General features: G+C 36.5%; 1 protein-coding gene across 3 annotated transcripts; it reads left to right on the top strand.

Moving 5' to 3' along the window:
* The first annotated feature begins 12,950 nt into the window (after positions 1-12,950).
* On the top strand, positions 12,951-83,597 carry LOC131060927 (protein REVERSION-TO-ETHYLENE SENSITIVITY1). 3 transcript variants are annotated; one of them, XM_057994373.2, is made up of 4 exons: positions 12,951-13,498; positions 78,409-78,534; positions 82,181-82,560; positions 82,790-83,597. In XM_057994373.2, the coding sequence occupies exons 3-4, from the start codon at positions 82,189-82,191 to the stop codon at positions 83,210-83,212; spliced, it is 795 nt and encodes a 264-aa protein (XP_057850356.1). In that variant the 5' UTR covers positions 12,951-13,498; positions 78,409-78,534; positions 82,181-82,188; the 3' UTR covers positions 83,213-83,597. The 3 variants fall into 3 exon arrangements, with proteins under 3 accessions (XP_057850356.1, XP_057850357.1, XP_057850355.1); XM_057994374.2 differs by lacking the exon at positions 78,409-78,534; XM_057994372.2 differs by lacking the exons at positions 12,951-13,498; positions 78,409-78,534 and adding an exon at positions 81,867-82,086.
* Positions 83,598-144,179: the final 60,582 nt, after the last annotated feature.

A 144,179-nucleotide genomic window follows, 5' to 3' on the forward strand; every position in this document is an offset into this window, starting at 1 on the left:
TGACAAGTGTCGCCATGAGGAGGCTTGAGAGGAGAGATAAGGAGCATTAAATGCTTGAGCGGACATGATGGTTACCCTAGTCAAAGAAATAAATGCTTTGAAGAGACACATGGGTTACATGAGGGTTAAGTTAGGGGTCAAAGTCCTTAACCATGGGTGCAAGTGGAATTAACCATTAATGGTCATGTAAGAGCCATAAGTGGTTTGGAAGACTTTAGAGGTTAATTTGTTGAACACACAAAGCATTAATTGCTTTTCAAAGAAGTGACTCCAATTTGCTTAGGAATGTGACAATATTTAGGGGATGGATTAGGTTAATTAGGAAGGGTTTAGAAGAATCTAGAAGGGGTTTAGGCATGCAAGTGGATTTTGTAGGAAAATGCAAGAGGGAGGAATTTTGGTATTTTCAATTAAAATAAAATCATTTATTTCAATTAAATGGTGTAATTTGCATTTGGATAAATATTCAAATTTATTTAAATGAGAAAAAGGAAGATAAAGCATTAAAATGCTTGAAGACTTTGAGAGAAACCATTAAAGGCTTGAAGACTTTAAGGAAAACCATTAAAGTCTTAAGAAGACTTTAAGGGAAGCCATTAAGTTTGAAGACTTTAAAGCCATCAAGTTTGAAGACTTTAAGGGAAACCATTAAAGGCTTAAGAAGACTATAGAAGGAAGCCATCAAGTTTGAAGATTTTAAGGGAAACCATTAAAGGTTTGAGAAGACTCTAGAAGGAAGCTATTAAGTTTGAAGACTTTAAAGCCATCAAGTTTGAAGACTTTAAGGGAAACCATTAAAGGTTTCAAGTGGGTGAGGATAAAGGTGATTTAAATAAATTATTTATTTAAAATAATTGTGCAACTTGCATTTGTAGGAAAATGCAAGTGGGTGGAGGATAAAGGTGATTTAAATAAATTATTTATTTAAAATAATTGTGCAACTTGCATTTGTAGGAAAATGCAAGTGGGTGGAGGATAAAGGTGATTTAAATAAATGTTAATTTATTTAAATGTGAGAGGTGGGATTTTGGGGGAATTTAAATAAATATTAATTTATTTAAATGTGAGAGAAGATTTAATTAAATAAATATGATTTATTTATTTAATTAATGGTCTGAATTTGGTTAAGTGAATTAAATCAAATAAATTGAATAATTTATTTAATTAATAGGAGAAGAGGGTTAAGATGAATTAATTAAATATATTAATTTAATTAATTATTAATTGATGGTTAAATAATCAAATAAATATTAAATATTCATTTAATTAAGTGGACAGATTTATGTGACTACAACATTTATTACCAAAGATTCTTAAATACTTAACTGTAGGTGTATTGCCAAACCATAATCCATAAGGTGTCTTACCGGTTTCTCCTTTGATATGTACTCTGTTGAATGTATAAACTGTTGTGCTCACTACTTCTCTCCGATAGATATGAGGTATTCTAGCTTCCATCATCATTGTTCTTGCAACATCCAAGATAGTTATGTTCTTCCTTTCCACAATTCCACTCTGTTGAGGTGTCTGGGGAGCAGAAAATTGCCTCCTTATAACATGCTTCTCACAAAAGTTATTAAACTCACCGGATGTGAATTCTCCACCATGATCTGACCTCAAACATTTAGTCTTCAATCTCGTCTCAGTTTCCACTTTAGTCTTAAAGATTTTAAACTTTTCAAAAGCCTCAGATTTCTCCCTTAGAAAAGTAACCCATGTCATTCTAGAATAATCATGAATGATTAGCATGAAATATCTATCACCTTGAAAACTTTTAAATCTAGTAGGGCTACACAAATCAGTATGAATAAGATCAAGAACATCATTAGATTTATCTTGTATACTCCTAAAAGAGGTTCTGACCTGTTTACCCATTTGACATTCTTTACATACCGAATTCTAGGGCTTCACAATCTTAGGTATATCTCTAACTTCCTTCGTTGAACTGATCTTTATAATGCAATCAAAATTCACATGACACAACCTCTTATGTCATAGCCAACTCTCATCAATTTGTGTAATAATATCAAAATTCAAATGAAATATATTAGCTTTTGTCTGTGTACCAGTTGCAATCTCCAAACCAGATCTATTAATGATTTTGCATTTTCCATCCTTAAATTGTAATTGAAATCCCTTATCCACCAATTGTCCTACACTCAAAATCTTATGCTTCAAAACTTCAACAAAATAAACATTATTAGTATTTTTCTTACCATCCAATGATATAGTTCCTTTTCCTTTGATCATATATGCTTTGTCATCTCCAAATCTAACCAAACCGCCATCAAATTCTTGCAAAGATAGAAACTTCTCTTTATCTCCACTCATATGATGTGAACATCCACTTTCAATTACCCATCCATCCTTGTCTTCAATTTTAGCAGCAAGGTCCTTCTCTTCAAGTACATTCTCTTCCAGTGCTAGAACATCTTCCTTGATAGCCAAGAACACCCATTCCTTTCATTGCTGGAACCACTAGGAAAGTCTTTTGCCGGTTCATCATTAGAGTCAGTAATACCTTCCTCATCCGCTATGTAGCATAATTTATCTATGTTTTTCCTGTACTTATACTTGTTCTGATATCCAGGGTTAGGCTTAAAAGATCTTCTAACTCTTTCTTCAAATCTTGAATTCCTTTCAGGACATCTAGATGCAAAATGACCAATCTTATTACATGTAAAACATTTAAAACGTGCTTTTCCTTCATACTTACATCCTATCGGTCCTTTAGGTACTCTTCTAGCAAATAGTGCTTCGAGTTGCTCAAACTCATCATCTTCTTTCTTCATGTCATCCAATTCCTTTGCATATAAATCTTTCCAATCTTGCTTATCAGTTGTTGATGTAGATGCAACAAAATCAAGTTCAGTCTTCACAACTTCAGAAGGTCCAAATTCTTCAAGCTCAAAAGCAGATAGTTTCCCAACCAAGGTATCTTCGTTGACATAAGTATTAGCCATTGTTCTCAACTCATTAATAGAAGTATCCTTCATCTTATAAGCTGGTGGTAGGGCTCTCAAAACTTTAGAAATAATTTCATCTTCACTCAAAGTTCCCCCACAACATTGAATTCCCATAACAATCTCATTTACCCTTTCCATGAATGTAGTAATTCTTTCATCTTCTTCCATCTTCAAATTTTCATATCTCACCTGATAACCATCAAGTTTAGCAATCTTCATAGTAGGGTCACCTTCATTAAGAGTCTCCAACTTATCCCATATAGCCTTTACAGATGATTTGTTAGTTAATCCCATTATTTGTTGATTAGAAAATGCACACAAGAGGGATTCTCTTGCTCTACAATCATTCTCAAGCTCCTTATCCAGGTTTGTCGGAGGAGGATTGCTAGATACCAGATTATGAGGTGTAACACCATTCCGTGTGATCTTCGAAATCTCCTTGCCAAGACATCTTAGACGAGTCTCCATCTAAATCTTCCATACTGTGTAATTTGTTCCATCAAGCCTAGGAATATCTCTCCAAAAGATAGATCCAGATGAACTAGATGAACTTGAACTGCTAGTTGCCATAGGATCTTCCTCGAGCGATTAAACTTTCTGTAGAGAGGACCAAAGCTCTTATACCAATTGTTAGACAATTCAAATAACCAGAAGACAACTAAGAGGGGGGGTGATCCAGTTGTCACGGATCACCATAACATTTAGCAATTAAAACTTTAATGCTGAAACCTAAAATATTAATACCGGAATGCTTAAACCAACTACTGGAATAACAGTTAAATCAATTAACCATAAACAATAATCAGAGAATAAATACGATCCACATGACACCAAGGTTTATACGTGGAAAACCCAGTAAAGGGAAAAACCACGGTGGGAAGCCTACCCACAATTAGATAATACTTTTGCAGTAAGTATGTGTATTACAATTGAGGGGCCTGTACTTGCAGGAAGGCCAACAGCCTAGAGCGCACTACTCATCACAAAAGGAGTTTCACTGACTACATAGAAATCCAGACTACAATCCGAAAGAAGGAATGAACTGCAAAGATAACATCTCCTATGCCTAAGTACAGTTCCAGTTAAGCTCAATACCGGAGGACTAAATCCTCTTACATAAACCCAACTTGATCTCCAATGATCGATCAAATCCTCTGCCTGAATGATATTACATTATTCGCACATTGCATATCCATATCCCATACCATAACCATATCCCTGATGATCTACAATGAGATCTTACATCATATATATACAAACCCTCGACCATAAACAATCAGGTCATCCACCAGACAATAAACCAATTACATAATTACAAAACATTTCGGCCTTAGACCAAAAAAATAATATCCAACACATAAGAAATCTTGAAAACACATTGAGAGGTCCAATACACACGTTACATTAAGCCGGTCCATATCCTAGATCGATCAGGACCCAATATAGGTCCACACGCTACATCAATGATCTCCATCTGCCAAGTCTCGAACATGATCACCAACAACATCCTGAGTCCATACCAGAAGCTGCACCAACACCACTTATGCATATCATCAAAGATCTTCATGAAAGCTTTTTCGGTGAAACCCTCGTCGGAACCACAAGCCAAGCTTCCAAGCAAATAGGATAGCATTCGATCACCAAACCAAAACCAACTTACTGAATATGAACATGAGTATCATGAATAATCCAATTCCATAACTAAACCATACCGGATCATGCCGAATCCAATCCAACCAAAAACCACACATCCTACCGGGACCAAAAGGGTGTTGATAAAGCATCCCGAACGGCTAGTGTTGACATCAATGAAAAAACATCAATGCAACACATAATCAATTCCTCCAAATGGCCAACACGTGGAATTTCAAAATAACGAACCCATTTTTTTATTCCATTTCAAGCTATTTGCCCAACATGCAACTAAAAATTTGACAACCTTGTGACACTACAAGTGAAACTACTCATTGTTATAAATGTAACAAAGATATTATCTATGTATACATCGTCCATTTGAAATACATTATATAATAAGTAAAAAATAGCAACAATTCATTATTTTATTAAGAAATATATTTTTAATCTCTTTTTCCTTTAGTTACCAAACATCTTCTAGAAAGAAAATCTCCAAGATAAATCAACAATTGTCTCATCTTACAAAACTTCCTTGAAAAATGGTACTTCATTATTAATCAAAATATCACACTTGATACAAATACTATTAAACATTGAACAAGAAAACATGTGATATGCATGGAAATAAGATCCTATGCCTATGAATGTAAACTAAGATCTCAATTATCCATTACATAACATTGGAACACAAATAGGTTTAGTTGCAGTTCTATTAGGAGAGTTAAACACTTGGGTTTATGTTCCTTTGTTAAAATGGATTTGAGATTATGAAGCGTGTAGTTAAGATCTAGGTTTAATGATAGGAAAATGACGACATTCAACAATAATAATAAATTACAATACATGAAACCAATATAGTAGGCCATATCTAGAAAGAGGACGCACAAAGCATGAACTTGAATCTACAAATCAAGCCTAAAAGTGTTGGACTAGTGTGTTGGGCACACTAGTATAAGGATGTCTAAACTAACATAGTGGAGAAAAGACACAATGAGGAGATCATATAATCCTATCCCTAAAAAATCCAACCAAAAAGTGTTAAACATAGGTGTTGAGTGCCCTAGTCGAGGGGTTTTCACGTGTTTAAAAAATATCTATCATTGTTTGTGCTACATACTTGTAACACTCTTTGATATCAAATTTAAACCCACACACACAAAAAATGGAGAATAATGGTTGTGTTGTATAGGGGCTTGCCTAATTGAAACCCCATGTTGGTTTTCCCACCTCCACAACAAATAACGGTGATGTAAAAGAAAGCTTTCCATAGGGAGGATAGAGGCTAAATAATAATGGATTTATGCTAACATGGAATGAAATTACCTTAGCTATGAAACACTCTCATGGAATTTCACATAAAGGTGGTGATGCAATGCTTTTTAGACAAGTCCTACAAGCGAGTGCAATAGCATGATAAAACATAAATTACAAACATGAAATTGTACTTGAATGTCGAATGCTTGCAGTCTACCACTCCTTGAAATCATATTCTCTTTGATGTTGTAGAATATAGTTTTATTGATTCTATCCTTATGAATGATAGAAAAAGTGCTTTATATAGGGTTCGCAAGGTACTTTTGATAAATAGTCGAGATAAAATGGTCAAGTACAAAAGTTGAGACTAGATTTGAAAATGTGAAAGCCGACACTTGCACTAGCTATAATTTTGAGAGAATTTGATGAAACTATGGAGATGGGCACCCAAGTCCCACCAAAATAGGGCTTCTAAAAGATAAGCACAAGTGTCAGGGTTTGTGATGTTAGATCTGGTCCTAGTTTATGTATTTCATGACAATTAAATTATAGTATTACAAATAAAGATTTAAGGTAGAATAGGGCCCAAATAGGCTTAAAATGATCTAGGAAAAAGCGTACTAAAGTAGGTGCCAAATAGAGATTGAAATTGTGAATGGATATAATTTATGACATTATAATATTTTATCAAGTACATTCATGATCAATTTTAAAATATGACATAAAACAAATATTATATTTATTTACTAACTATACATTTATCTTACAATTTGATGCTTCTACTATGAAATAAAATTTTACATAGTATAGACCTTCTCATTACCACGCACTTTTTCATAATCCTTGCTCTTATTACAATATGTCATTGTTAAATCAATATTTACATCTAATTAACAATATTATTTACTAGTGGTTACAAAACATAAAATCTACCATCACTTAATAATTATAATTTTGTTGTCCCTTGTGATAGCTTTGACTACATTTATTTGAGTATGTTTTATTTTATGGCTAAACTAGAAATCAATTATACACCAACAATTATATTCTTTTTTTATTAGGTTAAGGAAGAAAAATAGTTACACAGTCATTTATAGAGTAGTGCCTAATAGAAAAAAACAAAACAAAGAACATAATTTTTCAATCAACGTGAATTTTGATCATTCAATCTCCCATTTCTTAGAAGTGTAACTCCTTTTGTTCATATTTCATGACATTATATGAGGGTTTATAGAAGGATTCCACTAATAGCCAGTTTCTATCATTTATTGGAAGAATTCAATGCCATGCACCCTTATACTTGGCATTGCTTACTTTTTTTAACAAATCATCTATGTTGACATTTATAGAGTAGTGCGTATGGTGTAAATCAATGCAATTACTATTTTTAAGTACCCGAAGGCCAAAAACTTCATCAACTTGGAACACAAGAATGAGGCCACTTAAAACTGTATGAGCACAAATATATTTTATGAGGTTTGATCTAGGGTATGGAGGAAAAATGCACACTTTGGTGCCAAACAATGGTTTCAATTCACCTAGAAATTCCCTCTTTAGATGTCCTTTTTTGAGCCCCGACCTTTCACTTATTATTTCCAAAAATTTCTCTATCAAAGTGAAAATTTGGTTGCAAAACTTTTTAATTATCTCCAACCAACAACCTATCCAATGAAGATTGTCAAATTGATTATTAATCTTCCTCCACCAATATATGCTAGCCAATAAAATATCCAGGCCAATAAAAGCATCCAAGTAAGAGGCCACGCTAGTTGGAACTCTAGAGCCATACCAACAATCATCCATGACAAACTAGTAAAAGAACACTACAATGATCTCTTGTTTGATCAATTTTGTTGTCAATCTCATAGTCAAGAACTTTAGATTTTGTCTCAAATGAATTGAGTTGAGCTTGTATATCACCTAAGGTCTTTTTTAGTGTAGGGTTAGTATGAAGAGAAGAGTATAGAATAATGATATAGGGTGACCCATGGATTTGATTTGTAGGGAGTGGGAAGTGTGTGAGAATGTGATGATGCATCAAAATCTCTACATGTGCTAAAGGATGATGTGCCTAATGGGATGAGTAATAACATTATGTCAAGGAGATAGACAAGAACAACTATTCTCCAAGACCAAGCACAAGGAAAGAACACATAGAGGGTGGAGAAGAGGAAGTTCCAAAGGTATTCAACGCGGAGGTAGAGCTAGAAATAGTGCACAATAGTCTCTTTTCTTAGCATAAAAGAGACACGATGAAGAGGGAGAAATGAAAAAAAAGTTGGTCGCCAATAAGAACTTTAATGTGAAGAACTTTCCAAGCTATCAATTGGGATTAAGCATCAATTTTAGACTTCTAATATATAATAGAGCTTGACTTGTTACATCTCTCTCTACTAAACTTGTAATACCATTCGAGGTTAAGTTGGTGAGCTAAGGAAATTGATGGAAGGAGTTGAATATACAACATATTGGGGGGGGGGAAATCAACATTTTTAGTTGTTGGTCCATTTCCAATATTTGAGGAAGTCATTGTGACAGGGGGTGGAGAATAGGCAAGCTAGATCAAGAGTAACTAAATGCTATTTTTTTGAGTTGGGATCTTATAAGCCAAGGGAGGACTAGTTGAGATCCATGCTGTTACCATGTTTTCCAATCAAATATAAAAGGGTCTTATAAATCCCAAAAAAACTTGAATTCCTTTTTGAAAGAGATGTTTACCTTTGAGGATTTTACTTAAGTTGTTGCCATGTTTTCCAATCAAACATAAAAGGATCCTATAAATCTCAAAAAACTTGAATGTCTTTCTAAAGAGATGTTTACCAATAACTACATTCTTAAAAAATACAATTTCCATTCAAAAACTCTACCAATTTCACTATTTCCTTAAAAACAATGCTAATACTTTTATATTAGATTATAGCTAAATAGATGATAGTGGCTTAACCAAAGACAAAGTAGTAGACTACACATAATCACTACTAGACATTGAAGACAACAAAATAATCATATAAAGATTACAAATTACACATTATACAATTGTAAACATACCTTGAGCTAAAAGTTTCCATAACAAATTCTAGTAGTTAAATGCAATTGAAATTGAAGAGTGCCATAATAACCATGGGAAAAAATTGAAGTTTTAGTTGTTGGGTCATTTCCTATCTTTGAGGAAATTATCATGGCAAGGGGTGGACAATGAACATGACACCCATTTTGAGTATAAGACTTAAGTCATTGCCATGTTTTCTAGTCAAACATAAAAGAGTCTCATAAATCATGAAAAAAAATGGATACCTATTTAAACAAATGTTTACCTTTGAGGATTCAGCTTAAGTTGTTGCCACATTTTCTAGTCAAATATAAAAGGATCCCATAAATCTTGAAAAAAAATTAATACATTTTTTAAAGAGATGTTTTTAATTACCATATTCTTATAAAAATAAAATTTCAACATTTTCTAATCTTGCATTAAAAAACCCCACCCACTTCACTATTTCTTTGCAAACAATGTTCATACTTTTTAACTAGATTAGAGCTAAAAGAAGAATACATATAATAAATTATAGTGGCTCAACCAAAGACAAAGTAGTAGACTGCAAAATTACTACTATACGTTAAAGACAACAAAATAATTGTATAAAGATTACAAATTACACATTAGACAATTGTAAAAATATCTTGAACTAAAAGTTTCAATCACAAATCCTAATAGTTAAATGTACTTGAAATTGAGGAGTGCCATTCTAACCATAAGAATAGTAGTAATATACTAAAGTTGAACTCTCCCTTTGAATACTCACAAACTCTTCATCTCAATACCCACAATTAATCTAATTGTTTGTAATTAACAAGGGGAATTGGTAGGGACAACCCAATAAATTGAAGCTTCACTCAGAGTTCACCTTGCATCATTGCTCAAGACAAGGAGAGCCCTCCTCTCCCCCGGGTATAATGTCCCCAATTTTAATAAAGTGACTTAATTAAGCTAATTAATTAAGTGGTCCTAAATTTTAAATAATATCATAAGGACTTATTTAATTAATTAATTTCATTACTAAATAAAGGGGCCTAGATTAATAAAACAATAAACTTTTGGTGTCAGTCATTTGTAACCCTTCGGGAAACTTCCTGGAGCCCATTTATAAGGTTGAGTTTGGCATAGCTATAGGTATGATGGTGAATTTGATGTTTTCTCTGTATTCACGAATTCTAGTTGGAGTTTGGCACCATGCAGTTTGAGAGGTGCAAGATCCTCCCTATTCTGTGATCGCAGTTTTGGTGGTTCACAGCCACCCTAGTATGCCATTGGAAATATCATTCTGATATTTCATATTATGCTACAAATTTGTGAAGTCTTCATTAAAAGACAAATCTGTATTAGACAACGATATCTAATATTGTATTATGAATAATATTCATAATCAGAGCACTCCCGTATTTCAGTACTTGTTCGTAACATCATTGCTTGTCTTTACATCTCTCACTTTCGGGGGTCGAGATTATTAGTTCCACACAGGAGAATCAATTGAAGGAGCATACAGAGTGTGGGCCGTATGATGGAGGTTGTACGACGTAGGGTGTACATGAATTGAGTTGGCCATACGGTTGGTTCTCTGTACGGTGGAGAGTATTGACCGTGCAATGGAGGGTGTTGGCCGTATGGTGGAGGAAGCAATTGATTGTACGATGGAGTGTGTCATCCATACGGGGTAGACCATGATGTGAAGTGTGTTGTCAGGGTGGAGGCTATTGACAGTACGGGGAGTTTTGTCCTGCCGTACATGTACGATACATTACAGTGGTATCAGAGCTAAAATCCTGCCAACCTGTGGAATGCTTGGGATGACTACATAAATGAAAGAAAGGGATAATGAAATTGCTGCCAATAAAATCACCAAGTGGTATAACAAATATCAAAAGAGGAAGAATCTTCTGACATTTCAAGAATATCTAGTTTTGACTGGAAAAAGTATACCTGTGCATGAGGAGGTTATCAGAATATTTGATGAATACTCAAGTGAACCTGAGCAGATCAAGGCTATCAAATCCTTTGATAGGTACTATGTAAGGAAAAGAAAAGAGGAGTTGGATCCTGAATTTGGAACTCAATCAAAATCAAAGAAAGATGAAGACAAGTCCTCATGTTCACTGCGAGAGGAGGATATGGACAAGCCATAGACAACAATTGTCCCTTCAAGTGGAGAACACTTAAACTTTGATGGCAACTGCAAGGATGAAGATGTTTGTATGAATTTTGTCAAGCCAACAGTGGTTGATCAACTTCATGGAGATGCCAACTCTAGCAATGATCCCTTACAAGAGCAATCTCTACAATTGGTTGAATGAAAAGTTTCCCTTTCGGTTGGGCATGAGGCGTGCATGATTGTCATCTCTCCTTGTGAGTGGCATTTATATGAAAAAAACAAGATGGATTTTGATGAGTTATTTCTCAACTCCGAGCAGGGCAATATCAGAGTGGAGCAACGCAATCTGATTGGAGATTTGTAGGCAGTGCTCGCAGTCATGGTGTAGTGTCAAGCTTTCAATAGATACGACTACCAACATCTGCGCATGGTCTGGGATCCCAGAGCTTGTCAGATGGCACATAGTTGCGAATTGCTTGAGGGCAAGCAATCTTTGGGCTGAGAGGACTGTAATGTCCTCAATTTTAATAAAGTGACTTAATTAAGTTAATTAATTGAGTGGTCCTAAATTTTAAATAATATCATAAGGACTTATTTAATTAATTAATTTAATTAGTAAATAAAGGGGCCCAAATTAATAAAATAATAAACTTTCGGTGTTGGTCGTTTGTAACCCTTTAGGAAACTTCCCAGAAACCATTTATAAGGCTGAGTTTGGCATAGTTGTAGGCATGATGGTAAATTTGATGTTTTCTTTGTATTCGCGAATTCCAGTTGGAGTTTGGCACTGTGCAGTTTCAGAGGTGCAAGATCCTCCCTATTCTATGATCGTAGTTTCGGTGGTTCACAACTACCCTAGTTTGCCATTGGAAATATCATTATGATATTTCATATTATGCTACAAATTTGTGAAGTCTTCATTCGAAGACAAATCTGTATTAGACAATGATATTTGATATTGTATTCTGAATAATATTCATAATTGGAGCACTCCAGTATTCCAGTACTTGTTCGTAACATCATTGCTTGTCTTTACATCTCTCACTTTCGGGAGCCGAGATTATTAGTTCCGCATAGGAGAATCAACTGAAGGAGCGTACAGAGTGTGGGCTGTACGGTGGAGGGAGCAATTGTCTGTACGGTGGAGTGTGTCGTTTGTACCCGGTGGGCTATGCTGTGAAGTGTGTTGTTGGGGTGGAGGCTATTGATTGTATGCGGATTTTTGTGCTGTCGTACGTGTACGGTACATTACATCGGGCTACATACCTAGCCCGATCAAGCTAAAAACCAAATAAATGCAAAGACAAGAGTTGAACCTTGGACCTATGTAGAAAGAACCCAAAGCCTTGTGATGACCTTACCAACTGTTAAAACTAACAATTAAAAAAAAACACAATACATCATTAAACTTAAATGCATATAAGTAGAAGTTGTAACTGTTGACATTTCATGCCCACATGACATCTATCAATGATTTACTGATCAAAGAAAACTTGAATAGGTTTACCCCCGCAAAAGGTTAAATTTGAGTTGTCGAAAGCCTTAAACCCTAAACCTAAGCTTTCTGTTTGGATTTGTGTTCTATCTTCATGTATGTTTGCTTTAATCGAAACACATGTATTTTTTGCTTTTTACCAAAAACACATGTATCTTTTCTTCTTTAACTGGCAAATGTTTCACAAAATTATTGAATTAATAACTCATACAAACATTTATAACAACAGTAACATCCTTGACCATCAAGCATTGCCTAATGCAATGTCATTAAAAATGTCAAAACTTTTATAGCCTCCAAGAGAGAAAAAAAAGAAAAAAGAAAAAAGAAAAAAAAGCTTTTCACACATTTGAAATTGAAAAAGCGAAGACTTTATTGCTCACACTTTCCTCTTCTAATTTCTTGCTCAAATACAATGCACTCCCACCAAAATACATCCCACTTTACAATCAAAATTGTCAACCTTCGAAGAATACAGTGAAACGAAAACCCTCGAAACACCCAAAAGCCAAAAGACAGCAAATGTATGACATCATAAAAGGAAAAATAAGATTTCACTAGTTAGAAAGGCGATTCAAAATAGATCGAGATTTGGACTGTTTAGTTACGTAAAAAAAATTGCAAGTTGGTTTGAAATAAATAGATTATTTGTATGTTGGTGGGAATATTGGGCGAGCGTGTTCGTGTTCATGTTCATATTCATGCATCTGGTCGATTTCGTCCATGACCCCAGAAGAAGCGCTGGATCATATCCGCATCTGCTGTTTTTAATATTCTGATTTGACGTTAAACTGTTTAGTGGGAACAAAGCCTTTGGACCGGCGTGGCCTCGTGGGATTCGAACCGGCGACCACTGGACGCGAAGTTTTTGATTTACATACAGTAGCGCTTTTTGTGATATAATTCAAGTGGACGTTCCTTCACATGGGCGTTATTCCATTTATGCAGAATTTGTGTTGCTCTGCAAAACTGGGCACTTTGCATTTATATCAATCCGGCTGCAGGTATTTGTGTATGGATAGGTTTTATCACGAGAAACTGTTTTCTTTTTCTAAGGTCAAATAGTGTGGGTTATTGCGTGTTCAGAAGAGTGCTCATATGAATGCCTAGTTTTGATTGTTTTTATTTAGAATTTCATGTACCGGGTTGTGATCTGGGTAATTGTGAGTGGGTGGCTATTTCTTGATTCACTATTTGTTGGGTTTTTAGATTTTTCTCCCTTTTTGGGCTTGAAGATCTGGTGTAGATTTATATACTTTATAAGGCTAGAGGGTGGCGATTGCCTTGTTTGATTCATGCAGGCATTATGAGGTTTAATTGATTTATCTTCATAAACTCTGTTATTTATTTTTGGTGTATCGGGAAAAGGGTCTTGTATCATGAGGCAGCTGGTTTGATTCTCGTGGATTCTTTGGGTTAAATTTGAGAAATTAGCACTTGGGTTGGCTTTGGCGGTTCCTGCTTATTGCATTGTTTGAGCCAAATGAGTTGCAAAATCATTCCCATTTGTAACAGTTTGTAGAGCACTTATCAGGTTGCATTGTGGTAGGTGTGGCTTGCAAAATGTTTTTTTTTAACACTTTTGTAGAGCACTTCATCAGTTTTTTGGCCATAGTGAAAAAAAGGTGCTGGTTCCCGATGTGATTCTTGTACATTCTGAGGCTAATTAATTAGCACAACAAGCTTTCATTGTTTCATTTACTATGTACCCATGGCAACAAACAGGTTACAGAAGCATGAAATTGTGAGAAATAATCCAAAGGCTTGGAAGCTGCCAGAAGAACTGTACGTTCATTTCTTACTTTCTTGCTTGGAAAGTCTTCTCTCTGGACGAAAAAACCTACCTATGACTGTTGTGGCTGCTCTGCCACATTTTTTATTACTGTCAATAGAGGGCTAATGATTGGAGTCACTCCTTACTAGGATTGATGCCTTTGAGTTTTGTGACTAGTGTAGATTTTAACATTACACATCATTGCTCTAGCCATTGAGATTTGTACTAATTGGAAACTGAGAGTTTCCAAGATATCTTTCTACTAGATCCCTTCAGATCCCTAATTTTACGCTTTCAATTTATAATTTTCTGATACAGTTAGGCCACTACTATTAGACGCCTGATTGTTCCCGAATCATGCTTCTCCTAGGTCCCTTTAGACCATTTAGGAAAATTGTTGTAATTCTAATGTGCTTTATGTTTGAATTTGTTTTGATAAGTATTTTGGAATATGGGAGGTACTGGATGTATGAAGCACTGAGGAAGCTGATATCCTATTGCATTAAAGGTAGACAAGTTTGCTGAATCCCTGAACAGATCAACATTGTTGGGGGTGCAATAAAATAGAGTTAACATTACATTGGGAGTGAAAAAAAAATCAATACCGATTGGTTTGGAATCCTAGAAATGAATTGTCATATGATGAATCTATAGGCTGAGTCTAAAAGAATGTCAGCCAGGACACTTGAAAAAAACAAACGTAAAACCTGTAAAACAAGATTCCAACACTGAAAACATAAAAGAGAGGTTTGTAAATGTAAACCGAAAAACTTGAGATCTGAGAATTAATTGTAGAAACCAGGGTTATGTATATTGTTTCCTTGGTGGTTATGCTTGATATGCATTTGCTGCTTTCATTTCTGTGGTCTTTCAATAATGCATTGTGGATGGCAGAAAACTTCCTCCAAATAACATACGAGTCTGAAGAGCAATTCTTTGTTGTTTTTTATGTGTTTGATGCATGCATGTTCACCAGCAAATATTATGCTAATGAATCAAGTTTATATTTTTGATGGGTAAAGAGGAATTTTACGAGGGACCCCACCCAAAACAATAAAATTAGCTACAATAAGTGTCCATGTGGACTGTAGCCTGGATGTGCGTGGCTGTAGACAAAAGATAAATATTCTTAAGCAAAGAATATTACACAACTTTTACCAGAAGCATACCAATTCATTTACAATGGATTGTGGGAAACTCACGTCTCTAAATAATAGTCTTCTGTAAAAAGGGTAGAATTGCATATCATATCTCCAAGATCACCTTAGCCGCTAGTAAAATGAGGCACTGGGCAATAAAAGAAATAAAAAAAAGCTGCAAGCAAACATGCTTTGAACTAAAAACCCTCTTTATTTCTCAAGATGGGGTGCGGCTAGATCCACCACTGCCATGGAGGATGGCACATATTTCATTGTCAGCTGTAGAAGGCTTGCATTAAAAATTCCAATTGTTATGCCAATAGAAGGATTAATCAGTTCCAGATTATACAAATGGGTTTTATAAACTCTTCACACATCTGAATTTTTGCAAGCCTCTCTTGCACAAAAAATTGAGACACATCAGTGGGCTTCATTCATACGTTCAAGTCATGATTACGTTTTTCCTTGTCAATCATTGGGGGAATGTTATTGATAAGCTGTCAATATTGAGGAACTAGCAAACACATAGTCTCATTCTCTTGCCCTCCTCTAAAGAAAATATGCTCATGAATTCAACAAGTGCACACTACACAAAAACAACTTTGCAGTGGCCAACCTTCATTGAAATCTGAGGTGTCTACTCAACCAAATGGTGTAGCAATAACAAGGTTGACAGCTATGGCAACTAATAATATTGTGCATGAAAAAACAGATACAAGAAAGAGCAAGATAAAAGTATCGACATTCTAACCAGCTTGATTATTATTGTGCAGCCAACACCAGTTGATGTTGAAGAATGAGAGCATCTTTTCCATGCCAACCGTTGGCTCAAAGGACATCTTCTCCATGCCATCATTAACACTAGAAGCGTTAAGAACAACATTGCACCATACATTCCAAATCATCTAGGTTTGGCAATGGAATCTCACACTCAACTTATTCACTTGGCTGTTTTTAGTAGGGTTGTAATGTCAAAATCATTGCTCAATGCACCTTCAATTACATGTAATCTCACCGTTGCAATATTTTCTTGCTTGAGATGTTGCACCATTGGAAATTTATGATATTCTTCTTGGTTGCTCATATTTGTAGATTAGGATGCAACCTATAGAGCTAAGCCACAACATTGATTTTTCAATATCAATAATTGCATCTATCATATTCTAGAGTCCCATCCAAAGACCATCATCACTTTAATATTTGCAAAACAATGCATGAAGGTTTCTTATGCACAATATCTCATCCTACTTATGGTGTATTGAGTTGATGCAAAACATTTCTAGGAAGAGAACCCTCATAGTTTAGCCAATTGAGTTCAGCTCATAAAACTACTTGATAGTCTCTTGCAATGATATGGTGATATCTTGGAAAAAGCTCAAGGTATTGGTATACATCTCTTTATCAAGTGTTAGATTGATATCATTTTGGAATTATTACTTACTAGTGTTCCACAAGGATGTGTCCCTTCTATCTAAATGACATCCTGAGGACTTGGGGACATGGAGGTTATGTTCCCTCCCCGCCGCTCTTTTTCGAAAAGTTTTGGGGAGGTCCCTCATTTTTAGAAATTTTTTGGTGACACTCCTCTTTTTTTGGTCTTTATGTGTACTTCTTGGCATCCCTTAGCCATTCCCTTAACATTGCAACGACCCTTATTGTCCTCAAGTCTTCAGGGTGTTTTAGTGTCCCCAACATCGGCCTAGAAAACAACAAACAGGTTGTATGATCAAGAGTGGTAGTCTTGATTAATCTAAGTAGTTAAGAGTTAGTAAGTAATAAGTGTACATAGTACCAATATTAGGTTGTATATCTTTTGAGGATTAAGACAAGTAAGAGATTGATATATTATCCATCCATCAAGGCATAAAGATTTGCAAGCATCCAAGTTCTCATGGTGAAACAACTCTCTCACACATATGAAATCATGACCATTGATCAAATGCATAACTTTGAGGAGCTGTTCCAAATCCATCACCAAGACAACAATGATGCACATCATTGGAAGGTATACATATATCTGTTCATGAAGAAGCTAGGAGGATTTATAAATTGAGCCGATTCAGATAGTGAGAATGGTAACAGAATCATGTAATACATCTACACTGATCTGAGTAAGCAAGTCAGCACAAAATTCAGATCCGCAAAACATCAGCATACTATTGCCATATAATCATAATCGAAGGAGGGAATTAGGTTATAGAATACCACTTGACGGACGTCATTGGAGAAGTCACAGATTTGATAGGCATTGACACAAGAGACACAAATTAATCAACAATGTTAACAAAAAGATTAGTTAATCATAATCGATTGTTAGCATTGGGATCAGAAGATTGCCATAAGATGATTAATGACATCAATTAGTAAGAGGCATGATTTGTATAAGTTGTGAAGGGATACGATGACTACACCAAGCGTAAAGGCATGAAGGCAGCGATTACTATAATAATGAAGGGTGACAAATATGAAGGGACATGTGACATGTCTCATCCAAGGCAACTCCTCATTCCAGAATGATGATATAAAAAGGCATTCCCATTGATCATTCAAAGATATCATTGGACATTTTATTTCTTTTTATATCATTCCTTATTGGATCTGCTCTGTAGGAGCAAGTGCCATTGGCATTATCGGTTGCAAGTAATATTGTGCAAATCAGAGGCGGCACCAAGGGATTGCAAGTGTTAAAGATTGCATATCAGAAACAGCACCCATTGTCAAGTTGCAGGCATGCAAATATTGATCTGAAACAGCAACATATCGCCTCTAGTGATATGAATATATTTTCATAATCAAATTAATATATCAGATATAGCAAACGATTGCTGAAAGCAATATAAATTGATTGCATAAATTGATCGTTTATATCAGACGTAGCATCATCTCTTTATCACTAGAAGTGATAAGTAATCTCATTCATAACATATTTCACATTTGTATATCGGATATTGCTATCAATTCTATATCTTGCATACAGTTATAACTTTATATCAAAAATAGCAGTTGATGTCTTCTGTAATTTCCATTACTTGGTTTAATTGCAATCATTCGATAGAGTGAGAAGGAGAAGTCAGGTAAAAGTCCCAACATTGTAAGTTACTCTATTAATGGGACATTATAGGTGTCTCACTTATCAAACACATAAAGAAAACAAAAAAAAGCATTCAAAAACAATTAAAACTTGAGAAGTGGGGCAGACTAATGCCCCTTAACCAATTTTTTTTAAAACATATGACCATTACTATTTTACATTCACCAAAAGAGAAGAGGAAAACAGAGCAAAGTGAGTAGTTTCTAGATATCAATTGTATGATGACTCTGATTTTTGAGCTTGTTGCTCAATGTACCTATGCACTAGACATGAGGCAACATTTCTTCTTTGACCTCACTCAATATAATTCATTTTTCATGTTTTGTGTCCATGCTAAGTTACCGATCCTAGTATCAGTTTAGGTTTGGGTTTGGGGGCTCAATTCGTAGATTCTGTGAACTTTTTTTTTCAGGTTGGGTTCATCCATACAAAAACATATAAAAATTGTAAACACATACATATTTGAAACAATAATTAAATTTAAAATGCTCCATAGCATCATATGATGAACAAATCCACCATAAAAATACTACAATGCCAATTAGTTAAACTTGAATATTATGATATATATTCATTATTCAAACTTCAATATTAAAGATAAAAAATGATAATGTCAACAATCAATCATTAGGCTTCAATGTCATATGGGTCTTAAAAAATATTATCATCACAATCGATATCAATGTAGGTATTGGTATGCTAGAAGAAGCACAAGCAGTGCCATTGACACTTGCATGTTAGCTAGCTGGCTTGTCATCAACTTCAAGTGCAGCAAATTGGGAAGTGGAAGCAATCAAGTCTATATGCTTTAGCTTGATATCCCACTTAGTCATGTCCCCTTCCTTGGAACACATGTACACTAAGTCCTTTGCCCTTTCTTGATAGTAGTTGTTTGCACTTTAGTGAGTGGATGAATGAGTATGTGCTCCAATGCCTCTCAAATGTAGATGATTTGACAACCTATTAAAAGTTAGAGAGTTAGAGTCATACATCTAAAATTATAAATTTTCATTTAAAGAGATTTTATTTTTTTCTTTTGTAAAATTTAGTGACAAAATTTGATTGAAAGAGATTACAAGTGTAAGGATGCTTGGCCATGAAGTACCTGCCAAATTGAGCATCAACCTTAAACTTGTCATGAAGAGCTTCAATACTTTGACTTTTGGAGTGTACAATATTTGTAAACTCAATCCTAACAACTTCTTGCAAATCAAAACCAGGGAAGAATCTATGAATTGCTTCTTGTACCCTTCGTTGGCTTTAAAATCCTTATATGGGGCTATGTGTATATAAATATGAGCACATATAAGAACTCAATAAAACACTAAATTAACTAATTCAACCCACAAATATGCAACGACTCAAGTTAAGACAAAAGGAAAGCAAAACACAATGAATACATTATAAATTACCCTCATGCAAGTCTCCTTGATGCACTAAGCACATAGTAGTTGTGTCTAAGGATTGATGTTAGATGGTGTAGGATGTCATTTGCTCAAAATGTCAACATAATATTACATTCAAGAGTTGTCGAATGGCTTGTGGAGGTCTCAATTTATAGAAATTTTGAAGGATGAATGGAAGGCCAAGATAGACTGTAGAGATTAAAGGCTCATTGCTTGAGTGCTTGGAAGCCTCCAAGTGGCATGCTTGGAGTGGAGGTCAAAAGGGTTCCCAAGATTCAAGGGGAATCAATGGTGGAGATTTGATTTGGAAGAAGTGGATGATGGGGATAAAAAAAGTAACCTTTTGGAAGGATGTGGAGATCTTGCCCCATGCTTCCAAGTACTGCAAGTGTATATGTTGAATGGCATGTGTACCATATTTACCAACTTAGGGACTTGAGGACATAATGCCATGATTAATCATTATTCGGCATGTACAAATGATTTCAAGGATTAATTAATTTGATTTAGTTGATTAATGAGTGCTTAAAATAAGGGAATTAAATGAATATTGAAATTTATTTAATTTTTGAATGTGGATGAGATGGGCTTAGATAAATAAAATTTTACATTTATTGATCTAAGGTTAAATTATAGAAGGGTGTTAAGAATATTAATGCTAGGAATAGGGTTAGATGAATAGTGATTTTAATTTTATCAATTAAATAATAAAATATTATTTAATTAATAATGGGAGGAAGATCGAGATGATTAACCAACTAGAAATGATTTATTCGATTAATTATAGAGGAAATGATGAGTGATTAGTTGAAATGATGATGTTTCAATTTCAAGTGTTTATGGGGGCAATCCTTGTTGGCACAAAAAGGATCTCAACACTTTAATGTTTTGGACTGAATGCACAGGCAAGAAGATGTAGTGGGGTGGTTGTTGTGTTCCATCTCTCTTCAATATTTTTGTGCACTTGTTTGAAGAAATCTTCATTAGAATCTCTCATTTATGATGGTCTTCATCTTCTCAATAATTGAGTTGATGCCATCATTTATCTCTCCTAAACAAGGCTATTCATGTTGATATAACAGGTCATACTCAAAATGGCCTTGTTGAAAGTAAGGAGATATTCAATACAGTTTCAACAAATGTCATCTAGGATCATTTGCATAATGCTTGCTGCTCTCTCAATGCTGGTTTGCTTCCATATGGATCAATTCTGGTTTGCTTCCATATGGATCAATTCTGGTTGATAACCATGTTAGAAATGCTTCCCAAACCTTCACAAGTTGTCTCAAGATGATTGTGTTGGAGGCGAAACAATTCTTAGCAATCTATTTCAAAATCAAAATATAAACAACAAAAACAAAGAAGAAAACACAATTAAGTTTAAAAAATTAATAAAGTGAAACATAAATATTAAAATAAATTTTAAATTTTAATGTTTAACTTACCTTTAGTAGCTCCAATTTTGAGAATGATCAAATTCTGCCTTGTGACATGGGGTGGTTGGTGATGAAGATTTGGATCTCTTTAGCCTTGACATACACGAATTTGATTCAATCAATTTTGGTGGCAATCTTTTGTAGCATAAGGTTGAGGGAGTAGATAACAAAAGGTTTTCAAAATATACGTGAATAATGTGTGGAACACAATTCTTCTACTGAGAGGTTGGGTGGGGAGGGGGGGAGGGGTGAATCAGTAGAAGATGTAAAAGTCTGATCCTTAACCAATTAATTTTTTATTGAACTTAAAAACTTAAAACTGAAATTTGAGAGGAATGCAACCACACAATGAAACTAATGCACAAGAAATACGTGGAAAACCCAGGATGGGAAAAACCACAGTGAGAAATGCTGCTAGGATCTACTGTCCTAATCCAGCTTCACAGATCAAAATGTTTACAAAGTTTTAGGGCACCAACCCCAAGGAATCACCAAACTCCTACAAGCACCAACTCTCACAATTATCAAATTCTGAGTCTGAGCACCAACTCAGCATCCTTTGGCACCAACCATAAGAATGTCACAAACAAAAGAATTCCTGACTTCAAATCTGAACTAATACAATATTGGAAGCATACATTGGGATTGTTACAAACTGAACATCATAACCTTTTCAAATATGAATCAGTCTTATATTCAATCTGCAAATAAATTTTTGTATCCTGTCTGCAGTCTTTTAGAATGACCCTGTTTACATAAAGTCAACACAACTTTATTAAGCAAGGGTGTGGCATATATATCACTGCTGATCTTGTTGATAATCAGAATAAAAAAGCAACATATAGAGTATAGAATCACAGTATACCTTAATCTTCCACTACGATCTGCATGCTTTCTGTATCTTGCAATGGCAAGGTTCTGCATCATCTCATTGACATTCTCATTCAGATTCTCAGCATCTTACACACCACTTTCAGTATTCTAACACGAAGCCTTATTCATGAGTTTTCATGTTCTGAATAACGCACAATCTTCTGCTCTTATAAATACAGATTTTACTATCAAACTCTTAGCATTATTCAACACCACACACACACCAAGCCTCGAACTTACGTCTATATAAATAGAACTTGATAACTGTTAGAAACAGTTAACAGTTACAGTCAGTTATAACTGATTTGGTTGGCAGTTAACAATTAGTTTATAACTTCTTTCAACCAACCTTAAACAATACAACTGCTTAGATAATATATCTTCCCATCGATGAATTGTCATGAAAAGCCAAATGAGTCATATCTATTCACAACCTTTAAACTCCACGGTTATAACTTCTTTTCCAACCATATATGTGTTGTGACGTATTCACACATCGCCCTATTACAAATGGGGACCCCCTTCTTTTTGCCTTCTAGGGTTTGTTTTCTAGGTCTTTTAGGTTCTCGTCTATTAGCCTTTGCATGTTGAGTGTTGCCAGAGGGATCACCAAGATAGCAGGCTTTGTTGGAGCTAGGGTGAGTCAATGGATGCTTCAGGTCAGGGTTTCTTTGAAAGCCTTCCCCAGGTCAAGTTTTGCTCTTATTTCTAGGTGTGGCTAGCCCGAGTTTGAGGAGGTTAGTGGAGTTTTGTGAGTGTGTGTCATCTTTAAGAGTTTAAGGTTGGTACAATAGGTGAAAGATGAAGTCCTAGGTATAATTTGATGTGAAGTTGACCTATCTGTCCTTTGGAGATGCCTTGGATAAGTCTAGACCTCATGATTTGATGAAAAGATCAAGAAGTTTGAGCAAATCAAGAATTTCGCTCCTGACCCTTCCAAAGGGTCCAAAGCAAATTTCACAAGGGACCTAAGATTTGACCTAAGTCAGTGAGTGGTTGAGCGAATTTGCAAGATATGGAAGGAAATGCATCAAAAGGTTGAGTCTAAGGCAAAGACAAGTTAAATGCAAGGAAAATTGGGCCAAGAATAGGAATTTCGCTCCTGACCCTTCCAAAGGGTCTAGAGCGAATTCCTCTATAAGACACTCTACATTGCCCAAAGCCATGAGCTAATCCATGACCCAGGTATTATTGAAGGCAATTCACTTGTTTGAATGAAGAAATATGGGAAATGAAGTTAGGATTTGAGCCCAAGTAAGAATTTCGCTCCTAACCCTTCCAAAGGGTCCAGAGTGAAATTCTTGTATGACCTTATTTCCTAACAAAATCTTGAACTAAATGCCAATTTGATGAGAAAATTTACTTGATCATGATGGAAGGAGGCCTAAGAAGTTATATCCAAGCCAAGGAAGGGAGGAAAAAGGTGAGAAATGAGCCCAAGTAAGAATTTCACTCCTGACCCTTTGAAAGGGTCCAGAGCGAAATTCACATAACCTTCATTTTCTTCCTTGTCATGGCCAAGTTTTGGGCTTCTAAGGCATGGTTGGAGTGACCTTGAGGTGTTCTAACCTTTGAAAGAAGGTTTGAGGCGATGAAATGGTGAAAATCAACCTAGACTGAGAATTTCGCTCCTGACCCTTCCAAAGGGTCCAGAGCGAAATTCTCCATAAACCTCATTTTCTTCCTTGTTTAGGCCAATATTTTAGTTCCTTGGGCATATTTGGAAGTGGATTAACATGTCTTTGCCTTTTGAAGTGATGGGATGTGAAGGAGTGAAGGATTTTGTCCTAAAACTTGAATTTCGCTCCTGACCCTTCCAAAGGGTCCAGAGCGAAATTCTTGAAAACACCTATTTTTCCCTTGGAGGAGGTCAAATCCTTGGTTTTTATGGCGTGGATGGAAGTGAAGTGATGTGTCCTTGCCTTCTGAGGTAGATTGGAGTTGAAAAAATGAAGAAATGAGCTCAAGACATGAATTTCGCTCGTGACCCTTCCAAAGGGTCTAGAGCGAAATTCCCAAAAATCTCCCTTTTCTCCCAATTTTGGGTCAAGCCAAGTGTGGATCAGGGTGAATTAAGAGTGAAGATGTCCTTAAGCATGCCTTTGAGTAGCTTGTGATCACCAAATGTGAAGGAATTGAGCTAAATCTTGAATTTTGCTCCTAACCCTTCCAAAGGGTCCAGAGCGAAATCCTAAATAGGTCTTGTCCCTGGCCATGGTTTTGAGCGATTTTCTCCTTTAAAGCCATTTTGAGGTCAAACAAGTGTTGTCTTCGTGAGAGTGGGATCCAAAGTTGAGAGTCAAAGGAAAGCAAGGTATGAAGAATGAATCTAGGTGAAGGAAAACAATCAAATCTTGGATTTCACTCCTGACTCTTCCAAAGGGTCCAGAGCAAAACTCTCAAAATCACCTAGTTTGCTCATGATGAAGACTAAGATATGGATTCCTAGGCCTTGGTGGAGAGAAGGCTAGCATGTACTTGCCTTGGGAGGCAATTTGGAGTAAGGAAATGATAAAATTTGAGCCTAAGGAAGAATTTCGCTCCTGACCCTTCCAAAGGGTCCAGAGCGAAATCCTTAAAACCTCAATTTTGCATCAAACCTAGTGTTGATTGAGATCAAAAACATCCTTAGGCATGCATTTAAGCAAGTTGTTAGTCCTAGAAGTGAAGATTTTGAGCCAGAGCGAAATTCCTTATAGGTCCTGTCCTTGGCCAAGGTCCAAAGTGAAATCCTTCTTTTTGGTCTTTTTGGGGGTCAAATCAATGATGTCTTCAAGAGAAAGCAATTCAAAGGTTAAGTGAAGTGAATTAAGCCTGAAAGGCAAAATTTCGCTCCTGACCCTTCCAAAGGGTCCAGAGCGAAATTCCTAGGAGGTCTAATATTTTGCCTAGGTCCTTGAGCAAAACCTACTCCTTGGCAATTTTGGAGGTGAATGACTTGATCTTGGTAAGGTAATGTTGAAATGAGGTCTAATTGAGCAACTTTGCAAATTTCGCTCCTGACCCTTCCAAAGGGTCCAAAGTGAAATTCTTATAGGGCTTGTCCTTGGGGAGGATCCTAAGGGAATTTCATTTTAATGCCTTCTTGTTGATAATTTCAGGTAAGAAATGCTATGACCAGGATAAATATATCATGTGTGCTTAATCATCTTTTGGTTTGTTTTGCAGATGGAAGAAGGTTAGGTCAGGACAAGGACGACCTATTCTAAGCCCATCATCATCAAGGACGTTCCAAATGCATAAAGGAGGACTCAAGGTGTTTTGAAACGTTGGAAGACTTCAAGTGTTCGGGGAGTTGCAAGATAGCCTCAAGATCTCATTCTACCACACAAAGGAACCACTTAATGACAGAGAAGGAGGACCTTACAAGCTCTTCAAAGCAATATGAGCTACCAGAGGAGAAAGAAATGACTTGACCATGTGAAGGCCTCATCAAGCACATGGAAGTTAAAGAGGTACATCATTCATCGCATCAAAAGATAGAGGAGGATCAACCAAGACACAAACATCAGACAAGGTGGCATCCCAGTCACTTTTCCTCCAGTCGGATTGGTCCACCTTAGCATGTCCAGATTCAATGTACCTAATTTATCAGGGACGACACTAACTTCGGTGTACCTACCCTTGCTTCCTATTGGTCCTCGCTCCTTGAATGTAATTTTCTCATTGGCTAAGGAAGTTTGTTCTAACAAACCCTAATTAGGGTTTCTATCTTATAATCCTAGCCATTGATCCTAAGTCAATCAGAGCCATCAATTTGTATAGGGCTCTCTATATAAAGCCCCAACTCTTCATTTGTAAAGGTTAATAGATAATAGTTAGGAGTTAGAAAAAGAGAGATAGTCAATAATTAGTAGCTTAATAGTAGATAGCATTTTAGAGTAGAGTAGAAAGAGAGTGCAAAGATTGTTGTCAAGACATTGTTGCAAAAGACATGTAAACTTCATTGAAGGAATGGTGAATTCTGTGTCGATTCTACAATTTGCATGGTCTCTATACTTCTCAAATTTAATTTCACCTTATTAGATGAATGGAAGAAATTTGTACGATCAATGGTGAAATTTGTATATCCATACTACTAGCGGTTTGTTGATTGCAAACTTGCCTTGTGTAGTCAACTAGAATCATTCAACTCAAACTTCATTTATCGCTTCTTCATTGATATGCATCAACCTGACGGTGTCTATGCTTGTAGCGGTGATTTGAACATCGTAAAGCTATCCTTAGAAGATCACACTAGCGTTGTGGAGATGATCATAGCATGTCAAAGCAAGACTTAGTTAGAGTTTCATCAAAGGTTATCCATTGCTCCTACATTCTTAGTGTTAGAATTAGATTCCTCTCCAACCCTTATCCTTTTTTCCTTTTTAAAAATCAAGGATCAGTAAATACCCACGTTCCAGTGATATCCAAAGTAAATCAGACGTTTAGGCATTCGGATGTAAGCCCCCTTGTGAATCCAGCATAATCACATCAGACCAAATTGAGCTTATCCACACGTAGAGACCCTACATATAAGAACCTTGGAGTTTTCTCGAATGATCCTTAGGCGAAATCTTCAGCATTCGAGGAAACTTTGTTCAAGAGAGGATAAGATACCTTGGTATTTTATTCTGTGTTCACATTAGCATAAAAAACACATCAACAATATGTTAGGAAACTTATTAATGCTTAATACTATCAGTGAAACAGTTAATCCAACCCTTTGTCAACCGAACCCCACATATATTAATGCTTAATACATTTGCCAAGCATTCTTACTTTGTGAAACTTTTATGGAGATATAGTCCAAGATACAAAAGACATAATGGTAACGTAAAATCTGATCCAACTGATAATCTGAAATCACAGTAAATATAGAATGTGTTGTTTTATTTGTGGGCATAATTACATGATTTCCTCTTTGTTGCTTCTGCCAGATTCAAGGTCATGTTGATGTGTGTTTTATGCACATGCAAGCAGCAGAATAAAATACCAAAGTACTTTACCCTCTCTTGAACAAAATCACCTCAGATGCTAAGGGTAAGATCAACTAAAATGATTCCAAGGTTTCTACAGTCAGGTCTTGACGAGTGGGTAACTCAATGGTCGATGTGAATTGCTGTTTTTCGCTTGGGGACTTACACAATTGTTCTAACTTAGGATTTAGCAATGAAGCTCTTGACTCAATTCTAACAAGACTTTCTTAATAAAAGGCAAAAAGGGAATAGGGTTAAGGAATCTATTCTGAACCTAGAATGCAAGAAGTAGTGAACAAATTCAGTGGAATCAAACTAGGCAAGGTCTCACCATCAAGTCGAACAGATTTTGACACAAGCTTAGTGCAATCATCTAAGGTGTATTTCATAGATATTCAAATTACTACCATCAAACATTGATACCATCCAAGTTGATGCATAAGCATAGATGCATAATAATTGAAGTTAAACTTGCATAAATTTCAAGTGGACCATGCAAGGCGCACTTACAATCAACAAGAAGCTAGTGGTATGGATAAATGGATTCCACACAAATACATTCAACAAATTCTTTCATTCAAACTAACAAACTTGAAAGCAAAATTCTAATCTAAAATTCTAATCTAACTTGGAGGAATTGAGAACCTTGAATGCAAGACAACACTTAAACAAAAATCCCCATCAAGTCAAACAATGATTTATATTCAAATCTGCAGCATCTACCAACAATTCTCAAAAATCTTTCTTGCAAATGAGAGGCAATGGAGCTTATATAGAGTCTCATACAAAATGGATGGCCAAGATTAAATCAAAATCAAGGGCCAAGATCATGCCAACAAAGCCCTAGAGTTGCCCTAATTAGGGTTTACATAAAAAATGGAGCCACCAACATATGGCCCAATAGAAAGACACCTAGTCATCAAATAAGGAATCTTCTAAAAGATTTTGTCTTGCATCTCTTTCTCTCGTAGCATATTCCAAGAATCTAGCTAATATAGAATCTAATTCCTCCATGTAAATGCTGGGTAAGTTATCCTGCTTTAAATCAATCATGTCCAACGCATCTGAGTAAGCATCAAAGGTGTTCTCCCAATCTGGCATAAGCTTCTGTGAATTGTGGACATGAATCAACAAAGAGACTAAGTCATCCATCTGACTCTTCTTCAAAGAGTCTAATTGATTGAAGTACATGAACTTCATCTTGTCTCTCAATTTTGCTAAGTGTAAACCACTGGCTTCACTGACATCAACCCCCCAATAATTCCTCAATTGAGGCAAGGATCTTCGATTGGATCTCATGAATTGATCCTTCCATCTCTGTACAATTCTCTTGTGCGCTCTCATAAGTTGATTTCTTCATGGCCAATGAACAGTACTAGCCATGGAAATCGTATCTATCTCCATTATGCACAATATTCTCCCTGATCAATGTGGACATAGGAATTCTTTTCAAGGCTCTGAGGCATGGAATAGTTTTCTTCTGAATAGGTCGAAGTTCTTCCCAAACTCCCTCTAGATATTGTATCCTGAACGTGAGTGCCGTTGTTTTGTCAAAAGCCTAGACAAAATGAGTAAGGAAATCATTTGCCTGTCTCTTCGTATCTTCAATCCATTTCTCCAATTCCGAGAGTGTACCTCTCGCTGCCTCATAATCTATATGTAGTCCACGATCAATTTCAATAGGGGAAATAAGGGTGGGATTCTCACGCCTTATCCCTGCAATGTACTCTCTAAGTTCGATATTTTCTTCCTTATATTCTTCTTTCTTCTCTATCTCCTTGTCCAATCTCGCACTGATTGCCTTGAGAGTATCACTAACTTCTTGGAATTCCTACTCTTTTGTAGTACGACCAAGGGCAACTGAAGTGATCTGGAAATCCATGGGAGTATTAACATCCTTCGTCACATCTCCAATAGGAACAACCACCTATGCAATCCGCATTCCCGTCTCATCTCTAGCTATACGTGACAAAATCTCAGCCTTCTTTGGTTCTTTTTCCTTGTTGCTTCTGGTTAAGCAATCATCAATGTCGTCAATTGGCTAAACCTCTACCATCTTCTTACTTTTCTCCATACTTTTCATTAGCCAATCAAGAATAGTGGCCATCTCCATACCATCATCAAGACACATCTCTCGATCAAGCTCTCTCAATGTCGAGATAACATCATCATCATCATCAGGATTATCCTTAGTCAAATCATATACATTCTTCCCCAAACTAACCTCCAAAAGGACAGTATGATCTCCCGACTGATCACCATCTTCATTTGGTGGAGTAGATGTAGCGGTGGCATATAAGTCTTGAACATTCTCTGGTAATATCACCGTGTTGGAATATTGTTCAATCTCGTTGTTCTGTTCTGGCACTTCAATCTCTTTGATTGATGAGACACTAAGGGAAGGTGAAGGAATGATAGGTGAAGGAATAATAACCTTTAGCTTCTTCTTAACCTCCTTAATCTTCTTCCCTCTAGCCTTGACTTCTCCTGGTGTGTTCTTCCTACGCTTGGGAGCTTGACTTTCCTCATCCACATGAATCCTTATGTCGTTGATAGTTCTTTGATCATCTTTCGAAGAGGATTCCTCCTGTTTCATCTTTTCATATGTGAAGATAACACCCATATCAACTAACTTGTTCATCTGATTGTCCACCCATCCTCGGGAGAAACTCAAGACTTCTCTCATCAATACACTCAAATCTGCCACTTCTTGTTGTGACCAATTAGGCAATAGAATCGCCGCCTTCATTTCATTCTCATATTGTGGATTCGTATGATCCTTATCATCTAATATCTGATCAGGAATGAGGAAAAGTCCACACTTCCTCATGAAATCCATGAACATTTTGGACCACATTCTTCTCTTCACTGCTTGCTCGTCCATTAGGTTGGCCCAATAATCTTCTATGTCCACTTTGTGTATGAACCGATCACCCTTTATCCTTCCAACTTTCTTATTTAGATCAAACCTTTCTCTTCTTTTGTATGTCGCAAGGTGATAAAATTCAAGTTCTTCAATAACTGTGTTAGCTGAAGTGGTAGAATGTCAAACCTCCAATGTCTTCCCTACCGAAATAGGAAATGTCATCCCCGTTCTATGTTTGTCCTTCTGGATAGAATCAAACTCTAGAAGTTGTCTCACCACCTCAAGTAATATCATTATGTCTGTAGGATACCTAGGAAGCCTGTAAGGTTCGGATTGAAATCCATCAATCCTTAGGTATGTGAAAGTGGGAAACTGTATGTACCGTGATCCATACCTGCTCAATCAACTCTGTTGCCTCCCTGGACGACCTCTTGTGAATTTCGCCCCACAACATCCGTGTGATGTACATGGGGAATGCATCATTCACTCTCTTATAATCTTCAATTTGATACATGTTCAGCTGTGGATAGCATTCATAACTCCTGTACTGCCCTTGTCCATTCCTGACTTCGCCTCTGCATATCAATCGTTTGTAAGTAACAAATCGTGCAAGTATATACACGAAATAGAAAGTCATGGCCAATGACTTGGATCTCTCCACATTCCTTAGCTGAAAATCCAGATTGTCACTTATGATTTTTGACCAATTGATCAATGTTCCCCTCAGACAATCTTGGATAAAATTAAAAATTCATCCATGATATAATGCACTTTGTGATATGCCCATCACTCGGTTCAGGAGAAATACTAAGTCGCTATATTCTTCTTTTAAATCTGTGCACATGAGTGTCTTGGGAGCCTTAGAATGATGAGCCCTAGGTTTGATCATCCATTCCTTGTTTATTGTGGTTTTACACGCATCCATCCTCTTGTATTTTTCTTCATATTCATCTTTTGTCCTATCTTTCATGTTTGCTCCACGTGGAATTCCGGACACCTCAACAATCGCGTCCTCAGCCAAGAAAGCAATGGTGACACCCTTAGGAGTCTTGATCATTCGGGAGCGGGGATCATAACATTGTGCATAGTCCAGGACTAGCTCGCTGCACTGTATGGATTGTGGAAATCTGGCGGCCTGGTAGATACCGCTCTTCATAATATTTGCATAAGTAGGGGAAAGAATCTGGTCTCTTGTTCTGAACATCCGCTGCCGCATCTGGTCCATGTTTAGGAAATGCATGTTTGTATGAGTAATCTCCTTCCATCTGGATGCCATCTTGGATTCTGGATAGAATCCTGTCTCAACTAACTTCTGTTGTTCCTTTCGAATGCTAATTTTGGACTTCAACATTGCACCTGTATGAAGTTAGAAGTTAGCAACTTCAGAAAATTTATCTTGACAACTGTTTTTCAGAATTGAATAAGTTCTGATTTCTTACAATTTTAGGGATGAAAATCAGGAATTTTATCCATATTTTAAACGAATTCTGAAAATAGAACAAAAAATGTGACAAGTTTAGGGTATGAAACCCTCATGAATTTCACTAAAATCATCAATTTTCAGACTTAACAAGGTCTGAAGACACCTCCTTATACTTAGAAATTTTATCAAAATTAGAGTGCAAAGGAGTATACTGGATTGGGAAATGAACTAGGAAAGGTGTGAAAAGTAAGATTTCCACTCAAAAATTATCTGAAGACACCTTCCCAGGTCAACAATGGCTGCCATTAAGTCTGAAATTAGTCACTTAAATCATGTTGCAATTGCGTGTAATGCAAAAATTTGATGAAAATAATTTTCCCATGATGAAAACAATCAATTCCGGGTATGTATGTATGGCTGGTAAATAAAAGTTTTCTGAAGACAAGTTTGAAAATGTGTGTTTCAGACTTACTAGCACCTTGCAAAGTGATAAGAAACCCTGGAAATGATCACAAAATGACACAAAAATGCTCTCCAAGTGAAATCGCTAAAGTTGGGAGAGGGCTGGAACTGAAAGTTTTTTGAGGACAGCCTGCAACAATGGTGTCTCAGACCTGCAACAGCAATAAAAAGCTCTGAAAATGTGCTGAAAACTCCTCCAAACAGCCCCTAGACAAAATCGCCTAAGGTAGAAATGAGCTAGGAATGAAGTATGAAGTCTGAAAATGTGTTCCCAGCCAACAATGGAGGTCAAGTAAGCTTCAACAATGGAGAAATAATGCAGGTCCAGTTAACACTCAGCAAGGAACAACAGTGGCAGCCCCTGAAAATGAAGTGTTTTGCTCAAAATTGGAGGAATTTGACCTCCCAAGGAAAATTGCCCTCCTTCCAGCAATGGTGCCACCTAAGAAAAATCGCCAAAGTCTGAAAAATGTCTTCCAAATCAGCTCCAATGGCTGCCAAAATAAATCACCCAAGGCTGGAAAGGCAGAAAATGAATAACAAAAACAATTTCCAGCTCAAATGGTGTCAAGAAGACACTTCACCAAAATCGCCCAGCTGGAGAAAATCGCCCAAGTCAGCAACTTAGCAATCACGCTTGGCAAATATAATATTATTATATCATTGGCCTCCCTCTTTTAAACTAGTTTTCACCTTGAGTTTTCACCACACAAGCAATGTGGGATAAAACTTTGCTCTTTATACTTGCCTGGGGAAAATCGATTTGCTTCTAGAAGGTAAAAATCATTTAATGTTTATTGCAAATCATTTATTAATTATTTTTGTTTTTTAAATAATCCTTAATGATCACAAAAATAATTAAATTTGGGGTCATTTATTAAAAAATATTTAAAATTTGGATCAAAATTGACCCCCAAGGGAAAATCGCCCTAGTTGGCAATCCCCCGGCGGAGGAGGCCTGACTATATCTACCCACCCGGCTATATCTAGTAGACCCGAGGCCGGACATCCTTTCGCCACTTCTGGGACAGTGTGTGCCACACACCATCCCCGACGATCGTAGGTGAAGAACATTATGAAACTGCACTAGACTCTATATATATGTCGCCGTAAAGAGTAAGGGTTGCGACTTTTTCTAGAGATAGGGTTGTGATTCTACAATATCGCCGAGATAATCGTCTTCCTCGGGATCTCTCGTAAAAATGAATCAATATTAGCGGGGTATCTCGTCCGAGCCCGGTCAGATTAATTGCGGGGTCAATATAGGTTTGTTTATTCCGAGTTTTATTTCGTGGAATATTATTAATTCTCGATTTGTTAAAATATCAGGCGAGTGATCGCTGTCCACTTGACAAAGCACTGCATTTTTTCACTTGAAGGTGCGTACCCCTCAACATAACAGATCGACTACCATTACTAGTATTCCACCAGAATCGATTCATGCAAATTAGACGATGGTGGTGATGGTCCTGTACGAATCCCTTATGTTTGTGAATTAGGCGCGCCGCTCATGGCAATTCATTTTTTATTTTTTAACGTATTTCAAGCGTACCTCTGCCTCCTATGCCTTAGCCTCTGTTGCCGCTGTGATGTTGGTGAGTCTGCTCGCCAAGGGTCTTACCTAGATATGAGAAGGTCGAATGGAATCCTTGCTTGAGTGTATCATCAAAATGTCATTTGGGGTAAAATCAACCCCTATTGGGATAAAATTCCCAACAAATTTTTCATCAATTTGGACAATAATACCTTCAAGGGAAAATCGACCCTTGTCTGGAATGAAAATTTCCAACTTAAATTCGTCATTCAGCTCAAAAAATCACTTTGGGGGAAATTCGACCCTTGTTAGGATAATTCTCTAGATCAAAAATCATCAAAGTCCTCACTGGTGGAAATTCGCCTCATGTTTGGAATCACTATCCACATTAAAATCCTTAAAATAATAAAATCTCATAATGAAAAGCTCTGGTTGAAAATCAATTGGCATCAAGAATCATCATTTCAATCATCATCAAAGTCATCCGCAGTCCTGGTGGAAAAACGTGGGTCATCAAGAGGATTTCCCAACACTTAGTCAAATTGTTACCTCCTGGTGGAAAATTTCCCCATGTTTGGATAATGAGTGGGGGAAAAAGAGGTCCATCAGGAATCCAGTGGAAATTCACCTCCCATCAGAATTTTGAGTGGGGGAAAATCATGGGTCATCGAAAATGTGGGGAGAAAAGCACCTTCCATTAGGAATTTTGACATTTTGACCCCTAGAACTTGAATTTTCATCAGGAATTTAACAGTTTAACCACTCAAAATCATCTGGACACTTACAATTTTCAATAAAACGTATCGAGACTTAGGTAAATATACCAAAATTTGAGTGAAACACAAGGAAACCTATCGGGATAAAGTGCAAAATCAACTTGAATAATTTCCTAAGAGCGAGAAAATAACTCCTAAAGGTCCTAAAACACCTTAGCACTTAAAAAGTCACCTACGAGGACATTCAAAAACACGTTAACACTCAAAAGGTCTACACTTAGACAAAATTAGGATCATTTAAAATCTCAACTTTCACGCACTTGATCCTATAACTTCAAAACCCTAAAGGACAATTAGGCACGATAAAAAATCCAAGACTCAGGCATGGGAACTCAAAATTGCCAACTATGCTGCCAAAACCCTAAACTAACCAACGCAGAAAGCAGGAAAGAGGGGGTCCCCGTTTGCAATGGGGTGATGTGTGAAAAGGTCACAACAGGTCAAAACAAACAGTTCCAAGACGCAAAATCTGCAGCAACAACATGGTGTGATACTATCATTGAAAATAGGTTTGTGTTGATGTGTCTTTTATACATGACCAAACATAGAATAAAATACCCAGAGGTATCTTATCCTCTCTTGAATAAAGCTCCCCGAATGCTGAAGCTTTCGCAGAAGGATCAATCGGAGAAACTCCAAGGTTCTGTTATGTAGGTTCTCTACTCGTGCATAAGCACCAGTGGTCGTTGTGTTTGCTGTTTTACAAGGGGCCTTACGTACTTTCTGAGAAAGCTTGCTCTTGCAACTACTTTTCAACGAGGAAAGTGAATTCTCCTAACTTTACTTGATGTTTCAAAAAAAAGGCAAAAGATAAGGGGTTTAATGAGGCGATACTAAACTAATCCTAGGAATGACTAAATGAGGACTGGTCTTGATAAAACTCTACCAATTTCAGTATTGCCAAAAGATTACAACTCTACTGGAATTGGTGCGATCTTCTAAGGGGATTTAACGATTTTCGAATCATCAATGGGATAGATACTATCACTAAGATACATATCAATATATCCAATAATGATTGAACTCTTAAACAATCTTAATATCTCCAGTTGACCACACAAGACGTGCTTACGATCAGTAAGGAGCTAGTGGTTTGGACTATGAGTTTTACCAAAGATCAAACACAACATTCGTCCTTCAATCTAATTCTAAAACTTAAGTACTATCTCTACTAAGAGTGATTCAAGAAGATAAACAACCATGAAAATAGCCACAAGGATTGCAATAAAACACCATAACTTTAATATTTCATTGATCTTATAGCAAAATAAAACAACAATTGTTCAACTTTCTTTCTTCACTACTTCTTTCTCTGTTGCTAACAATCTTAATCTTATTTCTCTTTTCTCTAATTCTAACCCTTTAGAATGAATTGAGTGAGGGCTTATATAACACTCTCAAATACAATGAACAGCCTGGATCTAACGAAGATCAAAGGCTGAGATTTTGACACCTAAACCCTAATTAGGATTTGTTACAAAAAGACCCCATTTAGAGAAACATTATCAATCCATAGCCAATAGAAATTGGCACAAATACCGAGGAAACATAGCCCAATGGGGATAGAGTTGCCACATCATCTTACAACTTCTCATCTAGAATTTTCTTCCCTTTTCTATGTTCTTTTTTGGCATATTCAATGAATTTGGATGTAATCCCCTCAATCTCAGCAATGGGAATCTCATGCAGGTTCTTCATTCGTTCTTCCAGGTGAAGGACTTGATCAAAAGTTGCGAGAAGGGTCATCTCCCATCCAGGCTCTAGCTCTTTTGTTTTCTCGATCGGGAACATAGTAGCATACATCTGATCTCACTGCTTTTCTGTGACCATGTTTTCCTCTTTGCAAAATATAATCTTGATCCTGTCTTCCAATTCTTGGACATCCACATTTGTTTCGATTTCTATCCTTTTGTCAAGGATTGTACATAATACATCAAACACGTTATCCTGAATAGGATGGATGGTGCCCTCAACTCGGCTGCATCTAGTATTGATGTCTTCGAAAAGAACTTACTTCATTTGGAGCAAAGTTGACCATTGCAGAAGGTTATGAGTTCCTCCATCCATTATCTTCTCTTGTGCTAAAACCTGCCTTGGCGTCCTTCTTATCACTTGTAAGACCGAGATGACAATGTCTCTAGTGTGAGTGAATGCATCTACAGTTATCAATAGATTATGAATGATCTCAAGGACTTGGATAGCCCGATGGATTGTCTTCATCATTCTTGTTACAAATTCAATGGCTACCTTGTAAGATTCATCAATCCAAGAACTCGTGATTTGGGCTAAGTTCTTCATCCTTTCTGCCTCATTTATTGATTCAGGAGGAAGTGCATGCAAAGGTGATATTGCTGGATCCTGTTGCCTTAATGGTTGATTAAGGTGGCTAAAATAATTCCTCCAAGCGCTAACCTCCCTTTCTAGCCTCTTATTCTTTTCCATTTCTTCCTTGAGTTTATCATTAAGTGCTCTCACTGCATCAGTCGCTTCTTCCATAGCCTGCTCGGAGGTAAGTGGACCAAGATCAAATGTCTCTAAATCATATTCCTTTGCCATAATCTCATCTTCATACTTGTCCACTACGAGTGTGGCTACCTGTATCTTCCTCGATCCTGCATCATCTCTAATTACCTTTGACATCTTTGTAGCCTTCTTCTTTTCAATTTCTTCTTGGGAGTTTCCTATGAGACTTTCCAAATCAAATACTTGTTCTTCCTCTTCAACTAGAACTACCCTTGTCAGTCTTTCTTTCAACCAATCTGGAATGGAAGACTTTCTTTCCCTTACCTGTATTTCCCTAGGCAGAGGTCTATCGTCTCTGAAAGGAGATGTTGCTTCATCATCATTCTTTTCTTCTTGTTGCTCATTAGCACCAACCTGGAGAGGGAGAGATTGACTTGATGAGTACTGAGGTGTTCGTCCTTTGCCTTGTTTATCATTCTGCACCATGGATTCCATAGACTCATCAACTTCATACACTATCTCTCTTTGATCCTTTCCTTGACTTATCTCCTTTTCATGTCTAGAAGAAGTACTCGGTGGACGTTCAGGATTCACCTTTTGTTTCTTCTTGGAGGGTTCTCTCTTCTCAGGTCCTTTTCTCTTCGATCCTTTGGAATGAGAAGTATTCTCACTCACACTTGCTTCTCCTTCTTCTGTTCTTGTTTCTAGGGTGAATGCCATGGCTATATTCTGCTCCTTCAATTTTTGATGTTGTACGTCCACCCATCTGTGAGTGCTATTTAAAACAGGGTCCATCAATGCTCTCAGGTTTGCAACTTCTTGCTCATTCCAATCTATCTTCACTTCTTTAGCCTCCTTCTCATGGGATGATTGGAGATATCTACCACTATCCTGGGCTTGATCGGCTACTCTATAAACTTTACATTTCTTGATAAGATCCAAGGGTAATCTAGAATGCATCTTTCTTTTCACCTCCACATCATCTTGAATATTCTTCCAGAAGTCCTCTACTTGAAACTCATGTTTGTACTTCTTCCCAACTGTCTCTTCCATATGACCATGAGGATCAAAATTCTCTCTTGAGGCAAAGGATGTGAATGAATACAAAGATAATTCCTTTTCTACATCTTCGGCTGCTTGAGAATTAGGACACACTTCAATTGAATTTCCCAATAAAATAGGTACGGGGATACCATTTCCATGCTTATGTCTTGATGCTTTAGCATAAGCTGCCAACTGTCTAGTTACTTCGAGTAATACTATTCTGTCTGTAGGATACCTTGGCAACATATAGGGAGGTGAAGGACATCCATGGACCTTGATGTAGGTGAATTTTGGAAATTGAATGAACCATGCACCATGTTTCTTCACGAGCTCCTGTGCTTCCGGAGATAGTCGATGGTGAATCCCTCCTTGCAATGTCCTAGTGATATACATTGTGAAGGTGTCATTGACTAGCTTGTAGTCATTCTTAGGCAGATGATGCAGTTGAACATAAGAATCACATGCTCTTATCTCTCCTGTCCCTCTCCCAACAACTCCTCTATGTGGTAGCCCTGCATACTCAAAACTTCTGACTAAGGAATATATAACATATAAACTCATGTGGAATGACTTAGCAGGGACTAGCCTCCTCAATTGCACGTCTAAGTTGTTGCTAATGATTCTAGTCCAATTGAGCATTCCTTTTCCTTGGACGATCACTTGAATAAAGAAGAACATCCACTTGTCGAAGAAGAAGGCCTCTTAAGGAAATTAGGAAGTCGTCATATAAAGGGGAGGAGATTTGTTAAGTTTAATCATTCATTCATTTGTGTCTTTCCGAAAGCGAATTTTAGAGAGCAAAAATAGCAGAGCAGATTGCAAAAGGGAAGGCGAATTTTTGATCCATGAAGGCAAATTTCGAGACTAGCATATGCTTACCTTGAGGAGCAATTCGGAGTGAAGGAGTGAGACAATTGAGACCTAATCATGGAAATCGCTCCTGACCCTTCCAAAGGATCCAGGGCGAAGTCCTTGGAGATCCTCATTTTTCACCATAATTAAAGGCCAAACTCATGATGGCAAAAACATTATAAGAAGGATCAAGATGGTGGAATGATAATGAAAAATGGAGAAAATGGCAAACATTAAAAAGCATCAATATCTTCTAGGCTTGCCTATACCCTCTCAAGAAATTCACAAATAAAGCCACATTCTAGATACATTTGGGTAAACAATGCAAATCCGCCTAAATTAGACACTTGTGAAATGTGTTAAAATTGATTTTTTAGGTCTTAAATTTTAAAATTTCACCCTTGGCTGCCCAATTATTTTTTTAAAAATCTTATGGCTAGGTCGGCCACCTTGAAGGTGATTTTTAAATTTTTTTTATTCGGTCCTTTCTTGGCTTGATTTTCATCTCTTTTCTCCTTTCTACGTCTTGGACACACTTCGTTAGGCTTCCTTCCATCATGATCATGCAAATTTACTCTTCAAGTCGACATATAACTCAAGGTTTTTAAAAGATAGGGTTTTACATGAATTTCGCTCTGGACCCTTTGGAAGGGTCAGGAGCGAAATTCATCCTTTGGCCATGATCCTGACTTCATTTTTCTCATTTCCTCATTCGAACAAGTGTTTTTACCTTCCTTCAAGCCTAGGAATGGGCTAGCTCAGAGTTTGGGTCAGGATGGAGTGTATTGTGGAGGAATTCGCTTTGGACCTTTTGGAAGGGTCAGGAGCAATATCCTAGCCCTGACATGTTTTCCTCCAAGATTGACTTGACTTGACCTCCAGACTCATCCCTTGATGCATAACTTATCCATTTCCTTGCCAATTCGCTCAACAATTCTTAAAATCGCCTCCTGAATCCTCACTTTGCCACTAGCTCTGCTTAATCGACTCCGATTCGACAAAAGACAAGACTTTGACTCGAAAACTAACAACCTTGACGTATCTTGACATACGACTTTTATCCCTTTTGCACAATTTATCCATTCTCACCTCCTGTAGGGCAATATCCTTCTAAGATAACACTAGGGTTCAAGGCAGACAACATACGACTTCCCCAGGCCCAGGATAAATCTAGTTTTGAAAGAAACCCTGGATGAGCTTTTCGAAGGAAACCCCAATCTACCCAGCCTAGGCGACCACTAACTCACTCAAAACACCTAGCAAGTAGAGAAAAAATGTAGCTAAGGGAAAGCAAAACCCAAGAAAAAGAGGGGGTCCCCATCTTGATGGGGCGATGTGTGAAATAATCACAACAGTTTGTAACATCCAAACTCTACCAACCGATTGCAGTTTCAGTATGAATCTAGAGTTTCAGAATCTCGTGACATTAATGACAAATATATAGACTTCTAACATCATGGTTCTCAACCAATAAACTAGTTACTCTGCAAATTTTGATGTTGTCCATTATGACTTGAACAACGCCTTGAGATTCTATTTCCTCAATGGCTGACATGAGGATGTTAGCAATAAGTGCACCATCCTTTACCTCACCCACTCAATTCATCTGCTCTCAAAAACATTGGCCCTTTGTAGGACATTGCAATGAGATTTGTCAATGGTCAATTTTTTGCATCCTTCCATCATTGAAAATGACGTATGTGACTTGATTCCTAGCTTCTGCCTAGTATTAACATGGTACATTCTAGTTGTGCACCATGAACCTTGCCATCTTCATAACTGCCCTACTCCTTCATACAATAATTGCATTTTGCTCTAGAGCATATGTAATAGAATATTAGTAAAGCTTTCTCCTTGTAGAACCCCTTGAATTGATTAGAGGTAAACTCTCCTCCATTATTTGTACCCATTGACATGATAGTTCTATTTGCTTGGCTTTCAACCAAGGCTTTGAATGCTAAGAAACAAGAGAAGCATTCATAACTTTTTTTTTTTTAAGGATTTCCACATTTCTTAGAAAATTCATCAACAATCAGCAAAAGGTACTTGGCTCCATACATAGTGAATACCTTCATTGGGTCACACAAAGCAGCACAAACCAAGTACAAGATTCCCTTGGCTTTCCATTCTTTATCAATATTAAATAGTTGTTGAACTTGTTTTGCCATTTGGCATCTTGTATACACATTGTAACATTCTATTATGTATGGAAATCCATTCAACATATTAGATTTTCTTAGTACAAACATATACCATCTATTCAAGTATCCATACCTTTCATGCTAAAGTATATTGTTATTTTCCACTATTGATAGTGAATGAGACTTTGTCGTCTTGGGATCAACAAGCTTGTACAATCCCTTCTCACCAATACCAACTACAATCACTTTGTTATTGTGGAGAGTTATGACCATACATTTGGTGCCTTGAAAGGTGATAAGAGAGAGCAGGATTATGAGTTATTTTGCTGATTGAAAGAAGATCTTGTTCATGTGAGGAACAAATCGAACATTCTTGAATGTATAGACCATAGTTACAAGGCTCATCAAAGACTTATAGAATTAGTGAATCCTGAGGCAAATGGAGGTAAATGAGTCCTAGAGGGGGTTTTGGCAAGTTTGGTCAGATTTGTTGAGTTTGTTAGACTTGTAGGACTCGTTAATTCCAAGCCTTAGAAAAGTTGGAGTGTTTGTGATGTAGTCTTTGGTGTAGATTTGATCAACCTATTCTTCCATCAGTAAATTGAATACTAGTGCATCATTTCAAAAGTATTTTATGGATATAGTGGATGAAAATTTTGGTCAGGCTTGTCGAGTTTGTTAGTCTCGTAGGACTCATTAGTCCCAAAACTGAGACTTATAAATGTGGGAGCGTTTGTTATGTTGTCTTTAGTGTAGATTTGATCAACCTATTTTTCCATCAGCAAATTGGTTAATGGAAGAATACTTAATATAAAATGTGAATAATTTCAATAGTATTTGATGGATGTAGTGGATGAAAAGTTTGGTCAGACTTGTTGAGTTTGTTAGACTTGTAGGACTCATTAGTCCCAACTCCCAAGTCTTAGAAAAGCTGGAGTGTTTGTTATGTTGTCTTTAGTGTAGATTTGATCAACCTATTCTTCCATCAGCAAATTGTTTGATGGAAGAATGCTTAATATAAAATGTGAATAATTTCAAAAGTATTTTATGGATGTAGTGGATGAAAAATTTGGTCAGACTTGTTGAGTTTGTTAGACTCATAGGACTCATTACTCCCAAGCCTTAGAATTAGAAAAGTTGGAGTGTTTGTTTTTGTTGTCTTTAGTGTAGATTTGATCAACCTATTCTCCCATCAGAAAATTGGCTGATAATTAATCTTCTTTTATTTTACACAACAACTAGGAAAACTTTATCTATTAGCTGGCTTTGTATTAATAGTTGCAAAAGTGTGTTTAAGTGACAAAAAGTTTAGACGATCATGTACATTTTTAGGGCTCATTAGAGCTTGGTTGAAAGTGATAAAATCATGAAAAATGGTATGTGACATGAAGGTCGATGTGGTTTTGAAGGTCTTAATTTGGGCTTGGTGGTGGGAACCTTGCTCCTCGATCCTGCCTCATATTGTGAAGAGTGCATAAGGCATGATGTCCCTAAATTCCTCTAGGATTGATGAGCCTCAACCTTGTCAGTGATGCTCACTTCCACACCTGTGAGGTGTGCTGCCCCTTGACCTTGCTAGGGAATGCTGCCCCAAGTCCCACTCATTTAAAAAAAACGAAAGATAAAATCATTTTGGGTCATACTGGATGGAAAAGCAATGCTTTTTCGTTCCCTTAAATTTTACCAATTAAACCCCAAATTACATTTATACTTTTGGTCTGCCAAGTTAAATCCCAATCCCAAGCAATGTCGCTATGGCTGTAGTAACATTGCAGACTTATCTAATATGAGAACAGGTACCCACATAGAGCTAGTGATATTAGTTCGAGTGATATAGGCTTCTCTCTACCATAGTTCATGAGTTCATGAATTTTGGTTTTTGATGCCATTGATATTGTAATCCATGAGTTTTTATACTTGAACTCTTGAGAATATTTTGCCTGATGTATATGTGTAAGTGATCAAATTAGCCTCTAATTGATAAGTTTGTTATGTCTTTGAAGTATTCAAAATTCTCTATATTTTGTAGTTTTTCAATTGGCCCAGTTTGAGTGCCGAGTCCAAGTCAAAAAAATAGCGTGCTGAGTTTGAGCCAAGTCTAAGTCTTGTAACTATGTTATGGACAACATTGTTCAATGTGACATGAATATCATCACACCCATACTTTTATCCTCAATAAAAAGGTACATGTTAATCTTTGTGGCATCCATAGTTTTTGGATGCCCTTGAATCAAAATACTAGTTTGTTGACTCAATGGATTGTTCATGTGTTATGATAAATGTTAATCAATCTTTCAACATTGGCTCGTTCACTTCATGGTCCTGACTTTCAACCACATTTACTTGCTTTGATCTCTTCTGTTTGCTCTTTCTCTTAGGACAATTTATTGTAAAGTATCATCTCATTACACTAAAAGCACTTAACTCTTGATCCTCTGGATATGCTACCACCTCTTGATGAGTTATTTGATAGATTTCTAGCATTTTGCTTGCCTTTGCCTCTCATGTATGTACTGAATTTGCTTTTGTAGATTCCGAAGCTGATGCTTCTGTTGCATCCTGTCTCCTTACCTCTAGAAAGAGAAGTGTGGATGCCTTCTTGAAATCAAGTGCTTGTGTATCAGCAATCAAGTGTAAGGATTCAACAAATGAATCAAATGATGATATTACACTTTGTAAAACCAAAGCTACCATGTCTTCATCATCACCCAGCTCTAGATAGCAGACAACTTATCACTTAGGTCCTTTAGACACAACACATATTCTGAGATGAATGTGCCCACCTGCAGCCTAGAAGAAAACAATTGGTTCTTTAGATGCAAGGCTTGGCCAACCTCCAATGGTATTTGAATTTTAGATTGTCACAATAGTGGTTGCATCAGTGACATTTTGAACTTCCAAAAATCAACTCGAGAAACATCAAAGTTCCCTAAAACACGTTCTGATGAATGTCACGATATTCACTAATGGTGAGCATCATATGACTCCAGAAATTGTATTCTTTCAAATCAACTTCTGAGAGTTGGGGTCTCGATTCCTGCAATTTCAGAACACTACACTAGATTTGGTGTTTGTTGGAACAATTAAATTGGGTCAACTAGCTGTGCCATTGGAAACAAACTTTGCCAATTAAATCAGCTTGATGCTGAGCACAAGTTAGCTAAAAACTTCCTCCCAGTCAAAAGATATTAAATTTGTTTACCCTGTAGTCCAATATAAGAGATATTTATATAAATTTTAATTTTAAATTTAATAAACTGAAAAAAGAAGAAGGTGCAGCCCTAAATAAATTTTAAATCTTAATAAAATTTGAATATATCAAACTCGATGTGGCACAGGCTTCTCTGCAGGTCTCAACAGCTACTGCAAATGTGTGTTGTTTGCGTCACTGACAAGAAATCAGAGGCCAACAAAAAATACTAATAATTCAAAGTTGTTACTGATATGCACATACAAATACCATCGTAACCTACAGCAGGCTCTCTTCACAGTTCACGTGGTTCCAGGCCATGGCTTTCATTGAATGCTTAATCGAATGCCTTGTAGGAAGTTGTTCCTGCAACTGGTGATGTCCCTGCTGAGACAGCTGCTGCTGAAACCAAGTGAGTTGAGCCCAAGCCAAGCAAAGGAGGAAAAGGTTAAGTTGGTCAAGGAGAAGAAACCATTATATCATCTGCTGTCTTATGCAGATCCTTACTCAGCTATATGAAACACTCACGTGCATTCTAATTGAGCGGAGGAATCCTTAAGGGCAGCTGCAACACTTTCTCCAAGCAACCAAAATTTTCTCCCAGTTAGTCCAGCACACAAAAGATTGGCTCTGATACTATGTAAGAGAAGAAGAAAGAGCTGCAGCATCATAAAACTTGAAATCAGCAATATAGATTCATTGTAATTGTGCCTATAAAATAGGATTACAGCAGGAAGCCAAGTTGGCTATCCATGAAACAACCTACACAAGTTAACAAGTTGAAATCTCAGCAAAGTTTAAACAATGCTCCTAATTGAGTTTAAAGCAGCAATGTGAAACTAATGCTATTCATATCTTATAACATTCAGTCTTTTGAACAGCTGATTAGAGCATGGCAAAGCCATTTGCCTAAGGGTCAGAACCTCCTCCGGCAATGTGCTCTTGAACATTTGGAAGGAGAGATACAGCAGAATTTTCCAGCAGGATAGTAGGGATATCAATTATGTTTGCAAGAAGATCAAAATTAATGTCGTTGAGTCCATCAAGCATAGGATTTGTATTTCTCAAATGTTCACTCTAGAATGGGAGAATTCATGTAAACAACTCTTGCAACCTAGGACTTCAACAATGACTTCAACAATGCTTGCTTTCCGACCTCAAACAAAAGAAAAAAGCAATGGGATAGACTTTGGACAGCTCTTCTTTTTGGGTATGCTAAGTTGAACACGGATGGTGCCTCAAGGGGCAATCCCAGTCAGACTAGTATGGGAGGCATTTGCAGATATTCAAAATAATGTGTAGCCTTCTTCTTTGCTGAAAAGTTGAGACATATAACCGATAATATGGCTGTCACGTCCCCATCTTAAGCTGGGTCGGCCCAACAACTCTAACAACGGTGTTTTTAAACACCCCAACAATAAATAAATAAATAAATAATAAATAAGATAGATAATAAATTTCAAAATTTTTATTTTTTTATCCTAGCGTAAATTCCAGGCTGACCTTACCTTCACTTTTTGGGCTGGCTTGTGTTATTTTTGTGTGCCTTCTTGGGTATAAAAGTGGCTTACTCAATCCAACGAAGGTATGCAAGTTTTGATATTTTATGGCAGTCAGGAAATTGCAACCTTGTGGGATGAGAACCTCAGAAGGCAAATCCTGGGTAGGATGACACCCCTATCCCCTTTCATTGCGAATTACCTTAACACAAATTTTTTAGCAGAGTATAATCAACTGGTTATTTTACGTACTGTGCATCAAGGAGGACAGAAAAGTGCTCACCAGAATTTGAGTACATTCAGCATTTACAACAGAGCAATATTGGGAGGATTGGAACCATACACTAGTTCCTTACCATGGGTGGGCTCAGAGCCTACTTTGCTGTGTGTCATCTGACACCAGAAAAGTAGTGACAGATCAATAGGAGGGAGCCTTACAGTGAAAACAAGTCTATGCTGCCACTGGGGAATTGTTAGCTATAAGGGAGCTGCGTACAGAAGACAGATCTGGAAATTCATGGATCATATAGTCAGCATATACAAATTCATTCCTGGGGACTAAGTCGAAATCTGAAGTCTGGATCAACTCCACAATAAAAGCCTGTGGCGCAAATCTGTATGCGGGTACCTTAAGGAACTTGTATTTCTCGCTTTCAATAACAATAAATTAAGTTTGCTATTTATCTCTATCATTTCTGAAATACAAGTGAATTGTGATTAATTGTAATGCCCCGCCAAGAAACCCTAAAGGATTCAATGAAAAACACTTGAAAAGAGTGCAAAACATGTTTTTTTAAACAATACTGAACTAAAAGATGCATTGAGGTAAACATCGCATTTAATTTGCACAAGTGGAAGACTTAACTTTCCTAAAGGGTTCCAACAAAGATTACTCAATTAAACTAATAAGAATAAGGTTGATTGATCTAACTCAAGGTTATATCCAAGGTTATATCCAGAATATCTGCCCTCTAATGGTCTTCCAGTCTCAGTCACGGCTCTAACCTCCTGATACCAGGTGTCCTGTGGAAGAATCCCAAGGATTCTCTCTGTCAAATCCATCCCAAGGGACAATGCTGAAACCTCATGCCGTCTCCGACTCAAAGCATCCGCCACTACATTCTCTTTCCCCTGAATATATCGAACCTCAAAATCATATTCACAGAGGAACTCCATCCATCTCGGCTGTCGAGCACTCAAGTTTGGCTGAGTAAAAATGTATTGCAAGCTACGGTGATCACTGTGCAGCTCAAAGTGACGTCGTAACAGAAAATGTCGCCACCTGACTAAAGCATGAACTACAACTGCCAACTCTAAGTCATGAGTAGGATAGTTTAGCTCGTGGTCCTTGAGTTTGTGAGACTCATAGGCTACCACACGACCATCTTGCATAAGCACTGCTCCTATGCCTTCTAGAGAGGCATCTGTGCAAACCATGAAGTCTCTGGATGGATCAGGAATTGCCAAAATCGGCGCACTAACAAGGAGTTCCTTCAGAGTACGAAAGGCTGCCTCACACTGCTCCGACCAAACAAATTTCTTCCCTTTCCCCTGAAGAGAAGTGATCGGGTGAGCTATCCGAGAAAAACTCTGCACAAAACGGCGGTAGTATCCGACCAAGCCCATAAAACTCTGAACCTCAAATTCATTAGTCGGTGCTGGCCAATCTACAATGGCTTGGATCTTAGAAGGATCCACGGATACACCACCTCCCGAAATCACATGACCAAGATATTTCACCTCAGATTGTAAGAAATCACACTTAGCCAAGTTGGCATAAAGCTGATTCTCCCTCAAACATTGCAATACCTGTCTCACATGGTCCTCATGCTCCTCCATGGTTCTAGAGTAAATCAAAATATCATCCAACAACACAAGGACGAACCGATCAAGATAGGTGCGAAAAACCCCATTCATGAGGCTCATGAACACTAAAGTCGCATTCGTCAACCCAAATGGCACCACTGTGAACTCATAGTGACCATAACGGGTACGAAAGGCCGTCCTATAAATGTCTACATCATGGATACGCAGTTGATGATACCTGGATTTCAAATTGATCTTAGAGAACACCTTGGCTCCCTTTACCTGATCGAAGAGATCATCTATATGAGGCAATGGATACCGATTCCTAATGGTCACCTTATTCAACTGTCGGTGGTCAATGCATAACCGAAGGGAACCATCCTCCTCCTTCACGAAGATAATTGGCGCACCCCAAGGAGAAACACTAGGATGGATGGACCCCTTGGCCAACAATTCCTCAATCTGCAATTTCAGCTCACTCAACTCTTGAGTGGTCATTCGATACGGTGCTCTTGAAATAGGTTCCACTCCAAGAACTAAGTTAATGCAGAAGTCTATCTTGCTTCAGAGGCATATCGGGAATGTCACTAGGGAACACTTCGACATACTCCCGAAGAAGAGGGTGACTATCAAAAGCGACTTCTCGACTTTTCTCCTCATCCAAGTCCTCAAGAGAAACTGCAAAAAGCTGGCACCCTTGATGCATACGCCACTTAAGCTGCATAGCGGAGATCATACAGAGGGATATCGATCTATGAATCCCAACTATCTCCACTTTTCTACCATGGTCATCCAAACATTACTGTCTTCTGACGACAGTCCACACTAGTACTGTGTGATGCTAACCAATCCATTCCCAACACAACTCCATAGGACCCCAAAGGAATGACTTGAAGGTCAACTATGGTAGCAAAGGGTCCTAGGTCCAACTTGCACCTCGGAATGAAGGAATCTATAGCCACACGAGAACCGGTAGCCAACTCTACTTGCCACCTATCCACCTGTCTAGCAGACGCGAGCCCACACCGCTCCACAAGGGAAGAAGCTTAAAAAGAATCGAAAGCACCCGAATCAAATAGTACTGAAATAGATATACCACCCAACACACCTGTGGTCTCAATAACTGTGCCTTGATGCTCTGCTTGGCGGTTATCAACCGCTGCAAATACTCTTTGAGATCAGCTTGTATCCCCAAAAGTAGGCTCAAAAGAAGGTGGTCTCTGAGTCCCTGTTTGACGAGATCTCTGCAGACAATGAGAAGCTATGTGACCATACTGGCCACAGGAAAAACACTCTCCTCTGCCAAAACCTCTGCCCCCAGAAGAAACACCAAGCTGCTGAAAAAACTACCCATACTAGGGGCCTGAGAAACACTCTGCGAAGATTGACTCGGAAAACTTTACCTAGCTCTTTGCCAGTTCCTGTCCTTCCTGAACTGAGGATTACCCCCAAGATGACCTTGAAAATGTTTCTGCCTAGGTTGGAACTTCTGATGCTGTTGCTGCTGACCACCCTTGGCGGGTGCCTGAAAACTCCTAAAAGGTACAATAGCTTGAGATTGACCATCTCTAGCCCAGATCCACCGGATTGTGCACTACCGATCTGAACCCCAGTTTGTCCACCAAGTGCACGAGATAAATTCTGCTCCACTAGTTGAGCTTTCGCTACGGCCAACTCTACAGATGTCGGCTCAAACACCCAAACTCCTCCGTTGATACGGTCATTCAGACCTCTAATAAAGTGCTGCACCAACATAGCCTCATCGTTCCCTATACCAGCATATTGCTTGAGAACATAAAATCTATGCTCATATTGCTCTACAGTCATCCCCATCTGGCGCAACTCGTGGAACTTTTCTGCAAGATGCTGCCTCCACTAAACTGAAAGGAAATGAGTCCTTAACCTCTCCAGAAATTAACTCCCACGAAGTTGAACCTATATCCACACTAATCTTCTGCTCCTCAAGTCTCCACCAGGTGGAAGCAAAAGCTCTAAGATGCATGATGGCCCATCTTGCCTTGGTGTTGCTGCCATACGGATGCATGGCAAAACACCTGTCCAAAACAATAAACCAAGTCTCAACCTCCAATTCACTGCTTGAACCATCAAATGTAGGAGGGCGGGATCTCAACAAATCCCTCATGTGAACAACATCTATAGCCCCTTGATCAACTGCATTCTCTCTCCTCCTAGTGGACCTCTCTCTATCTCTATCCACATGCTCAAATTGGTGAGATTCCCCAAATTGCATATTATCCTGCTGCTCAACCTCAGGTCTAGGGCCTAATCGAGCCAGGACCTCCTGAAACATCCGATGCAACTCATCCCTCTCAGGAACCTACTGAACACTAGGTTGCTCACTATGCTGACTCACATCCCTTTGCTCACTCAGGTGATCTGACCGATGCTGCTTTGCCTCAACAGTCTCATGAGTGTCCTGAGGTGAAGGATTCTAACGGGTAGCCCTACGACCATGTCCTCTACCTCTACCTTGACCACGACCACGGTCGCGGCCACGACCTTTACCCTTACCAGGCATAATCCTAACAACAACACCACAAGAATAAAAGTTTAGATCTCTAGCAAGGATACTAACAAGGAAGACACATGTACTAAGTCTTAGCAATGGGTCTAGTTAGATGGGCTCACATGAAACCAGAGTACCCAGTGTTGAAACTTGAGCTCTGATACCAATTTTAATGCCCTGCCAAGAAACCCTAAAGGATTCAATGAAAAACACTCGAAAAGAGTGCAAAATCATTTTTTTAAACAATACTGAACTAAAAGATGCATTAAGATAAACATCGCATTTAATTTGCACAAGCGGAAGACAACTTAAACTCCTAAAGGGTTCCAACGAAGATTTCTCAATTAAACTAATAAGAATAAGGTTGATTGATCTAACTCAAGGTAGAATGGTTACAACATAAACATAGCATTAAAATTCCATTAGAAGATTACAATAAGCATGTTTGAATACATACAACTGTATTTATTTACGTTACATTTAGAAAGATACATTCATCATAGTTCATAACATTGCATTTAATCCATAATTCCATTCATACAAATAAAAGATCCATCACCTAGGTTACATCATAATTGCATTGCATTTATAACACCAAGTCTCATAAGAGTACATAATGATTACATCAAAATTACATCTTGCCATGAAGGCATACATAAACAAATGATATATCTGCCCACATAAGGTCTAAGAAATACAAAAATGCTCCAAGAAGAACAAAGAGGATCCAACTGGTACATGAGATGATCAAATCCACGAGAACAACTGGAACACCTGCGAAGCCAACCCTCGCGAGAAAGGAACGAACACCTGATGGAAAGTGGCACTACCACTCGACCATGTGGCCCATAAAGGAACCACCCCACCATGCTAGGAGATAGTAATACGACCCTCTAGCAAACCACAAAGGATGCACACATGGTCTAAACGTTACATCGGGTAACCACATAAAAAATACACACACAAATATGACTTCACAATAATACTCCAGGTGACATCAACAAGACTACACATCAGTGAACATAAGGGAAGACTATCATCGCATAGCTGGGAATGGTTATCCTGGTGGGCCTCCATAGGCCCTGACCCCCATCCTGGGTTATCCTGACAGCCTCTCCCGAAGCCTCAGGCCCATCCAAGTCTCATGCGGACCCAACAGACCTTTCGTGAGGACAAGGTGGTTGGTTTTGCCATTCCATGCCTTCCCACTGCATCTTGAATTTGTACGAGCACTCAACCATGAGTGGGGTACAATTAATCTTAATTAGTATTTAAGCTACCCAAACCCCCTAATATATTAATAGGTTATCACTTAATTATCCAACTTCCGAGGGGATTATCCTGGCAGCCACTTTGGGCCAGACCCCCACTCGGAAGCCACTCTTCCTTATGACACTACTCAATCCCAAAAGAACTCCAAGACAAAAACATAAAAGCCAACTATACATAGGGAGTTCAAATACAATTGAAGAAATACACTTGGTCACAGAAACCCTTCCATCTAGGTTTAACCAATTGGAGGTAACATGACACAATTTGGTCGACTCACAAGACAAGAACACAAAGAGAAAAAGCATGAAAAGTTAACATTAACATATATCCAATTGACTTGCACGATGACTTGATTAAGAAGCCATACCCACACGCATGAAAAATACCCACGCGCATGAAAATTTCCCTTTAAAATAAAATTAAGCCATTAAGTTCCCAAACCAAAAGACTAAAAACAAGTTTCATTTGCAATATAATTTCTAATTAATCATTAACGCGTAAAGCCAGACATATAAGAACAAAACCATTATTTACATTCGACTACAGATTTTGTTTTTCTAGCTAGTTCATATTGACCAAGTTTTACTATAATTTATAAATTTCAATTTAAATCAATTTCTTACAATATTTTCCCAAAAGCAATATTAACCTCCAATCCATATTTACTAACATCAATTAATAAATTCTAAAAAAAATATACAAATATATATATATATAATATATATATACACACACAAAAATATAAATCATACTTATATTAAAATCTGATAATTCAAAACTCAGTAAACACACTATTCATATTACCAAAAATATAAATATACAAATATACACACACACACACACACATATATATATTATATATATTTAAATAAAATGCTGGGCCCCGCGAAAAAGGAGGGGGGTGTGGGTGTGTGGAGACCCACGCTGTAGGTTCCACCCCGACAGCCGTGGCACGCACGCTGTGGGTTCCCACACTGTGTGTAAGCCCACTGCCGTGGGAAAGCCCACATTGTGGGTTCCCCACAGTTAATAAAAAACGTCCAGAACAAAACCAAAAAAAAAAACAATAACAGCAAAATGAAAATTGTTGCTCAGAAAAAAGGGAATAAATTTAGTAAATAAATTGAATGCTAATGCATTCAATAATCTGAAAAAAAAGATTCGGAGACAATTTCTGATCAAGAAGTTTTTCAATTCATCTTAATTTTCACAAACAATTTCTTTGCTCCCAAAAATTGGAAAATCTGGAAACTCCTATTCCAATCCCACAAATTGGAAAAGAATGAAATGATCATATGTTCATACAATTTAACTTGAAATCCCTGAATACCCAGCTAATAAAAGGAGTTTCTCAAACAACCATTTCTTTCAACTAGACAAGGAAAATGAAAGAAGAAAACAATAAGAGATGTTTTCACAGTCATACATTCACAGAAGATAAAAAATGAACAAAACAAGAGTTTTAAAATCCAACCTTAAATGTTTTCCTGGAAGAAAAATTTGAATGAATCATCTCCTCGCACCCCATACAGACTCCTCGCATACATGAAGACAGATACATAAGGCAACTCATACATAAGGTAAATGTGTTAGTCCATGGTCAGTAACACATAAATAAAGTTAACATCTAATCATCTATAAGGAACTAATGCATAATCAACATTCACTGAATCACACATCAAAGGATAGTCCATAAAAGCATAATATCTGAGTAAAAACATCACCACATAGTGTATCCACAAAACCACTGAAAAGTCATCCATGGTCAAAAAGAGTCTCGAAAAAGTCTGATCAAGGGAGGGGTACTACATCAATTATTATAAATCTGCACTCTGTTCCTATTGCTTTTCTGGCAATAACACTAGTAGAAAAGGTGTAGTTTATTTCACCAGCAGAGATCAAAGTTGTTTATAGAGGAAAACAAGAGGCTTGCAAAACTGGGTGGCCAAATTACAAATTGAATTTGTCTCAAAGATAATCATGAGTCTTTCATCTAATCCTAAGGCATTCTACAACAAAAATTGGCAAATCGCAAGTGAGTTTGGGAAGATTCAAAGCTTGTAGGACAAGTTATAGGAGTTGAATTCAGCCATGTTCCCAGAGAACGCAATAAAGACTAAAGTAGCAGATGGGCTAACCAATTGGGCTCTTGACAACTCCAACCTTATTTGTTATGGATTGCCTCCTAGGTGGTGGGTGACCAAGATCCAAGAGGATCTTCAAAAGATTCTAGATTTTGACTTGTCCCAATGAATCGTACTATCTATCCTTCTGTCTATATCTATCAGGCTTGGACTAATAGCTTTCAAGCTTGGCACAGTCACATATGTACACTTTGATTTCCATCTAAAATGATGAGGTTCCTACACACACACACACACACACACACACACACACATTAAGTTACCGGGTTTAGGCCGAGAGCCTCGATGATGGTTTTGGTTGCTCCAGGTCCGGGTCCGCGGTTTGGTTCGGGACTTTATAAATGCAGTTGTTGTCTTAGTAAAAGATCATTTGTTTATTTTTAAATTTGGTTAAAGTTTTTTTATAAATTCAGTGATTATTTATATAATAATATTTTATATTAATATATATAATATAATTAATTTATTTATGGATACGAGTACAGATGTATATGTATATGGTTACTTGTACCCAAGGGAAAAAAAATTGCCGCACCCGTGTACACGATTTTGTATCCCATACCCGCATCCATACCCGAATTGACAACTTACTGTGTGTGTGTATTTGGTGATCAAGCATAAGAAGGGTAGACAATGCTAATGGAGATTCTTTGTTAGCACCTTCAAAACCCTACTTGGCTTTAGATCTCCTAAAAATATTACACAACATTTGCTGATCTCTATACAAGTGCTTCCGTTGTTCAAACATTGCACAAAAAGTTGGTATTGCAGTGTCCAAATGTTGAGCCATAGTGACTAGATCTACCACTATCCTAGGATGTTTAGTGCTTATGAGATTGGAGATTTGAGCCAATCCCTTCATTATTTCAAAAAACATTCCCTACATTGTAGTGGCAGATTTGGATGATCAGACCTACCCTCGCTCCATCTGGAAGGAAATTAAGCATTGTTGACTTCCCATTGACCTTGAGGAATAGCTGAACATTGTACGTGCCCATGTCAACATACAAGCTGCTCCTAATGCTATTAATAACATCTACAAGCCTATGCATATCTCTCAAATATAAAATTCAAAAGGTACTCTCTCTGACTACAACTGATTTTTAGAGTGTTTGGTAAGGGGATTGATTTGGTTGTATGTCATAAGACTATAAGTGCAGCAGATCAAAGGAGTTACAAATTTGACATTTCATCCTGGCAAGGAAAAGTAGCTTCTCATATGGTCATAGAAGAAGCTTCATATTGCTGGAGAGGCCTATAAATTCTGCTGTTTTAGTCTTTCATTGCAAGCAACAAACCCTTTTAAGGCTTATATTGGAAAAAGGAGAAATTGAGTTCTTTCTATTATTTTCTTGATGAGTTTTGCTGATATGAACACCCAAAAAGTCTTGAGAATGATGGCACAGTGACTATCATATTGGATGAGGAGATTAAGGTAGACGACATACCTCTCTACTAAAAAGATAGTAAACAACAATGACAGTGCCATGCATAAGGATAACTTTCATACTATGTCTTTTGCATTTACCCCATATCTAACAAGCTGAGCTCATTGTTTATGTAGCCTCTAATTGCTGATTTGATAGTCAATTCACTTTTTACCCTCCATCTTTACCTTCTCCATGCATCTTTCCTCAACCCTCTTATGCTGGAATTTTCTCCTGCTCGTTTCCGTCTCTAACCTATGAAGATTGGCCCTAAATTGAACCTTTGTGATTTGCTATCCCACATTTGGCACCACTCTTCTACTTCCAACAAAAACCAACCCCAGAAAATCCTATAAATAAGCCAACAAATCATTTCTTCTCTTCAGAAACCACTGAACTCTGGTCCTAGCCAACATCAAAGACACTCTCAATGGGCTGATGCATGTCAATGAACTTGAGCACAAACATCATGCTCTTAACCCGGAAAGCCACAAACTTCTGGTGCAGGATCTGCAAGAGAAAAAAGTCAACCAGCGGGACATCATCTGCAGTTCAAACCATAATAGCATTCCCATTTACACAACATTGATGAGACAAACTGAAAGTGTAAATGGATTTCAATTACTTGGGTTTAAAATAGGAAAAGCATGGGAAAACCTGGGCAAATATAAAGATGTTAAAATCAGTGTTACAAGACTCGGACTCGGCAAGCTGATTTTTTACTTGGACTCGGACTTAGTGCCCCGACTTGGCAAAAACTTGGCCAAGACTTGGAAAATTGAAAAACCCAAGAAATTCAAAGATTTTAAAGCATTTAAAACTTGTTTCATGCATTCTTTAATAAATAAACCTTAAAGACACAATAATCTCATCCAATGGAAGCTACTTTGAACACATACACAAGTTTACATTCATCACATAATTATAAATGCAAATTTAAGCTCGAGTTGAAGGAAATAAGTTAAACTAAATAACACATTAGAAATATAAATAGTGTCAAATGTCTACAAAATACATGGAATATGAAATCCATGGCATCAAAAGTTCAAAATATATATCAAAATAAAAGCTAGAGCCTAGAAGTCTAAGGCTTAGAGGAGCCAATATCAGTGACCACTCAACCCCGCAACCCTTCCTCCATACCTCACGTTGCTTGACAATTGTGGTTTGACATCGGTGACCTTTTGACTCAAAATAGGACCTTTTATCTCCTTATCATTAGGGGCTTTGAACTCCGAGCCACAAACACTAATGGCATCTGCCATAATTTGCCAATAAGGAGACCTAAAATAAATTAAATAAATAGAATAAATATTTACTTTAAACTATTAAGTTTTACTTGTAACTTTAAAAATTAAAATAATCAAATGTGGCACTCTTAATTTCTTAAAAGCAAAAAAATCAAGACATAGAAATCTAAATAATATTGAATGCTTCATTGCATGAAATGGAATGGTGTTGTATAACCAAAAATCTCCAATTGCATTTTTTTCAGCATCATGCTTCTCCTTATTCCAATCCATGCTCTCAAGTGATGGTTGGGCACCTAGAGTCGTGTGTGGAACAAAATGGTGAATCTTGCATTTATTTTTACGAATTTGAGGTACAATGCTCACGCTCGCACTACCACTACTTTGAGATGCAAGAAATGGAGGCCAAAGATTTGAAGAAGCCTCTCCACCAATGTTTGCCATTTCTTCCATTTGCTTCCTTTTTAATTCTTTTTCATCTTCAAATTCTTCTAACTGAGCTCGCACTTCATGTATAGCCTCAAGGGGTGCTCTTTTGCATGGTTTGGCATCATGGCGTTGAATTCGTGCAATGTGATATTTCAGCCGGTTAATACCTCCCTCACTATATTTCGTTTTGCAATGAAAACATATTACTTCTCCTTTTTTTGATCCGGGATTGGCATGTCTCCAAGCCTTATCCTTTCTAACTGGGTCTGCCTTTGGGGCACCACTACCACTACTGGTAGGCTGAGACTTTATGCTGCAATATATTAAAAATGAAAAAAATCAGCATCTACACACTCTAATTAAGCTAAAAATAAATAAAATAAAGAAAAAAGAAAACTAGGGTTTCTTATTTTTTCCATCAACATAATATGAAACAAAACCAAAACAAATGTACAATAAAATTGAAATATGAAAGTAAAAAAATAAAAAAACAACAAAAAAATGTAACTTACCTCTTCAAATTTGCTTCAAAATTGAAGAAATGCACCTTCAAATTTGTAGAGGCCTCCTCCAAATCCTTCTTTAACTCCTTTAAATGCGTGAATGCAAGCTACTAACTTGCACAAACAATCAGCAATTACTATTTCCTCTTCAATCGATCTGCTGGTCTGCTCTTCAATGCTTCAATATTTTTGCTCAAATGCCTCTTCTTCTCTCCTCCTTGTGTTTGCAAACAATAAAAATGAGCTTTTAGGGTAGGGAGGCAAATATAATGACCTTTTGGTCAAGTGAAAACACAAGTTTTTAATTTTTTTTGTTTTTTGTGTTTCTGTGTGGCAGAGTCTTACCCTCGAGACTTGGCGAGTCTGTCGAGTCCGACAGATTCGGCAAGTTTGAGCAGACTCGGTCAGATTCGACCGGGTCTGAGTCTAAAGCTCCTTGGATTCTACTACAGAGCCGACCTGGCTTTAGACTTGCAGAGTCCGGGCCAAACTCATAGGGTCTTGGATCACTGGTTAAAATACTCATAAAAATTCAGAAAAAGAAACTGCTATTGTAATTTCATGCCAAATATAATGCATACAAAGAGAAACAAATTTCCAGCATAAGATAAATAAAGATTCCATGTTGCCAATTACTCTCAAATTCTTGATAAGTATTGAATTATCAATCAAGTACGGTGTACCCATTACAACTTAAGTCTTGAGAGTTCATAAACCATTGCTTTTCAATTTGGCTTGGCCCAAACCGATTTTATCTTTTGCTTTTTAAAACTAGAACGAGTGTTTGTGAATGGCATCCCTTAGAGGCACTGTTTGTACTTTGTAGCAGGGTTTGGGGGCAGCCAAATTAAGGCTTGTGATGACATAAGGATGTTCATGGAACATGCAATTTTTCATTGTTTTATTACTTTCACCAAACTCCAAATTCTTCAAAAAAATGCACTTGTAGCGTTAGTTAAGGTTACTATATTTTTTTTTGAAAAAATCACATATAATTGAACAGAAAGAATGGTAGTTTGTTATAAATGGCTGTCTAGTTCAAACTGGCACGATCTTGCATATAACCAAGGGTTTTTCTTAGTTTATGCTTATAGGTGGTTTTTGGGTAGTTTTTTCAAAAAATTGTGTACTGGACCAAAAATAATGGTTTACTATTTTAATAGCTAGCTGGTTTAAACTGGCATAGATCTAACACCAGGCCATTGTTAACCATGTTGGTGTGAATGAGGTGTTTTACCCATGTAGTATCTTCTTAGGACCTTAGCACACTAGTCAAGTTCACATAGGGCATTTGATTTTTTTGTCTCATGCCATAAGATTAAGACTCTTCACCTTAGTTTGTTCTATGCCTTACCTTTGCCTATACATACAAGCATTTCCTCATTGTACATAATGTATTGTATGCTCATGATCAAGGTTGTATTGTGTCATTCTTTGGCAAATATTGCATAATCATTCCTTCTCTTATGTAATGGAATTATCGATGAGTCTATATGCCTTGGATTGTTCATTATACCCAGCAAAGAAATATCTTATACTGTTACAATCTAGCTTACCCCATTTAATATCAAGATCTAATGCATTTGTAGTGGAAATAAAAGCATGCAAAGGTGTTACCTTAGTTTTGGGCATGGACTCTTGTTCAGGAGATAAGCCATTGTGTTTATTGCTTCACCCCACTATTTATAAGACGTCTCTTTTATGTGTCATGCATCTCACCATTTCCATGATTGTTTAGTTTGTCCTATCGATCATCCCATTTTTTGAGGGTGTATGCGGTTTTCAATTGTCTTTGAATTCCTTATTCTAGCAATGGTCTAGTGAATCTGCCCCACTACCGGATTGCAAAAGTTTGATTTGTATATTTGTTTAATTCTCAACTTATGCTTTGAAGTTGACAAATGAACCAAAGCAATTAGATTTGCTCTCTAGAAATCAGACCTACATTTTCTTAGGAAAAACATCAACAGACCAGGAAATCAGACCTTACACCAAGAGTTTTGGATAATTTTAATGAGGGCTAACACGAATTTGTATGGATGCGATAAAAAATCCCCTTTGCGTGTAATGCTCCTTTAGTAGAAAACAACTTGCATTTTTGTTTACTTTCCAACCATCCAACACATGTATTGTGTTTCTCCTAGATAGACGACAATCCTTGAACCATGTTGGATTTGTGTGGTTTGGCCAAATATTTGCTGTTGAGATTCTTATATATCTTGTTCCACAACTTTCCAATTTCCTCCATAACTAACGCATGCAAATATCTCTGACATTTTCAACTACCTTGTATAGACCACCTTGCCAAATGCCTCGGATGACCATTCTTTACTTAACATTTGTTACAATGCACTTTTTACTGCAAAAATCTACAGAAATATTATGATTATTTGTAAGTTGACTAATAGATAAACAAGTTTTTGTTTATTTTTGGAACAGACTCAACATCCGTAACTATGAATTTTGTGGAATAACTTAACATGATCCTTACATTCTCAATCCCTTTTTTACATGTGATCTTCCATCACTTAGTGAAATGCAATTTGTAGAATTGTAATCAGTAGTAAATCTGATATAGTAGTCTCAGTGGCAAGAGAAATGTAGTACACTCTTGAGTCTTGTTTGTCTTCTTGGTGTGAATGATCTCAAATAGGCTCCAATTCTGGTCACACACAAGCACCACAGGGGCAGGACAAAACATGGATAGCTAGCCTTTGAAGATTTAGTGTGCCAACACCATAAATCAACAAATTATGTAATACATTCAGAATTTATACTTAAAAACATTGAAGTTTCTACTTTCTAATTTTAAGCTAAAACTAAAAGTTAAAAGATTATTATTTTTTTTACTTGGCTGCTAGTTTTTCCTTCTTCAAATGGATTGAGCTGAAGAAAAGAGCTTCCCCTTCTCACCCTTGGAGTCCTTCAACTAATCAAGAATTTTGTCTCTAATGTCTTTGCTTGTTGCCATCCTCTCTATGCTATGCATGAAGTAAACCCTGCGATGACCTTATTAGCCTTAAATGTATTAGGGAAGTAAAGTTTTGGGTTCAGGTAATACGCCAAAGGATGCATTGCTTGGTGGAGTTGTTAACCCATGGGCATGACATCCCTATTTTGCAGCCAAATGCAGACCAGAGGTTTTAACACCTAAAAAATTTAAAATAAAAGTTAAATTATTAGAAAATTAAAAAGAAAAAAGAAAAAACACAGCAAATAGATAATTCCTTAAAATTTTAATGTTTGTACTTTTTAGTTTCCTTGAGTGTCTTCTTTGCATTTTTTTTGTTTGTAATTGTCAATGCACTTATCTACCTCTCCCAATATGGGCTTTAAATCACAGTGAATGGTATACTGTATAATATTGTAATTTGAAAAATTTGCCTCTGCCATCCTAGTTGCATGGTATTTCTCTTTGTTCCAAGTGGTACCCTCAAGTGAAGATTGTGCCCTTGGAACATTGTGAGGAATACAAAATTTGGTAAAGAAGACAGCTACAACTCTCATGAGTCTTAGAAATGGAGAAAAGTTGATTCCAAATGCATGGGTCAATAAAATTATCTATAAATGAATTGGGATTGGAACTTGGAACTCATCATCTTTACTAGTGCTTCCCTTGTCCTCCTTTTTTCATTTTCTTCATATCATAATAGGTACGTAGAACATCCATTTTTCTCTTCAGTTAATTAGGCAAATTAGGACATGCCTTCACATCATGTCTAGGTATTTGAGCAAGGTGGTATTTTAACTAGTGTTATAAGACTTGGACTTGGCTTAGATTAGGTAAGTTGATTTTTGACCTATACTGAGTCTTAGATTTGACACTTCAACTCTGCCAATACTCAGTAAAATGACAAAACTATGAAACATGGACATTTTTAGGGGATTAAAAACTTTATATGCACCCTTCAATAAATCAACTTTAAAGACACAATAAACTAATCAAATAGAAGCTACTTTGATCACATACATAATATACATTGATCACATGAGTATAAAAGTGAATTTTGTAAACAACATTTTTAAATAGATAAATATTGTCAAGTGTTTTAGGAAATTAGGCGCACAAAACTTGTGGATCATGATATCCATGACATCAAAAACAAAATTTACTATATGGAGTCATAAACTATGCTACAAAGGAGCTTGTATCACTCAATCCAACATTGCTAGCTCTATGTGGGGTCACGTTCTTGTATCTTAGACAAGTCTGCAAATTTTGCTACAACCATAAGGGCATTGATTTAGCAAACCGGAAATATAAATGTAATTCAATTACTTGGGAGTTAATTGGGAAAAAGTCAAAGGAACAAAATAATGTTGCTTTTCCATCCAACATGGCCCTAAATGTTTTTAATTTATTTTATCTAAAATAAAAGCAAGGGTTTGGGAGCATTGCTCAAATTAAAGCCCTTGAGACCACTCAGAACTTCATGGCACATGCCATTTCTCATAATTTTATCACTTGTAACTGACCTTAAAGAGTCCTCCAAACCTTTTCAAAAGTGCTCGACTTACATGCTTTTACATTTGGGTGCTTTAATTTTTTTTAATTCTCCTAATTTTCGTTGACTTTGCTGAATCTTCCTTGTAGGACTTGTTGGGTTTGGCGAGTCTGGCAGTCTTGGTGAATCTAATCAGACTTGTTGGGTACTCAAGTTCTTGGGCCTCATTTAGGTTTGCTTGCTTTGGGATTCACAAAGTTTGGGCAAGCCTCTAGGCAAGTTTTGTAACACTAATTTTAACCCATTGATTCATCCGCTCATATGAATGCCTACAAAAATTTCAAGTCATCATGCCCTTGGTTTCCCTCGCTATGCCATGCTTCCATGTAGGTTTTTTCTTGCTGCTAGCGTGCATTGAATTTGTCATTTTAACTTTGTACATGGAAAAAAAAGTGGTAGGATTTTGAATTAATGAAGTCTCAATAAAATAGAAGGGAAAACATTTAAAAGATTAAAGGGAACATGACACAAGCAAGGAGGGTTGGGAAATGGATAAAAATAATTTTTTGGGGCAGCTAACAATTAGGTTTCAGCACTTGACATTTGAAATATAGAAAAAAAGAAAGAAAAAGTAGAAAAAAAAGAATATATGCTTTTGTCAAATGCACTCCAAACTCAATTTGTTATCCAAAAACACTTTGTAGTTACTCCTCTTAGCTTGATTTGCATGTCTAGAAGACCAAAGGGAGTGTTGGGAAATGGAAAGAACAATTTTTTTTTGTCAGCTAACACCTAGGTTTTCACCATTTGGCATCTGAAATTCAGAAAATAGAAGGAAAAAGTTGAAAAAAAGAATATATGCCTTTTTGTCAAATGCACTCCAAATTTAATTCGATATTCAAAAACACTCTGCAATCACCCCTCTTAGCTTGATTTGCACCTCTAGAAGACCAAAGGGTGGGTGAGTAGATATAGTTCATGGGGGGCCTATTGATGTGTTTTTTAAATTTTTGTACACGACCAAACACATAATAGAATACCTAAAGGTACCTTATCCTCTCTTGAATAAAGCTTCCCCGAATGTTGAAGATCTCGCAGAAGGATCAATCGGAGCAGTTCCAAGGTTCTGATTGTAGGTTCTCTACGTGTGGATAAGCTCTTGCGGTATGATGTGATTTTGCTGGAATCACAAGGGGACTTACATTCGATGACCTGAGCGTCTGATTTGCTTTGGATATCACTGGAACGTGGGTCTTTACTGATCCTTGATTTTTAAAAAAGGGAAAAGGATAAGGGTTGGAGAAGGATCTAATTCTAACACTAAGAATCTAGGAGCAATGGATGACCTTTGATGAAACTTTAACTAAGTCTTGCTTTGGCATGCTAGGATCATCTCCACAAGGTTAGTGCGATCTTCTAAGGAAAGCTTTATGATGTTCAGATCACCGCTACAAGCATAGACACCGTTAGGTTGATGCATATCAATGAAGAAGCGATAATTGAAGTTAAGCTTAAGTTGAATGATTCCAGTTGACTACGCAAGGCAAGTTTGCAATCAACAAATCGCCAGTAGTATGGATATACAAATTTCACCATTGATCATACAAATTTCTTCCATTCATCTAATAACATGAAATTAAACTTGAGAAGTATAGAGGCCATGCAAATTGTAGAATCGACACATAGAATTCACCATTCCTTCAATGAAGTTTACATGTCTTTTGCAACAATATCTTGGCAACAATCTTTGCCTTCTCTTTCTACTCTACTCTAAAATGCTATCTACTATTGAGCTACTAATTATTGACTATCTCTCTCTCGCTAACTCCTAACTATTCTCTGACTATTAACCCTTACAAATGAGGAGCCAGGGCTTTATATAGAGAGCCCTTTACAAATTGACGACTCTGATTGACTTAGAATCAATGGCTAGGATTAAAGGATAGAAACCCTAATTAGGGTTTGTTATAACAAACTTCCTTAGCCAATGAGAAAATTACATTCCAGGAGTGCGGACCAATAGCAATTAGGGGTAGGTACATCGAAGTTTGTGCCATCCCTGATAAATTAGGTACATTGAATCTGGACAAGCTAAGGTGGACCAATCCAATTGGAGGAAAAATGACTGGGATGCCACCTTGTTTGACGTCTGTGTCTTGGTTGATCTCCTTTTTGTCTTAATTTGATGATGCAATGAATGATGTACCTCCTTGACTCCCATGTGTTTGATGAAGCCTCCTCACTGTCAAGTTTTCTTTCTCCGGTAGCATACCTCGCCTTGAAGTGTTGGTAAGGTCATTCTTCTCTGTCATCATGTGGTTCCTCTGTGTGGTAGATTGAAATCTTGAGGCTAGCCCTCGAACACTTGAAGTCTTCCAACGCTTCAAAACACCTTGAGTCCTCCTTTATGCATCTGGAACGTCCTTGATGGTGATGGGCTTAGAATAGGTCGTCCTTGTCCTGGCCTGATTTTCTTCCACCTGCAAAACAAACCAAAAGATGATTAAGTACACATGATATATTTATCTCACATAGCATTTTCTACCTTAAATCATCAACAAAAAGGCATTAGAATGAAATTCGCTCAAGATCCTCCCTAGGGACAGGCCCTATAAGAATTTCGCTCTGGACCTTGGCCAAGGATAGGACCTATAAGGAATTTCGCTTTGGACCCTTTGGAAGGGTCAGGAGCGAAATTTGCATTTTAGGACAAAATCTGCACATTTTGTGACCACAACTTGCTCAAATGCATGTCTAAGGATGCCTTTAATCTCAATCAACACTAGGTTTGATGCAAAATTGGAGCAAAATAGGGGTTTTAAGAATTTCGCTCTGCACCCTTTGGAAGGGTCAGGAGCGAAATTCACATTCTAGGACAAATTCTATCATTTCTCTACTCCAAAATGCCTTCCAAGGCAAGCATACACTAGTCTTCTCTCCACCAAGGCTTGGGAATCCATCTCTTAATCTCAATCATGGGCAAATTAGGTGATTTTGGGAATTTCGCTCTGAACCCTTTGGAAGGGTCAGGAGCGAAATTCTTGATTTGCTTGTTTTCCTTCACCTAAATTCATTCTTCATACCTTGCTTTCCTTTGACTCTCAACTTTGGATCCCCCTCTCACGAAGACAACACTTGTTTGACCTCAAAATGGCTTGAAAGGAGAAATTCGCTCTAAATCATGGCCAAGGACAGGACCTTTAGAGAATTTCGCTCTAGACCCTTTGGAAGGGTCAGGAGCGAAATTCAAGTTCTAGCTTGGAATCTTCATCATTGGTGGCCACAAGTCATTCAAAGGCATGCCTAGGGGCATCTTCAATCTTAATTCACCCTGATCCACATTTGGGGTGACACAAAATTGAGAGGAAAAGGAGAGAATGAGAATGTCGCTCTGGACCCTTAGGAAGGGTCAGGAGCGAAATTCACATTTTGAGCTCATTTCTTCATTTAAAAAAAAACTCCAATCCACCTCAAAAGGCAAGGACACATCACTCGACTCCCATCTATGCCATAGAAACCAAGGATTTGACCTTCTCCAAGGGGGAAATAGGCGTTTTCAAGAATTTCGCTTTGGACCCTTTGGAAGGGTTAGGAGCGAAATTCAAGTTTTAGGACAAAATCCTTCACTCCTTCACATCCCATCACTTCAAAAGGCAAAGACAAGTTAATCCACTTCCAAATATGCCCAAGGAACTAAAATATTGGCCTAAACAAGGAAGAAAATGAGGTTTATGGAGAATTTCGCTTTGGACCCTCTGGAAGGGTAAGGAGCAAAATTCCCAATCTTGGACAAAATCCTCACTTTTCAATGCTTTCATTCTCTTCCCAAGGCAAGAACATGTCCATTTGCCCCTACTATGTCCAAGGAACAAGGCTTTTAGTCTAAACAAGGAAGAAAATGAGGTTTATGGAGAATTTCGCTCTGGACCCTTTGGAAGGGTCAAGAGCGAAATTTCCATTCTAGGTTGATTTTCACCATTTCATTACCTCAAACCTTCTTTCAAAGGCTAGAAAACCTCAAGGTCACTCCAACCATGCCTTAGAAGTCCAAAACTTGGCCATGACAAGGAAGAAAATGAAGGTTATGTGAATTTCGCTCTGGACCCTTTGGAAGGGTCAGGAGCGAAATTCTTACTTGGGCTCATTTCTCACCTTTTTCCTCCCTTCTTTGTCTTGGATATAACTTCTTAGGCCTCCTTCCATCATGATCAAGTGAATTTGCTCCTCAAGTTAGCATCTAGTTCAAGATTTTGTGAAGAAATAGGGTCTTACAAGAATTTCGCTCTGGACCCTTTGGAAGGGTCAGGAGCGAAATTTGCATTTTGGGTTGATTTCTGACTCCATTTCCCACATTTCTTCATTCAAACAAGTGAATTGCCTTCAATAATACCTGGGACATGGATTAGCTCATGGCTTTGGGCAATGTAGAGTGTCTTATAGGGGAATTCGCTCTGGACCCTTTGGAAGGGTCAGGAGCGAAATCTGCAATTATACTCAAATTCCTTACTTTTTATCACTTCACTTTGTTTCACACATCAATTCTCTCTTCACTACGCCATAAGGACAAGGTTTATGAGGCAAATTAAGACCAAGAAGGGAGATATTAGGAAATTCGCTTTGGACCCTTTGGAAGGGTTAGGAGCGAAATTGAAATTTGCTCTAGACCCTCTGGAAGGGTCAGGAGCGAAATTTGACATTTTAGTCTCTTCGTCAGGATTCATATATGGAATATAACATTTGAGTATAAGTTATATTCCATATATATTGTCACGATGTTTGAGAGTGGTTTCGGATCTCCAGGAGTTATAATGCAAAATCTAGTTTTTGGAGGATTCTTCAATTTTCCTGACTTAGTCAAATTTCAGGATCAGGATGACATTCCAGACAGCCAAATTTCAGGACATTTGAGGATCAGGGTGACATTCTAGACTCCTCAAGCAGAATTCGCTCTGTCCTTGATGTAAGGGATGGGACCTACGAGGACATTATGCATTCAACCAAGGTTTGATTTAGCAACTTGAAGTGCGACTGGATAGTACAAAAAACACCCTAGGAATGATCTAATTTACCCTTAATCAGTCAATTGACCTGACCTCTTGAGGAGATCCACCTGACTCAAGTAGAGCCTGCTATCCTAATGAGCTCTCTGACAACTCTCCAAATGCAAAGGCTAATAGACAAGACCCTAAAAGACCTAAAAAGCAAACCCTAGAAAGAAGAAAGTAGGGGTCCCCATTTGCAATGGGGCGATGTGTGAATATGTCACAACAGAGCCTTGACCTTAAGGCTGAGCACATTGAGTACGTGCGGTCGAGCAGCTTGATTTACCAACCTTTTCCCATGGCTCAACACCGCTTTCTAGGTCTCGATCTGCCACGTTGTTTCCATTGGAACACAAAAAATGAATCAGTTGATTGACCAAGCAAGTGGTTTTCTCTTTTGCTGTAGCCTTCATGCCCAAAACATGAGTCTAAGTGTGAAATGTGGCAAGTTGTTTTAATAGGACTTGGTTGAGAATCGGCAAGTAGCATCAGCATTGTTGGTTAGGAATCATGAGTTGCACTTGGTTCTGGTGAGTCCAGCTCAGTTTTCCTACCATGGTCTTTCTTGAACTCAACTATTGCTACATTACCCCAAGCCCACAACTTCTTGTAGGATAGGTCATATTAACATTTCCTATATTCTTTTTTGGTAAGCCCAAAATTATGACAACAGTAACACTTGACTTTGTGTTTGTAGTGTGCAATAGAACTCAAGGCTTTCTTTGATTTGCCTTTGTACTGTGCAGCAAATGTACTTTCAGATTGTTCGGAACTGGACTGCCATATTTTTTTTGTCTTTGTTCTTTTTGCAATAGACATGTATTGACTTTTTCAAATGTGAGTTTGACTCTCTCTATAGATGGAGGGTCTCCACAAAAGTTTCAAACAAAGTTGGCAAACTATTAATTACAAAAGCAACCTATCATCATCCACCTTTTTGTTAAATGGTAGAGAACTGATCTCTCAAATGACAAATCTTTCATCCTAAGAAGATGTGTAGACAGTGACCTACATTAACCAACATTGTGAAAAAGGCTTTCTTCTGATGATTACTAAAATCAGCAAATTTTTTTTTTTTATAATTATTTTATCACAATTCTCATACTCTGTGATGGTGAGTGCTTTGCGACTCCAGACATGAAAAGTTTGGCTAGATAATTTCTAGGCATCAATCCAAACAAGATTTGTATATTGGCCAAAACTAGAATTTGTTCAGTATTCAACCAACAATTTCAGACTTGAAAGCTTCAACATAAGTTAATTTTGGATTGGAAAAAAAATTCAGACTTTGCTTCAATCTTCAAATTTACCCATTTTAGTGTTTTTGGCAAGGTTTACGTTTCCATACTACATCTGCTTAGCCTCTTCGGTCTGTGGCACTTGGCCCTTTTACAGACTTTTTAATCCTTAATTTGTGTTCCATAAAACTTTGATAGTTAACTTCAAGATGGTTTTCAACAGTTTACAGTTGGCCTTTCTTGCATAGCAATTACTTGACAGCTCATTGTTTTTTCCATAGTTCAAAAACTCACCGCGAGTCGTGCGAGTAATCCAAGTTGCCGAGCCGAGCAGACCTCACCGAGTTTTTATGACTCGGCCCGAGTAATGGAATATGATATATAATTTCATATATATATAATTGTAAAAGTATATAATTTCAAGATTTTGCCGAGTCATTGCCGAGTTGTAGCCAAGTCATGAGTCGAGTTGGCCTTGCCGAGTCCGAGTCTGGGAACTTTGGTTTTTTCACACACTTTGTTAGGGTTTATTGTATTCACCTTGCATTTGGCACTCTCACGGAAATAAAATTTTTGCTGTCTTTAAATTTTTTCCTTCCAAATTGATTTGTTTAGCATACTCTCTCCTAGGACTTATTTGCTCTGATACCAAATGTTAGAAGAATAAACATATAAAGATTCAGAGAATTGTGTGGCACACTCCAATGTGTGTATGCTATTTTTTTTAATGTATGGGAAAGTTACATTTGTGGTTGTAACTTACATTGTGTAAGTTACCTTTTTAGACATAACTAATGTGTGTAATTACATCATTATCATGAGAAATAAATGCCTGTGTATCAATGGAAGTCTAGCATTATATCATATATGATACATTCATGGGTCATGTGTCCTCCCTTCTCGCAATGGAAACAAACGATGGCATTTGTTTTCTTTGCTTCTTGGACTTCCAAATAGTGAGGATGGTGTAGTATAATTTCGTCATTGCTTTGGTGCCTGACGTGGGTAGAGAAATGATGCTCCCTAATCTCCTCTTCCATGGTTTGATGGCTGGCATCTCTTTGGAATTGCTTTCATGGCCTCTTGAGATGACAGCTAACTTAATATGGGTAGAGAAATGATGCACTTCTTCTCTTTCATGCCTTTATGGCTGCCATCACTTTGGAATGGCTTTCATAGCCTCTTGAGTTGACAACTAACTTCCTTCTTCTTCTTGTTCCTGCTGTGCACACTTAGGTAAATGCTTGAAATCAAATTAAGGCTTCACTAAAAAATGGTAGAAATTTGATTACCTTCTTTGGACTACTTTCGGTTTGTAGATTGTTAGGAATAATTCCCTATGGAAGATACTCTTGTTTGAGTTGCACAAGTGCATTCTCCAACCTCCATTTTTGATTTTGCAATATATAAGGTTTGTGTATTGATGTAATGTCCCCTACTTGAAATAGGATTTAATAATAAATTATAATAATAAAACTAAAAAATATAAATTAATAATAATAATAAAATATAAGTACAAATTAATTAAGTTCTCCAAATTTTTTTTAGAATTGCAAACAAATTTGCAATTTTTTTTATAAGTCCCGCTTTGATACCATGAAATGGTAATTGGATACTAAATTAATGGAACAAAGGTTACATATAAAGACAATTACGTTCAATGTTTCTAAACGAAACAATCGATAGAAATAGAAACTATTTAATATATCTAAATATTCCTAAATGTTTTTTAAATAACTAAATATTACTTTAATACAAGAGGCATGCCATGAAGAGTTGTGACTCCCTCAAACATGAGATGTAAAAGGGAAAATAGTTAAATTGAAAGAGGATATGGAGGAAGGAAAAAGAGAATGGAGCATAGGAATTAAGGAAGGACAAATGGAAGAAGGAATGGGCAAGAAATAAGGAAGTGATTCTCTGAAAGGGAAGAAATGATAAGGGTTGTGACTCTTTCAAAAGGTGATAATTATGAAAGGTTGTGATTCTCTCAAAGGGAAAAAATGCTCAAGGATTGTGTTTCTTTCAAAGGGTGATAATTATGAAAGGTTGCTACTCTCTCAAAGGGCAGAAATGATGAAGGATTGTCTCTTTCGAAGGGGGTAATTGTGAAAGGTTGTGACCATTGCAAAGGGCAGACGTGAGGAAGAGTTGTGACTCTCTCTCACATTGGAAGATATAAAGGGGAAAAGGTTTCATTTGAGAAGGATATCCAAGGGAGATCAACTTGGGGAATAATTTATTATTCCCAAAGGCAACAATGAAAAGGGGTGACTCAACTCTTATGAAAGGTGGTGACCCTTTCACCAATGAAGTATATAAGAGATCATTCCAATCATTGAAGGATCACTTATCAATCATCACTCATTCATCCATCAAGACAAATCCTTCATTCATCCATCAATCATTAATCCCTCAAGAAATCAATCAATCAGCAAGATCAAGTAAATTATCATCAAATCCACATCAATCGCCAATTCATGTTGGGATCAAGAAAACAAACAATTTAGCAATCAAGCATCACTCTATCAAATCAACATTCATTCAATCATCATCCACCAATATATCAAAATAGTATTCATTACATCATCACTTATCAATCATCTAATCAACAATTACTTAATCATCACTCATCAATACCTAAAATCATCAAATCAAAGGAATTCGATCAGATCAGTTATACATAACCTGAAACAGCAAACTTGGATCTAATAGCCTGCAAATAGAAGACTTGTGATCTAGCAAGTAATTGGTATGCAATATGATGATCTTGCTTAACATATGATGATCTTATCATGTACTTCGTCTAGGGCACATGAACTATCAACTTTTTGGAATTGGTCAGTCAGGTTTCCTCAATTTTAAATGGCTTCTTCTTTTGTTTCTCATCTTGTAGTGGTTGTTCCTCTTTTCTAATTTCTTTAGCTTCAACAAAATTCTAATTTGGTGGAAATACTTCATAGTTCACCATTTGCTAGTGGAATAGACCACAAAAAGAGTTTGTATTATCTTTTGAATAGAATTGTAATTCCAAGATTCCTTTGGCTTTTGACTCCACGAGACTTTGATCAGGCATCTTTGCCTACTCTTTTTTGGAGTTAAAGAGTCTGATGAATTTGAGGAAGTTGCTTGCTCCTTTATTGTTTGATCTTTCAAATCAATTATATACTTTTTTCTCTCATTTTCAATGGAGAGTATATTCTTTTGTTTTTAATTGTGGTTGTCTTTGGTTGTTATTAGCCACCCCAACTTAATAGTGCATCATATGATTTTGTATGTAATGAGATGACCACAAATTTTTTTGAGTTCCAATAAGTACCATTAGAACTGGGGTTCTTCCCATAGTGTGTTGATTAAGTGGTGGTGTTGGTGTTGTGACCATCAAGGTTCAAACCCCCACTGGGCCATTGTGCTTGCAGGCTTGTGCCGTTGTTGATCCAATGTGCTCATGGGGCCTCAGCTCTATTAAATGGGGATGTGTCCCCCATTTGTGACCTCATTGGTTTGTAGCTTTGGGTCAAAAGCGTTTCACGTGGTACCAGAGGGTGTGTCGTGCCAGTGTCATTAGTCATGTTAAAAAGTTTACTTGACACTTTAAAAAAAAAATACCATTAGAACTCGAAGCATCTTGATCCCTTGTAGGTTGATTTTCACTATTTGAAAAGTGGGAGGCCATGGCTTTCTCAAACTATTCCATTTATCTTCTAAGGGTACATTTATGCCAAACCTACCAACTATGACTGTATTAATGAGATTCTTTCCAAGTGTCTCCATGTATGCCACTGTTGGTTTCTTTGCAATGTTAAAAATGGCAAAGAAAAATGTTTGAGTTGCACCTTTTGACCCATTAGAACTCCGAACACCTTGATCCTTGTTGTTTTGCACCCGTTAGTTGAAAAGTTGGAGGCTTGACAATCGACTTTCCAAGACTTCTCCAATTATTTTGTAGTACATTTATGCTAGACTTGCCATTAATAATTGTATTAGCAAGATTCTTTCCAAGTACAACCACATGCATCATCATTGTTAGAAACATGTGATCAATTGCTTGGTTCTCCCATACTAGATGTTCCAATATTAGATCTTCATTCACTTCCCTAGTGGATATGTGAGTCGTTTCTTGTTCGCTTTTGTGACTACCTCTTGTTGTAGTAGCAATTGCAGCTCTAAGTTCTAGAATGCTTTGTAGTGAGTTTGCCATCTTGATTGGTATAGTCGTCTATAATACTTGTGTAGTATTTTTGTTTGACTCTAGCCTATTGGTTGTAATACTTGCATGTTTGTTGAAGCAATCACCTTCATTTGTTGTTGCATGCTCCACTTTTGCTCTTGCTTTGTCAAGTCCCTCTTTCAATGCGTGGGTCCAAGTACATGGTTGTCTTGTCATGGGCTCAAGTGATTGTTTGTATTTCGTTTTTTTTGTTCACATCAATCATATTGATGCTAGTGTTTTGCTTTAGATATCTAATCATGATCTCTAAGTCCACACCATTTGCAAAGTAGTCTTGTTTTATTATGGTTTTTGTATGCTCCTTGCAAAGTACCCCTATTCACTACTTTGTATAATGGGATGACTTTTGAGTCGTATTGTGTTTGACTTGCCTCCACTTTGATTTAGATAGTCACCCAAAGATGCATTATAGTTATTTTGTGGCTTTTTTGGAGTGTTTGGTGGAGTGGACTACTATCCTCATCTGAAGAATACTTGTGTACTCTTAGTTTTCAAATTATAAGGAGAATCTTTAATTGAGTGACTGATGACTTGGCATATATCTTAAAAATAATTTTTTCAGGACAATTAGTTTTGGTGTGACCTTATAATTTACAATCAGTACACCAAAGTTCTTCATCTTCTTCTTTTGTGTTCTGGAACTCTTTCATTATTCTCAACATTCCTCTTTCAAGAGCTTGTATCGATTTTTTTATTATCACTAAATTCAAAATCTTCTTTACTTTTCCTCTATTGGGAGGATGTCATGTCTTCACTCTGTATGTCCATGGGCCAATTGTATACATCCTTGTATAATTAGGGAGTTACTCTCTTCATCTTCTTCTGAAGTGAGGGTTGTTCCATTTCCAATCTGATTAGCGACTCGCTGAGCCTCTTGTTTCAGGCTTGAACTTCATTGTGCTGATCTTGTTAGGAATTGTAATTTTTTTTGTGATGGTCTCATTATCATCCCTTAATAATTTGAACTCTTGTTCAAATTAAGAATGCCTTTATATCAATCTATTGCCATTCCTTGTAGTGTAGCTAGAAAGCATGTCAACCAATTATCTTTGGGTTGTTTGCCTATGTGCCATCTATATGGTAATATAAGTTTTGTAATCCCTTATGGGTCTTGGGATCTATTTCCATTCAATTTTGGCAATTTGTACTTGCCAACATTAAGATTTGTTGGAGGGGTCACCATTGCTTGATGTGATTGTTGTGTTTGAAACCTTCCTATCATGAAGTTTTAGTTGAGATATTCCCTTGGTCCTTGGGCACTTTTGGGTATGTCCAAACCCCCAACCCTATCCAAGACATTGATAATTGAGGCATCGTTGGTTCCTTCAAGTTCTCTTCTTCCCTCTCGATTTCTCAATCTTGAAACATTAGGCTTGTGTTTGTGTTTAATGAGCAATTCTTTGGTGCCTTATAGAGCGCTCCCTTTTGCTTCTTGCCTTTCATTTGCCAAGCAGTCTTTAGACTTTGTTTTACTCATTTGAGATTTAACTATTTTCTACAACTGAACTTGATTTGCAAGATTGACGCATGCTTCTTCAAGTAAAGGGAATGTATAGATATTTTGACTTACTCTTCCTGCGTGTGGTTATTTGTAGCAGGTTGAATGCGTTTATGTCCTTGCTCTTGAGTATGTTATCGACTCACTCTCTTGCTCTTGTCAATGCTTCAAGTTGTGCCTCAACTTTGAATTTGTATTGATAGAGTCTCTTTGGATACTTCTCATGGTCATCTTTGATCTCTTTGGTCCAACAACCTTAGAAACCATTTGATCTCTTGGTCTTGACAACATCATGGTCTCTTCTCACCTTTGTTGGGGTTTATGGGTATTAATTCATAAATGGATCTGCCTTCTTCAAGACAATCGTGCCAATGTTTACTATTTCATTTAATAAGATTAGTACTAGGATAAATGAATATAAATAATAATGCATACCGAGTAGTATCAAAAGTCTTAAAGTTTATTTATGTGAAGTTCTTACACAAAAGTAGACCAAGGGTGATCAACCAATGATCAAACTATTTTCTTTAACTACGAGAAGTTTATTTAAAGTCCTTGATGGTTGCCAAGTAGAACATAATCATTGACAACTACTAACTACCTACAAACCAACCAAAGATTAATACATAGCCAGATGCAAACAAATTAATGAAACATTACAAAATTATTTTTCACTAAATGCAAATTGCAAGTAGTCCAAGAAGACAAAACTCTATGTAGTTGGACCAGTCATTGTTCTACAATGATGGATTTAGAATTTGAGACGATAGGTTTAGGATTAGGTCAACTAGTATGCCAAAATAGTCAAATTAAGTGTTGAAACGATACATTTAGACATTCATGCAAAGTGCAAGGGATGCACCTTTATCCTCTATAGTTACAAGTCAAACCCTTTTTTGTTTTGGTTTTTGGTTGCTGTATTAAAAATGCTCTTTGTTGTGAAAAGTAGTAAGAGAAACAAATGAAATAAGAGTTCAAAAGTGAAATGAAAATATGGTATAATAGATGAAGTTATGGTTGTAATTTGGTTTTTCTTTCACTCATACAATTTTAAAAAATGTAATTTTAATTGTCGTGCATGTATAATTAGAAGAAAGTGCTGGCAAATACTACCAGGATGCACAAGGAGCATGTTTCAAACCTGCACCTTCTATCGATACTAATGCTTTTAACCTTCTTGTTAATGGAAGTATGTGCGTCTTTAGCAGTAAGTGGAAGACAACCTAGTAATGCTCACCAAGAATGTTAGGGTGATAGCATCATAAGGTATCCTAATTATCACGATTACTTGATACCAAAAGTTAGCGGGTTGATAGTTCTATAAAGTTCGTTAGTAACAACATACAAAAATAATTTTATACGTCTAGGTTTTGGCTAGGTGATGCGTTAAAAACTTCTTTCTATTTGATAACTTGTCACAGCTTGAAAAAGAATTTCATTGTATTTCAATTCAATGTGCTTGATGGAGGGCACCCAATTGAGATGATTGTTAGGGTTATGGAAGATTATATTCTGCTATTTTGCTTACTGTGAAAGGAATTTTGATACTAGCAGTGCTGTACATTGATTCTTTTGCAAGGTTTTCATTCAGTCAGAGCTGCTGAAAATCTCTTTGAAATGCATAGAGTTCTTTTATTTGAACACCAGTTTTACTTTTTCTCAAAGTCGTAGATGCCCAGAAGATGCTAATTTCTGTTGTAGACTAGTTTGCTTTACATGAGTGGGACCCGACATGACAACGCTTCATGCTTTTGATGGTAATCTGGGTGTCAAATGATTTTCATCATATTTTTTCACGATATTCGCTATTATGTGTTGCTAAAACTATGTCCTAGTTTACAATTTGTCTCGTTCAGAATTGTATTAACTGATAAATTGTGTCTCATGTGACCCTTAAAGACAGAAACCTATGTTAGGGCTTTGAGAAGCATTCGTGCCATAGCTGCCCACATAAAATAATTTGGTGTACGTGCACTTGTTCTAGACATTTGCTTGGAGTGATTGTCACACATGTGCGGACTGTTTTGTATTTTCCAATGCTTTCCATGCCCTAGATCTATATTATTTCTGGAAACAGAGGAATACACAAATTGTTTTCAGTGTTTTGTATTCTGGAAGATAGCCTTGTGCACTGTATGCGGTATTTCATTTACTACCAACTGGCAATTTAGGTTCCAGCTCTGTTCACATTTAAGCGTTAAAAAAGAAACTTTGAAAAATATTGGTCCAACATTGCTTCCCACAGTTTTCTCATCTGAACTTGATGATTTCCATGGTTCAGAAACGGTCAGTTATAGAGAATGAATTGCCTTTTCCATGCATTGACTGAATCTTGATTTATGTTATCTTAGAGCATCAGTGAAGAAGGAACAAATTTCCAACCAGTGAAGTCCAGTTATTTTATAAAAATGCAAAACTTCAATAGAAATGAAGTACAAATATCTCTGGATCGAAGGCAAAACCTAAAGAATGTTAACATAAATTTGATTAGTCAAAATTGATTATTGGGTTAGGTGGTTTCGATTCAGAACTATAGCCCCCTTGACATATTAAAGATTTAAATTAAAATTGGGACGAGTTGAATCCATTATTTGGCTTGCAAGCACAACACAAAATTTTGGTTTAAACAACAGTTATAATAACTTAAAATAGCCATTGATATAACTGTGCCAAGTGATATAATGTATAAATGAAAATAGATCTTTAAAATTAGAGAACAAATTTGAAAATAAAGATTCTAAAGCTTAATTGTTGAACATGTAAACCTCCAATTAAATTTTTTAAACCGATAGATTTATTTACACTCAGTTAAAATAGCATCCACAATCATTGGAAACTTTTGATTTATACAAATTCTTGTAGAAAAATAAACAACCTAATGGAGGTGAAACATGATGAACTGCCTTGTTTGACAAGGTAACTTGTAAGAGAGTTAAAAGATAGGAAGAGAGCTAAAGGGAAGTTTGTCAAAGTAGGATTTTTTTCTAGTAATTTGGCAAACCAGGATGTATAATTTGAAACTGAAGAATTAGAACAAATAATATTCTTGAAGGAAGAGTAAAAGAGTAGCAGCAAGGAAAAAGTACTATTGTGATTAACAATAATGAATATGGCAGCAGTAATAATGAGAAAGAGTTGGGTATGCACATGAGTGATAATTTCTCTGATTATTGTATATTTGTTAATGGCATCGGTCGGATAGGGAGATCAATGAAGATGTCAAAATTAGTAGATTGTCTAGGTGAATATATTGCATCTGGCAGGGTTCTATTAATATAGGAATGTGATGTAATTAAGGTTATGGCATAGCTACAGAGTGGTGAGCATAAGCTTAGGCTAGTTATGGGTTGAATGGTATATTTGTGGGTTATCATTTTTACTTCAAGTGTTATCAGATTCTAAGCTATGTATAAGAAGTAAAGGGTTGGGTCATGGCCAAGCTAGACGTTGATTTGGCTGGCATATGAGACCTTCATGTGGAAGCCCACAAGGTGGTTTCTTTACATTCACCTTATATGGTTCAAATTTTTTACCCCTGGATTTTAATCACATTGCCAGTTTTAGAAGTAAACTAAACCTTAATGAAGATATCAAATTTTCACAATCCATAATAAAGATATCTCTACAATAATTATTATGCATTGTGGAAATTTGATATCTTTAATAGATACCCTTCATTTTTTTCATCTTTATAATAAACTAAACCTTGCCGATCTACATCATTGGGCATCCTAAATGAGCAAAAAATGAACTACAAGCATTGGCTATTCTTGGCCAGTTGTGGAAATCAAAATCTATGTTAAATTTATTTAAATTAAATTAAGTTGGAGTACTCTTACATATGGCACACATCATTTCCTCATCATGGTTTGAGGTTTTGATTTGTATCTACTTTTTCATTGAGGGATCCTTTGTTGTGCATCTTTCCTTGAGTGTTATTTTATGGTCTAAGCTTGTAAGCCTAACTTAAGGCTATTTCTTTGTGTTTAACATTTTGGTAGATTCACTTGTGTATTTTTGTAAGCGTAATTCCAGTTCTGTTATGTTGTTTCATTACATGTCATATCGGACTGATGATTTGTTCAAGTGGATTTGTATTAGACAATTTTTATTGTGTAATATGACTTGTGCAAGTGATCTATTTGGCAATATTTTTGGGTGATATGACTTGTTGTAACTAAAATATCTTTATGTTGGAACACCAATTTAGGGATAGATCAATGTAGTTTGAGGTAAAATGTTGTGCCATCTCATAAAAGTTGTCATAATAGCTATATTCTAGGTAGCATTGCAGGAGCTATGACCTTAGAGAGTTGTCTGTTTTTATTTGTTTAAATTAGACTGTGTCTTGCGATGCATTTTTTTCTCAATTGAGTATTAGATTGGTGGTGACTTTGTTGCTCTGCTCGAAGGAAATTTTGTTGCTGTCTCTGGAAAATTGTCATAATAGAGATTTTGAGCAATATTAAGGGTGATACAGCCATTGTAAGTTGGCTTTTTATCAGCCTTAAACCCTTAGTAGAAAGGGAAAAAAATCACAACTTGCTATTAGAGTAAGCTGATTATTATTATTAATTTTTTTAATAATATTTATGGTCGGAAGAATTTTTTTCTAGGTCTAACAGTTTATTGGTGTTCATAATTAATATTTACTCAGAAAAGGAGATACATTGGATGCATGTTTTCTTTTTGAATAATTTTACGATATCATCTGAAAAGATATACACACACACACACACACACACACACACACACACACATATATATGTATATGTATGTATATATATGTATATGTATGTATGTATATGTATGTATATATATGTATATACATATATACATGTATATATATATATATATATATATATATATATATATCTTACTTGAGTGCATAAATATCACTCGAGTGCTTTATTCTCCATGCTTTAACGTGATACATTATGTAAATAATGATAAACAAAAAAATTATTAATAATCCTTCAGATTCTTAGGTAGTATCATTCTACTAAGATACTGTTTGAGATTTAGCCTTTTTCAGAAAGACATGCAAGTATATAAATCTCTACAGTATATCTCTTGTCATCTAAACTATTGGACATAAATAGAGCAAGCTATTGCTAACTTGTTGGTTTCTTTGTTGAGTGGTTTGTTTATCATGGTGATAAATTGAATTTTCAGATTGTCTTGGAGGGCAGTTGGTTCCGATTAGATGATTGCTAATTGACTTCAAGAGTTTCTGACATATCAGACAACAGCAGTTCTCTGTTTGTACTTCCTCAACCCTGTCATTTGGCTTCTGCTTGAGTAAGTAATCCACACTTCTCTCTTGGTAAGGAAGCTTAAGTTTCAACATATATTCATCTTTACTTGGCTTTACTTTTTTTGCTCCATTTAGACTCTGCCCTGGAATAACAGACAGCTCACAATTTTTGCTATGTTACCCCAAGTTTCCGGGATGGGGGGATGCGTTTCGGGTAAGGGGATGGGAGGGAGCCATTTTTGGGGATGGCAAGGGAATGGCTATTAGAAAAAGAACAAAAATTTAAAAAATATAGAAAATTTCAGATATTCATATGATAGCATTGATAAGGCAATCATTATATACATCATAGAACCTTAACACATAATAATAGAGTTCAATTGGGATTTTCAGTTCATAGAAAGGGACAAAGAAATTAAGCTCTAACAAAATTTAATTTCATTCATTGACAATGTGCATAAGTATTATTAAAAAATTGCTACAAAATGCCTAAAAGCTACAAGTTTCAACTACAAAATGACAAATATATAGAAATATGCAGCTGTCCTTAATCAGCATCTCCTAACACTGCATCAAAATCAAGTCAGCCTGTTAATCAGCTTCTCTCACCTTCTGCCCCTAATCAAGGGGTAATGGAGTTTGTTGCGGTGACTACAAAAACACTTTGTACCAATGTCTTAAGTCTTCTACAAAGTTAGGTAATACTAATAACATTGATTTTCTTTAGTGGGTAACAATGGAACAGTTTCCTTGTACTGAGAGATATATTAATATTTAAATTACATAGCATTGATATGGCAAACAGAAAGTGTAAAAGGTGTCTGATTACTCAGGTTTAAAACAGGAAAAAACCAGTGCTTTAAAAAAATGCTGATATAATGATAGAAATACAAGAAAAGTACTAGTATTGGTATTTCATGTCAGATATAGTGTGTGCCTGAAGGTTAGAAGGAACATTGAAAGCTAAAAACAGCAATGACTGGGGTGTGCCCTAATTTTCTGATGTTGAAAATAGTTCAAAAACCTTCATCAGCAGATTCCCTTGCTTATCTGTGCTTTGAAATTTTTTGATACCAAGGCTGACAATTTTTTTAGAAACTAGAGGAAAACATATGCTATTCGATAACCTGTGATTTATTTATGGGGTTATTGAATAAGCCACAAGTGTTTCTCAGGTTTTTTCAATTACCAGCAGATTTTTCATTAAAAATCCTTGCACTTCGTTTTTTCATTACTTGGGCGTTTTTTTTTTTTTTGATGAAACATATTGTTTCTGGGCTGTAGGGGACGGCTAGCCATCCCCGAGATGGTTGGTGGATGTCCAGGCGACCCCTGCCCGTGCCAAGGATGGCTAGCCATCCCCTGGTGTTTCTCGTGTTTGCTCAGATGTCTCTGGGTCATTTCCTATTTTTTGCAGATTGTGGGGACAGCAGGGGGTTGTTTCCAACCCGTCCCTGCATCCTCAGGATGTTTTTGAGTGGGGAAGGCCCCAATTGGGCCAGGGGTGCATCTATGTGTGTATTCTTTCTAAGCCTGATCCAGAAGACAACTTTTAATGGACCTACTAAATCAGAAATAGACATTAAAATTTACATCTGCATCTGCATTTTTTCGATGTTATATCATGATAGGATAACTAATATTAGCTACCTTTTGACATTTTGGTTCCTGATTGCATCCGATTTTAATATTATATATCTGGCCTCAATTTTATATACAAAACTTCGTTAAATATCTGCCAAATTTTCATCCCTTTTAACCAGGTTGCTTGAGGTTAAAGTCACTTTCTACCATACTTCAACATTCCAGTTCTTAATAAATTTTATTTTCTTTAATTATTTTTTTCTAATACTACTTAATTATTTGATTGTTTCCCAGGTCTTCTCCATAGTACATTATTACCTTTACATAAGTAATCTCTTGCCACACTACCATATCCACTCTTTACCGGTTTACCTCTTGAGGATTAATTAAAATTAAGCTTTGCTAATGTTGCTTAACATGGGTCCCAATTAAGCTGTCTATCAAGAGCCTTAAAGCTGCTTCTTTAAGCAGGGATGTTGTCCAAGTCATGGAATCTGCATTTTTTAAGGAATCATGATCTTGTTGGTTCTGTTGAGAGCTGCTAAAGATTCAAATCTCATCCCTGGCTCAACTATAAATCTGTATAACTGCAAGCTAGATGTATTGAAAAGTTATTTTCTTTCTGTCTGTATATGTCATCAGACAAGCAAGGAAGGTCCACCGCCCCATATGTTTTAACTTTGTTAAAGAAAGGTAACACTTTGACCATGATCACATGATTTTTAATAGGGTTGTTAGAAATGATGCCAAGAACATGAGATTAGGACTCTTTCCTCTTACAGTTAGGGTTCCTCTTTACTGCAAGGTTGTTATGTTAGAATTTTCCCTTTCACTGCAAGCTAAACATAATCTGTAATGTCAGCCTCAGCATACCTTCTCCAAATTAACTACTATTCTTCATCCGTGTTCAGGGTGAGAGATCTGTCAATACATCTGTTGTGGCTATGGGCAGGGTGTTTTGTATGGGCTAAATTATCACAAAAATTAAAAAAAAATATCTGCCAATCAACAATAAATATTAAAAATCAATGCAGGGTTTCTGTATAGGATGTACAAAAAGTTAATAGATGTACAAATATAATTAATGCGCTCTACATTATTTCTCAAGTATTAGCCTTTAAATATCATCCCTGCAAATTTCCCCGGCCCTTTGCTTTTTTAAACTATCTTTCTATACCTCATATTGAATTCTTTGAGACGATGTTCAGGAGTTATTTTTTGGTACATTTTTTCAGCTAAGGGTGGGGAATGGTCTATGAACTTGGAATTTTTTTCCTTATATTTGGCTTTAGTGCTTGGTGGTACTAATCAATCTTGTTCCTCAGGAGTTGGATATCCTTTGCCATCTTAATTGTTGATTGATTTCATTAATTTGTGCTAGAACCCGAGCACTAATGTGGTTATGGTTATGCTGACAGATTTTCTTTTGCTCCTATTTCTGAGAGTACTTAAGTGTTTGTAATATTTTTTTTCTAAAACAAAGGCTTCCAAGTTGACAATCCTCCAGGCTCATTCCTGAATCTAATTCTCTCATCTACCGAGAAATCTTATAGATACTTGTAACTTCATGCTACATAGCATGTTGTAAACATATCTGTCTTTAATCTTCACAGTTAGTTGTTGTTTGATTATTGAGTGCACAAGTTCAGTATTGTAATAGATTATATAGAGGTATTACATATAAATTACAGCTTTTTCCATATTAATAGGACCACACAGACAAATATCTTAAATTTTATATATTGATGTTATTGGACAGTTTTTATTTGGGAATGGTTTCTTTAATCAATCGTGTCAAGATTTGATGATTGGTGATTCCCTGTTTTTAGCATTTTCTCCTTTTTTTGTGAGAATAGGCTGCTGCTTACGTTCTGATATCTCAATCATGGCTGTGTCTAACAAAGAGTAATGCAATGTTTTGGAGTTCAGAAAGAAAAAGTCAAAGAAATATTTAAATGCTAGCTGTTTGTCCCATGCTAGTTTGAAGGTTCTAGACTCTTCAGACACCTAAAGTATGCACTACATTATATCTGTGTTTTCCAATCTCATACTGTCAGTGTGAAAAAAATTCATGCATTGACATAATTTTATTTGTTGAAAATGAAGGGACTTGCATGGTATGTGTTGAAAGAAGGCTGTCACAATCTCTTAGGCTGGGAAAGCGAGGAAAGAAAGTTTCTAGGACTAAACTATCCAAAATAATGGAAGGATCCCATGATGAGGATGAAGAGATGTGTCTTAATGATAAAAAATTCCATGAATCCTTACCACAAGTCGCACAAGTGAATCCTCAACAGTCTAGGTTTCCTTGTTGTGTGGTGTGGACACCATTGCCAATAGTTTCATGGTTGGCACCATTCATTGGTCATGTAGGTATCTGCAGGGAGGATGGTGTCATTTTGGATTTTTCTGGATCAAATTTTGTGAGTGTTGATAACTTCACATTTGGTGCAGTTGCCAGATATATCCAACTTAGCAAGCAACAGGTTTGCATTTTCCATTCAACTTATTAAACTAATTTTTTTAACATAGCATTATAATATATAACCCTTTTTTTGGTTACTTGATTTTGTTAAGTTGAGTTGTCCAATTTATACAAGTTTGAGATGATTCTGTTCTTTGCACTTGTGATAAATTTCTTAGGAATGGGCATGCTCCTTTTAGTTCCACGATATGGGAAAGTAAACAGTTTATGTTTCTGTAAATGTTTTGCAGTGCTGCTTTCCTTTGCATTTATCTGGACATACTTGTAAAAGTGGATATAGACACACAGAGATTGGCACGTCACTTTCATGGGATGATGCTCTCCATAGTTGTACGCAACATTACCAGCATAAATCCTATAACTTGTTCACATGCAATTGTCACTCCTTTGTGGCTTCATGTCTAAATCGTTTTTGTTATCGAGGATCCATTGGGTGGAATGTCATCACTGTGGTTCTTCTTGTTATTTTGAAGGGTCAGTGGGTGAACAAAATGGCAATTGTCAGGTCATTTGCTCCTTTTACTATAGTAATGTGCATGGGCTTATATATGGCTAGTTGGCCCTTTTTAGTTGGGTTGGCTCTCTTTTCTCTCCTCTTGGCTGGATGGTTTCTCATCGGAACTTACTGCATTAAGAGTCTTATTGAATGCTGAATAGAGTTTTTTACTCAAAGTTTTGGTCAAATAAGTCTTTGACTGAAAGGATATGAGAACAGGCACTCAATATTAGCAGAGGTGCTGTTTTCTGTAAGAAAGTGAGGTCTAAGCATCCTTCGTTTTTGTGATTCACAAAATTGGTGTGTTGCAGATTGATACAAATGGACATACTTAGCAAAGTAATTGACTCCCATCTTTCAGTAATCTCTATTGTATTTGCTTGATAAATCATGAGAATTGTTCAGTTTGAAATGCTGATCTTATTCCAAACAAATAAAAATTGTGTTGAGAAGTATTATGCCACTTTTATAGGAATCAAGAATGATGGATGGTAACAGTGGTATACTGGAAGGTATTGAATTATTTGATAGCTTGCCATTCATTCCAAATATTATTGATGTTAATTGTTTGAAATTCCGGTACAGAAGTTGGGAGACTAGTTTAAGGAATCTAGGAATGTTGGATTGTCAACTTTAATGCATACTGGAAGGTGTTGAGTTTTTTGACAGATAATAATTTGTTCCACATTTTATTAATTTTCATTGTTCTAAATTCTGGTAGAGCTGTTTGGAAACTAGTGGTAGGACATTCTCATGTCTAACTGCAACTTTTTTCTCATATTACACTACGAAACCACAATTATGTACAATTAACAAAATGGTGGGTTGTGATATTTCCCGCTAACTACAATTGGGAAACTAAGGGAGGCTTGTATAGCATTACATGCATCAAAATACTGCCAATTGGGAAGAAGCTAGAGGGTGAAAAGTTGTAAACAATTGATTTTTAATTGATACTGTTTCTCCCTCGTGCTAACAAATGCTTAGAGGTGCTTGCGTGCTTTGTGGGTCCCTTGCCTTGTGGTTATTAGCACATACATAGTAAAGTAAGAAAATAACAACTGTTCGTGGAAATCTGTAATTTCAATGTGAGGACGTGAGTAGGAAATTACTGATGGATTGAAAAATCTTGCAAAATTAAAATATGTAAATATATATCTCACTTGAACTTATTTTTAAAAATGTGTAAAATGTTGTGCAAGTATTATGTGGACACTCCAGGTTAGCATTGGTGTTCCTGGTGTTTGGATCATGGACTTGGTGTATTACTTGTCTACATGCTATGATTTTCTTTATAGATTATATTGATCTTGTTAAGAAGCTATTAAGGATATGTGCCAGCATTGTTGGATATGGTTGGTACTTATGTTGTAGAGATACAAAATTCTCAGTCTTGTACCAAAAATGTTGAGAAGTTGAGAATGCTTGGCACATGATTCAAACTTTTCATGCACTTACATTATGGTGGGCACACAGGGTACAAAATTTTCTGCATCTACACAGGCTGCTCAACTAGACATAACTAGGAATTCAATCCCTTATTTTGGAAAGGTAGTTTGGATAACATGACGCGTTTAAAATTAGGAATAAACTTTTTATGGTATACTGACAATGAGGTCTCCTAATTGCAAATAAAAGCTGGATGCAATGTAAAATCTTTTTGGAAGTGAATTCTACTTTCATTAAGCCCTGTTGGCAGTGAAAGTATGTTTCTTTAGCCTTTTAGTGAAGATGCTCGTGAAATATCTTCTCTAAAATTATCAAAGAAAAATGTAAAATGCCTAGTTTTACTCAGAAGGTACAAAACTTGAAAGTGATAATTAGTTTTGATGAATCTCATGTCACAAATGTTTCTTTAGCCTTTTAGTGAAGATGCTCACGAAATATCTTCTCCAAAATTATCAAAGAAAAATGTAAAATGCCTAGTTTTACTCGGAAGGTACAAACCTTGAAGGTGATAATTAGTTTTGATGAATCTCATGTCACAAATCTTTGAAAACTTCTAACCTCTTTGCTTGCAGGCACAAACATTAACTTTTGAGTAGTTAGTGCTACTGTTTCTTTATATTTCTTTAGCCTAATAAGACTCATAAGGATATGATTTGTTGCTTGGCTTAAACTCCCAACAAATATTTTGGGGTTTTATGGGAGTTTATTGTAGCTCTTTGTTCACGTCAATATGAGCTAAAATTAATTTTGGATCGAGTTTAAAAATGAGGCATGTTAAGTTAGCTAAGGCACATATTTATTGCATTTCACAAATGGAGAAGAGTGGATGGGAACATGTAGATGGTGGAGGGAAGCATGTTATACTGGGTAATGAAAGCTTGGATAGATCACGCTATTGTTATCGGTGAATATTAATTCAATGCTAACAATAATTAAATTGACTTCTTTCTGCTTGATATGTCAAATAACGAAAATCTTAGATTTTGATGCATACCACTTAAATATATCATATCTTAAATGACCAGGAGCATTTTCTCAAACAGTATGTTCTAAGACATTGTTTCCATCGATGACGTGTAGAGGAGCTACAACGTGGGCGTATGAGTAGTTTAAAAGGATGAATGGAATGACATATGGGTTGGGTAACTAAACGGTGACGCTGCCATCTAAGTGAAATGTGATGTATGAATCGAACAGACATGGAGCATTTTCTCAAACAGGATGTTCTTAGACATTATTGTTTCCATTGATGACGTGTAGAGGAGCTACAACAATGTGGGCCTGTGAGTAGTTTAAAAGGATGAATGGAATGACATATGGGTTGGGTAACTAAAAGGTGACGCTGCCATGTAAGTGAAATGTGATGTATGAATCGAACAGACATGGACAATGACGATGGCAATAAATGGGAACAACCATGAATGACAAAAAGATGGTTGCAAATTATAGATAAAGGCTAAACAATGAAGGTTTATAGGGTTGACAATTAATCATAACAAAGGTGATAGAAGGCTTTTAAAGATAGATTCAGTTATGAATTATAACAGCATTCCGTTTGTATGACAAATTGAAAGTGTAAATTGAATTCAAATACTTTCTCATTTGCAAAACCTAAACATAGAAACCTAAAATGTATTTCACTCCCAATAAAAATAAATCAAATTATTGAAAGCTAATTTTTTTTTCACTATATGAAAAGATTAACCTTATTGCAAATTATTAACTTATAATTCAATATATTGTTTCAAAGTCATAATTGAATCCAAAGTTATGTGGAAATTGTGGTGTTTTTGGAGCTAGATTAGCTACAGACGAATCCAAAAGGCATTCACCATAAAGAAATGATTGCCATTTTGGTACATTGGTGACTCCACTGTAGTTGAGTTTACCTTTCTGCATTACAGAAAAATGTTGACACATTTCAGTAAATTATCCACTCTTTATGTTGTGATGAGTATGCTACTTGCATCTTATCTTGCAAAATGTCTATGGATCACCTAGAATGCACCTTTGATTGTATTTTTTTTATTAAATGAAAATTAAAACCGTTGTTGTCGTTTGGTCCTAGCGAAACTTTGTGTTCCCTAGGGACATTTGTACTTTTTCCCAAATGTTTTGTTCCTCCCTTGTTTGCCCATTACTCTTTTCTTATTTTTTGTTGTATCGAAACGTTGGGTCCCCAAGGATATTTGGACAAGTCTAAAAGATTCACATTTTAAGCTAGAAATTAGCATTAATGCTACAATGAATGCTACAACTACTAGATATTGATCCATGGAGCTATACGATGGGTTTTAAATACATTTTTTTCCAAGGGAAGATATGATGCCCATCCTCATTTATTGTATTGCATGCTATTTTTGTTGGAGGGTCATCTTTGCTTGTGTTTTTTGTAGTTGATTTTGTGGGAGTTTCTACACTTTGTCCATGGATTCATCAATGTTGGGGCCTGACTATGGTGTAAAGAATCTTCTCTCATCTCCCCAACTCAAGATTTGAAGTACACATGTTTGCATATGATTGGTTATAAGTGAAGCTAGGGTTTTTAGCCTACTCACATGCCCTATCTTCCTCTAGTGCCCTATAGATGAATAAAAGACACTTCTATGCTCACTGTAAGCATTCTTCACTCAATTCTCTATAGATACTCATGCTTTTTTTGCTAACTATAACTCAACCTATGCCTCTAATTTAGTAAAATATACTATTCTACCTCCTCTCTGTGCATGTATACTATGCAAACATTGTTACCTCTATGCATGAATGATGTTTCTCATTTCTATTAGAGTTTACATGTTGTTTTAATCTACTAAAGATGCCAGTTGTGGGTTATTTCTACCTCTTATGGTGTCTTATAGGCATAACCGTCATGTTTACTTATCTTATGCTAGTGAAATAGAGAGTTGTGTATATTACCTTAGTAATTTTGTTGGTTCTCTATGTAGTACTAGGCATGAAGAAACATATTTTTATCCTAGTGCACACCCCCCCTTTAATTACCTGTATTCTCTCTCCCTTTCATATTGTAAGTTGATAGAAGAGGATTTTCTATAGGGTTGTTCGATGTTGAGATGGATCAACACCTTTGCATCTAGATTGAAGAGGAATCCAACCTTCTTTAGAGATTTGACCTCATATGCAAGGGTCTCTCACCTTGAGGTCAGTTCCATTGTTTCATTGAAATGTTGTACCTAGTTCAACATATTGCAATTTGATGTGACAATGATAAGATAATTAGGTTGTGTGTTGGGATTCTCTTATGAGCTTCACAATCCAATCTAGCTCTTTTGATGACATTGCTAGAAGAAGCTTAAGAAATTAAAATTATCTCTCTAAGATTAGGACCTACTTTTACAATAGAACAATTCTCCGCAAGGTTGCCATCTAACTTTTCTCTTTCGACTTATCTAATTTTTCCAATAGGTTCTCCTACAAGAGGGCATGTTGATCATGATTTTGGAGTAAATATACCTATTCAGTATATTCAAAACTTGGAAGAAAGTATAAAATACATTCAAATTACTTTATGAAATGACTCTCATGCTCTAGGGATATGTGTGATTAATGATTTTCGTAATATGTCGATTTATAATCATAAGGGTCTCAAATTTCTTTGGACATTGATGCATATTGTTCAAAGACACGTCCCTTCTTATTCATGAATCTTTAGAAACACAGGAGATTCATAGTCGAATGCCATTGACACACAATTTTCTATGCAAATGCTAGGGGCAACTTATTGCCTTGGTTTTAGCACCCTATTTCAAAAACCATAAAATTTACCATTAATTAGCTAAGTCAATGTCTAGAAGTCTTGGAAGTCCCTCAATGATGTCAATTTTCTCTAAACTCCTTTTGAAATCCTTAATACTTAGTAATTTTATGCTTTATTGGGCTTTAGTCTTGGTTTCTAAACCATTGTCAGGTTCCAAAGTGGTTCTCACAACTAGTTTTGGACTTGAAAAAGTTCTGTGTTCAAATGTTCCTTGCATATCCCAAAACTTTTTAAAGTCTTAGTTGTTAGTTTTGAAACCAACATCGGGCCTCAACAAGGTTTTCACTGTTAAAATCTAAGAAAACATATTTAAACCAGAATCAAATTGAAAGAGTTAGAACAAAATATTGGAAATAAAATGGACATAATAACAATACTAGAGAAACTTGATGTGAATGCTCAACGACATTATAGCATCAAGAGAAATCTCCTAATATCCAATATGAAAATACAAGCAAGGTAGCATGTTTATATAGACTCAAGTGAGAGGTGGAGGTGCCAATACTGGCCAATGAGGAGAGACCACCAGGATGGTCTAAACATAGTAAATGCATCTCCTCATAGCATGACGTCACCTCAATACCCACTTGTCTTAAGTAAACATGCTTTATTAAGCTAAGCAAGCTTAATTAAAGTGTAGGAAAAACCTAGGAAAAAGGAAAATAATAAACTCAACTAGGAAAATAAAAACCTACACTAACACCCCCCTTGAGCATAGCTTAGGTGGGTGAAAATATGGGTCCTGACAAATGAAGCCCGATGAGGTACCCATGTACACAATCCTCCCCCCAACAAAGAAGAAGCTCCTCCCAACAAAGGAGAGCACACCCCCCGTAGAATAGAGAGAGAGAGAGAGAGAGAGAGAGAGAGAGAGAGAGAGAGAGAGAGAGAGAGAGAGAGGACTAAGAAGTCCCCCCAACAAAAGAGAACACCTGCCGCACCCCAAGCAAAGCTGTCAAATGAGAGTGAAGGGTTTGGTGAAGATGTCTGCAGTTTGATCTGATGTCAGACAGTATTGAAGATCAAGAACCTGCTCACGAATCAACTCCTGAATGTAGTGCATGTGAGTCTCAATGTGCTTGGTCTGTTGATGATGGATTGAATTGCGAGAAATCTGAATAACACTCTGGTTGTCACAAAAGATGACTACAGGCTTTTGAAAGGAAATGCCAAACTCAGTGAGAATGTTCTGAAGCCAAATTGCCTTAGTAGCATCGTTAACTGCTCCTCGATACTCAGCCTCAGTAGATGAAAGAGCAATAGCAGATTGTTTCTTGCTCGACCAAGAAACTGGACCAGAACTAAGAGAGAAGCAATACCCTGAAGTGGACTTGCGATCCTGAGAATCACTCGCCCAATTTGAATTTGTATATCCCACCAAGTCAATAGCCACACCCATTGTATAATGAATTCCATAACTGTGAGTACCCTATACATAGTGAAGAATCCGCTTGGCTGCTTTCCAATTCAGCTCATGTGGCTCGTGCATGAACCTGGAGACCAGGCCCATTGCATATGAAATATCAGGCCTCGTGTGAGTCAAATATATGAGGCTTCCAACTAATTGACGATACAAGGTAGCATCCACCAAGGGTGAAGAACAAGAAGGCTCAAGTTTAACTCCTGACATAAATGGAGTCGGTGCAAGCTTACAATTAGGCATGCGAAATCTTGAGAGCATATCAAGAACGTACTTAGGCTGTCCAATGAAGATACTAGAAGGCGACAGAGTGATCTCAATCCCTAAGAATTAATGGAGTAGGCCTAAGTTAGACATCAAGAAACGATCATTAAGGGCAGTTTTGACTGCCTTGATACGGGATGAGTGACTCCTAGTGATCAACAAGTCATCAACATAGAGAACAAGGAAGGTGAGAGTATCATCTTGCTACAAAATGTAGACGTTTGGATCAGAATGGCACCGAGTGAACCCAACTGACAGAAGGAAGGAGTCCATCTTGGCATACCAGGCACGAGGGGCCTGTTTAAGGCCATAGAGAGACTTTCGAAGGCGACAAACAAGTGAAGGATCCTAGACAAATCCCTGTGGTTGCTCCATATATATCTCCTTTTGAAGGTCACTGTGAATAAAAAAACTCCTCACATCCATTTGATGAACTTCCCAACGATGGGCTGCAACAATAGCAAGGACAAGTCGGATGGAATTCATCTTGGCAACTGGCGCAAAAGTCTCAGGTAGTCAATCCCAACAACCTGGGAGAATCCTTTGGCGACCAGGCGAGCCTTATGCTTATCAAGTGACCCATCAACAACAAATTTTGTTCGGTAGATCCACTTGCACCGAACAAGTTTCCTTCCCTTAGGAAGAGGGACTAAATCCCAAGTATGGTTCCTCTCCAAGGAATTGAACTCCTCTTGCATAACAACATCCCACTCGGGGATGCTTGAAGCTTCGCGAAAGGATTGTGGATCTGCAACTGTAGCAAAGAAGAGATGTGGAGCATGCTCAAATTGAGACCTTGTTCTTATCTTGTCTGAAGGATCACCAACCCAATCACCTATCGACTCCAATGTCTGACGAGCCCAAAGAGGCCCAGTGGCTGGAGAATAAGGAGAATCTGAAGGAGAATCATCACCGTTTGAATGATTACCAAGAGAGGAGGAAGATGAATCCTCATCATCGTCATTTGAAGTGGAGGAAGAAGATTCCTCAGAAGGATCAGGAGGATAAAAATCCTCGGAAGACTATCATCATGAAGTCGTAATGTCTCCATAGAAATGAAATATGGAGAAGTGGTAGAAGAAGAACTGGAAGTATCCTCCTCAAAACGAACACTCCTCTCAATGAAAAGCTCATGTGTGGTAGGATGGAGAAGCCTGTAGCCTTTGACACAATCTGGATACCCAACAAATATGCAAGGCTTGCTTTGGGGATCCATAGCCTTGCGTTTCTCTGCTGGAATGTGGGCCCATGCAGGAGACCCAAATACACGAAAGTGTTTGACTGTGGGTTTACGACCTGTCCAAGCTTGGAAAGGAGTTACCTCCTTCATAGCTCGATGAGGAATTCGATTATGGATATAACATGCACAGTTGATGGCCTCTGCCCAATACTGAGGTGCCAATGATCTGGAGTGGATCATACAATTAGCCATTTCCTTCAAGAACCGATTCTTACGTTTTGCAACTCTATTTTGTTGTGGAGTGTAGGGAACTGTGTGTTGAAGATCAATGCCTTATGAGATACAAAATTGCTCAAACCTTTGGTTGACATATTCCCCCCCATTATCGGTGCGCATAACCTTGATGGCTTTCCCTGATTGCTTCTCTGCAAAGGCTTTGAATTCCCTAAAAGACTTAAAGACCCCAGACTTTTGTTTGAGAAAATATACAAAGGTGTACCGAGAAAGATCATCAATGAATGTCAAGACATATTTGGCCTTGCTGAAAGAAGGATTTGGAAATGGTCCTGCTAAATCACTGTGAACTAGCTCCAAAAGCTGTGTGGTTCTCCATGCTTTGCCTTTATCAAATTTTTCTTTAGGGTTCTTGCCAAGAATGCATCCTTGACAAACTCCATCAAGAAATCGAATATAAGGCAACCCTGTAACCATGTCATGTTGACTAAGCTGCTGCAAGTAGTGGTAGTTCAAGTGGCCAAACCGTTAATGCCACAAACGACTCACCACATCTGAGTGAGTAAGCAATGCAAGTGAAGGAGATTCAGGAACAAAGTCAGAAAAGTGATACATTCTAAATTAATGATCTACCTTATTGTAGACCCATTATGCATCTCACTAATTACCACTGTGTCTGGAGTGAACTCAACCCGCTTGCCAGAGCCAGTGTGAGTGATCTGATAGACAGATAGGAGATTAGTTGATAAAGATGGAACACAAAGGACATCTTGAAATGTTCCTTCGCCCATGTCAACAGACCCTCTCCCATGCACTTCAACAAGAGTGTCATCACCCAATAGAATAGATGGCATAAAACATGACTCCAAAGAGGAAAAACTATCTTTGACGAAGCCATGTGGTGCGAAGCACCCGAGTCAATAATCTAGGAATTAGGTTGGGAAGTAACAACAACTAGGGCCTTTCCCTTTCCTTTCCCCTTACTTGTGTCCTTTGAAGATTCATGAGATGAACATGGTTTGACAAAATCAGGCACCTGGATGTTGTTCTTTTCTAGAAGATGAGTCAAATGATCAATTTGCTTCTTTAGACATTTATGTTCATCATGACTAGGTTTCTTACAATAGGAACACTTAGTTTTCTCCTTCTTGGGCTTGTCACCCTTTGAAGAAGATGCATCATTAGTTGCTTTTGAAGTAACTGGCTTTTGTTCTTGCTTCTTTTCTCCTTGGTTCTTTTGTTTCTTTTCTTGCTTAGAAAGCCCATTTTGATCTTTTGTACCTTGCTTGGCAACCAAGGCTTGAGATTTAGAGGGCTTAATTGTGCCCATTTGAATCACCTTATCTCGTTCTTGTGTGAGTTCTTTTGTAAAATCATCAAGAGAAGGCATTTTAAAGCTGGTTCCTAAGGCACTTTTTGTAGCATAAAAAATAGAAACAAAAACTAAATAGTTTGGATTCCAAGTTTGGAAAGAATGCTTAGAATCAATTGTGAATCTTTCTTATCTATCCCACATGCCTTCAATTGCAATCTTACAATTTAGTTTTGTGAAGAAGTCCCGAATTGTATCAAAGTTACATGGATTTATCCCTATTAGCTCATTCTCCAATTGGTGTCCCCTTAACTCATCTTGTTTACCAAACAACTCTTCTAATGTTGTCCATATATCATTTGGAGTTGTAGCAGATTCAACATGAAAAAGAAGATCATAAGATACAAACATACATAGAGTACCATAAGCTTCATCACATTTGATAAACCATTTTGGCTTTTCTGCAATTAGTGTTGGTTCAGTTTCAAGTCCCATAGTTACTCTAAACAACCCCAACTTCTTAAGATAGATTGCCATTTTTGACTTCCACTCATAGTAGTTGTAAAGTGTGAGTATTGGTATTGTATTTTGATAAATTTTAATGCCGAAAGTAAGATTGCTTGTGCAGGAAAGAGAGACGAAAAAACTCAGAGAGAACACACTGGACCACCCCCCTTTTTTACTATATCAAAAATTACCCCCCGGATATTATAAGGTAGCACTTTATAATTTAGTGCATTTACAATGTTGGAGTTATTTTCCAGAGTTTTACAAAATCCAAAAAATGGACACAAATACTACTAAAGGCAAAAATAATATCTTAGAATATGAACATCAAACCAAAACCAAATTATTTTAATTGAAAAAATATCCATTTTCAAAAAAAGAATGACCTAAATCCGAGATCATATGTGAAAGTTATAGTGGTTTGAAGCTCATAAATTAGGGACTGCCCTTTAGATTTGCTGATAAAGCTTAATTTCTGGAACATTGGTAACTTAGAAAAAATTGATTACACCAGTGCAAAGAGCACAAAAAAATACCCCATTTCAAAAAACATTGCACTGAAAAATACCTCCGTATGACTGAGAACATCTCATTTGAAGATCAGATGCAAAAATGAAAACTGCAATGGTGAGGGGTTTGGCTGAATCTTTTTGATGCCATTTTTGAAATATCTGTTGACTTAATGCAAAATATGGCAACGACCCAAATGGTTTTTTTCAATTACGAAACAAACCCAGAAAGTGTTTTTCTTTATCACTTGCAGAAAATGGGGCCACAATGTAAAAAAATGCCTTCAACAAAGAAAAAACAACATGCAAAGCTTCTGGTGTCCGATTTGCACACACTTTATATGAAATTAGAGGTTTTTGGGTCTTCCAAACACTATTTGAAAGTTCCTTCACAAATGTAAGTTTCAAAAAACTTGTTTTACAAAAAAAACATATATGTAAACCAGTATTATTGGATCTTCATAAACCTTTGCTGGTTTTCAGATCATGCAAAATGCAAATGAAAACACAACAAGATTTTACAAGATCTCTACAATACTCTAATCTTTCAAAACAAACTCTGATACCATGTTAAAATATGAGAAAACATATTTAAACCCGAATCAAATTGAAAGAGTTAGAACAAAATATTGGAAATAAAATGGACATATAACAATACTAAAGAAACTTGATGTGAATCCTCAATGACAAAATAGTATCAAGAGAAATCTCCCAATATCCAATATGAAAATACAAGCAAGGTAGCATGTTTATATAGATTCAAGTGAGGGGTGGAGGTGGCAATATCAACCAATGAGGAGAGACCACCATGATGGTCTAAACATAGTAAATGCACCTTCTCATAGCATGCCAACACCTCAATACCCACTTGTTTTAAGTAAACATGCTTTATTAACCTAAGGAAACTTAATTAAAGTGTAGGAAAAACCTAGGAAAAAGGAAAATAATAAACCCAACTAGGAAAATAAAAACCTACACTAACATTCACAATCTGTCTTGGACTTGACGAGCTATTTTTCCTCCCAATTGTCAACATTTTTAAAGGAGTATTTTTCTAAGTGTCAATCTTAAGAAAAAAATTCTAAACCATTTTGGGAGCCACTGGGATTTCCACAAATTGGTCATTCCCCAACGTTTTTTTCTCAAACATAAAGTTTCAAAAGATATAAGTCTTCTTCAAAAGGAGGTGCTTGATAAAGAGGCTTTGAAACTAATGTTGGGAGAAAACCTTGTCAAGTTCTGACACAAAACCATAAACTCAAATATATCATGGCAAATAAAATGAAGGAAAAGGAAGTAAAGAGAAAGAAGAAAGGAAAAGTGCCTAAAATTGGAAGATCAATGATTTCTAACAACTTTGTTGGAAGCTAACAAGGTTTCCACAACCTTGTCGATGACCAACATGTGACTAAAAACTTTCAAAAACTTCTAACAACTTGGTAAAAGAAAAAAAGAAAGAGACAATGGAGTAAAAAGAAGAATGAATGAACAAAGCGAAGAAAGATAAAGATTTCAAAACTTCAGTCGGACTTAGATAGGGTTTTGGGAACATGGCCAAAGCTTGACTCCTGTATTTGAAAGACACATTTCAAAATTAGCGTTGACCTACGCCGCATTAATGGTTGTTAGAGCCAAGGTAGGTGGAGTGAATACAAGTGCATAATAGACAAAAAGCACTCGAATTTCTCATTTCAAAGGCAATTACAAGAAAAAATTGAGTTTTTAGCGAGTGCTAAGAGAAAAAATTGAAGAGGAGCATTATTGAGAAAACTAGAGTAGAGTTTCTTCACTAGGTCATCTCAAAGACATACAAAGTGGTAAGTACTCATTTCCAAGCTCCCAATAGCTAGTCATATCACTCATATTGAGCAATTTTCTAAAATCTTCAATGCAAAATTAGAGAAACTAAGGTGTTACTTTGCTAAATTTTTGCCACGATTAAAAGGTAGTGATTTTGAAGCTAAGGGCATTGTAAATGAAATACAAATATTTAGGCTACTAACATTTGTCATGACTAGACAATGCATTGCCTGAAATAGGGGATACAAGGTTAGGACATATTAACCTAGAAGACTTTTAGGAATGGTTAAACAACCCAAATAGACACCCAATTACATAAACACTACCAGGGAGTGGCTTGCACAAAGTTGTAACTTTCCTAGTTGTAGTGAAATGCACATACTTGGTGTTAGAATACATCAATCACTACAATACATATACAAAAAGGATGAGAACCAATAATGATAAGCTATTGATCACTCTAGATAGAGCCATAATCAGAGGATGTTTAGGTTATCAGAGGGGAGAGTATGCAAATTTTGATTTCACTACTTCTCAAGGATATTTCAACATGAAAAAAGGACATTGCATAAATGTAATAGTTGGAGAATGGTTTGTGGTTCCAAGAAAAGGAAAGTCTCAATTGTCGAAAAACCTGCACAAATGACATTTTAAGGGGGAAACTTCAAACATTATAATACTATTGCATAGGCTAAGGGGCAACATGAAGGCCCATGATTTCAAAGAACAAATGTACTTCTTTGTGCAATTCATTTGTGTACGGCAATAGTACTTGGATCGAGCTAATCTAATTAGTGATAAACTTCATTACATGATCTCCAATTTTGACCTTAACAAATTTTTCTGCATGTCCTACTACATTTTTTATGCATTAGCTTGCACAAGACCATGGCTTGGTCTTAGACATGTTGAGGACTTTGATGATCATATTCAAATTTTTAACGACTATTCTTATTTGTAGTTAGAGAAGAGCTACTCTATGTTCAAGAGAGTAAATGATGTATTTTCCATGAGATTAGTCAGGGAGCTTCAAGGGGATTTGGGCCAAAGGATTTCTCTTGAGGTCATTTAACTTGATAATTTTCATCTTAATAATTTCTTCTTCTACCACTTTGAGTTTGTCTTTGCATTCCTTGCTTTCTAGAATTTGAGATTTTAGTTTGATAATGATCTTTTCTGCCTTATTGAATTTGGTCTTTTATTCTTCACACTCTTCTCTTGTAATATCTAAGTCATCAAGAGAAGACTAGAGTTCTCCTTCAAAGTATACTTCGCAATCATTAAGATCAATATCCCAACTGTCATTGGGCTCCATCGCTGCTAAATTTGCTTCCGAAAGATTTTCACAATTCAACATTGCCCTTTGTGTTCAATTGTAGGATCCACCTCACTTGTTATATTGTTATCTTAAATACCTTGCCATGATACCAATTATTGAACGCACCCAGATGCTGATAGGGGGGTGAATCGACATAAGCTAAAACTTATACATTCATTAACCAATTAACTTAGATCTACAAAATGAAAGAACAAAAAACAAAGACATGCACCACACAAGAACACTAAGATTTTTATGTGGAAAACCCAAGGAGAAAAAAAACCACAACAAGAGTTAACTAACACTATATGAAACAAATATTACAATGTTTGTTTTAGGGCTCTCTACCCATGGGAGCTCATTTCTCCCAAAAAGGACTTGCAGAGCAAGATATAATGAAATAGGGACCTGTTGAAGAGACTCATTGTTTGGTAGCAAGATACATGGAAATTACAATGAAAAATATAATATAAACTATTGTAGAAGAAGTGTCTGGTATATGTTGATGTTCTAGTCCTCTTTTGTAGCATGATTACTCTGTCATATTGATTTAACACACTTCATGCTCAATTGATACATCACGTAATCATTCCACACATCACAAGTTAACAACACACATTCACAAATTATTTAACCTTCCTTATATATCCTCCCTAACATCTCCAAACTTCAATTAGGTTGACACCAATAGGACCTATCAAATGAAACATGACCCAAAGTAGGTCGGCTTCAAATACATGTATTATCAACAAAATTAGGTTGTAAATCAAACCAAGACATAGTTGAACCCCAAACACATCTTATAACATCCTTCAAAGCAATTAGAATAGATCAGGATCAATCGCAAATGAACTCACACTATTGGCCCAAATATCAACACAACTGTCAAAGCTGTTAAATATTTTCCCTTACACTATCGGGGATAAACCAAAATTATCATGCGAACAAAGATGAAAGAAATTTAGACTATCAAAAACCTTTCTTTAATTATCTCCCAAAGTAATTGATCATCAAATTTTTTGGCCCAAGTGGAGAAACCCATCGATTTGATAGAAAGGAGATAGATTGTGACACTTCAATACACAAGATATAGCATTGCGAAGTGTGAATTTATTTGAAACTCACATCATTGAACCTTTGTACCATCTTGAACATATTCCCAAATCCACAAAAGCATACTAATCACTGTAGAAGAATGTGGAGCATTCTAGTGAGAACTAAGGCACATTACTTTGTGAAATTATAATCCAGAGAACATACCCTTATAATTGTTGTTGCACAAATATATATGAAATGAAATTTAGGAAGTATGTACCTTACACACTATTGATCTTAACTCTTGAATTGCACAACCAAAACATGCAATGCGGTAGAATTTAGACCAAAATACTAATACTCGAACATAGGAAAATATATTGTTCAACACTTAGACAAATTGCCTTAACAACATAAGTATGGAACCAAACTCCAACACCACTCAAAAACTCCTTGAGCATGTATCTAACAACCAATGCAACTGTATCCCATAACTAAGGCATAAAGAATATGCAACAATCTATTACCATATACTTACGATACTTTCAGACTAATATATTGCCATGAATACAATTGGTGATCTTTTGGACTATCTTCAATCATGTTGATCATGTCAAAACCTGAATCAAACCATCTCTGTCAAATGTCAAACCATCTCTCTCAAATGTCTCACCGCACATATCATTTGTCACCTCTTCTACTTTACTAATTGCCTCAAGTTGACATCAATGACAACACATATTGAGTTGACATCAATGACAACACCATGCTACACATATTGCCAACAAACAAGAGATGTGTTGAGAGAAACAAAGAAGGAATCTAATTTCCCATTGGACTTGGGCATTATATCAAATATACTTTCTCTACTTATTACAAGTTCCCTTTTGATAGTAATGAGTTTGTGAATAATAATTTACACCTTGCCCCTACATTTCACCATATGCCTCACATGGAGGATTATTGAGTAGATTGGTTGGATGATTATGAAGTGAGGAAGAGAAGTTAGATGATAGTGAGCTCAGGGAAAATAGTAACATTCGGGTTGGTTGGGACAAATGGCATAGAAGATGATGAATAAATTTGACTGGCCCCATCTATATTTCACATATCCAAATGCAACATATAGTCCTAATAGATTGGAGCCTTCAAGAGCATAAAAATATTCAGTCAAGAACTGCAGTGGTTTTGAAAAGAATAAAGATTTGGTTAAATAAGAAGAAGGAATAGGATTCCAAAGTATATACAAAGAGTGGACAAAAGGTAGGAGCACAAGCCAATTCAAGTTTAATGGGAACTTATTCTTCAACAATGTCTACCCCTACACAATAGACTGCTGCTCTAAGAAGAAGTGGAGGTGGAGATGAACCACTTGAGAAGAAAAAAACCTAGAGAAGAATTGACAGGATGTCCCATAGAAGGAAACATGAGTAGATGAGCAATATGAGAAGATTGACAATGAAAAATAAAAAGAAACTATGAAGGATAAAGATACAAAGAACAAATGAAAAATAAAATAAATTAAAATTATGAAAATAGACTCCTCTATTCCTTTACAAGATTCTAGGAAAACTCCTTAGAAAGATAAGACCCATCATTCCTTTCCATTTCATCTACAAAATGTGAGAAATACTCCACTGGAGAGGTCTCTTTATTTTTCTCTTGATTCATTGTCACAAGCTGTGGTTTCCACTTCTTCTCCATCTTGGTTGAAGGACACACAAACTAAGAAGAGGAAAGCTGTACTAGTTTGCCTACTAGGAGATAACATATTGGGAGAACTTTTGCAAAGGTTCCCTAACTTCCAAAAGATTAAAACTACTTCTAGGTTGATGGAGGGTGATGATGAGAACTTGTTTGTGGAAATTTCACATATCTCAGTAGAAAAGGATCTAATTCAGGCTACTATACCTGACTACAATTTGACTAAGGTGGATTTGGGGCCTCCAAGCAAAGATGGAGATGTTCACAACTTTCAAGTGCTTGCTACTAGGCTGGCAAGAAGTACAAAAAGAGACAACTAGGATAATGATGAACTAAAGAGATCAATTGAATTTCTTACCATTTGATTGAAGTCAATAGTGGATCCATCTTCTCAATCTGTTGGTTCATTTGAGGCATATTTAAATCCAAATTTAGAGCCAGTGAAAGAAATGGCAGGCAAAGTCCAAAAGGATAGCCATTTTGGTAGGACTACTAATAAATGGATAGAAGCTGAAGCTGAAGAGACCTCCTTTAATTGAAATATTAAGAAAAGTGTACAATAATTTGGTCTTGGCAAGGAATTGAGTAAACACATAAATAACCAATATGAATTAGGAAGAAACCACATTGTTGTAAACACACAAACAACTTATAGAGATTGTGGATATGGGAATGGACAAAGCTATAGTTGAGCTAATTATCTGAGACGTGAATGACACTATACGTGTCCTAAGGAAAGAGAGTGTTGGCCATTTGGTGGAATTGATTATGTGTTGCATTGATGTTTTGTCATTGATGCCAACACTAGCTGTTTGGATGCTTGATCGACACCCTTTTGGTCCCGGTAGGTTGAGTGGTTTCTGGTTGATTTGGATCCGACATGATCCTGTAGGCTCCGGTATAGCTTGGTGATGGAATTGGCTTGTTCATGATACTCATGCTCATATTTGGTCAGTTGGTTTTGGTTTGGTGATCAGATGCTATCCTAAATTGCTTAGAAGCTTAGCTTCTGGTTTCGGCGAGGGTTTCACTGGCAGAGATTTTGGTGGAGATCTTTGATGAATTGCATAAGTGGTGTTGGTGCAGCTTCTGGTGGAGTTTCAGGAGGCTGTTAGTGATTATATTTGAGACTTGGCGGATGGAGATCATTGCTATAGCATGTGGACCTATATTGGGTCCCGGTTGATCTAGGTTATGGACTGTCTTTAATGTAACGTGTGGATTGGACCTCTCAATGTATTTACGGGATGTCTTATGTGTTGGATATTATTTGTTTGGTCTAAGGACGACATGGTTTGTAATTATGTAATTAGTTTATTGTCTGGTGGCCAACCTGATTGCTTATGGTCGAGGGTTTGTATATGTCAATGTAAGATCTCATTGTAGATCATCATGGTTATGCTAGAGGTCATGGTCAAGGAATGCAATGTGTGAATAATGTAATATCATTTAGGTAGAGGAGTTGGTTGATCATTGGAGATAAAATTGGGTTTATGTAAGAGGATTTAGTATTTGTTGATGACATTATTTTTGGAGGTTAAGTTAAGTTATGCATAGATTTTTCTAAGAATATGGAGAAAGAATTTGAGATGTCTATGATTGGTGAGGTGAAATTTTTCTTAGGTTTGTAGATTACTCAGACTGACAAAGGTATTTTTATCTGTCAAACTAAATATTGTAAGGAATTGTTGAAGAAATTTGGTATGGGAGATTCTAAACCGGTAAGTACTCCTATGATTACAAGTGAGAAATTGATAAGAAAAGATGTTTCTGCACCGGTAAATCCAACACGATACAAATCTAAGATTGGAGGTCTGCTTTATTTGACTCAGACTAGGCTTGACATTATGAATTCTGTTTGAATTGTTTCAAGATTTCAGAGTGATCTTAGAGAAAATCATGAGCTGGCGATGAAAAGCATGTTTAGATACTTACAAGGTACATCCGAATATGGCTTATGGTACCCTAAGGATGATAACTTTACTTTATGTGCATATACAGATGCTGATTGGGCTAGAGATGTTGATGACCGAAAAAGCACTTTCGGTGGAGCTCTTTCTTGGAAAGAAGTTGGTTTCATGGATCAACAAAAAACAATCATGTACTTCTTTATCTACTGTTGAAGGTGAGTATGTTGTTGTTGCTACTAACTATACACAAGTTTTATGGATGAAACAAATGTTGAATGATATAAAGGTGGATTGTGATGCACCGGTAGTTATTCACTGTGATAACTCTGCTACTATTGATATACCAAAGAATCCGGTATTACATTCTAAAACAAATGACATATCTATAAATTATAACTTTTTGAAGGAAAATGTGGAAAAAAATGAAGTTAGACTAGTTTATGTGAACACTAAAGAGTAGATTGGAGATATTTTCACTAAATTTTTTTCCAAGGAATCATTTGAGTACCTGAGAGACATATTGGGAGTTTATGCCCCTCCAGTAGAGACTTGATTGATGCGGTTTGACATCAATCCGACATGCACTATCAGAGATACTATTCATTTTGACACTGATGTGGGATGCTACTGCTCAGGGGGAGTAGTCAGATTTGTGATTAAGTAAGTGGTTTATGTTTTGCTTTGATATTTTGTCAGATTTATGGCATTGATGTCAAAGGGGGAGAGATATTGATGTGAAAAAGACAAAGAAAGAAAAAGAAAAAGTCAAAGGGGGAGAGATATGAATAAGAAAAGTAAAAAAGGGAGATATATTGACATTCAGAGCTGTATGCGGGAGATTGTTGCCTGTCTTCCATTTGGGGGAGAATTGTTTGGCATTTCTTGGTACTTAACTTATTTGGCATTTCTTGGTACTTAGATGTTTTTCACATCTAGTGTTGCCATCAATGCCAAAGGGGGAGATTGTTGGCCATTTGGTGGAATTGATTATGTGTTGCATTGATGATTTGTCATTGATGCCAACACTAGCTGTTTGGATGCTTTACCGGCACCCTTCTGGTCCCGGTAGGTTTAGTGGTTTCTGGTTGATCTGGATTTGACATGATCAGGTAGGCTCCAGTATAGCTTGGTGATGGAATTGGATTTTTATGATACTCATGCTAATATTTGGTCAGTTGGTTTTCGTCTGGTGATCAGATGCTATTTTGTTTTGTTTGAAGCTTAGCTTCTGGTCCTGACGAGGGTTTCACTGGTAGAGATTTTGGTGGAGATCTTTGATGAATTACGTAAGTGGCGTTGGTGCAGATTCTGGTGGAGTTTCAGGATGCTGTTGGTGATCATATTTGAGAATTGGCGGATGAAGATCATTGCTGTAGCGTGTGGACCTGTATTGGGTCCCAGTTGATCTAGGTTATGGACCGACTTTAATGTAACATGTGGATTGGACCTCTCGATGTATTTCCCAGATGTCTTATGTGTTGGATATTATTTATTTGGTCTAAGGCCGACACGGTTTGTAATTATGTAATTGGTTTATTGTTTGGTGGCCAACCTGATTGCTTATGGTTGAGGGTTTGTATATATAGATGTAAGATCTCACTGTAGATCATCATGGTTATGTTAGAGTTCATGGTCAAGGAATGTAATGTGCAAATAATGTAATATAATTTAGGCAGAGGAGTTGGTCGATCATTGGAGATCGAATTGGGTTTATGTAAGAGGATTTAGTCCTTTGGTATTGAGCTTAACCGGAACTATACTCAGGCATATGAGATGCTATCTTTTGCAGTTGAACACTTCTCCAGATTGTAATATGGATTTATATGTAGTCAATGAGGCTCCTTTTGTGATGAGCAGTGCGCTCTAGGCTATTGGGCTTCCTGCAAGTGCAGGCCCCTCAATTGTAATTCACATACTTATCGTAGAAGTATTATTTGACTGTGGATAGGCTTCCCATCATGGTTTTTCCCTTTACCGGGTTTTCCACGTACAAATCTTGGTGTTATGTGGATGGCTTTTATTTTGTGATTATTGTTTATGCTTAATTGGTTTAACTGCTATTTCGATATTAATGTTTTGGGTTATGGTATTAAAGTTTAAATTGCTAATGGTTCCGATAATCTATGACAATTGATTCATGTCCCTCTCTCAGTTGTCTTCCGGTTATTTGAACTGTCAAATAATTGGTATTAGAGCTTTGGTCCCCTCTGCAGAAATCTTAACCGCTTGAGGAAGATCCTATGGCGACTAACAGTTCAAGTTCATCCAGATCTTCTGGAGCTGTGAAGATTGAACCTGCTTTTCATGCATCTACATCTACAATCGATAAGCAAGACTGAAAAGATTTGTATGCAAAGGAATTAGAAGATATGAAGAGAGAAGATGATGAATTTGAGAAACTTGAAGCACTATTTGCTAGAAGACTACCTAAAGGACTGGTAGGAAGTAAGTATGAAGGAAAAGCACCTTTTAAATGTTTTGCGTGTAATAAGATTGGTCACTTTGCATCTAGATGTTCTGAAAGAAATTCAAGATTTGAAGAAAGAGTTCGAAGATCATTTAAGCCTAACCTTGGATATCAGAACAAGTATAAGTACAAGAAAAACATAGACAAATCATGCTACATAGCAGATGAGGAAGGCATTACTGATTCTGATGATGAACCGACATAAGACTCTGTTAGTGGTTCTGACAATGGGAAGGAATGGGTGTTCATGGCTATCAAGGAAGATGATCTGACAATGGAAGATAATATACCTGAAGAGAAGGAACTTGCTGCTAAAATTGAAGACAAGGATGAATGGGTAATTGACAGTGGTTGTTCACATCATATGACTAGAGATAAAGGGAAGTTTCTGTCTTTGCAAGAATTTGATGGCAGTCTAGTTAGATTTGTAGATGACAAAGCATGTATGATTAAAGGAAAATGAACTATATCATTGGATGGTAAGAACAATACTGACAATGTTTATTATGTTGAAGGCTTGAGGCATAATCTTTTGAGTGTAGGACAATTGGTAGATAAAGGATTTCAATTACAGTTCAAAGATGGAAAATGCAAAATCATTAACAAATGTAGTTTGGAGATTGCAATCGGTACACAAACAAAAGGTAATATATTTCATTTGAACTCCGGTGAGAAATGTTTAATTACACAGATTGATGAGAGTTGTCTATGGCATAAAAGGTTGTGTCATGTGAATTTTGATTGCATTGTAAAGAATGTCAAATGGGTAAATGGGCCAAAACCTCTTTTAGAAGTATACAAGATAAATCAAATGATGTTATTGATCTTATTCATACTGATTTGTGTGGCCCTGCTAGAGTTAAAAGTTTTCATGGTGATAGATATTTCATGTTAATCATTGATGATTATTCTAGAATGATGTGGGTTACTTTTCTAAAAGAAAAATCTGAAGCATTTGAAAAGTTTAAAATCTTTAAGGCTAAAGTGGAAATTGAGATAGGATTGAAGATTAAATTTCGAGGTCAGATCATGGTGGAGAATTTACATCCGGTGAGTTTAATAAATTTTGTGAGAAGCATGGTATAAGAAGACAATTTTCTGCTCCCCGAACACCTTAGCAGAATGGAGTTGTGGAAAGGAAGAACATAACTATTTTGGATGCTGCTAGAACAATTATGATGGAAGCTAGTCTACCTCATATCTACTGGAGATAAGTAGCGAGAACAATGGTTTATACATTAAACAGACTACATAATAAAGGAGAAACCGGTAAGACACCTTATGAATTATGGTTTGGTAATACACCTATAGTTAAGTGTTTCAGAATTTTTGGTAGTAAATGTTATATCAGGAGAGATGATATCATTGGGAAATTTGATCCTAGATGTGATGAAGGTATATTTCTTGGTTATTCTAATGAAAGCAAAGCATATAGATCTTATACCAAGAGATTGCAGAGAATTATGGAGAGTGCTAATGTCAAAGTAGATGAGTTGAACAAAAGTTAAATCATAGTTTATGAGAAGGAAATGGCAATGTAAATGATTATATCTGAACTGGTAGCACCTTTACCAGAACAAAGTTTTGAACCAGTTACTCTGGCAATATCAAAGAATTCTACAGTAACTGAAGAACATGGAAGAGGAACAGAAAGTCAGAAGACTCCTAGGATTGTGAGAATACACCATTCAGAAGATCAGATCATTGGCGATAAAAGCAATGGAGTGATGACAAGAAGAAGACTAGCAACTAATGATATATGTTTAATTTCACAAGTTGAACCGATATTAGTAATTGAAGCATGTAAAGATGAATATTGGTTGAAAGCTATGGAAGAAGAATTAGATCAGATTGAGAAAATAACACATGGACCTTTGTTCCCCGACCTAAAAATAAAAATGTTATTGGAACTAAATGGGTTTTTAAGAATAAATTGAATGAGGATGGTCAAGTTATAAGGAATAAGGCTAGATTGGTCTGTAAAGGACATTCTCAGAAGGAAGGAATTGATTATGGAGAGACTTTTGCACCTATAGCTAGGATTGAAGTTGTAAGTTTATTTCTTGCCTATGCTGCTTATAAAAACTACAAATTTAATTAGATGGATGTTAAATGTGCATTTTTGAATGGGGATCTTGATGAGGAAGTTTATATTGAGCAACCTGATGGTTTTTCGCTATCAGATGATATAAATATGGTTTGCAGGTTAAGGAAAGCTTTATATGGATTGAAACAAGCATCGAGAGCTTGGTATGCAAGATTGGATAAATATATTTTGAAGCTTGGTTTTACTAAGGGCAGTGCTGACAGTAATTTATATTATAAAATCACTGATGATGATATACTGATTATTGAAGTATTCGTTGATGACATTATTTTTGGAGGTGAAGATAAGTTATGCATATAATTTTCTAAGAATATGGAGAGATAATTTGAGATTTCTATGATTGGTGAGATGAAATTTTTATTAGGTTTGTAGATTACTCAGATTGACAAAGGTATTTTTATCTATCAAACTAAATATGCTAAGGAATTGTTGAAGAAATTTGGTATGGGAGATTCTAAACCGGTAAGCACTCCTATGGTTAGAAGTAAGAAATTGACAAGAAAAGATGTTTCTACACTAATAAATCCTACAAGATACAAATATATGATTAGAGGTCTGCTTTATTTGACTCAGACTAGGCCTGCCATTATGAATGTTGTTTGTATTTTTTCAATATTTCAGAGTGATCCTAGAGAAAATCATGAGATGGCGGTGAAAAGTATTCTTAGATACTTACAAGGTACATCAGAATATGACTTGTGGTACCCTAAGGATGATAACTTTAATTTATGTGCATATACAGATGTTGATTGGGCTGGAGATGTTGATGACCTGAAAAACACTTCCGGTGGAGCTTTCTTTCTTGGAAAGAAGTTGGTTTCATGGATCAACAAAAAACAATCATGTACTTCTTTATCTACTGTTGAAGTTGAGTATGTTGCTGCTGCTACTAACTGTACACAAGTTTTATGGATGAAGCAAATGTTGAAGGATATAAAGGTGGATTGTGATGCACCGGTAGTTATTCAATGTGATAACTTTGCTGCTATTGATATATCAAAGAATCTGGTATTTCATTCTAAAACAAAACACATATCTATAAAGTATAACTTTTTGAAGGAAAAGGTGGAAGCAAATGAAGTTAGACTAGTTTATGTGAACACTAAAGAGTATATTGGAGATATTTTCACTAAACCTTTGTCCAAGGAATCATTTGAGTACCTGAGAGACAGATCTGATGTTTCTGCACCTCCAGTAGAGACTTGATTGATGTGGTTTGGCATTAGTCGGACATGCACTATCAGAGATACTATTCATTTCGACACTGATGTGGGATGCTACTGCTCAGGGGGAGTAGTCAGCTTTGTGATTAAGTGGTTTATGTTTTTGCTTTGATATTTTTGTCAGATTTCTGACATTGATGTTAAAGGGGGAGAGATATTGATGCAAAAAAGAGAAAGAAAGAAAAAGAAAAAGTCAAAGGGGGAGAGATATGAATAAGAAAATTAAAAAAAGGGAGAGATATTGACATCCAGAGTTGTATTCGGGAGATTGTTGGCTGTCTTCCATTTGGGGGAGACTTGTTTGGCATTTCTTGGTACTTAGATGTTTTTCACATCTAGTGTTGCCATCAATGCCAAAGGGGGAGATTGTTGGCCATTTGGTGGAATTGATTATGTGTTGCATTGATGTTTTGTCATTGATGCCAACACTTGCTGTTTGGATGCTTTACCGACACCCTTTTGGTCCCGATAGGTTGAGTGGTTTCTGGTTGATATGGATCTGGCATGATCCGGTAGGCTCCGATATAGTTTGGTGATGGAATTAGATTGTTCATGATACTCATGCTCACATTTGGTCAGTTGGTTTTGGTCTGCTGATCGAATGCTATCCTGTTTTGCTTAGAAGCTTAGCTTCTGGTTCCGATGAGGGTTTCATTGGCAGAGCTTTTGGTGGAGATCTTTAATGAATTGCATAAGTGGTGTTGGTGCAACTTCTGGTGGAGTTTTAGGATGCTGTTGGTGATCATATTCGAGACTTGGCAGATGAAGATCATTGCTGTAGCGTGTGGACCTATGTTGGGTCCTAGTTGATCTAGGTTATGGACCAAATTTAATGTAACATGTGGATTGGACCTCTCGATGTATTTTCGAGATGTCTTATGTGTTGGATATTATTTGTTTGGTCTAAGGAAGACATGGTTTATAATTATGTAATTAGTTTATTGTTTGGTGACCGACCTGATTGCTTATGGTCAAGGGTTTGTATGTATAGATGTAAGATCTCATTGTAGATCATCATGGTTATGTTAGAGGTCATGGTCAAGGAATTTAATGTGTGAATAATGTAATATCATTTAGGTAGAGGGGTTGGTCGATCATTGGAGATTGAATTGGTTTTATTCAAGAGGATCTAGTCCTCCGGTATTGAGCTTAACCGAAACTATACTCAGGCATAGGAGATGTTATCTTTTGCAGTTCAACACTTCTCTGGATTGTAGTCTTGATTTATATGTAGTCAGTGAGGCTCCTTTTGTGATGAGCAGTGCGCTCTAGGCTATTGGCCTTCTTGCAATTGTAGGCCTCTCAATTGTAATTCACATACTTACTGCAGAAGTATTAACTGACTGTGGGTAGGCTTTCCACCATGTTTTTTCCCCTCTATTGGGTTTTCCACTTAAAAATATTGGTTTTATGTGTATGGCTTTTATTATGTGATTATTGTTTATGCTTAATTGGTTTAACTGCTATTCCGGTATTAATGTTTTGGGTTCAGGTATTAAAGTTTAAATTGCTAATGGTTTCGGTAATCTGTGACAATTGATTCAGTCCCCCCTCTCAGTTGTCTTCCGGTTATTTGAACTGTCTAACAGAGAGAATCAAGTAGAAGGATACCTTCCTTAAGAAAAAACATCAAGGAGATGAATAAATTACTAAGAGATTGCAATCAGATGCATGTAGACATCACTAAAGAATTCATAGAAATTAGTTGTCAATTGAAAAATAAGGATAATTTTTGCGGATGACACCATAGAAGAGTTGAAAGACGAGTTCCAAAAATTGACTGGTGCATTCTTAGATGAGAAGGATTTTAACAAGGAAAATCTAAAGAAAATGGCAAAAATTTACTCCGCTTTGTCATGTATGACAACCATCCTGATAATTTTATCACCAGAATAGATGTTGTCTTTGTAAACAAGGATTTGTCAAGGCTCTAAACTCAAATGACATCAAATTAATTCTTCCTTGAGGTATCTTGGTAAGTGTTATACACTAGATGAAAGGAATAAATTAATCAAATTGCTCAAGTGAAATATAAAGATTTGTTTTATTGGTGTTATAATAATTTGAAAAACTTCATGGGCATCCAGTTCCAACATCACATTCCACTCAAGCTTGGAATTTTTTTCTTTCAAACAAAACAAAGAAATTACAATTGCAAGATAATTGATGCCATCTTTTGCGAGATTATCTAGATGCTAAAGGCATGGATCATCTATCCCATCCATCATTCTAATTGGGTGGCAAATATTGTATCAGTGTGTAAAAGGAATGGGAAGATAAGGATTTTTGTTGACTTCAAAAATATGAACCAATCCTCTCTAAAAGATAACTATCATTTGACCATGGTGAATCATATTTTGCAAATGGTAGCTAGAGTAGAAATGATGTCTATACTTGATGGATTTTCTAGTTATAATCAGATTAGTATGGACAAGAAGGACCAACACAAAACAACCTTCATCACACCTAGGGGAACATTTGCTTACAATTGCATGCCTTTCGGTCTAATCAATGTAGGTTCTATGTTTGAAAGAGCTATGGAATTTACTTTTAGTGATTTAAGGAATAAGATTATAGTTATTCTTAGATGATTTGATTGTATTTTCTAAAAAAAGAAAAAATCATTTGAAAGACCTATAGGCAATCGTGTAGAGATTCAAGAAGCATGATACCTCCTTTAACTCAAAGAAATCAAATTTCTATGTTATCAAGAGAAATTTTTTTGGACATATTGTCTCAAAGGAAGATATAATAATTGATCTAAAAAGAGTTAGAATTATTCAATAGATAATCCTTCCTTCAAATAGAATAGGTGTAAAGTCTTTCTTTTGGTAGGTCAACATTTTAAGAAATGTGTTCTAGACTTCTCAGAAATCACTAAACACATCGTACAAATGATGAAGGAAAAGGAGGGTTTAAAATGGAATGATTATAGTAATAAATCATTTAGAGACATCAAAGAAGACATTATCCATGCACCACTTTTAGTTCATCCTGCTTTCAATAATGATTTTATTATCTATTGTTATTCTTCAGAACACATGATGTCTGCAATTTTGTTAGAAGTGAATAAAAAGGGAATCGATGCCGCTATATCTGTTATGAGTGTTCCACTCAAAAAGCACAAATTGAATCATTCACAAATTGAAAAAGATGCCTTTTCTATAGTTAAAGTAGTGGAACGATTTGGCTTTTACATTTTACATTCTCATTTTATAGTATATGTTCCTAACCAATAGTTAAAAGCATCTACACCCAATAGGAAATGGGTTGCAATAAAAGAGGAGTTTGGGTGGAAAAAGTTTAGGAATATGACTTAGAGATCAAGTTGTTGGCAACAAGGCAACAAACTGAGGGTGGGTGTGTGAATCAGTTTGCTCACAAACTCTACTCTACTCAAACACAATTTTAGATCTGATAATTGACAACGAAAGAACAAATCAACACCACATCAATAACACACATAACACCAAGATTTTTGATGTGGAAAACCCGTTTAAGGGAAAAATCATGGTGGGAACCTATCCACAATGAGATGATACCCTGTTAGAAGTATATGAAATATTACAATGGGGAATGCACATGCATTTAGGCACACTGCCTAGAGCTCAGTGCTCAAAACAACAAAACAATGAGGGCTACAACCCTGAGGAAGACTTAGTGTATCACAAATACATTCAGATTACATCTGGAAGATCATGAAATGATAAAATAGTATCTTCTCATGCCTGGTTATAGTTTCGATTAAGCACACAATCTAATTTGCTTTGCCAAACTTCTTCACACTCCCAAAAGATCAAAACATTTGTTGGCACACTTATCCGATCACACACATTCATATACACTCACAGATACAACTCTCATATGATTATTACATATATTTATACAAATCGGCAACCTATATTTCAAGGTCATCTCAACACACATCACAAATTACAAAGCTATAACCATACACACTACAACATTATGTGCATACCAAAACAATGTCGGGTAAGACATAGTATGGACCTAAATCAACACCTTGAACAAGAAACACCTCCAATAATTATGCCTCGAACATCTGCAACATGCTACAATCATCATGTCGGCCAAGAACATTAAGAACACTACCCGATCAAAGAAATCATCAATAACTTGGACAACGATAAATGCAGACTATCAAAACAGATAGAACATGATCTAGAAACATTCATAGGCATCATGAATTTCACCAGCAACAACTGCAACATCACCACATACTAGAATCTCCATCATCATTATACAAAATCTCAAGAACACTCACTGAACTGACTGTCAAAATGAAGATTCACTTGAAGAACTCCAAATCAAGAACTATCTAAATTAAGGACACACTAGAATGTCCCAAACACTTTGCCAAATCCACAAACCAGGATATTGCAATGTAGAGCAAAATACAGAACATTGAACAACACTGAACAACTGAGAAACCAACCACAATATCGGATCTCATAACTCGATCAAATCACCATGAAAGCCTTTGAAACTATAGTTGAATCAACTAGATATACTTATCTCAAAACCCTTTAATCCGCAACAACTCATCTGCAACACACTGGCCAAACCAACTCATTTAATCTAACTACAACACTGGCACATAGAAGAATATGTTGACATCAATGCCAATACATCATTCTATCAAACTTCTCAACAATATCCAATAATCTCCCTCTTTGGCATTGATGGCAACATATGAATGTGAAAAATAATCAATGCAAAGAAAAAATTCAACTACCAACAGTTTCCCCATAACTTTCAACAATCTCCCCTTGAGATCTAGCACACAACTCAGCATAGGTTTTTCACATAGCTCTCTCTCCCCCATAGTTTTTCACATGAATCTCTCCCCCTTTGACATCAATGCAAAAGGAACATATGCAAATCATGATTCTCTCCCCCTTTAGAATTAACTCACAAATCTGAACATCTAAACCACACTCTGACTACTCCCCCTGAGTAGCAGCCACCACTCATCAATCTGAATCACAAGATATCTCTGTGAAGTCTACCAGATTGATGTAAATCCATGCATCTTAGTTCTCATCAGGAGGGGCAATCACACCTAGGTTCTCTCTGAGATACTCAAAAGTATCCTTAGACAAAGGCTTCGTGAATATATCTGCATTTTGTTCCTTTGTACATACATACTCTAGTCTGACTTCCTTTTCATATACCCTTTCTCTCAAGAAATGAAACTTGATTGATATATGCTTGGTCTTTGAATGCAACATCAGATTCTTAGAAATGTTGATAGCACTTGAATTATCATAGTATATAGCAGTAGGCTCATCAAAAATAACTCTGTTATCCTTCAACATCTGCTTCATCCATACCACTCGACTATAATTTCTGGTACCTGCAATTCATTCAACTTCTACAGTAGATAAAGAAATTGCATTTTGCTTCTTACTCATCCAAGAAACCAATCTCTTTCCCAAGAAAAATACACCACCACTAGTACTTTTCTTGTCATCCACATCACCTGCCAAATCAACATCAGTAAAAGTACTCAAAGTAAAGTCATCATCTTTAGGATACCACAAACCAAAATCAATTGTCCCTTTCAAATATGTAAAAATCCTTTATACAGCTACAACATGAGATTCCTTAGGATCGATTTGAAATCTAGCAACAAGATAAACAACATTCATAATATCCAGTCTAGTTTGAGTCAAATATAGAATTCCACCAATCATAGATCTATACTAGTCTGATTTGCTTCTGGAGAATCATCATCCTTTGTTAAATTACATCCAGTCACCATAGGGGTACCAACTGGCTTAGAATCATCTAAACCAAACTTCTTCAACAATTACCTCACATACTTAGACTGAGATATAAAAATTTCTTTATCCAACTAAGTAATTTGCAATCCAAAAAATAATTTCATCTCACCAATCATAGACATCTCAAACTCATTCTGCATATCATCAACAAACTTCTTGCACAAACCATCATTTCCACCAAAAATAATATCATCAACAGATACCTCAACAATTAAGATGTTATCATTATCAATCTCGAAGTACAAATTAATTTCAGTAGTACCTTTATTGAATTCAAGCTTCATCAAATACCTATCCAATCTGGCATACTAGGTTCTTGGGGCTTGCTTCAATCCATAGCATTTTCTTCAATCTGCAAACCATATCTCCCTGATCTGTCAATTGAAATCCATCCGGTTGCTCAATATGAAGTTCCTCTTCTAGCTCACCATTAATAAAGGCTAACTTGACATCCATCTGATACAATTTGAAATCTTTGTAAGCAACATAAGAAATAAATAATCTAACAACTTCAATTCTAGCCACCAGAGCAAATGTCTCCTCAAAATTAATTCCTTCCATCTGAGAATAACCCTTACAAACAAGTCTTTCTTTGTTCCTAACCACTTCACCTTTTTCATCCAATTTATTTCAGAAGATCCATTTAGTTCCAATTATATTTTTATCCTTAGGTCTGGGAACAAGAATCCATGTATTTTTCTTTTCAATCTGGTTCAATTCTTCTTCCATTGCTTTAATCCAATTTTCATCTTTGCATGCTTCATTAACATCTTTAGGTTCAATTTTTGAGATCAAGCAATATTCTTCAACAATTCTTCTTCTAGTCACCACACCTCTATTCTTACCACCCATGATCTGATTCTCTGAATGATTCAACCTTACATACCTAGGAGTCTTAGGATTTTCTTGATTTCCAGATTCTTGAGCTCTTTCTTCTACACTAGCGCTTGTCTCTCCCTCATTCTCAGGTTTTTCCAGAACAATCTGAATTTGATTTTGGGTCTGCACTTGCTTTCCTTTATCTGAATTGACATCTTGATCATCTGAATCATATCCAAAGCATTTGGGCTGATACTCATTACCTTCATCAACTTTCATATTAGCACTCTCAACTATCTTTCTCAATCTTATTATAACACCGGTAGGCCTTGCCCTTAGTAGAATAACCAAGAAAAATTCCATCATCACATCTAGCATCAAACTTCCCTAAGTCTTCATCTCTTCTGATATAGCATTTACTACCAAAAATTCTGAAATATCTAACTGTAGGAACATGACCAAACCATAACTCATAAGGAGTCTTACTGGTATCACCTTTGATATGCACCTGATTAAAAGTGTATAAAACAGTACTCACAACTTCTCTCAAATATATATGTGAAACATTTCCTTCAATCATCATGGTTCTAGCAGCTTCTTTAATTGTTCTATTCTTCCTCTTCGTAACACCATTCTGCTGAGGGGTCCGCAGAGCAGATAACTGTCTCTTCACTCCATGCTCTTTGCAAAAAGAATTGAACTCACCGAAAGTGAATTCACCACCTCTGTCAAATCTCAAACACTTCAACTTCAGTCCAGTCTCAATCTCAACCATAGCTTTGAAAATATTGAACTTCTCCAATGCTTCAAACTTCTCCCTTAAGAAAGTAACCCACATTATTCTTGAATAGTCATCAATCAACAACATGAAATATCTGTCTCCTTGCAAGATTCTCACTCTAGAAGGACCACACAAATCAGTATGCACAAGATCCAATATTCCATTAGAACTTTATACTGATTGCTTTTAAAAGAAACTCTTGTTTGCTTCCCTAATTGGCATTCCTTGCATACCGGATTAGTATGTTTTGCCAACTTAGGAAGATCTCTCATTGCTTGAGTAGAACACATCTGAACCATGCAATCAAAATTCACATGACACATCCTTCTATGCCATAACCAATTTTCATCAATCTGAGAAATCAAACAACTTCTACCACCAACGTTCAAGTGAAAGATATTGCCTTAGTCTTTGTATCTGATGCAATCTCAATTTCGGAACCACTTAAGATCTTACATTTGCCATTCTTGAATTGCAAATCATATCCCTTGTCAACCATTTGTCCAACACTCAAAAGATTATGCTTTAGACATTCAATATACAAGACATCATCAATGTTATGCTTACCATCAAGAGAAATGGAACCTCTAACACGAATTATACCAGCTTTGTCATCTCCAAATCTTACTACACCACCATCATACTTTTCCATACTCACAAATTTACTCTTATCATGACCTGTCATGTGATGAGAGAAGCCACTATCAATAAACCATTCATCTTTCTCTTCAACTTTAGCAGCCAAAGCTTTCTACTCATTAATGTAGCTAGTAGAATCAGTAGGCACTGGATCATCTTCCTTGATAGCAATAAACACCCATTCATCTCCTAAATTTCCCTTATCAGATTCATCATCTGTCACACCTTCATCAACAACATAATATCATTTCTTCTAATATTTAGGCTTGTATGGATTGGACTTAGGAACTCTGTCCGGACACCTTGAGTCAAAATGTCCTATCTTATTGCAAGAAAAACATTTAAGAGGCAATTTTACTTCATACTTACTGTCTCCTTTCGGCAATCTCCTATAAATCAGAGCTTCAAGATCCTCAAGCTCTCTTTCTTCTTCTTCAAGTTCTCTCATCTCCTTCTCATATGTGGACACCCATGTAGAACTTCCTCTCGGATCATATTTTTTCTTCCCAAAAATAGTAGCTTTGAATGCAAATTCAAACTTAGGAAGGGTTTTACCAAATTTGCTCAACTCAAAGGCAACAAGCTTTCCAATCAGCATGTCTCTAGTCACATTTTCACCATTCAGATCTCCTCAATATCAACAACTTTGTGCTTGTAAGCAGAAGGCAAGGACCTCAACACTTTAGCTATAATTTTTTATTTTTCAAACACTCCACCGACACATTTTATGTTCAACACAAGATCATTCACTTTCCACATAAAGGAGGTAATGTTGTCATCTTCACCCATCTTCAGCATCTCATACTTCCCTTTCAGGCTCTACAACTTAGCAACTTTCACATGGCTGTCACCTTCATACAAAGTCTCTAGCTTCTTCCTAATCTGATGAGCAATCTGCAAATCCATCACATTAGTCATCTTAGAATCAGTCAATTCACTCAACAATGATTCCTTAGCTCTAATATTAAATTCAACTTCCTTTATCTCATCGAGAGTTGTAGGACCATTCAGAGGAATATTATACACATTCTTAGTAATCTTCTAGTAATCTTCACCAATGCATCTCAAGTGACATTCCATCTAGTTTTTCCAAAGAGTGTAATTCATTCCACCAAATCTTGGACTATCCTTCTTATTAGCATAGGTTTCCATCCCGGATCACCTTAAGCGGTCAAGCTTCTTTCAGATGATCTAGCTCTTATACCAATTGTTGGTAACAAGGTAACAAACTAAGATGAGGGGGGGTGAATTAGTTTGCTCACAAACTCTATTCTACTCAAACACAATTTCAGATCTGATAATTAACAATGAAAGCACAAATCAACACCATATCAATAACACACATAACACCAATATTTTTGACATGAAAAACCTAGTTAAGGAAATCATCACGGTGGGAACCTACCCACAATGAGATGATACCCTATTAGAAGTATATAAAATATTACAATAGGGAATGCACATGTATTCAGGCACACTTCCTAGAGATCAGTGCTCAAAACAATAAAACGAGGGATACAACCCTAAGGAAGACTCATTGTCTTAAAAACACATTCGAATTACATTTGAAAGATCATGAACTTATAGAATAACATCTCCTCATGCTTGGTTACAATTCCGGTTAAGCACACAATCTGATCTGCTCTGCCACACTTCTTCACACTCCCGAAATATCAAAACATTTGTTCGCACACGTATCCAATCAAACACATTCAGATACACTCGCAGATACAACTCATATGATTATTACATATATTTATACAAATCATCATCCTATATTTCAAGGTCGGCTCAACACACATCACAAATTACAAAGCTATAACCATACACGCCACAACATTACGTGCATACCAAAATAATGTTGGCTAAGACATAATATGGATCGAAATCAACAAATTGAACAAGAAACACTTCCAAGAATTATGCCTCGAACATCCACAACATGCTACAATCATCATGTCGGCCAAGAACATGAAGAACACCACCGGATCAAAGAAATCACCAATAACGCACACAACAATCAATGCGAACCATTAACACAGATAGAACACGATCTAGAAACATCCGCAAGCATCATGAATTTCACTAGAAACAATTGCATCATCACTACATACTAGAATCTCCATCATCATTATAGAAAATCCCAAGAACACTCATTGAACTGACTGTCAAACTAAAAGATTCACTTGTGGATCTCCAAATCATGAACCATTTGAATTAAGGACACAACAGAATGTCACAAACACTTTGCCAAATCTGCAAACCAAGATATTGCAACATGAAGCAAAATCCAAAACACTAAACAACTAAGAAACCAACCACAATACCATATCTCATAACTCAATCAAATCACCATGCAGACCTCTGAAACTATAGCTAAATCAACTAGAGATACTTTTCTCAAAACCCTTTAATCCACAACAACTCATCTGCAACAAACTCACCAAACAAATTCATTTAATTTCATTGCAATGTTGGAATACAGAGGAATATGTTGACATCAATGAAAACACATCATTCCACCAAACTTCTCAACAATATCCAACACAAGTTCACTAAGTAGGTTAAAGGTAGGGGTATATGAAAACTCATGGAAAAAATGAACCCTAAAGTTGAAGAAGAGTCCTCAATAGTCCTATTTGCATGTTTGGAAGACTCATGGTTTTCAAATGTTGCATATTATCTTAGATATGGTGAATGCCCTCCTTATTTATCACCAAGAGAATAGAGAAATATGAAGTTGAAAGAATTCAGGTTTGTTATTTGAAATAATACTTTCTATAAGAGGGCATTAGATGGAACTTTCTTGAGGTGTGTAGAAAAGGATCAACAAAAAAACTTTTGGAGACTTTTCATAATGGAGCATTTAGTGGTCTTTTTTCATCCACTATAATTGCCTTTAAAATTATTGGTAAATGTTACTACTAGCTTGGTATGTTCAAATACGCATATCATTGGGTAGATAGATGTGAAAAGTGTAAGTAGTTTGCAGGTAGGCCCTAGTTAGCAATTCTTTCCCTCAAGCCAATGGTGATTGATGAGCCTTCCAACTGTAGTGTCATAAAATTGTGGCCCCTACAATTTTAACCATATTTTAGGTCTTCACCTTGGCGACAACATCCCCTTCCCTAACCGAGATCTATTTCTGCATTCTCGCCCCTTCACCCTTCCTCCTCTAAGACCTGTGGCTGCTCTAGATCTTGTCCGGGGCCCAAAATAGGGAAGGACAGGGGCGTAGCACCCCTATCCTCCCTAGTACAGGGGTGTGGCGCCCTTGTCCCCACCCCTCAGGGTGGCCCTAAGTTCGTTCTGTCCGGTCTCCTATGCATAATTTGTCTTTGGGGTTTTCAATTCCTCTTTGTCAGTCTTCGGTGGTTGAAAATTAATCCTTGAGGCATGCATAAGAGGGGATTCAATTCCCTCATTTAGGGGATAAGGGGCATATGAATAAGATATAGGATTTCAAGGTCATCATCAAGCATTCTAGTCTTCTTCATTCATCCATTGGAGCAACATTACAACATTCATTTGCAAGCATGTGTGTGTTAGGGTTTTGCCATGCTACATGCCATTTCATACAACATTTATGGTTACATTCAAGAAGTGAAGCAATCATCATCAACAAGTTGCAGATCTACAAGGTATACATTTCCATTGTTTACATTCAAGCATTTGCAATTAATTTCTTTCAAGGTTGATTCCTCAACTGGGGTTTGACTGAGGCAAACCCATTCTCCCTCTCTTTTTTGTGTGTAGGTTACAGGTGTGCAACTATAATTGCAGGTTTGGGCTTCATTTGCAAAGATGGAAGAATCCTTTTCATTTCACAAATTTTGTGAAGGACCATGTACATTCCCGCTATGGTCCCGATGAACTTTCTCTAAATTTGCAGGGAAGATCCGTATCAGTTTAATTAACTCAGATCTGAAATTACAACATGATCCCGAACTGGTAGCTCCTCATTTCACTCATTTCCTCTCTCTTTTCTGCATAGTCAACAAGTCAACTTTCTCATTTACGAAAGAGGGTAAATCACACTTCAACCCTTGCAATCCATTTGTAATTCACATCCTTGTTTCCCTCGGATTTGGATCTAGTGGATTCAAGCCCCTCTTTTGAATGTAAAGTTCCTCCCAAGTGAAAATCATCCTAGTGGCTTCCTTTCTCTCTCCTAGGTGGGGAGTCACTAGGATCCAATTTTCCACTTTACATTTTGGTGAACCCAACGTCTTACACATTAATTCTAATTTCTCATTCTTAGATTTGATTAACTGCAATTTGAATTTTAAATTTTTATTTTCAAGTTTGATCTATTTGCAAATTTTAGAGGTTGATTGCATAAAACCCCTAATTTTTCATCTCGAGAAAATTAAGCTTGTGAGGTGTAAAATTTTAATTGCTTGTTTCAGATCTGATTTCTACTTCAAAATTGCAATTCAAATCTATCTCTTTATTCTGATAATTCAGTGGTTAAAACATAAAACCCTAATTTTAAGATTCTTCTATTTTCAACCTTTGACTGAAAGTTTGACCGATCTAGACATCTCCAAATCGGTTGTTTTTTTTGATTCTGCATTAAAATCATAATTTCTATCATCCCTGAAAATTTTGAAAAAAGTTGGTCAGACCGTTTGCTCCTGCCACAGTCCTTGGCTTTTTTTTCCCGAAATTTTGGGAGACGGAATTGATTGTATTTTTCTGCTCAAATCCAGAAAATCAGTGTACTTTACCAATTTTAACACTCTCTAAGGTCAAACACAAATTCAAAATTCATCAAATTTAAATCTTAAAATTAATTTTTATAAAAGGCCCTAATTTTAGATCCGCTTTTCCAACAAATTCAAATTTCACTTAAGAGATTTTTAATGGCAATTAATAAATTAGATTTACTTGCTCTTTCACATATGATTACATTATTTTTTGCATATATTTACTACAATCATGTGTCAGATAAGAGTTTCTTTAATTTCCTGTTGCTTCTATTTCTTCATAGCACTTGGTCATATTGTGTTGTTAGGATTTACAAATTATTTTCTATTCAATTTGATCTCAAAGCTTTCATGTATCATTTATGTTGCATTATGGTGATGTTGTTAACAAAATGCATTTCTTATGTTAATCACCTTAAAGATTTTGTAGATCCAAATCTTTGTACCTCTCCTAGGGTATCTTGTGTAAATGAGATGAGACCTAATGCTTTAACCAATGATCTCTCTAAAAAAGAGCAAGCATTGGAAAGTAATATGGATCCATCTTCTTCTCATACACATACTCTTGAGCAAGGGGGAAAATATGAAAAAACAACATTCTTACATCTTTAGATCCTCCTTATTCTCCTAAGACCTATCTTCAACATCAAAGTATATGTAGGGAGGATGATGTCATGCATTTTATTCGGGACCTTTCTCGTCACATAGAAATGACTAAAAAAGAGCTTTTAGATGATGAAGACGTTCTTCACCAATCTTCCAAAAAGGATAAGCTTGATAAAGGAAAAGAGATTGTCATTTCACATGATACTCCTCATCCATCTACAAATCCTTTTCTGCCTCCTTAGACATCATATTTCAAATATTCATGATCTTGTTCCTCCATCTAGTCAATTGCAACATTCTTATAGTCGTGGCTTTCATATAATTACACAACAAGGTTTTAAAGGACAAGGAATTGGGAAATTTGAGCATGGAATTTGTGTACCTATTAATCCTCCTACACAAACTACTACAAGAGAAATAGGAAGTGGTACCCCTCTTTCTATGGACGAATTCCTTAGGCTTCAAAACTTTCAAGATTACCTTCAAAAATAACAAATCAAGAGAGCCCGCAATAATGCTTCTTCTTCAAAGCATCCCTTTTGTTCATTTCATCAAACTCATGACCATAATGCTGATGATTGCCTTGATTTTCAAAAATCTCTTCAAAATGGCATAGATAGTGGCAAAATAATAATTGTGGATAATGAAACTTCTTCTCCTAACAAACCCTCTTCTTCATGGGAAGACGATATTTACCATCTTGACAAATTAGCTGCAAGAATCAATTGGAGGTTGAAATATGACAAGAACATTTCCTTTCCTCCTCAAAATAAAAACAAAAATCTTAAGCAGGTGAAAGGTATTGAATATTGTATTTTTCATGATTCATATTCACATTCTCTTGGAAAATGTTTTGCATTTAAGAAATATTCTCAACTACAATATGATCTTGCACACAATTGTCTCACAACAGATCTAGCTATATTTCTTGGTAAAAATATCGTATCTTAGCACTTCTTTTCCCTTCATGTTGGTCTTCACTCTATGGCATAATTAGCCTATTTAACGAGATCTCTTTATCATTAGTGGTGGTATTGTTCACTTTAACATGCTTTGGGGCAGCAACATGAAGTCTATTTTTATTCTTCTTTCTATATATTTATCTCTATCTTTGTGCATTATTCATTATTAGATCTCTTTTCTTGTATAGGGTTATTCTTATGTGAGCATATAATTGTTCTTTAGTTTCCCTCTTTTCTTGGAGAGGGGCATCTTTAATGAGTACTGCAATTCTTCTCTTTCCTTCATTCTCTTGGAAATCTTACCTCTTCTATGGTTTTGGTTATTCACAAGTATGATATGCCCCTTAGCAGGGAATGATCTCTTGGGAGGTATGTATCCCTTCCTTGAAAGGATTTGTTCCACTAGGATGGCATATCACTTGAAACTAATCACCATCAGAAAATGTGCAATGTTTCTCCTTGTTCTCCTCACTTGGGGGGCAGGGATTTTCACTCCTTTCCTTTTCTTTCTTTCTCATTTCTCATTATTTCCTTTAGGGGTTAAATTTTTCATACGTGATTATCATTTCTTACAATGGTGATTTTATGATTAATCCCCCTTGGGAATATATGATGTTTTTTCTCTCTTCTTTTTGAAGATTACCACTTCTTGAGACATGTATTTTACATTTACTAATGTCTTTTCTTGCATGTGTTCATGTAAGTTCATTGCACATTTGCTTATGTTAATCTCTCTCTAGTAGATTGTGTAAGATCTTCTCATTGTCCCTTATATTGGGGGGAAATGATCCTTCTCTCTCTCTTCCTCCAGGGATCCACTTTGCCCTATTAAGTGGATGGTGTGAGTTCTATTACTTGATGTCATTCCTTGTGTGGAATTGTTGTTGTTCACTCAAGGATTCTCTCTTATACAAGAGGTGTTAGTCCTTGACTACGACCTATTTTACACTTGGTAATGTACATATATGATAAATTCAAGCATCCCTCTGGAGGCTAAAAGTGAGTCATCCCTCATCAAGAATCCCTTTCACCTAGAAATAGGAGGAAGGATTGCATTCTTGTTCTAGAAGATGTTATATTTGTCTAAGACAACTCCTCTTGGGGGTAGATGTCTTTTGAACAAAGATCTCTTCTCCTCCAAGGACCACCTTTACACTTACAACAAGATATCTCTTTTCAACTATCTTATCCTTTCTCGAAGAGCATTCCCTCTCTTGCTTGGATTTATGACATTGCATAACGGATATCTTCTTTGTGATGAAGGTAGGTATCCTTGTTCTAGTTTCCTTAAGATATCAACATTAACCTATGTTGACATCTTAAGGGGGCGACACCCACACTGCTCCTTCATATTATACTTCTCTCATGAATTGTACAGTGAGACATTCTTGGAACCAGAGAGAAACCTCTTAGAGAAAGATGTCGTCACTTTTCTTGTACAGTGAGACATTCTTGGAACCAGAGGGAAGCCTCTTAGAGAAAGATGTCGTCACTTTTCTCTTGTACAATGGGTCATTCTCAGAACCAAAGCACAAACTCTTAGAGTCAGATGTCTTCACTTCTTCTTTTCTCTTGTACAATGGGTCATTGTCAAAACTAGAGCACGGTCTCTTAGAGTGAGATGACGCCACTTTTCTCTTATGCGGTGTGATTATTCTCAGAACTAGAGCACGAACTCTTAGAGTGGGATGTCATACCTTTCTTGACACTTGTACTATTCATTCTATACAGGTTGTAGCGTACTTGGGCATAGACTCCTATGAGGCACTTCAAAACTCACTTGAACACACACACATGAGGTTGAGTGGAACTAACGGTGTTCTCACTCTCTCTCTTTACATGGATTACCTAGACAGTCTCTTGGGGAAAGATTTTCCATGTCATTCTCTCCATGGATAACCTAGTTTTAGGGGCGAGACATCCATGGTTTCTTTCTTCTTCACATTTCTTCTCATGGATCGCTGAAGTGTGTATTCATGTTCTCTCTCTTCTTCCTCTCATGAACTCATAGTTATACTATTGATAGTTCATGGATGATGTCACCTTTTCTCTTTTATGTGATCGCTCGTGTTTATGTGATGGCATTGGTCTTTGTGTCCTGATTAGTTTGTCGTCTTGTGTCTTGCATCTTTTTACGCTTTGTCTTTATTTTTGTGTGTCTTGTGCCTTTTTGTAAAGTGTTCTCTTGCATATATTGGCGTGAGTTGAGACCCTAAGATTGGGGGAATTTTTCTCCTTAATATTCGTGATGTCTTATACTCCTTGTGGTATTTCTCCACGTCCCTCATCTTCATCTTTCCTTTTCTTCTACTTTACCAGTAGTATTGGTGTAGGTCATACTCCCGCTAAAGTGGGGGCTAAATGTAGTGTCATAAAATTGCGACCCCTACAATTTTAACCATATTTTAGGTCCTCACCACAACGATGACATCCTTTTCCCTAACCGAAACCTATTTCTGCATTCTCACCCCTTCACCCCGTTGGCATTCTAGTGCACTTTGTATGACCAGTGAATGATATGGTTCTCATTGTTGGCAACATCTTTTCCCAAGTCCTCACAGTCTATCGATAGTAAGTTGACTGGTATACAGTGGTTAACCGACTAAGCAGTGAGTAGACCGACACACAAGAGGACAACTGACAAGTAGCGAGTAGACCGGCACAAAAGAGGTCAAATGGCAAGCAGAGAGTAGATCAACACAGAAGAGGTCAACCGACAAGCAAAGAGTAGACTGACACATCGGTATAGAAAGGGTAATCGGTAAGTAGATTTTGATCGATACACCGATAGAGTCTGTAACCAACAGACTGGTAACATTAATTTAACATCCAGATAAATCGATAGTGTTCTCCAGTCAACCGATGGACTTATCGGCATGAATGACTATTTTGGCAGAGATTCCTGGAATGATTCCTGGAGAGTGATTTATGGCACGGTAACATAATTTTGAATAGAATTTTTTGGAGGGAAAGTTGGTGACAGATCCAAAGGGTAATAAATTCAATTAATTCATTTTGATGAGGTTGTTGCTCATGCAGAGAGTGTGGTGAGAAAGTGTGAATACAGGGGGAGCAAAGAATGGTACACAGCCGAAGGCCAGAGGACCGACATAAGTATAGAGCTGAAGGATAGAGAACCAACAGAGTGCAAAGCTGAATGTATAAGCAAGAAATTGGTGGTGTGCAAAGAAGATACAACCGGTGCAGATAGAGTTTGTTTTTACAGTGTGATTTGATCAAGCTATCGGTAGCTACTCCAATAGATCATCCTTCTGTTGCTTTCTAACCATTGCAACCAAAATCTCTTATTAGGGTGGACTCTAACAGGTCCCATTGTAAAAATCCCTTAACAGGGTGTCATCTTAATTGATGATCTTAAGACCTTTAACAAGGCTACCTCTAACAGGGTAAAGTAACTGACAAACCTTAGACAAAATCCCTTAATCAGGTGACACCTAATAGTATCTTTGTAATCTCCTAATAGGGATGGCTTCTTACTAGGCATAATCTAGAAGAGACAAATTTTTTGAGTTCCTACTCACACCGTGGTTTTCTCCCATTTGGGTTTCCATGAGATAAATCTTGGTGTCACTGTGTATCTTTTCATGCATGTATAATCTTCTATAGTAAATGTTTACATTGATGAATGATAAGTTAGTACAAATTTGAGCTAAATGTTTTAATTGGTTAAAACCAATAAAGTGCTAATTCACCCCTCCCCTCTCAGCACCGGTTGGGACTAACAATTGGTATCAGAGCCATATTCGTCTGGAGTGAAGCTTGACAGCTTGAGGATAAAGATCATGGAATAACATCGATATTAGAAGAATATTGATGAAGCAAACAAAATTATTGCTCAGCTGAAAGACAGATTGAGAAAATCTCTTGCAAAAAGAAAGGAATTATCTCAACAATTAAATGAGAGTCAGGACATATTAAATGAGAGTCAGGACATAATAGATCAACTCTCTAAACAGAGTGGATCTAAAGAAGCTGAAGAAGCAGTCTCAAAACTCATGGAAAATAACAAGAAGCTGACCGAAGAAGTCACACATCTCAAAAGAGAACATGAAGGTTAGGCCCCGAGAATGACTAAGATACTAGAAGCCAACAAAAGTGCTGATGAAAGAAAGAGGGAGGCTTAAGAAGATCTGTCAGAAAGATGAAAGAGCCAGGAGGCTTGCTGAAGATTCCCTGAGAGAAAATGATGCAATCATGATTGAGAAAGATGAATAAATCCGAATTCTCACATAGGAGAATGAATATATACATAAGCATCTGCATGACAACACAAAAGAAAAGGAGAAGATGATGAAAGAGATTGAACAACTCAAGAGTGAGTTGAAAACTGAAAATGAGAGAAATGAGAAGTTGAGGAAATTCAATGAAAGCTTTGAGAAGGTAGATAAACAGTTGAAGGCTCAGAGAAGAACAAAGGAAACAACCGGTCTTGGTTACCCCGGTTCAGGTCTTATGGAAACTAGAGAATCATCTAAATCCAAAAAGATGAAGGATGATAAAAGGAACCATTCAGAAGTGAAAGGTATGAAGTTTTCCAAATCCTCTTGTAATCATTGTGGTAAATCAGGTCATAAGACTAATGACTGTAGAAATAAACTGGTTAGTCAAAAGAAGATTTTCACCTTTGATGGTTATTGCCATAATTGTGTTAAGTATGGCCACACGGCTTATGAGTGTAGATCTCAATCTAGCAATATGTCAAATAGAAAAAGATTTAATGGACATTTCTTCACATGCAATAAGTTTGGACACAAATTTGAAGAATGCAGGTTCAAGTCAAATGTATCAAGATCACCATTCAAACCGGTCAGTCCTAACAAAAGGAGTAATCGGTTCAATGCCATTTGTTCCACATGTGGTAATTTTGGTCATGTTGTAGAAAATTGCAGAATGGGAATGGGCCAGAGAAATAATTCAGGACCATGGAGGACAACTGGTATGGCATGTTTCAACTGCCATAAGATCGGTCACTTATCCAGAGAGTGTAGGAACCGATCCTACAACCGGTCTGAAGACAAGAACCGGTTTAGCAAGAAGAGAGAGAAAAATGACCTGAAAGGAAAGAAGAGAATTGAAGAAGTAAGAAATGAAATGAAAAAAACATAGATCAAGAAGGAAGAAGGAAAAGAAGGAGAAGGTCATTCTGAAACCAAGTCATCATCCATCGGTGATGACAATTCCTCTTCTAACTAAGCATATCGATGCCCAGGGGGAGCACATATGGTCAGATTACTTTTGAATCCCCTTAACAAAAATAAGGATATGTCTATTTGCATAGTTGTGATGCATAAAAGCTAGTATAAAAGTTCTTGGTTGAAGAATGTCTTGTGAGTTAGTTGTTTGTGTATCGGTATCGGTAACAAACAACCGGTAAAGTCAAATCGGTGTACTTTAAGTTATAAGTTTCAAAACTAACCATTGTATTATAACGCCGATAAATCTCAATGGATAAATAAGGAAATGTTGACACATTTTCATTTATCCTATTTTCTTGTGAAATATCTCAAGCTCTTGTGCGATCAAAGGTGATTGGAATCTTGCTAAGTAATATTTGCATGGACAGTTCAAGCAGAGTGATAGTGGTGTTTGGTATTTCTAAGGAGAAGGTATTCAACTTAGTCCAAGACAACCTTGTTTGAAGGACATCACGGGAGCGCCGATATCGAATCCTATGTTGGTTGAATCTATTAAAGAACCCCAACCCGAGTTCAAGTTGCATCCGATGAAAGCCAATGAGATCGACATGATCGGTGCTTTATCGTCTGTTCCCTTCGGTGTATTATTGGTAGAATACATTCACTCCTACATTCATTGCAAGTTTGAAGAACTTGGAGACAAGTTCATTTGAAATGAGTTTAAAGGGTTCTGTGTTAATGATCAATTGAAGGCAAAATTTCTATCTCTGAAGACCAAGGGTTTGGCTAATGTTGCTGATTTTCTTGATTAGTTTCATGACGACTGGGTTAGGTATGTACTGAGAAGGGTTCATGATCAATTTTTGTGGCTAGAATCTCAAGCACAGATCAAGATTATAAAGGAGGTGTTTCGAAGAGTGACAGGGTTTAGTGCAACCGGTGAAGCATCAACCCTAAGAATGATTTCATCATCTGAAGTCATCCAGTTAACCAAATACCAATGTGATAGTAGAGCAATGATAATCACCCATATTGAGGATGCTGAAGTAAGATTTGACTCTACAGTGCTGGGTTACAGGGTTTATCAATCAAGCTGGATGAATAGTGTGTCGAGTGGTGCCATACATGTTGGCTATCGAATTATGAAGGAGGATGCAACCTATGATATTTGTGAGATTATTAAAAGTTAATTTATGGTGAACATGGAAAGAACTAAGAAGGACAAGAAACAATCCTTCAAATATGACTCACTACTGGTATGTATATTTTTCTATGTGCAAATTTTTTTCCCCGGTAAGGGTAATGTAGTATGGTCTGAAGAGAAACCTATCATGGTTCAGATAGGTGAAATGATTAGGGATCTAGGAGATAAGTTTGGTGAAACAATGTGGGGATACTTTAAGGAATTCCAAATTAGGATGCACAAGAGGGAAATAATTCCAACTGGTATAGTGCAAAATACAAAGACAACATTTACTTTCTTGTAGACACAAATTGTTGTATCATTCAAGCGGTTCAACCCAAAAATTTTTGAGTTCCACCTATGGGCTATGAGGTTGTGGCAGGTATTGTTAAAAATTCATGTCAATATGCTATTTTCCAAACCGGTAGACTCGAAGGCAAAGAGATTTGGAACCTGTGAGGAGGCAAGCTCCAAAATAAAATAGGAACTTTAGGTGCCAATCATGAAAATAAAAGTAAGAAGAATTATTGAAACTCTTGACAAGAAATGTGGAGGTGAAGCATCTGGTGCCACTACCTCCACCGGTGTTAGTGAGTAAACAAGGGTCAAACCAAATAAAGGAAGAATTAACAAGAGAGAAGAAGAAAGTGTCAAAGACAAAACCAAAGGGGATTGCAACAACCAAGCTTGCAACATATACACAAGATAAGGATTCAAGTACTCCTGTATCATCCCCAAGTAAAGATAGACCGGTAGGAGTGACATGATCTAGAAGGAAGAAGAGTGAAGGAAAGGTCAATTCAAAGCTCAAAATGATGAGAAAGAGGGTGATATCACTGACACCCAATCAGATGTGGAAATTAAAGAGGTTAGAAGGAGTGGAAGAAAAAAGCTCCAACAATTGATGAATTGGTCCATGGGATCAAATAGTTTGGAGATTTGTCTGGTGTTGGGAGAACATATTTCCTCAGTAATGAAGAAAATAGTTTGGAATTTTGTAGGACTCCTAGTGAATTATATGGCATAATCCCATTAGATTTGCAAGATCAAATTGAAGGGAGATGGAAAACAACTCTAGCTACTGAAAAGGAACTTAGAATAAAAGCACTCATGGAAGTGAAACATGAATTAGACCTTGATCAAGCTTCACTAGTGGCTGAAGCATGCATTCAACATTTCAAAATAAGGAATAGAACTGGGAGAGTCGCAGTAGGTGAAGTTGGAGCAGTGCATGCTGAAGGTGTTGCCTTGTGGAAGAAAATTATGGATCAACAAAAGGAAGTTAAAGAAGAAATAGCAAAGGGAACAAAATAGGACCTAGGTGCAGCTGCCCTTGACAAAGGGAAAGGTAAGGAAAAGGACTCCACTCAAGACTTTGATACTTTCACAGTTGACGACATCATAGGAAATGTTGTGTCAAACATTCCCAATCTGACAAAGGATGTCAAACAACCGGTTCACACTTCACCGGTGAAAGAAGCTGATCAAACTAAGTTTCTCGGTCAAGATGTGTTACAATTTTTAGTTTGTTGGCATTTTGCATATAGATTGCATTAATGATATGTTGTCATTGATGTCAATTGAACCGGTAATGGTATTCATGTTATTGTTGATATTGTTGTTTTTGATATTGGCTAGTAACTGGTAAGAAGAGATTTGTGGAAGATGTAAACCGGTATGTACAGTTTGTGAGTTGAACCGGTGAACTGGTGTAAAGGGTTAAACCTTTCTATGCATTGTAACCGGTAAACCCTACCAGTTGTTAAACCCTAACCAATCAAGTTTGTTGGTTTATTATCTGATGAGCAAAAATGATGGAGACACGTGTGATCATTGTATGAGGATAAGTTCAAATTGTTTTGGCGCATTTGATTATTGTCTAGGGAAGGAGCAAAGTGGATTGCATCTAATGCACAATGCGTGATGAGTTACAAAGTCCAATGAAGTGGTGATCATGGAGTGGTTGGATTTTTCTTGAAGAATGTGAAGAGATTGTCATGATTTCTAATGGTCAAGATTGTACCAACTTGTTTGTAATCTCGATAATGAGAATTAGGTTTTTGTTGTGTTGCCGACCTAATTGATTTGTATTTAAGGTCGATGAAGTTGTTTGTAAAGGTTGTTGGCAAGATTAGCAGAAACTTGTTGAGTGTGTAGTTGCCTAACCAGTGAATGGATCTGCACTTTGAGTGAAGGCAGATTGAAGCTTAAGAAGGATTTGATCAAGAAAATATAGTGCTATTCAGACAGATCAAGAAAACCTGTTGTTTTCTAACAATTATAGTAGAAGTGAAATCCCTCAACCGAGTAAGCTCTAACAAGCTTGGTTACTCATTAAATCCTCTAACAAGGTGGTTCATTAGCTTGGATTCTTAAATCCTCCAGCAAGGTTACTCCTAATAGGGTACTGTGCTTTTCATCAAGGCATATTTGGAAATCCCTTAACTGGGTGATTCCTAACTGGAATTAGTTCTTAACAAGACTTATTGTAAAGCTTTAACAGGCTTGGCTCCTAACAAGGTGAACTTCAGAAGAGTTCAGATAGCTATCCTTGTGAGTCTCATCTTACTGTGGTTTTTACCTATTTGGGTTTTCCACGTATAAACATTTGTGTCAAGTGGTGAATGCTTTTGTGGTTATGATCTTATTTGTTGATTTGATTAACTTCTGATAAAGCATGATAACTAGAAGCATTGAGAGATGAATATGTTGAGTTACGATTAAGCATTGTGGATGTTTACAAAAATGAAGTTGTTTACTATTAAGTTGTCATAATAGTCAAACCGGTTGAAGTCAAGTATTCTTATGAATATTGATCTTGATTGAGATATGTTTACTTTGTTTGATTGAATTTGAGTTTGGGAACTTTGTATCAGTTTTTCAATATACTCATTCACCCCCCACTCTCAGCATTCTACCAGATACTTATTCTTTCATTATACCATCAAGATGAAGTGATAGTTGAAGACATTCCTTATGAGGATACACCTCACATAACCTTATTGACACCAAATCCTATTCTCTCTGAAGAAGGAAAAGATGAAGAGAAGAAAATAGAGGAAGGAAAAGAGGAAGAGAAGAAAGCAGAGGATAAGAAAGAAATGATGGTTACTCCTCTGACAAAGAGGAAGCTAGATTTAGAAAATGAAAGTGAGAAGAAGGTAAGAATCATCACAACAACTCGTTCAAAAGTTGAGACTGTAGAAGAGGAAGATGAAATAGAGGAGGAAGAAGAGGGAGACTCGGTCATTGATTTAAAGAAAATGACTCTCAGGCAGTTGATGAAGGTTTTAGAAAAACTGAAAAATGCAAGCTGAAAAGGCTAAGTTAAGAGAAAGGAAAAAGAAGGCAAGAATTCTCAATTCTGCCAAAACAATTCTTTCTGACCTAATTCCTAACATTGCTGTTGATAATACTACCCCCATCATTGATCAATTAAATACCCTTGTTACAACAATCAGTTCAGAGGCAACCGATCTAGAGAAGGTTGCGGTAAGGCAATATGAATCAAAGAGAGGAGATAATTTAATGGAACAAATATCAGTTGGAAAAGTTGCCCTCTCTACCCTAACAAAAAATTCAGAAATATACTTCAGGAAGTTGTTCAATTATTGGTCAAAAATTCAAGTTTTAGCAATTTCATTAGAGATCTTGAAGACAAAATAAATTAGACTCAAAAATAAATTCAAGATCTAATAAGTTCTTTTGATCCTCTCACTAGTTCAACATCAACTTTCACTGGCAAGGTCAAACAAATCAATTAGGAAATCAAAAGGTTGAAAGAAGAGGACAAATGAGGTCTTAGTTTGTTAGAGTTACAGTGCTACTTGGCACCAATTATAGACTTCATGCAAATGAACATTAAAGAAGCCGACCGCCTCATAAATGAACTTGACTACAAAACAATTGATGATATGGAGGTTTTTATTGCAGTGATGCATGGCCACTTCACCACCATGAAATAGGTAAAATCTTCATGGGAATCCTCCTTGAAAGTAGCTAAATTTTTTTTTCAAGGATCTTTTTGCTTTACTTTAAACAAAAGATGACCTTTTGTATAGTATTTTCCATTGATGGAAAAAGGGGGAATTTTGGAGTCTTGTATAGTGTGAGTTACAAGGGTCAGAAACAGGGGCCAGAACCAACACAGTTTTGTAGTATTTGCCACCAATACCAAAGGGGGAGTTTGTTGACATTCTAGTTCATTTTGTATGACCAGTGAATGATATGGTTGTCATTGTTAGCAACATCATTTCCCAAGTCCTCATAGTCTATCGACAGGTAAGTTTACCGGTATACAGTGGTTAACCAGCTAAGCAGTGTGTAGACAGGCTAAGTAGTGAGTAGGCTGACACACAAGAGGACAAACGACAAGCAGTGAGTAGAATGACACAAAAGAGGTCAACCGACAAGCAGAGAGTAGACCGACACATAAGAGGTCAACTAGCTAGCAGAGAGTAGACCGACACATCGGTATACAAAAGGTAATCAGTAAGTAGATTTTGTTCGGTACACCGGTAGAGTCTGTAACCGACATACTGGTACCGTTCACATCCAAATTAATCGATAGTCTTCTCTAGTCAACCGACAAACTTATCAACATGAACGACTATTTTGGCAAAGATTCCTAGAATGATTTCTGGAGAGTGATTTATGGCGCGGTAATAGAATATTTTGGAGGGAAAGTTGGCGACAGATCCAAAGGGTAATTCACTTAATTCATTTTGATGAGGTTGTTTCTCATGCAGAGAGTGTGGTGAGAAAGTGTGAATACAGGGGGAGCAAAGCATATTGCAGAGTCGAAGGCTAGAGGATCAACATAAGTACAGAGCCGAAGGATAGAGAAACAAAAGAGTGCAAAGCTATATGTATAAGCAGGAAACCGATGGTGTGCAGAGAAGATACAATTGGTGTAGATAGATTTTGTTTTTACGGTGTGATCTGATCAAGCTATCGATAGCTACTCTAGGAGATCATCCTTCTATTTCTTTCTAACCATTGCAACCAAAATTCCTTATTAGGGTCGACTCTAACAGGTCCCATTATAAAAATCCCTTAATAGGGTGTCATCTTAATTGATGATTTTAAGACCTTTAACAAGGCTACCTCTAACAGGGTAAAGGCACTGACAAACCTTAGAAAAAATCCCTTAACCGGGTGACCCCTAACAGTGTCTTTTTAATCTCCTAACAGGGATGGCTTCTTACCAAGAGTACTCTAGAAGAGTACAAATTTTGTGAGTTCCTACTCACACCATGGTTTTCTCCCATTTGGGTTTCTACGTGATAAATCTTGGTGTCACTGTGTATCTTTTCATGCATGAATAATCTTCTGCAGTAAATGTTTACATTGATGAATGATAAGTTAGTAAAAATTTGAGTTAAATGTTTTAATTGGTTAAAACCAGTAAAGTGTCGATTCACCCCTCCCCTCTTAGCACCGGTTGGGACTAACACACCCTTCCTCCTCCAAGACCTATGGCTGCTCTAGATCCTATCCGGGGCCCAAAATAGGGCAGGACAGGGGAATGGAACCCCTATCCCCACCCCATAGGGTGACCCTAAGTTCGGTCTGCCTGGTCTCCTATGTATAATTTGTCTTCGGGGTTTGTGATGAGGAGGAAACAAACCGAAAGGAGGTTAACCTTGAACCAGTCAACTTCTAAGGTTCACAGACTCAGCCGGTAATCCTTGATTCCAAAGATCCTAACACAAAACTAATTCAAACAATGGTTCAATGACACCAAACAACACCTTGGAAAACCCCAAGGCTCCACTATGCCCACTTACAGACAACTAACGCTTCTCAATTTCTCGTGTGACTACACACACACTTGCATACAATGAGTGGGCTACTACTAGGCTTAAGGGTTTGAATGGCCCACTTGACCAATTCAATACAACAATCCTTGGGGGGGTGTTCTCAGAACACTTGAACACAAACGAAATAAGATTTCATGGTTTAGATCCACCAGAACATTAATTTTGACTCATTCGCCCACAAACCTGGACCGGTTGCTATTAAGCCTCCTTTTGAAGGAATCAGGTGATTACTTTTGACACCCTGAGGATATAGATAAAAAATTGTTTTTGGATACCCTTTTGGGAGTTATAAATAATATCTCAGTTTCCAGTACTGGAACAACTTGTAGATATTCCAACCAGTGTTGTACTAACATACCTAATAGGGCTTTTAAACATATTTGACTGGACACCTTTCACAAATTAGTTTGGTTCTCCTAATGGGTGACCATTAATGACCACAAAATTTAATTTAAACCTTCAAAATACTCTTCTACCACATTCAAACCCTTTCCTAGTGCTCTACCTCTCAATTCTCATGCACTGCACTCATCAAACCAGCCTGTCACATAGGGATGCCAGACCTAGGGCTAGTTCTCTATCCTCTTCACCCTGTTGTAAGCTCTTAAAGGATTTTAGTACTGACATATGATACAATGGCCTATCATCTCCTATAATGACAAAGTGTTCTGGTTAAGGATTCATAGGCCAAAACCCATTATTGCATTCAAACCCTAGGAGTTTAAGGGTTTTAGGCTACCTGATAAAGATTTGCTTGTAGAAATGGGAAACAATCACTTCAAGGTTCCACACTAAATTAAAACAAAGGTAAGAAAATATAATTGCACGATATATGCCATGATAATTTTTACCAATTTGCCTTCCCTATGCAATCAATAGAAATCAAACGATTTTCCGAGTTTCCAACAGTTCTTGATGCTTGAAATTCCTTTCCAAATTAACCAACATAACCAACATACATTCTTCAATTTTTGAGGCCTTTAAAGGTGTTTCCTAAACAAACATAACCTCCTCCAACTATTTTTCAAACTGACTGACCGTTGGAGAATCTCGATTTACAAAAAAGTGCAAAATTATCATGACAACAAATTGGCAATATGATAACTTTTGCATAATTCAACCAACTTAGACTCTAGACTGTCATAGTCCCCCAAAATGATTACATTTGATTCTAAAACATCAAAAATTACTCAAATAGACTTGTGGTCACTTGATCCCTCAATTTAGACCATTATGACCCTTATTGACTCAATTTTCTCTACCAGACCCTAGATGACAATTTGATCCAAACATGGACAAACTTGTCACACTCCAACTTGTCACACTCCTAGGACATTGATTTACAAAAAAAGACCCATAGTTTCTTATTATGTTGCTTCTAACTAATAGAAAATCATCTTGCTCCTAGCTCATGCCTTCATAGGTAGGTGCTCCTGTACCATACTCCCCAGGTGAAATTTGTCTCAAGTCCTCTTAGAGACTAACTGCTACAAATCACCACCCTACTTTGTGATATCTTCCTCTAGCATCCAGGTAGCTTCTAAGTTAGGAAGGCCCTTCCATTTAACTAAGTGTTCAAAATAGGTCTTGTGCCTTGTTTCCTTGCCTTCCGTGCTATCCAAAATGCAATCCATTTTAGGTGGTTCCTTAGGTGGTAAATGTTTTATCCACTCCTCACTTTCCTGAATAAATTTAATTGCACATTCTTCTACAGTAGGACTCCTACACAATATTAGATGAGAAACAATAAATATAGGTGAAATAGCAACATCATCAGGGAGTTCAATTTTGTAAGAATTAGGACCATATTTATCCAAAATTTTACAAGGTCCAATTCTTCACATCCTTAACTTGCTATGGCTTCCCTTGGGCAACCTGTCCTTGTTGAGATGAACCATGACCATGACACCCACTTGATACTGCACATCTCTCCTTCTCTGATCCACAATTGCTTTAACCTTTTGACTGCTATGTTGTAAGGCATCTCTGACTTGTTGATGCACCTCTTTCATAGCCTCTGCAAATTCATCAGCATGTCCACTCCTTTTGTTTAACCTCTGGACATCTCTCAATATAAAAACTCCTCTTGGATGACCATCATACATAATCTTCAAAGGACTCATACTACATTGAGTTAACATTAAGTTCAGTTTACACAACAGAAGACTTAAATAACACCTAAAGAGTTTCCCAATGTGATTACTTGATTCAACACTTAACTCAACTCACGCTAATTAATCCAATTAAGTTGATTAACTTAATGACATGATAATACTTTAAAACAAGGATAAATTCGTTCTGTAGGTTAAAAATATTGATAACATGATTATGTTCATCCATTACAATTTAACCATACATTACATCCAATCTTACATTGAAACATATGCCATGCATCTAATTTACATGCATACTTGAATTGCAATAAAAACTAAAGAATACTTTCCATTATACCAACCTACATTCTTCATGATCCAAATTACTGCATTTAATAAGATAACTACATACATGCATTTAAGATTAACATCATCTAATCCACATTATACATTTTAACCATAATGCCATCCATGCATGCTAAAGAAAAAGGAAACAGATGAACACCACTACGTAGCACCAAAATGATATTGGAGTTCACCCATAGTGGGCTACATCTGCGGGTCTGCTCAACTGCAAGACCCCTCTGATAAATAATAGGGTGAAGAATACATAAGGTTCACATCATTTACATCCTTCCATCTAGGCGTACATAAACCAATAATACATAAATCCACATCAGTCCAATAGATACATGAATGATCTCAGAAAAAGGAAAAGGATCCATCTGAAACATGATAAGAAGCAATATAAAAGAACAACTAGAGCACCTGTGAAACTAAGTCCTCGCAACCCATCATAAGCAACCCATGGTCTAACATGAATATCAAGTTCTCACAAGGGCATAAACAACTAGATATGACTCCACAACAGTGCTCCTAGCAAAGACAACACAAAATACACACTAGTGAACATAAGGGACAAGTGTCATCACATAACTTGGTATGGTTACCCCGACAGGCCTCCATAGGTTCCGGCCCCATCAATTGGGTTACCCTGGCAACCTTTCCCGAACCTCCTGTCCATCCAAGTCTCATGTGGATCCAACACATCCTTTCGTGAAGACAAGGTTGTTGGTTTGCCATTTCAGGCCTTCTCACTACATTCGGAGTCTATACTAGCACTAATCCCATGTGTGAGGAACCATTATCTTACTTAGTGTTTCGTTAACTAAACTCTCTAATATGCTATTAGGTTATCGCTTAGTTAGACACAATCTTGATGGGTTACCCTACAACCACTTTGGGTGTGACCCCCACTCGAAAGCCACTCTCCCATATGACACTAAACCAAAATCAAACGAACTCTTTAACCAAGGAATACACCAGGACAAGCATATAGAGTTCAATATGGTAGGAATAGCCACTTGGCCAAACAAGTCCTCATATGAGGTGCATTGACTGATGGTTCTCTGACTAGAGACATGACTAGCTACAGTCAACCACAAAACAACACCCTAAACTCGCATATAAGAACATGACCAGATACAAACAATCACATGAAAATAGTCAATAGTTGAGATCAAGGACATAAGCGGATTCCAAAATAAACACACGACAATATCCAACAACTACAATCAAGAACTTGCCTTTTCTTAATCAAATGCGAATACAAAAAATTAAACATGCATAGGCATAAATCTGAAAATGACAATCTTTTTCCATATTGTTTAAACATTACAATCGATCCAGTTTTCTAATAGATCTAATTTGATTGCGATTTCTCTACCTTGTCTAGGTACATGCCGCTCATGGTTTACTAACTCACTATAATTCATTTTGCATCATAAAATAATATAAATGCCTCATCATGAGTTTTCAAACCAAATCACATTAATATAATTAAATAAACATTAATCAGCTAAAATATGATATTTATTTTTCAAATTAAAACATCATTCCCATACTTGTTCCAAACAATTTATCTAAACTTATCTTTTCCAAAACCGAGATACACTTTCCAGAATATGGAAATATACATTAAAAAGAAACTAAGATAGATAATCATTTCCCAATGAAATAAAATTTAATCTCCTAAATTTCCAACTAAAATATTATTTTAATTTCCAAGAATTTAACAAATAATATAATATTTATTTTTCCAATATTTTCCAAATAATATAAATATTATTTCATTTAGCTAAAATTTACTAAAATATATATTAATTTTACTTCCAAAATTTACCAACAACTAAAATATTATTTTAATTTCCAAGAATTTAACAAATAATATAATATTTATTTTTCCAATATTTTCCAAATAATATAAATATTATTTCATTTAGCTAAAATTTACTAAAATATATATTAATTTTACTTCCAAAATTTACCAAAAACATAAATCATTTTACTTTTACAAGCTATATTTAAAATATACAAATTTAAGATCAATTTAAATATATTTTAAATTAAAATTAAAAAGTATATTAAAATATCCTTTTTATTTTTTTCTTGATGATCACGCTGTTGACGTGGACAAATTGGTTCACCGCAAAAAGGGGGGTTTCACGGGGGTTGCTACCAAATGGTAGTAGTCTGCTACCTTAGGTAGTGCTGCTACCATATGGTAGCAGGCCGCTACCTTGGGTAGCGTTGCTATCATATGGTAGCAGTTCGCTACCCTCGATAGCACTGCTACCATCCCACGTGGTGGGGTTTTCCTTGCCACACAGGGTAAGATATATATATATTATTTATTTTTCTTCATTTACTATTAAAAATAGAAAATCCCCCAATTAATGCACAGTTTCAGACTGAGCCAAAAAACAAATTTCAAGAATAACCATGGTTTTCACATATTAATTTTTTTTTTTATATAACCAGTCCCAGAAAGATAAAACTGAGTAAATTCCTCCAACCAAATACCATATTTGGGAAAATAGAATTAATTTACACACATATATATCCAACTAATTTGCAAAACACAAACTAATTTCCCAATTTAAAACTTGAATTTGAAAACATTCATTTGGAGTTTTTAACAAAATTTTATTATGAACAACCAACCCCAATTTTTGGTTAAAAAAAAAAATTGAGCAACCAAAATTTAATTTGGAGGTTGGGAAAGAAAGCAAGGAGGGTTTGAATTTGAGATTTAACTACAACTCTTCCTTTTTCCACAAAATATAAGAGATTTTCAACAAGCACAACCAGATTTCTTCATAATCAAAACAATCTCTATTGAACAAAACCAAAGAGATAAACAAGAATCCAACCTTATTCAACAATTGTGGAAATGGTTTGTTGAAGAGCCCAACCTGCAAGCTCAAGAAAATCCTTCTCCCCGAAATGTCCAAAAATCATTTTTTTGGATTTAAAATAGTTTCCTCCAAATAAAAATCATTTTTCCCAAACAATTCAAATATGCAAAAACTTGCTTTTTCTTCTAAAATTTATTTTCTTCATTAAATTAAAACTAACATTTTTATTTCAAAATGCCAAAGAGGGTAAAATATTTCTATTTTCAAATACTATTTAATCTTTCCTTTCAAAATGCATATACTTAATTAATTCATCATTTTAAAATATCCATTTAATCGAACTTGCTACAAACATGAATTGAGCAATTCTAATTAATGATTATTCACACAAAGGGATCCTATTTAATTTAGTCCCTTAAATTACTAATGTATAAAAACACATTCAATCTAATTAAATACTTGGGATTAAATAATCAATTTTACCACACGCACAACACGCAACCCAAGAAAGACAAACAAATACACGACCCACATACCCAACCAAAGGGGAAACTGGCGAACGACTGACGATGCTCACTTGAGCACGACTAGGGTAGAATGAGGGTCTTACGACCACCTAATCCAATTCCTTAGGTCCGATAAGGTACACTCAAACCTGCGAATCCAAGTGGAGATGAATGTCGTACCTATGCGGTATTGTACCTGCAATTGCCTGCAACCATGAACTACACATGCATACATATATATTTAATGAAAGTGTTAGCCCAAGATTAATAACATGAATCCAAAGGACAAATAAACTTACATAAGAATCGATGTGAAAACAACATTTACAGGTACACACAATAATCATACTATCTGACTATAGCATTACATCATGGTACATCAACCATCCAAGAAGGCCACTTAAAATGTCAACCAAGGTCAAACCAAGTTTTAAAATTTGATTAGGGCAGGGGTACTACATCCTCCCCCCCAAGGTTCTGACTTACTCCTGGAAGTGATAAGGCTAGAAGGAAAACATGCAGCCCACATTAGCCCTGAAACTATTTAACAAATAACAAATTGCACATATGAATCTTTTCACAAATAAATGAAACATTACTGCTAAATCCTTTACGAATGCAACTATCCATTGGTAAGATACATCCAAGTTCATACATTTCTTATAACATTCTAGGAACTATCTATAATCATAGCAGAGAAACAAGATTTCTCTTCCTTTCATCACACCAAATTAAAGAATTAAAAAAGGTAAACAACAATTACCATACTCATCTACCAAATACGACAAGAAAACATGCCATCATGATCAATTTCTTTTACCAATCCATCATCTTCATAAAATTTTATCGCATAGAACTAGCTTCAAATTTGAAATTCTACAACCAAGTTAACTTTCATGAAATAAGAGCAACATATAGAACACAATTGTTTACACTTGCCGGACATATAAAAACCTTTCCAATGACTATGTCCCATAACATAGTGACAAGATAACACAATTTACTCCATGATTACACATAGTAACCGTCCACATAACTGGAATGTACAACTCAAAAGGCCACATGTGAGCATGTCTAATGCTCGGTCATAGATAACATGCACAATCAACATCTCTATGCCTGATCTTAGAACAAATAACATGATCATAAATTTCCAACATCTCACTCAAGGGCTTGATGGTGCTAGGGCACACCATAGCGGTGCTACCTTCCATACAAGACCCTCGTGACCATCCCTTGTTGAGTAAGGTGATTAGCCTCCAAGAGATAGTCACCACACATAGGTAGGTAGTGGATCCTAGCTGCATCACAGCCTCACATACCCCCATCCTCAAGGTTCCCTATGTCTACTTCCTTGTATACACTCAACCAAGACCGTCTCATACGTCCTTGGAGAGGAATTCACATTTCAACACAAGACCAATATATGAAAACAATAAGGATAAACTAGTTTAGCCACCAAAATACAGATGAATAAAGATAATAAATTATCAATTCCAACAGTAAGGCAAGAAAAATCTAGAATTGCAACACCAAATCAAGTAAGCAAAAGATCGCAAGATCATGGTTAAACCTTCAAAGTCAAAATAGAATAAATTGTTGGTTCACATAAGAAATAAATAAGAAGATCATAATTGCACATAACATCACTATGTAACTAGCATCTAGCCACCAACGAGGAAGGAGGGAACAATCATCTAGCTATCATAGTAGCTCGTCATGTGGTGCGGCCTAGTCACACATCCACATGGCATGGCGGTGTGCACCTCAACATCACCCCGCATCAAGTCATCACGCGACATGGCAATACTCCAAGCGGAGAAGACGTGCAATGGACATATCCTGCATGGTAGTGTACCTCGTAGAAAAAGACACGCATAGGTCACATCCCGCATAGCAACGTACCTCTCAGGATACTCACCCTAAGCCAATGGTACATGTGGCTAAGGTCTACCCACATGTCTACCAACGCCTACTAACTGGTAACTCATGTGGAAATACACACCTTTCATGAAGACAAGGCAAAATATCCTCCAAGATACACCATCACTATGCTCAAGAACTGCCATCAAAATGCTCAAATAAAAGAGAGGAATAGGTTGGCACACATAAACCTTATAAATTGGTTCATTAAAAAGGGAAAGTATTGAGTACACCTTAAATATAGTTTCATTATATAACTATGTTTTTCCTCGAAATAGAGAAGCTAAAGTCATTTCGCGCTGATATTACTCGTACGCTGATCCATACTATTCAAGGAACAGTGACTTGTAATACTACCCCTTAACATACTAAATTACCAACAACCCGTGAGTTGGCACTCAGTAGGGTAACAAATAAGCAACATCACATAAACAATATGGTTTTCCTCATACTCATAAGTAAACATATCCTCCATGGTTGATTACTTCACCATCCCATGGGCACATATAGCAAGCACTGGTTTCTTACAATACATAATGAAAGCACCAGTACTGGTTTAGTCATATTTACGGGGAGTACTTTTCAGTACACTATCATCTACTCAAGGAAGGTTTAAATTATGCTTCCCACATGAATAACTGAATAGAATTTATTCAAGGTACAAGTACTGAAATTCTTTATAATTCAAAATTACATAAGGAAGTAACGTCATTCCTATATCTTTCACTAATTCCACTAAGCATTCATATTCACATTACTAACCATGCAAATTTTCTTTCCCGAGCTTGAGACTTCCATCTTTCAATATGAAGCCAAAATGCAAAAATACAATTTCATATACTTTATATACATGTTATTTAAATCAATGCATTCTTTAGTAGCATTTCTAAGAGATCTTATAACTAGGTAAAGAGAAGAGGAAAGAGAGTTTGATAGTCAACCCATTTCATACATATGCACAAAATTAACAAGATCACACAACATGCTTAAATCTCTCACTATATTCTCATCATCTTAATTTTACGGTTTTCATATCACTACCATTTAGAAGAATGCCAATTGGCCCAACATGACATTTCTAAATACTATGATTGCAACAGAATGTCCTAGATTTCCAAAAAAAAGAAATCAAGACAGACAATCTTTTCATTCATGCAAGACCTCTTGCGAACACTCACTACTCTATTAAAATGAAATATATCATAATCTACAACTTTTCATTGAAAATCTAAGTATGATAAGAGGGTAAATGAGGAGCTATCAACTAAATAATACATATTTATGCATGCACATCAAACAAGCTTTTCATTTGCACTTTCTATTCATACTAAGTCAATTATATATATCCAAAGGAAAGTTCAATATAGCATTGTTCAAATAGGTCCTCAATTGAGTTGGTATTATAAAACACATAATGAAATCTTTCATGAAAACACATCATTACACTCCTAGCCACTATAAAATGATCCTTTTCATTCATCTTATTACAAACAAGACAGTCTCACATATTCGCTATTCGTACAAAATCACACATTACCTAAGATAGAAATTCCATTATGTTACTCTTACAACACACATGGTGAATTTCTTTATGAAAACATATAATTTATTCCCAATAACCATCATGATCTTTTAAACCCATAGCCCTCTTATTATCTAAATACATAGTAGAATCATTAGGATCACACGAGGGTTCAAGAAGTCACAACCTTTCTCTCACAGTTAGAAAATTTTCAAAAGTGATAAATGTACATATAACAAACATTTTAATTTCTAGAGAGAAAGAGTAGGAAGGATGATAAACATTCAATTCACTACATCATAAGAACTCAACATCTACCATACAAGTCCTTCAAGTTAACAACACCAAGCTATATCATAATCTTAATACAAGCACATTTCATACTTTTAGATTCAAAACAAGCATTGACAAACCCAACGGATTAGTCTAAAGAGTACAACAATAAAAAAGGGAGGTACATACGACTCTCTCTCAGAATAAGAGTAATCATAGACCAAGATATCTAATAAGAAAACAAAGCACATGTATTCACTCAAAAGCACCAACATCAGGAAGGTGAAAGCAAGGTGTGAACACACATGTTACACACAATTAAGGTTTGCTCAAAAGAATACACAAAAAGAATAGATCACGAGTCCTTAAGATCTTCAAGATCCTATGCCTCAATCACACGCATACAATAGGAGGAAAATCATACAACATAAGGTCTATACACCTCACACCAACTAAGGGCACAAGTGACACTAGAGATCCCAGTAATTGCAACATTGGCTCTAATACCAAATGTAATTCCCCACCAAGAAACCCCGAAGGTATAAAGTTAAAACACAAGAATAGAGTACAGATTTTATTTTTAAAGTTAAAACAAAATGAAAGATACACTGAGTTAACATTAAGTTCAGATTACACAACGGAAGACTTAAATAACACCTAAAGAGTTTTCCAACATGATTACTTGATTCAACACTTAACTCAACTCACGCTAATTAATCCAATTAAGTTGATTAACTTAATGACATGATAATACTTTAAAATAAGGATAAATTTGTTCAATAGGTTAAAAATATAGATAACATGATTAAGTTCATCCATTACAATTTAACCATACATTACATCCAATCTTACATTAAAACATATGCCATGCATCTAATTTCCATGCATACTTTAATTGCATTAAAAACTAAAGAA

Source organism: Cryptomeria japonica, chromosome 1 (genome assembly GCF_030272615.1).
Source record: "Cryptomeria japonica chromosome 1, Sugi_1.0, whole genome shotgun sequence".
NCBI lineage: Eukaryota > Viridiplantae > Streptophyta > Pinopsida > Cupressales > Cupressaceae > Cryptomeria > Cryptomeria japonica.

Bases quoted from the DNA above. Each gene is read 5' to 3' on its own strand.
- LOC131060927 (XM_057994373.2), top strand. From the start codon at position 82,189: ATGGTATGTGTTGAAAGAAGGCTGTCACAATCTCTTAGGCTGGGAAAG. The intron at 82,561-82,789 runs GTTTGCATTTTC...AATGTTTTGCAG, and splicing joins TCCAACTTAGCAAGCAACAG to TGCTGCTTTCCTTTGCATTT.